General features: G+C 41.6%; 1 protein-coding gene and 1 pseudogene across 1 annotated transcript; one reads left to right on the top strand and one right to left on the bottom strand.

Annotated features, from left to right (window-relative positions):
- Window positions 1-14,129: 14,129 nt before the first annotated feature.
- LOC129512167 (heterogeneous nuclear ribonucleoprotein A1-like) lies at window positions 14,130-14,846 on the bottom strand (annotated as a pseudogene).
- Window positions 14,847-36,101: 21,255 nt separating this feature from the next.
- On the top strand, window positions 36,102-99,348 carry MRPS9 (mitochondrial ribosomal protein S9). Its single transcript, XM_055328959.1, has 11 exons — window positions 36,102-36,279; window positions 47,922-48,101; window positions 69,865-69,927; window positions 70,020-70,050; window positions 79,470-79,549; window positions 88,452-88,537; window positions 89,376-89,451; window positions 91,897-92,062; window positions 93,556-93,664; window positions 97,257-97,426; window positions 99,154-99,348. The coding sequence occupies exons 1-11, from the start codon at window positions 36,145-36,147 to the stop codon at window positions 99,243-99,245; spliced, it is 1,188 nt and encodes a 395-aa protein (XP_055184934.1). The 5' UTR covers window positions 36,102-36,144; the 3' UTR covers window positions 99,246-99,348.
- Window positions 99,349-144,179: the final 44,831 nt, after the last annotated feature.

Raw genomic sequence — 144,179 nt, 5'->3', positions numbered from 1 at the left:
ACCCCAAAGATTCAGATGCAATGAAACGCCAGGACACCTGCACCCCGATGTTTCTAGCAGCAATGTCCACAATAGCCAAACTGTGGAAGGAGCCTCGGTGCCCATCGAAAGATGAATGGATAAAGAAGATGTGGTCTATGTATACAATGGAATATTCCTCAGCCATTAGAAACGACAAATACCCACCATTTGCTTCGACGTGGATGGAACTGGAGGGTATTATGCTGAGTGAAGTAAGTCAATCGGAGAAGGACAAACATTATATGGTCTCATTCATTTGGAGAATATAAAAAATAGTGAAAGGGAATAAAGGGGAAAGGAGAAAAAATGAGTGGGAAATATCAGGGAGGGAGACAGAATATGAGAGACTCCTAACTCTGGGAAACGAACTAGGGGTGGTGGAAGGGGAGAAGGGCGGGGGGTGGGGTGACTGGGTGATGGGAACTGATGGGGGCATTTGACGGGATGAGCACTGGGTGTTATTCTGTATGTTGGCAAATTGAACTCCAATAAAAATTTTTTAAGTGTGATCTATAAAAGGAAAATGTAATAGATTAGAACTCAACAGAATTAAAAACATTTGCTCTGTGAAAGACCCCATTAAGAGTATGAAAAGACAAGAGTGCCTAGGCGCCTCCATCTCTTGGTCTTCTTGGCTCAAGTCATGCTCTCAGGGTCCTGGGATCGAGCACTGTGTGGGCTCCCCACTCAGTGGGGAGTCTGCCTGTCTCCGTCTCCCTTTGCCCCTCACCCTCTCCTGTTCACTCTCTCTCTAAAATAAATAACTCTTTAAAAACAAAAAATATGAAAAGACAAACTACACAGTAGAAGAAAATATCTGAAAACCACATATCTAACAAAGGACTTATATCTGGAATATGTAAGGAAGTGCCAAAGTCATCTTTAAAAAAAAATACTTGTTAGAAAATAGGAAAATACATGAAGATACTCAGATGGCAAATAAACACGTAGTAAACTCTTCAATTTCATTAGTCATCAGGAAAATACAAATTAAAATCACCATGAAATACCATTACACACTGATTAGATGGCAGAATAATAATTTAAAAAATAGTGTTAACACCCAATGCTGGTGAAGATGTAGAGAAACTAGATCACTCAGACATTACCGGTGATAATGTAAAATGGTACCACTGCTCCAGAAAACAGTTTGGCAGTTTTCACTAAAACTAAACTTGTAACTATCACGCAACCAGTAATGACATTCCTGAGCATTTATCCCAGAAAGAGAAAGATTTACGTGCATACAAAAACCTGTACATAAATGTTCGTAGCTGTTTTGTTCATAATAGCTGAAAACTGGAAACAAACCAGATGACCTTCAAGGAGCAAAGGGTAAACAACCTGCGGTATATCCATGCCATGGAATACTACTTACCAGTAACAAGGAGCAGACTTTTGACCCACATAACTACTTGCATAAATCTCCAGGGAATTATGCTGATGAAAAAAAAATCTCAAATCTTTGCATCATTCCATTTATATAACATTCTTAAAATAACATAATTATAGAGACAGACTAGATTGGCAGTCACCAGAGGTTTGGGGGTGGTAGTTGTGAGGGGATGCTATAAAAAGATAGCACAAGAGAACCTTTGTGGTTATGGAACTCTTGTTGTGTATCTTGACTGTGGTGGCGAGTACATGAATCTACACAGGAGATACATTTGGACATTCTCTCTCTGTCTCTCTCTGTCTCTCTCTCTTCCTCTCCCTCCAAGATCCTCATCCCTTAAAGGGCATGTAGAACTGGTAAAATCTGATAGGCTCTGTAAATTATTGATTTCCTGATGTGACATTATTCTATAGTTATGCAAGATGTTCCCATACTTGAGAGGAACTGGGTGAAAGGTACATGAAACTTGCAAGTATGCTTTTTGCAACTCTTTAATCTACAATTATTTTGAATTTTTAAATGTTTAATATATAATCATACCTTAAATTTTGGCCACTCTCTAATGATTTCAGAATAAAAATTTTAAGTTTTTATGGTTTTGTTGTTGTGCTGTTTTTAGAGAGGAGGTAGAGAGAGAGAGAGAGAGAGAGAGAGCGCTCAAGCAAGAGGCAAAAAGAGAGGCAGAGGTAGAACCAAAGCAGACTCTATGCCCCAGCACTGGAGCCCAGCGTGGGCCTTGATCTCACAACCCTGAGATCATGACCTGAGCCAAAATCAAGAGTCAGATGCTAAACTGACTGAGCTATCCAGGTGTCCCCCAAAATAAAAACTTTGAACAAAATGAAGAAGGCTGCAGGATGGGAATAGAGCACACACAATAACAGCCAACATGAAATCTCATGATTGCCAGGCACAGGTTCCCATAACCTGGTCATTCATTCAGGATGGGTCACCAGAGATGGGGCTGAGCAGGGGTGGCTCACAGAAGCCTTCAGCTGGTTAGTCCTGTGCCTCCCATTCTCCATTTAACCAATACTGGTTTCTCATCACTCAGTAAGCAATCTCAACAATAAGGCCCGGGTGCTAGCGCTGGTACATAGACCTAGGCAGAATTCTATTTATCTTGGATCTCACATAGGGATCCTCTTGATGGATTCTTATCTGTATTGGAAAGGGCGTTCAATCAACACCTCTGGTGTCCCTAGGGGGAAGCTAGAGGAAAAGCCACACCAGTGGCTGTTCCCTATCCTTTTACCATTGCAATACCACACAGTGACATTTACAGATAGCTGCCAAACACTCAGAACTGGGCTGTGCGGTGAATTCAATCTGAACTCCGGAATATAAATGAGAATGAGATTCTAGCAAAATAAAAATGACCGATGTCTGGGGTCTAGGGAAATCTACACACCCTGTTAACTGGTAGAAACCAAGTCTTGGATGGCTTCTTTCCCATTCTAGTTTTGTGTGTGTGTGTGTGTGTGTGTGTGTGTCTGTCTGTCTGTCTGTCTGTCTATACATCTGTTTTTATTGCTCATTAGGGGAATAGATCATCCTTCTCAAAGTATAGAAGGAAAACTTATTTCTGATAATGACTATAGAAATCAGAAGAAAGTTTAAAGTATGTAAGTATGCATCTTATTAGGGTGAGAAAAGACAACTGTGTTCTCAATGACTCAAGAAAAAAAAGTAATAAAATGCTATCCAGAAGGCTGGGAGAGATAAGGATTTGTTAAAGGAACTTAAACAGCCAATAGCACATTTAAGACTTCAAGTTTTTAAATGGTGGGGTAAAGAGGATTGCCTTGCCCCCTCCTCAAAAATCATGCTGGACCGCTAAAAGAGAAAGTACATACAAGAATACTAAAAGAACAGGGGATCCCTGGGTGGCTCAGTGGTTTGGCGCCTGCCTTTGGCCCAGGGCGCGATCCTGGAGACCCAGGATCGAGTCCCGCGTCGGGCTCCCTGCATGGAGCCTGCTTCTCCCTCTGCCTGTGTCTCTACCTCTCTCTCTCTCTCTCTCTCTCTCTCTGTGTGTGTGTGTGTGTGTGTGTGTGACTATCATGAATAAATAAATAAAATCTTTAAAAAAAAAGAATATTAAAAGAACAAAAAAACAGAAGCAAAATCCAATCCCACTGGGATAAGGAGACAACTGCAACCTGTGAGGAGGGGCTGGTAAAAGTGGGGAAGGTCAAACAGAAGTGGGAGGTGTCCCAGGTCTCCAGAGACACAAGCGGATGGGGACACCTAGACGGTTCAGCGGTTGAGTGTCTGCCTTCGGCCCAGGGGTGATCCCAAGGATCCAGGATCGAGTCCCACATCGGGCTCCCTACATGGAGCATGTTTCTCCCTCTGCCTGTGTCTCTGCCTCTCTCTCTCAATCTGTGTCTCTCATGAATAAATAAATAAAATCTTAAAAAAAAAAAAAACAAGTGGATGGTGAAGCTCCTCTTAGCCTCCAGCCCAACCACCCTTCCCTTACTGTGTGCTGCTGCTGGCAAACCACATGTATCCTGCTGGAGTCTGCCAGTAGAGGTTGCTAGAAGAGGGCCAGGAGGAGGGGGGAGAGGAGTGTGTTCAGGGCTGGGGTTCATCCCAGTAGTGGCAGTTGGGTCCACAAACAGCTGATTTCGGTTTCCAGTTTTTTCTCCATTCCTAGAACATCATCTCATCCCCTCTGAAATAGCAACCAACTGGCTGACATCCTTGCAGAGGCCTGTGTTCCCCACCCACCAAGCTCCCCTGTTGTGATATTTCCAGGCTCTCCCCTGACTTCTCCAGTGCTAGGAATGGTAGCTGCCTCCTGCAGCTTCCTATTGCTATGTTAGGTCAGTATTCCTTTTCCCATTTTCCATCTTCCAGTATCTGTTCCAGTATCAAGCTCTTATACGAAACTCACTCTTCTACAATAACGTGGAGTTCTGCTTTCCCAACTGGACTCTGAGTGATAAGAAATCACCATCCTCAGAAGTAAGAAATACACTCAAGGGGTAAAATTAATCATTCTTGAGGGATGGTTGATGCAATTTATTGGTTTGATAGGAAGCTTTCAGAAGCAAGGAGGGTGATGCTGGATAAACCATCATATAGATCACCGTTGCAGAAAGAGGTATCTTGGTGTAATGGAAGGGGAGGTCAGGGGCTCAGCCTCATGAACTGTCTGTAGGGCTTATGTCCCGTATCCAGGGAGAAGTCAGAGCCAAGAGAACACTCACACAGCCTCCTGTCACAGGAATTCTTTCCAGCCTGGAGCATGACCTCGCCTGCTGTCTACGAGCACCTCCCATAGATATAACTGGTCTGGGAAGAACTCATCTCATTCAAAGGTGAACAATAATCCCAAATATACTTTCCGTAAATTTTATGCAGATACATACCATGTTCTACATGAGAAAACAATAGCATAAGAATAAATAACCAAAATTCTAAGAATTCTAAAATATCAACACATACAGTCAAGCAGCAAGTTTTACAACAATATAAAATGACTAAAAAGGATTTATTTTTTGCATTGATAAGATACTTCAGCATTAGGGCACCTGGGTAGTTCACTCGGTTATGATCTCAGGGTCCTGGGATCAAGCCCCACATTGGGCTCCCTGCTCAGTGGCAATTTTGCTTCTCCCTCTCCCTCTGTGATCTCTCTTGCTATTACTCTCATTTTTTCTCAAATAAATAAATAAAAATATTTTTTTTAAAAAATCCTTCAGCATTAAAAATTTCAACTGTAGGGCGCCTAGATGTCTCAGTTGGTTAAGCATCTGGACTCTTGATTTCTGCTCAGGTTATGATTTCAGGGTCCTCAGATTGAGCCCACATCCATTCTGCATTGGGACAGAGCTGCTTAAGATTTTCTCTCTCACTGGGACACCTGGGTGGCTCAGAGGATAAGCGTCTGCCTTCAGCCCAGGGCGTGAGTCCCATCAGGCTCCCTGCATGGAGCCCGCTTCTCTCTGCTTATGTCTCTGCCTCTCTCTCTGTGTCTCATGAATAAATAAATAAAATCTTTAAAAAAAAATATTCTCTCTCTCCCTCTCCCTTTGCCCCTATCTCTGGAACTCTCTGTCTCTCTGTCTTTAAAAAGAAAAAAAAATTGTTTTAATTTAAATGTTACATTAATGAATCAAAAATAAAAGCCAAATAACTGGTGGTGATTTTTATAGGTACAAAATATGAATAAAATTATATATCTATCATAAAAAATGTTTAACAAAAGAAAATTTTCTTCAATATTTTAAACAGCATTTATCAGAAGTCAGTAGTAAATAATTCTGAAAAATTAAAGGTATTCTGACTAATGTCAGGAACAAGACAAGTATGCTCAGTATCTGCATTATTCAATACTGAAGTACATTGGGTAGTCTATTTAATGGAATAAGTCTAGAAGACAAGATGAGGAGAATAGATAAGGAGGCAATATTTACATAAGATATGACTGTCTACATAGACAAAAACTACCTGAAATGAATATAATGTTACATGTCAATTGTATCTCAGTTAAAAAAAATAAGCATTTACAAGTTAATATCTTTGTTTCTAACTAACAATAACTAGTTAGGAAGGAATTGAAAACAAAATCCCATTTGTAAAATGAAGAACCAAAAAAAATTTCAATAAGAAGAAAATATATATATACACCTATAAAAAAAAAACTATGTAGCTTTACTGATAAACATGAAATAAGGCCTCCATTGATTGGGAAAACCCACCATACTTTTAGACAGGAAGACTCAAATAACATAAAGATGTCAATCTTCCCAGTGCCATATATAAGCATCATGCTTTTTCAATCAGAATATCAATGGAATTTTGAAGAGACTTAATAAATTGATATTAAATTTCATCTGGAACAGTCACTCCATAAGAACTGCCTAGAAATGTTTGAAAAACAGAATAACGAGTAGAGATGTGTCTTATCAGATGTGAAGATGTCCTTAAAAACTATTATAATTAAAGTAACATGTTATTATGTCAGGAAAAGGCCACTGTATATTATATCAGAATATAATCCAGAAACACATATCATATCCATTTGATACATGAAATATATAACATTTTAAATCAGTAGGTAAAAAATGAATTATTCAATATATGGATATGGAACAACTGAATATCCATTTTGAGTAAATCAAATTTAGATTACTACATTGTGAGATATACATAGATATATCAGTGAGGATATATATTGTGAGATATATATATGTATATATATAATATTGTGAGAACTATATTGTGAGATATGTATCAGTGGTAGTTTACAAAACTATTAGAGAAAAATTTAAAGAAAAGTTTTTTTTAATCTTTATTGGATAATGATCTTCTACATAATTTCCAGAAGCCAGAGAAAATTGGACATAATTCCTAGATTTTCCTACTAAAATTTAAACTTGCTCTATGTTGAAAAAAACTGCCATAGACAGGGGATCCCTGGGTGGCTCAGTGGTTTAGAGTCTGCCTTCAGCCCAGGGTGTGATCCTGGAGTCCCGGGATCGAGTCCCGCATCAGGTTCTCTGCATGGACCCTGCTTCTCCCTCTGCCTGTGTCTTTGCCTCTCTGTGTGTGTCTCTCATGAATAAATAAGTAAAATATTTTTTAAAATGCCATAGACAAAGTGAAAAGATGAAACAGATTAAGAGACAATATTTACAACTCAGAGAACACAGAGGAGCCAGCAGGGTGCTACATTCTCCTTTCAACCTGAGAGGCTTGGTGACCTGGTGAGCCTAATCATTAATTTTCAACAGCTCAGCAGAGTAGGGATAGAAGAAAAGGCCCAAAGAGGGAGCTAAGAGGGAGCTAAGGGTGTTACCCACCCCACAAACCTGAAACATCAAGGGGCAACAATCTCACAGTAAAGTCAAACTAGAAATAACACTTCCCCTACTCCATTGGACTGGAAAGACATGGCCGATCTCAAAGCTGGTGGTTGAGTAGCAAAACTATCACCCATCCTTAAGGCAATGAAACAGCCCGAATTTGACTTAACCAGGGGGTTCCAGAAGCCTCAAGGCAAGAATTTAATCTAGAATATCTGGGAATGTCCCCAGAAATCTAGCAAAAGTAAAAAAAAAAAAAACAAAAAACAAAAACAAAAAAAAAAAAAAAACCTTTTTTCAGAAATGCACCTTTATCCCAGGTCCCAAGTATTCCCCCCATCCCTTCCAAACAAACAAACAAAAAACAAGGAAAATGAGTAGCTTTCAGTCAAAACCAAACCAAACCATGAAACACAAGAAAACACAAGCACCATGAGAGATAGCACCAACCAGAGCTAGAAAATTCTGACCTACAAATACTTTAGATGACTCATTCTCAAAATACAGTCCCTAAACTAAGCAGCATCAGCATCATGTGGCAATTTGTTGGACATAGAAATTCCTGCTAATCACAAACTCTAAGGGTGAGGCCCAGCCATGTGCGATTTAACAGTTTCTCAGGTCATTCTGATGTACACTCAAGTTTAGGAACCATTGCTCTAAATATTAAATGTAAAGAACCAGTGTGTGGTGCAACTATGTTAGATGCGTTCCTCAAGAGAGGCTTGGAAACATGACAAAAGGGCAAACGATCCTGAATGAAGCCAATGAGGGCTTTCAGAAGTGAAAAATACAGTAAACAGAATTTAAAATTCAGCTGATCCATTTAGCAGCAGACCAGATGGACAGGGCTGAGGAAAGACTCACCTGAAAGCTAGAAGCAAAGAGATAGTATGGAAAACTTGCAGAGACATGAAGGAGACAAAGTATGAGACACAGGTTAAAAGACATGAAGCATTGAGTGAATATGCATGTCTTCTATATTTCATGATGTAAAGGACACATTTTAAAATGCTCGAATGAGGGGCAGCCCGGGTGGCTTAGGGGTTAAGTGCCACCTTCGGCCCAGGGTTTGATCTTGGAGACCCCAGGATCGAGTTCCATGTCAGGCTCCCTATATGGAGCCTGCTTCTCCCTCTGCCTGTGTCTCTGTCTCTCTCTCTCTCTATCATGAATAAATAAAATATTTTTAAAAAATAAAATAAAATGCTTGAATGACATGTATAATGAATACAAGCCAATTAATGTATACACACTAAGCTCTGTACCCCATGGAGATGTTCAAAATTCTAAGAACCCTGCCCCAGGGAACAGAGTTGGGGAGACTACAGTCACCTGGGAGAAATATGGCCTTCAGACCATTATCATCCATTAAAGGATAGTAGGGCAAAGGGCAAAGGTAAAAAGGTGGGCATGTGAGCCTGTGGCAGCATTTTCTAAAAGGAGCACACAGCCAGAGAGGCTTCCCCCACACCAGACGAGCAGAGGGTCTGAATAGACTATTAAAAATATTGGGTTCAGCTGAGGTCACTAGGGTAGAGTAATCTTATATTTACATTGCTTTTAAGAAATTAATGTGAGAACTGTTAAATTGCTTTCTTTAAAAAACCATTTTATTTATTTATTTGAGGGAAAGCACGAGCAGGGAGAAAGGCAGAGGGAGAGGGAGAAGCAGGCTCCCCGCTGAGCAAAGAGCCAGACTCAGGACTCCATCCTAGGGATCATGACCTGAGCCAAAGGCAGTCACTTAACTGACTGAGACACCCAGGTGCCCCAAAATGTCAAATTTCAATCAGACTTCAAGGAAAAAGGCAGACTAAGTAAAAGTCTTCGCACTTTTCCTACAAGAGAATTCAAGACATTGTCTAGTAAATTGAAGAGTGTGAATTAAAAGTTGCTCATGGCAAGAAATCCGTACCAATAGTCCTTACAAACAGCAAAACTATGCAGATTTTATACGCTTTAGAAAGTATATGGTTAAAACTAACATCTAATTATAATGGAGGGCAGCCCAGGTGGCTCAGCGGTTTAGCGCTGCCTTCAGCCCAGGGTGTGGTCCTGGACCTGAGATCAAGTCCCAAATCGGGCTCCCTGCATGGAGCCTGCTTCTCTCTGCCTGTGTCTGTGCCTCTCTCTGTGTGTCTCTCATGAATAAATAAAGAAAATCTTTTTAAAAAATAATTATAATGGGAAAAAAAAACCTCTTGGAAAACTAAAAATACAGCACTATCGCCTGGACATGATAAAGAATATCTAATTTAAGGGGCACCTGCCTGGCCTGGTTGAAAGAGCATGAGACCCTTTGTCTTAGGGGTCATGAGTTTGAGCCCCACACTGGGTGCAGAGATGACTAAAAATAAATAAATAGAACTTTTAATGAAAAAGATTATCTAACGTAAAACAATAGCCAATACCATACTTACACAAGTCATCCAAAAGATGATCATTATTAAATAAAGAAGAGGTCAAAGATGGCTGCTATCTACAGATTACTCCCATTTGAAAGGAAACTAAAAAAACACACTAAATTTTCTCCTTATCTTTGAGATTCTCAATTTGACCATACCATACTTGGAGGTAGAATTGATTTTATTACCTAGCCTGTTAACTTTTCCAACCTGAAATCTTTTATTATTCCTTTCCTTTTAGAAAATGGAATATTAAATTCTATTTAACAACAGGCATTTATTTTAAAAAAGAAGCCAAGTGGAAATAATAATTGAAAACTGTAACTGCCAAAATAAAGAATTGACTGGGTAGGGTGAATGTCAACATGATTCCACCAAAAGTAGACTTCATGAGCAGAAGATCGGGTCGAGGAACCCTCTCATCAGAAAGTAGTAATTCTAACTCAGAAACTAATTTAAAAAAAAGAAAGAAAGAAAGAAAGAAAGAAAGAAAGAAAGAAAGAAAGAAAGAAAGAAAGAAAGAAAGAAAGAAAGAAAGAAAGAAAAAAGAAAAGAAAAGAAAAGAAAAGAAAAGAAAAGAAAAAAGAAAAGAAAAGGGCTCAGTGTACTAATAGCAGGAGTGCCAAACAGGGCAGAGAGAAACAGAGAAGAAGCATTTGAAAAAAATTATGACTCAAAATTCTCTGAACTTTAGAGAAAAAAGCAAATCACATGCAAAGAACCAAAATAAAGCAGACTTTCAATATCACTGGCAACCAGAAGACAGTGGTAACACATGAAACATGCCTAAAGGGGATAGCTAAATGGGACTGCATTCCTTCCTGTCTCTGAGAGACAAGAAAAGAGGGGAAAGACACGGACCAAAAAGATAGTAGGGGAGAGCAAGCTGGTCTGAGGCTGGAGAGGATGCCAGGAAACACAGCCAAAAGAAATGTCTCAATTGGTGAAATAGCCAAAGAATATTTAAGGACAATAGTTTTGAAGAATTACCTGAACCATGGTTCAGAAATTTACAATAAAATATTTTCTTCTGCTGAATGCTTTCTATGAGTGTGTGTGTGTGTGCGCACGCATGTGTGTGCACACAGGCATGAAACAAACTCAACAGAAGAGGCTGGATATACTATCTGGATTGATGTGTAGTGGATAAGACAGCCTCACTGAGATGAGGAGCTTGGAGACAAAGATCACCAAAAGGATGTAAACTCCCAATATTTTTAGAAATCTTAGAAGGCAGAGGGGATAGGACATCCACAAAGCTCTGAGTCAAGTCCATCTGGACAGCCAGGGTCCGGGAGACGTCATTCCAGCTGACATCTGGGTGACTAGCACTTCCACCTCCAGAACAAAACGGTGTTCTCCAGGGTGGTTCCTGCACCTTGGGGTTTCTCTGTATAAATCCCCTGACAAATGTCTCCCATAGCCCTGGGTCCTCAAAACTTTCTCAGTTCACTCCCCTGTCCTCAGTCTGTCTTTATTCGCTCGCCTTTACTTCCTAACTTTTGTCCAAATGGCATTTTCCAAAATGCCCTGAACACACCTCTCCTGCTTTCTGCAGTTCACCGATCCACGAGGTCACCCAGACGCCAGGGCTCACCGAGCTCCATTTGAGGTACACATGAATCGCCTTAAACGAGAGAGGCCCGAATGGCTGCAAGTTCATTATGTGTTTGGAAATTACGTTGTTGTAATACTCACTTCATTTCAAACTTTCCAAACTTTTTCTGCAAAGTTTAGTGACTATTTTAGATTTCACAGGCCATATGGCCTCCGTAGCAACGGTGCGGTTCTGCCATTTTGCAGGAAAGCAGCCATAGACGATATGTAAACAAATAGTTATGGCTGGGTGCCAGTGACATTTTATTTACCAAAACAGGCAGTGGGAAGGAGTTGGCTAACAGGCCTGAGATAGATGTAAGCAAGCATTTGCCAAAATGAACACCAGTCCCCTAGAGAGGGCTGGATCTGGGTAATATTGGCCTTATGTCCCCATGGGTGTCCAATCCTTCCCCCAAGGTTTTCCTGGATTTCAAGATTTCTCAAGGTGAATTTTAGCTCTAGACTTTGGCTTTGCATGGGTTGCTTCTGTTTTGTACCTGGTCTGCCCTAGTTTATGTACATAAGGCATTCATTGATTTATATACTTATTAAACTATTTACACTATATTTTGGTGACTCTATCATTTTGCTAAGGTTATTATGACAAAGTACCACGCACGGGGTGGCTTCAACAATGAGATTTATTTTCTCAAAATTCTGGAGGCTGGAAGTCCTAGGTCAGGGTGCCAGCAGGGTTCAATTCTTCTGAGGCCTCTTTCGTTGGCTTGTGGATGTCCATCTTCTCCCCGAGTCTTTCATGGCCTTCCCTCTCTGTGCATCTGTGTCCTAATCTCCTCTCTTAAAAAGACACCAGTCATATTGGACTAGAGCCCACCCTAATGACCCCATTTTCATTTACCTTTTAAAAGATCTTGATCCAGGGCACTCCAGGTGGCTCAGTGGTTTAGCACCGCCCTCAGCCCAGGGTGTGATCCCGGAGACCTGGGGCTGAGTCCCATGTCGGGGTTCCTGCATGGAACCTGCTTCTCCCTCTGCCTGTCTCTGCCTCTCTCTCTCTTTGTGTGTCTCTCATGAATTAATAAAAATAAAACCTTTAAAAATATATATAAACAAAAGATCCTGATCCAAATACAGTCACATCCTGAGGTAATGGAGCATTAGGACTTCAACTCTCCCTCCAATATGAATTTAGGAATAACACAGTGCAGCCCAAATTTATGAGGATATAAATTTTATAAAGTCTTGTTTATAGGAAGGAGTGTCCATATGTATTACATAGCAAAGTTTAAATTCCTTGTTAACCATTCCTATTGTTAAAAGTCTTTTTAAAAAGTTTTTATTTAAATTCCAGTTAGTTAGCATACAGTGTAATATTAGTTTCAGGTGTACATTTAGTGATTCAACACTGCCATGCAATAGCTGGTGCTCATCACAAGCTCCCTTCTTAATCCCCATCACCTGTTTCATCATCCCACTCCCCCCACACACACATCCCCTCTGGTAACAGTTTGTTCTCTGTAATTAAGAATCTGCTTCTTGGTTTGTCTCTACATTTTTTTCCTTCGCTCATTTTGTTTGTTCCTTAAATTCCACATATGAGTGAAATCATATGGTATTTTTTCTCTTATTGACTTATTTCCTTAGCATAATACTCCCTAGCTCCTCCGCATCATTGCAGGCAGCAAGATGTCATTCTTTTTCATAACTGAGTAATATTCCATTATGTATATCTATCTATATGTATATATTAAAGATTTTATTTATTCATGAGAGACATGGAGAGAGAGGCAGAGACATAGAAAGAGGGAGAAGCAGGTTTCCTCTGGGGAGCCTGATGTGGGACTCAATTACAGGACCCTGGGATCATGACCTAGGCCAAAGGCAGACACTCGACCACTGAACCACCCAGGCTTCTTTTTAAAACACATTTAATCAGTTTCATGATCTGACTGTTATATTAGCAATCAACAGCATGGGTGCAAAAAGAAAAAACATCTACATTAAAACCCTTTGTTGGAATGCATTATACTTTCCACAGAACAGAAACTAAAATAACTTGTTATACAATTAGTCATAAATCCAGTCCTTGAGTTTTTTGCCTATGCATGTGAGTATTGTCTAAAATCTATCTTCTTGGGGCACCTGGGTGGCTCAGTGGTTGAGCATCTGCTTTTGCGGGTTTTTTTTGTTGTTGTTCTTTGTTCTTTTTAAAGATTTTATTTATTTACTCATGAGAGACACACAGAGTGAGAAAGAGAGAGAGAGAGAAAGAGAGAGTGGCAGAGACAGGCAGAGGGAGGAACAGGCTCGATGCAAGGAGCCTGATGTGGGACTCGATCCCAGGTCTCCAGGATCATGCCCTGGACTGAAGGCGGCGCTAAACCGCTGAGCCACCGGGGCTGCCTGAGCATCTTCCTTTGGATCAGGTCATGATTCCAGGGTCCTGGGATCAAGTCCTGCATCAGGCTCCCCATAGGGAGCCTGCTTCTCCCTCTGCCTGTGTCTCTGCCTCTCTCTGTGTGTCTCTCATGAATAAATAATTTTTAAAAAATAAATAAATAAAACCTGTCTTCTTTGTAGCAGCTAGGTCCTGCTCCCACTGCGCTTGGCTGAGTTAACAAATTCACCAAAATTGCTTCCATCAGGGATCCCTGGGTGGCGCAGCGGTTTAGCGCCTGCCTTTGGCCCAGGGCGCGATCCTGGAGACCCGGGATCGAGTCCCACGTCGAGCTCCCGGTGCATGGAGCCTGCTTCTCCCTCTGCCTGTATCTCTCTCTCTCTCTCTCTCTCTCTCTCTCTTTCTCTTTGTGACTATCATAAATAAATAAAAATTTTAAAAAAATTGCTTCCATCATTACCAAATCCAATATAACCTTTCCCACTGCCACCATATCTACCACCAACTCAACTGCCACCAAAGCCACTTCACCCACTGAAGTTTCCTCCACAACTACCATCAAAGTTTCCAGAACCACCACTTCAACCTCTGGCTGGTTGAAGCACTAGCCATTTCTTGCTTAGATAGGGCTCTCCTTACTTCACAGTTGTGGCCATTCACAGTATGCTGTTTTTGAATGACAATCTTATCAATAGAGTCATGGTCATCACATGTTACAAAAGCAAAGCCTCTCTTTTTGTCACTGCCTTGGTCAGTCATGATTTCAATCATTCTAATTTCCCCATACTGTTCAAAATAATGTCTTAGATGATATTCCTCAGTGTCTTCTTTAATGCCACCGACAAAAATCTTTTTCCCAGTTAAGTGGGCACCAGGTCTTTGAGAATCTTCTCTAGAGACAGCCATCTTTGGCTTCCCAATCCTTCATTCACCTTGTGTGGCCTTACATTCACAGCTGCATCCACCTTTTCCACAGTGGCAAACAAGACAAACCCAAAGCGTCTGGAGTGTTTGGTGTTTGGATCAATCATTACCACGCAGTCCATTAGTGTTCCCCATTTCTTAAAATGGCCCCTCAGACTTTCATTGGTTGTTTCAAAGTTTAAAACTCTGATGAAGAGCCTCCACAGCTGTTTAGGCTCTTTGAGAGACTCTGACTTCAATGTGACTGTGGTGGGAGGGGAGACTTTAACAATACTTACTTCGTAGCAACCATGGGCAGACAGGACCACATCTTTAATCATCTGTTGATAGATACTTGGGCTGCTTCCATAATTTGGCTATTACAGATAATGTTGCTATAAACATCAGGGTGCATGTATCTGTTTGAATTAGTATTTTTGTATTATTTATTAGAAAGATTTTATTTATTCTAGAGAGAGAGGGAGAAATCAGAGAGAGGAGTAGAGGGAGAGAGACAAGCAGACTCCACAGTGAGCAAGTGGCCTGATGTGGGGCTCAATCTCAAGACCCTGAGATCGTGACCTGAGCTGAAACCAAGAGTTGGACACTTAACCAACTAAGCCGCCCAGGCACCCCAAATTAGTATTTTGTATTCTCTGAGTAAATATCTAGTAGGACTGCATTGTAGGGTAGTTCTATTTTTAACTTTTTGAGGAAGCTCCAGACTGTTTTCTATAGTGGCTACACCAATTAGCATTCTCACCAACAGTATAAGAGGCTAAAAGCCTTTTTTTGACCACTCTGTGACTCTGGGTTTTAATCAGTCTCTGTTTCCCAAGTCGTGTCCAGATTTATACCCTCCAACTAGCATTCCTTTTATTTGCCTCCTCTTCCCAAATCTTTGCCTCCTTCCTTCTAGATCATGGTCACACAGTTGGCCTGAAAATTGAGGTCAACCACATGGCAAACAATCATCCGTCATGCCTATGTGATAAAGGTCCAATAAAGATCCTGGATATTGAAGCTCAAGTGGGTTCCCTAGAATTCATTGGAATGATATTGGAAAAGATGAGCAAAGATAAAAGACTTAAACTGGTTTTTTAACTAATTAATTTTTTTTGAGAGAGAGAGAGAAAGAGTGAGCATGAGCAAGGAGGAGCAGAGGAAGAAGGAGAGAGAATCCCAAGCAGATTCTATGCTCAATGCAAAGCCAGACATGAGGTTCAATTTCACAACCCTGAGATAATGACCTGAGTCAAAATCAAGAGTCAGTTGCCCAACTAACTAATCTATCCAGATGCCCATTAAATTTTTTGTTTTTAATCTTTAAAATAAAGTCATAGTAGAAGATAGTTTATTAGTGTTAGACAAACAGATCCGTAAAATAGAGATTCTAGAAATAGAATTACAGTATATGGTAAATTAATTGTCAACAAAAGTGGCAAAGCAACTCATCAACTAAAAGATAATCTTTTCACCAAATGGTGTTAGAGTAATTGGATAGCCATATGCAGAAAATAGCCTCAACCTTTATGTTACACCATATAAAAATATGAACTTGAAATCTTTTATCTACACATAAAAGCAAAAACTAAAACACATCCAGAATAAAAAATAGGAGAAAACCTTGGGTTCAACAAGGAGTTCTTAAATATGACACTAAAAGTGTGAATTATAAAAGGAACAATCAAAACAATTGACATGAAAAGCTTTTGATCTTCTAAAAACAATATTAAGAAAACAAAAGGCAAACCACATACTAGAAGAAATTATTTGCAAAATATATATCCTAAAAGGATAAAGAACTTATAACCCAAGAATAAGACAAGCCAATTTTTTAAGTAGGCAAAGATTTGAACAGATACTTAGCCAAAGAAGATATACAGATAGCAAATAAGCACATGAAAAGATGCTTGGTATCCTTAGTTATCAGAGAATTGCAAATTAAAACCACGAGACACACCTTCATATCCACTACATAGCCAACCATAAAAAGACTGACCACACCAAGTGTTGGCAAGGATCCAAAGCAACATTCACTTCCTTAAAAAGTTAAGCATACATCTATCCTAGGACCCAGCTATTCCACTCTTAGATATTTATCTAATCAGGGGAAATGGAAGCATATGTATGTAAAAGAACTTGCACTTTATTTATAAATAACCCAAAACAGGATACAACCTAAGTGTCCATTAACCAGTGAATGGGTAATCCAGTTGTGATTAATCTATACCAAGGAATATCACTTAGAAATAAAATAGAAACAAATGAACTACTGATACAGAAGTACATAGATGAATGTTTAAAGACTTGTATGGGTTAAAACAATCATAGTTCTACCTAAAATTCTAGAAAGTTCAAACCCAACTCTAAGTGACAGAAAGCAGCTCAGTGGTTACCTGGGACTGCTTGCTGGGACTGGAGCTGAATGGAAGGATGACAAAGGGGCACAAAGAAACTTTTGGGCATGTGGCTCTGTTCACTCTTATGGTTGTGGTGATGGTTTCACAGATGTATACATATATAATAATTTATTAAATTGTATACTTCAAAGACGTGCATTTTACATATGTCAATTATACCTCAATGAAGCTGTAAAAAATTACTAGTCATTAATATCAGGTAAAAATTAAAATAAATACATGCATCATACACAAAAATAAAAAATAATATCTCATGGTGGCCTTGGTGAGAGAGCTATGCATGGTCTACAAGAATGATGCCAGAGCCAATCAGTGTATTAGAGAAGAGAGGAGATGGGGTCAAGGAGGAGAATGCACACCTAGTCCAGGAATGAGGAAAGAGCCCAGGGAAGATACCAACATTCCAGATGAACCCTGAAGAATTCACACTGAGTGAGAAAGAAGGAATGAACGCCATATAGACTGAACAGTCTTAACAAATGCACAGATTTAGATATGCTTTTGAACAGGGCTTAAGAGCAATATCGCCTCCTCTAGATAGCATATGTTTTGCTATACAGTTATTCAGATCTGTAGTCATATTATAAATAAGATAAAATAGTTTCTTTCTTAATATGGGACCTGTCTGAATGTCCTCAGTGTTTTAGGACTCTGGCCCTTTTATAAGCACCTCATTGTTTGTGTTGTAAGCACTGTAGTATCTACTCATATATCTGCAGGAACCCAGGGCCTGGGGAAGTTCTTTTTAAATTAAAGGTCCTTTCAAGATAGTTAAGGAAGACTGGTGCTCCTTTCGGCTCTGGAAGTACACTTGTAGTGTCCTTGAAGTACTCAAAGCCTTTTCATATAAAGTTGATTTTTTTCAATCATATACGAATCGTGTATTCAAATAAAATACCTAACCATATACAGGAAGAAGGGAAAACCTCCCACAGTCATGCCACACTAATCTGCTGTTAATGTGTTGGCGTTTGCTTTGAGGCTTTTGTTGTTTGTTTTTTTACTTTTTAAAGCTTCTCTTTATTTGAGAGACAGAGAATGCACAAGCAGGGTAAGGGGTAGAGGAAGAGGAAGAAGCAGACTCCCTGCTGAGCAGGGAGCCCTATATGGGGCTCAACATGGGGATTGATCGATCCCAGGCCCCTGGGATCGTGATGTGAGCTGAAGGCAGACACTTAACCAACTGAGCCACCCAGGTTCCCTTACCTTGAAGCTTTTAATGCAATTTTTAACACAGGGGTGACTATCAGATATATACATTGTTGCTTCTCATGACGAGGATTTTTTGTCCCTAAAGGTAATTAATTAGCTGGGTGTATTTCTACTTTATATCTGGGAATTATATGTGCTCAAGTATGAGGAATTTATCAGTGAATTACATTACCAAGAGACGGCCTGCCGCTCTCACATGGATGCTTGTCTGAAGGATACAGGGCAAAAATTAAAGCAGTGTCAGTTACAGACGGCATTCACCAATAACTTATTCAATAGTATTCAATAGTAACTATATTAATATGCTCCTTTTAAAATCAGCTAATGGAAAGTTAAGTGTTAGCAAGGCCTGTTCCCAGATTGAACAAGAGTCATCAGCTTCCTGGTAGTCAACTTTTGGGCTGAAGAGGGTTTTCAATGGAAATGTGTGCATTTGATGAATGCTAATTACATGCTTCCAAATCTTCTTTAGCCAATCCGTTTGCAGCTGTTATCCAAGTTATTTTATAAATGTCTAAAACAGCTGTCAACATTCTGAGGGGGAAGCTCTTCAATCAATGAATTGACAGAAATGCAATACTTAGATTTTTCTGAGCAGAAGGCACGAGAACATAATATACATCTATTTAGTGATGTAGCCAGCAATGAAAGGGAACGATTGATACTGCCATTGTGTTTTAAAGCGTTGGAGAAAATTTTCATGCTCATGGGCATAGAAAGTACATCATAAGAGCACCCTACTTGGGGGGAGACCCACAAAGTCAAATGGGATGTTTGAGTGTCCTAAGGATACAAGCAATGCAATCTTATTTCCTATCAATAAGAACGCTTCTAGTGGTGTATAGCAACATTGTAAATCATATTTTAATTAAAATTTTAGTACTTGTTGATGTTATTTGTTTATTGTCTCAATAAAACATTTTTAACAGATGACATCTGGACATTTTGCTTAATTTCTCTCTTTTTTATTCCCTATAAAATTCTTTAGTAAATCTAATTGTTGAGATATGCATCAGACTGACAACTCTGGAAAATGAAGCCTTTTATTCAGGCTCAGAATCTGTGTATTCAGAAAAGAACTACCTTCACGCTGCTGTTGGCCTCCATTCCATAGTGAGACTTGAAGGCTCAGGTCACTTTTAACCTTCAGCTTGCATTTGCTTCTTTGCTAAGGTTACAGTCTTTGGGGTGGGGGGTGGAATGAGCATCTGTTACAGCAGGGCTTTCTGGAGCCTCATGTGTCAGAAAGAAAATTGAAGTCCACTATGTTTTTCCACCTGCAACTGGTCCAAAATGATTCTTGAACTATCACAACCTATTTAAAAGTAATCCAGTGTTTCCTTTGCATGAGTGGAAGAGAAACCCTGTCTGCTTTGACTTTTCATGGAATCCATGTCCCTTCACAGGCATGTCATAATTTTCACACCAGTAACCAAAGAACATAAAAAGGATATGTAAGTTTGCAAAAGTCTGCCTGGTTAAGTCATGCAGGCAGCATACATACACTCACCTCTACAAATTTGATACTTATGCTCATATAATACAAAAGCATTTTGCTATTGGTGCTGTTCCCTAAGAGATGAAAACATCAGCAGTCATGGCATGATGGGCCCCAGGCGGTTTGTAAAAACACTCAAAACAGTCTTTTAACTTTTAAATGATTAAACATAGGAAGTCCTTTTTGTTGACTCTGAAATTTCTTCAAGCATTGCTGAATAAGTTTGTTTGTTTGTTTCCAATCGATGTTTCACTCTTTCTTACTTTCTCTTTCCTCTCTCAACTAACCTACTTCTAGGGTTAGTTACCATGGAGCCAACAGAAGCAGATACTGAGACAAAGATATGTTGTGCAAATGATTTATTCAGGAAGTGCTCCCAGGAGAAACTAATAAGAGACTGGGGAAGCAAGACATGGAAAGGGAAGAGGCAAGCAAGGGTATGATCTCAGGCGAAGTTCACTGCAGAGAAGAACTAGCCTGACCTAGCAGGGGATTACAAGCTTTGCCTCAGTTTATCCCAACTGCAGGCAAGAGAGCTGGGCTTTCATTGGCTGCATGTGTCAGCTATTGGCTAGGGGCTTCCCTGAGGAGACAAGACCTCCCAGGCATTTCCTGCTTTCTGTACTTGTGCCCAAAGTGACTTCAGCAGACCTTGGGCAGACCTCCAAAGAAAGACGCAGGTGTGGACAGTTACAAGCAAAAGCATACAGAAGCCAAAGGAGGGATGCATAAGAATAAAAGAGATTCGACTGAATCTGGCTGAGCCCCAGCAGTGTCCAATACACACAGGAACATTAGACAATATGCTTGGAATTGTAAAGTGAGGAGAGTGCTCATTCAGAAATCATGAGCTCCGTCCTGGAAGAGTACAATAATGTCTGAGCAGTCATATTTTGAGTAGCATGCTCATTGCCGCAAGAGAAAGAAAGCACAGAGCAGAGACCCCCATGCTCATTACAATCACCTGGGAGCTTTTAGAACTCCCAAAGCCCAGGACATACCACAGACCATTCAATCACAATCTCTGGGCCTGGGGCCAGACAGCAGTGTCTTTTCAACATGTAGTCAGTGTTAAGAACCTTTGGCATAGGATATGGTCTCATATTGTTGGCACTTGCAAAAGGATGTTGTTGCCTTTCCTAAAATGGTTTCTGTTCAGAGTCTGTAAAAACAACAAACAAACAAACAAACAAAAATCTGCTTCATAATATGATAGCATGTTAGTGGGAAAGTATCTTGCCTTGGGCAAAAATATCAGCCTATTTCCCTTATTAATATATTATTTGGTACTTATTTAAAAATTGTTTAATTGGTGCAGGGACAAGTTATTCAGAGTTTTTAAAAAATCTACAGGGAAACATTTTATTGTCTTGAGAATACAAAACAAAACTATTTTAAGAAATAATAAGAAAACTACCTTTTTATCTTATAAAAATGAAGGATTCTGGGAAGATGGCAGAGTAGGAAGCACAAGGAATCTGAATCCCCACCTAGACAGTAATTGCACTGGCAGATTCTGTCTGCTATAACTATTTTGGAACTCTGGAGTCTATTGAAGGCTTGCTACTTCCAGGGGAAGTAAATTTTCTGGATGGTAAATTGCACTTAATTTCAGTCAATTTCATTGTAGCAACTACCCATCTCCATCCTCTGGCCCCACAATAGACAGCTGTGCACATGTTTCAGGAGCAGCTTGCATACAGCTTGAGGGAGCCAGGGTGGATAATAAGGACTCTGCCTCCAAATATCAGGGATCTGTGCTCTGATCACTGATTGCTGTTTCTGATCACAGAAGAACAGGCACAGAGTGCAGACACAGAGAGGCATTGTTGCCTTCACCCTTCCACTGTTACAAGCCTTTCTTTCCTTTTCAGGCTGAAATGACTGTCGGAGTATTTAAAGGGCCAGTGTCCTTTAAAATTTTCTTTTATGTACCCCCCCGCCCAACCATTTTCCTCTTTGAGGAGCCAGATAGTTAAGCTTTAGATATTCAAAAGCAACCACATATATGGAAGGAATTTAGAAAGTCATGATGCATTCCCAGGGAAAAATGCAGGCTCAGAAAAAAACTCAAGAAGATCTTTAGTTTATACATGAGTCTGATCCCCAGCACAGAGCAGCCTACAACAATCAAAAAATAAAAACAAAAACAAAAATCAGTAAACCCGGGATCCCTGGGTGGCGCAGTGGTTTGGCACCTGCCTTTGGCCTAGGGCGCGATCCTGGAGACCCGGGATCGAATCCCACGTCGGGCTCCCGGTGCATGGAGCCTGCTTCTCCCTCTGCCTCTCTCCTCTCTCTCTCTCTCTCTCTCTCTCTCTCTGTGACTATCATAAATAAAAATTAAAATTAAAAAAAAAAAAGAAAAATCAGTAAACCCTGGGTATAGGGAAAATCTGATTTCGAGAGTTACCTCATTATTTGATTCAAAAGCCCAGGGATCCCTGAGTGGCGCAGCGGTTTGGCGCCTGCCTTTGGCCCAGGGCGGGATCCTGGAGACCCAGGATCGAATCCCATATCGGGCTCCTGGTGCATGGAGCCTGCTTCTCCCTCTACCTGTGTCTCTGCCTCTCTCTCTCTCTCTGTGACTATCATAAATAAATAAATTGAAAAAAAAAATAAAAAAGCCCAGTTTTCAATAAAACAAAATCACAAGGCATTCAATGAAACAGAGGGAGGAAAAACAATAGACACTGTCCCTGAGAAAGACCACAGGATGGACCTACTAGACAAAGACTCTGAAACATCTGTTTTAAATATGCTTAAAGAACTTAAGACAGACTTAGAGGAAATAAAGGAAATGACATCTAAACAAAATGAGAATCACAATAAAGAGATTTGAAAATCTAAAAAATTAAAGAAACAGAAATTCTGAAGCTGAAAAGTACAGTAACTGAAATGAAAAATTCACTAGAAGGATTCAGAGGCAGATTTGAGGGCAGAAGAAAGAATCAGTGAGTGTTAATATGGAAAAATTGAAAAGATCAAGTCTGAGGAAAGGAAAAAAGATTGAAGAAAATTGAAGGGAGTCTAAGGGCCTGGTGGGACAGCATAAACCAATCAGCACACGCATTGTGGGCATCTCAAAAGAGGGAAGAGAGAAAAAGGGGGAGAGAGATTATTTAAAGAAATGATGGTCCCCAACTCCCCAAATGTGATGAAAGACATGAATATAAACAAGAAGTTTGATGAACTCCGAGCAGAATAAACATGAAGGGATCCACACCAAGACACATTACAGTCAAGCTGTTGACAGCCAAAGATGAAGAGAGAATCTTGACAACAGCAAGAGAAGTGGTTTTTAACAAACAAGAATCCTCAATAAAATAATCGACAGACTTGTCTTCAGAAACTTTGGAACCAGAGGCAGTACACTGAGACATTCAAAGTGATGAAAAAAACAAAACAAAACAAAACTGTCAATCAGGAATCCTAGATTCAGCAAAACTGTCCTTCAGAAGTGAGGAAGATATTAAGACATTCCCAGATCAACAAAAGCTGAGGGCATCTGTGACTGCTAGACCTGCCCCATAAGAAATGCAAAGGGAATCCTGCAGGTTGAAATGCTTGGACACCAGAAAACTCAAAGCCATATGAAGAAATAAAGATCTCAGGAAAGTTAAATAACTGGCAATTATAAAAGCTAGTATTAATGTTATTTTAATTGGTAACTCCACTTTTTGTTCTATGCATGATTTAAGAGACCAAACATGTTTTTAAAATTTACCAGTCTAAAAGCTAGTATTACTTTAACTTTGGTTCATAACTCTACATTTTGTTTTGTGCATAATTGAAGAGACTAATGCATAAAAATACAATTTTATTTTATGTTTTGGACACACTATGTGTAAAGATGTGATTTCAAGACACTGATAACTGAAAGTGGTGGGGATGGCGCTGTATAGGAAAAGTTTTCTGTGTTGTTGAAGTTAAGTTGGTATAAGTTCAAATTCAAGTGTTATGACTTTAGACTATCAAATGTAATCCTCGTGGTAATCACAAAGAAAATATCTATGTAATATGCAAAAAAGAGAAATGAGAAGGAAACTAATACATTTCATCATGAAAACATCAACTAAACACAAAAAAAAGATAGTAGCGTGGGCAATGAGTGACAAAAGGTGATAAGGCATATAGAAAACAAATGGCAAAATGACAGAAATAAGTCCCTGTCCTCAGTAATCACTTTAAAGGTAAATGGATTAAACTCTAGAGTCAAAAGACAGAGATTGGCAGAATAACTTTAAGAACATGATCTATCTGTTGTCTGCAAGAGATTCATTTAGATAAAAGACAAATAAGTTAGAAGTGAAAGTATGGAAAAAGATATTCTGTGCAAATAGTAACCAAATAGCAGCATTATTCACAATAGCAAGAATGTGGAAGCAACCCAAATTGGCAGATGAAGGGATAAGCAAAATGTGGCACAATCATAAAACGGAATGTTATTCAGCCTTAAAAAAGAAAGGAAATTCTGGCACATGCTATACCATGGATTAACATTGAGGATATCCTAAGTGAGATAAGCAGGTAACCAAAAGGTATATCCTATCAGATTCTACTTATATGTTTCCTTAAGTCATCAAATTCGTAAGGACAAAAAAGAGAATGGTGCTTGTCAAGGTTTGGGAGAGAGGGGAATTGTTTTTTTTATAGGTTCACAGTTTCAGGTTTGCAAGACAGAAAGAATTCTGGAGATGGATGGTGGTGATGGTCACACAACAGCATAGAAATAGTTAATGCCTGGCCGCGTGGGTGGCTCAGCGGTTAAGCATCTGCCTTCAGGTCAGGGCATGATCCTAAAGTCCCAGAATCAAGTCCCACATCGGGCTCTCTGCATGGAGCCTCCTCCTCCCTCTGCCTATGTCTCTGCTTCTCTCTGTGTGTCTCTCATGAATAAATAAATTAAATCTTAAAAAAAGAGAAAGAAATACTTAATGCCGCTAGACTGTACACTTCAAATAATTAAGATGGTAAATATTACGTTATGTGTATTTTACCACAATAAAAAAATAAAGGGATTAATATCAAGCTAAGAGAGAAAGGGTTATGTGGAAAGGATGATAAGTCAAAGAAGGAAACTGGTGAGGAAAAAAGTAGAAGGGATTTCTCAGCCCATTGTTTTTCTAAATCCTTATTCACTCACTCTTACTCTGAAGTTGGAGAATAAGCTTGAATCCCTGGCCAAGCGAGTATTTCATGAAACCTGGATACCAATATTTAGGCTGAATTAGTGTTTGGGGTCATGAAATTATTTCAAAAATCATTAAAGGATTTTTTCTCATTATTCAGGTTATGTTGATTCTGTGTGTGTGTGTGTGTGTATGTGTGTGTGTGTGAAGAAATTAAAAACATCTGAGAAATTTAAGACGCAATTCCATTTTCACAATCTACCTAGATAAAAAATAATTTTATTTTTCTTTTGAAGTATTTTATTTTCATAGTGTTTAATATGTGTTTTTTTCTCTTTCTAAAGATCAAATAACACATTTCCAATGTTAATATGTGCTTTTGACATTTGAAATATGTAAGCCAGTGTATCTAACTTGACAGTTTCTGGTATGCTTAAAATCTAATTGGTTGTTGTGAGAATCAATTGAGATAAAATATATAAAAACTCTTTGAAAAATATAAATTATTGAGTAAAGTCAAGGTATGCATTTTGGTCTGGATATGATTATAAATCTAATTTTGGAGAAAGACAAATCTTACAAAGTGAAAATTTGGAAAATAAAACATGGAGTTATGTATAATGTGTGATACATTCACTTTAATTAATTCCTAAAGGTGCTGAACTTTGGGTACCTCAATTAAATAATCATTACATAACTCATTTATGGAGATATGTACTCTGGGTCTGCATAGAGAAGATAATGGAGATGTCTGGACAGAAATGAAATACCAGTGAAGTATTTTAGGAAATGAAAAAAGTCAAGGTTTGCAATATAAGGAGTAAAAAAAATAAGTTAAAAAAAGTATTATGAATATAAAACAAAGGAGAGAAGCATTTGCCAAGAAACTGGCAGTTTTCCTTGTTATCTTTCACCCCAAATCACAGAAACAAAGCCACATGGAGGACATGCTGTTTGGAAAACTGGTCTGATGATTATTTTCTAACTAATTGTGTTGTATTTGCCTTGTTTCAATATCTAAGATGCCACTTTTTAAAGTTAGAAAGAAGGCATTTTCTGAGGAGTAAAAATCATCAGTGGACCTTTTCTGTATAATAAGAGTGGAAATGGACCCATTGGGTAACCACACTGTTACTGTAATGGCCATTATACTTGCACTGAGCTGCCTACGCATCAAAATAAATGTAACTGCCAGTATAAAGAGAAGGTACATTCATCCAAACGTGCTCACAAATTCTCAATTTGTACACATCCTTAACTTAGGAAAAGGAAATCAAATGAAAAATTAGCAAAGATATCTATGTGACATCAAACAAAAATTGGAGAATAATCTGTATATGAACCTTGACCACTGAAGGATTGTGGAGATAGGAAAAAAAGGACAATTTTATGTTTCATGTATTCATTCATTTAACCAACACGCATTTATTGATTGCCTAGTATTGTGCCAGGCATAGTCCAGCTGGGGTTACAAAATGAACAAAACAGACATGGACTCTGTGCTCCAGGGATTTGAAAAGGACTTCAGATTCATCTCATGTAAGCATCTACTAGAGGCTTAAGCCCCCTTTGTAATATCCCTAATAAGTGGTTGTTGCAAAAAAGGTGGATTAGCTTGCTCGACATCCTTTTCAATTTCCTTCCTTCGACTGGGTGTATTCCAGGTCCTGGGTACTGTCTGAAAAACTGTTAGGGGTAGTGCAGCGAGCAAAATAATTAGAAAATTATTTCCCTCCTGTACTGCCAAAGCAGGAACGTCAAAGACTCCCTTGCAGCTTGAGTCCCGGGTATGGTTTCATTTCTGCTGATCAGGAGTATCCATGTGAGACTTGAATTTATAACTGGTTTAAGTGGGAAAAGATGAACAGAGAGTGAGGCATATCCACTTGGCTGGTGCACATAATAGCTGTGTAGTCCTCTGGGAGATGTTCCTCAAAGTGCAGCTGTAGCTTGATCCACTGTCCCTTTCAATGATTTTTGAATACCTGGTAATAAATCCCTTTCTACTGAAACCAGTTAGAGTGGATACCATCGCCTGAAAGTGAACACAAACTCACACAGTGTTTTTAACCCAAAGTACCTATTGTCTAGAAGGAATCCCTACCCCCTGCTGGGAAGCTGCAAATCTACAATACTTTTGTCTGGTTTGTGTGATTATGGACACGCAAAAGACAGACGGTCAAAACCAAAATCTTGTTTCTTTTCTCACATTGTCTCTTTGCAACAATAGGCCAAATGTATACATTAAAAAAAAATCTGGAAGCTGTGCTACCTCATACTACCAATTTTATCTTCCCTGGCGTAACTCCATGAGTTGTTGAATTCTTACATTGAACTCTTGATTCTGACTACAGAAAGAAACACCTTGCCCTGATTGGATAAGAAATTAAAAGAAATATGAGTTTTTGATGAATGTGTGCCTTAAGGTAGGCAACTTATATCTAATAAGTACATATGACAGGAAATCATGGATTTACCACATAAGCATAAATATTTGTAAGTTTCAAAGGTCATTAAGAATGTAACTCTAAAAGCGTGGTTTGAAACTGACATGCTTATTTCAGGAATCTGTATTTCCCAGGATAAAATGTTCCTTTGAGTCTAAAGTCAAAATAACTCCATGCAGGTGTTTACAATCTAATCACAGCAAACTATTCATAAAGAGATGAGATAGTTTAATCAGACGCTAGGCTCTGATGTGCTTCTTGAAATTGGACACAATTTCAGATTTCAGATACGATACTTGATTTTGGAAAACACTTGGAAAATGGGCCAGCAATGTGTCTTCAGTGGAAATCGGAAAGGTGGCATGCAAATGCTGAAGAGTCATTTAAGGATAGTGAAGAATAATTTTTAATCGCCTGATTTGATAAATTGAGGTAGAAAATTCTACTTTGTAGGTATTATAAAATGGGGTAGGTTAATTGCTTTCAGAGAGGGTTTGGAAGTGGTTCTGCATAATGGTAAAGAAATGAGTTAGATGGTTTTCTTATTTTGATTTGCAGCTCTATAAAACATTTAGGAAATAAAACCATCTTGATCCATTTGGCAGGAAGTAATGTTTTCCTTCTTAAACTCCCAAATTACTTTGCAATTCTTTCATGACTATATCACAATCTTTCTAGAATGATGTTTGTGTAAATATCTTTTTCTGCCTAAAAGTTCTTAAGCTACTGAAACACAGGTATCATATTAATACTTAGATGGTTCCTGTCACAGAGCATTGCAAAGTAGTATCAACAAACATTGGGTGATAAAGATACAACAGTTTTGCATAGAGTAAATTCTTACTTCAATCCTAAAGTACCAAATTTCTACTTTTCAGTTGGGCAGTGAAGTCACCAGAGATACTAGGCAGGTTTATCTAGGTCTCCAAATTATGAAATAACCAGTTTCTTGGTTGGCCTTTCTGGAAGAATCCTTTGAGACCTAGAGCCTTAGCATTCCTAGAAATCTTTGAGTTGGCACAATCTGAGTAGTTCCGGGGTTCATGTTTATGCCAGGAAGCATTTTTCAAGTTCATATGTGTTGCACTCATGGTGGGCATTACAGAAAGCAGGATGGAATATGGGCATGTGTGGGAACTGCCTGAAGTGGGACCCCAAGAGTGGAGGGGATATGGTGAATGTGGTCAACTTAAAGTATCCTCATTTCAACTTCACACACACACACACACACACCACTGTGTAGACAAAAGAAAACGTATCTGAAGGGCAGCCAGTTTTTGACCTCTAAACAGCAGCGTAGACAGATGTATTCTCATGTCCTTACAGAGGAGCTGGGATGGGTGAGAAGTGTGAGGGCAGCAGACAGAATCAAGGGGAGTTGGAGGCTAACAGAAGAGGACAAGTGAGCTGGGTCCTGGAAGGTTAACAGCAAGCAGATACTATGTATAAAGGGGAGAGTGAGCTTCTAAAGACACCCTTGTTAACTAACTCACAGTTCTCCTGGGACTGGACAAAATGTGGAAGAGTGGTTAGGATGTTGCGAGGCGCCATCCCTTCCTAGTTGTGGGACCCAATGCAAGTTATTTAACACATCCATGCTTCAACTTCCTTATGTCTAAGATGAGGATAATAATAGTGTCTCCCTCATAAGGATGTTATGATTCAATGAGGCAAAACTTAGAAAAGCCCTCAGTTAGTGGCATATAATGTTATATGATGCTCTTTCAATTAATAGTTTGTGTATGTTCACTTGTATAAATCATTTCTATAACTCTCTTTCACATTTCTTGGAATTGTATCTCATGGTCCATCTAAATGCATAATACACTTTCTCTGATAGAGACACATATGTTGCTCTTACCTTCACTTCCTCAAAAGCATAAGAATAAGATTATAACTCAGAATCTCTCTCTTTTTTTTTCAGGTCCAGATGACAATCTTCTACTTATTTACATTTTCAGGCTGCATCAATTTCTTCCCCTCAATGTACTTTTTAAGTTGCCTCCCTGCTGTGTAAAGTGGTACCTCCTTTCTTTGTCCTAAAATAGTCTCTTTTATGCCTCAAGCAGTTTATTTTGGCTCTAGTTTTCTGGAATTTAGTTTTTAAGTCTGTATTTATTTAGGCCAGGCCCTCACTAATGTTATTGATTTCAATTATATTCCTTCTTAAAATTCTTTAGTTGTTGTTGTTTGTTTTTGCTCTGAAATCCTAGCACCTTGACTATATTCAGTGTATAATCTTGGCCATTTAGCTACCTTTTTCTAGATCTACTTTATCTCTGTTCAGAGTTCATCACAAGGGAGAACTGGGTCGAGCCCAAATCCATGGGTAGGGAGGGCATGGATGAAAGAAACACCCATAGTGTCATAGGACATTTTGTACATGCTGCTATTCCTGATAGGGAAACAACTTCTAGTTCTACCACACAGAGTAACTACTTCTACCATCCACATGCACTAAAAAAAAAAAAAAAAAGACTTAATCTATGCAAAATAATTACAATTATGGTCAAGAAGGCTCTGGCCCTAAGCACGCTGCCCTGAAGCTATGTATGTTGGAGACAATTTTCCGTGCACAGCAAATGGTGTGATTGATCCACCTTTATGCTCCATGTAAATTTGTTTTATTTTTGATAACGAGGTCTAGAGAAATAATTCTTGAAGCATCGTAACAGCATTGATTGACAGCCCCCTAAGTGCTGTGTCTTTTATAGCAACCATAATTGACAGCTCATAGGTAAAGAGCATATGTAGATGGATTGGGTCCACGTTGAACACAGTGGGGGAAAACACCAAAGAAGATATTTGTTCTATTTGTTATTAATTAAAATTCAATTAATATGGTAAAATATATGCAATTTAGGAGAATAGATTTACTTGTAGGCTGAGACAGATTCAGTTTTTTTTTTCAGATTCAGTTTTTAAACTGTTATAGAAGCTTCATGTATAGCGATTATGTACTAAAATTACCTCTCATAAATATTTTTACACTTCGGTGTAATTTACATTACTCATGTCCTTCCTCCATGTACATTGCTTATTTAGCTGGGAGTGGTCTCGATAATAACAAGTCTTTAAGGTGTAGATTTAAATGCAACTGAAGTTGTGTGGGCACCTACCTGCCTGTGTAAGTTAAGTTAAAAACCTGGCCCCATTAAAAATGAGAATCCTGTAATGTCCCTTCTGGGTATACACCCCAAAGAATTGAAAGCAGGTATGCAAACAGATACTTGGGCGCTCATGCTCATAGCACCATTATTCGCGATAGCCAGAAAGTGGAAACAACTCGTGTGTCCCCCAATGGATGGATGGATAAACAAATGTGGCATATACACACAATGGGATATTATTTATCCTTAAAAAGGAATGAAATTCTGAAATATGCTACCACGTGGGTGAAACTTGAAAATGTGATGCTAAGTAAAATAAGCCAGGCCCAAATGGACAAATATTGTGAGATTCTACTCATGTGCAGTACTTAAAATAATCAAACTCATAAAGACAGAAAGTGGAATGGTGGTTATAGGGGTTGGGAAGAGGGTGATTGAGAAGTATTTAATGGGGACATAGTTTTAATTTGGGAAGATTGACATCTTCTGTAGCTGGATGGTGGTAATAGGTGCACAACGTGAATATATTTCATGCCACTGAACTGTATACTTAAAAAGTGTTAAAATGGTAAAATTCATGTGATGTATTGTTTAACCATATGTGTACATAAAAGACATGTAGGAATCTGCATGGTCAGACAAGATGGTCAAGATGAAAGCGTATTGACGCTGGATGAAATGTCATGGAATCTGACCTAACAAGAACCATGAGTAATTTGTAGGGTTTCATGCTGTGTCTCACTCCGAAATGTAGTAGGTCTGGGCTGGGACCCCAAGAATTTCCATTTCTAACAAATTCCCAGGTATACTTGTCATCTATCGCTGCATAACAAATTACGTCATATGTTAGTAGCTTAAAAGAACACACATTTATTATCTCATGATTTCTGTGGCCCAGGAGTCTGAGATTAATGGCTCTGGTTCAGGATCTCTCCTGGAGCGGCAATCAAGCTGTTGATTGGAGGGCTGAAATCATGTGAAGACTTGGCTGGAGGACCCACTTTTAGGATGGCTCACTCCCACTGCTGTTAGCAGGAGGCTTTAGTTCCTTACTAGACAGATCTTTCCGTATGTCTGTCTCACCTCAGGGCATCTGAGTTCCTCAGGGTGGGTGCTTCAAGAAAGAGAGAGCAAGCAGGAAGCCAGCTTTTGTAACTAATATCCAAACTCTATTCTTCAGAGACAAGCCATTAAATCTAGCTCATATTCAAAAGGAGGGACCTACCTTTTAAAAGGAGGGGTACCGGAGTGCCTGCATGGCTCAATTGGTTAAGCATCTGCCTTTAGCTTGGGTCATAATTCCAAGGTCCTGGGATTGAGCCCTAGATGGGGCTTCCTGCTCACTTGGGAGTCTGCTTTTCCCTCTATCCCTCCCCACTGCTCATGCTCTCTCTTGTATGCTCTTTCTCTCTCAAATAAATAAATAAAATCTTTAAAAAGAAAAAAAAGGAGTACTGAAAAATTGTAGATGTTTTAAAAAACGAATACACTGGGTATATTCTTGGGGCTGCTGTAAGGAAGTGCCATAAACTGGGTGACTTAAACAACAGAAATTTATTGTCTCACAATTCCAGAGTCTGGAAGTCCAAGATCAAGGTGTCAGTAGGGCTGGTTTCTCCCGAGGCCTGTGAGGGAAAATTTGTTCCAGATCTCTTTCCGTGCTTCCAGTAGCCTCACCTGTTCTATGGCTTACAGCTTACAGATGCCCATCTTCCTGTGTATTTACATTGGTTTCCCTCTGTACACATCTATCTCTAAATCAAAATTTCCCTGTAATAGTCATATTGGATTAGGGCCCACTCAAATGACCTTTTTTTATTTTACCTGATTACCTCTGGAACAACCCTTATTTCCAAGTAAGTTCATATTATGAGGTACTAGGTATTAGGACCTCAACATCTTTTGAATTGAATCCAGTTTAACACTTAGTATAATTAGGTAATGCTGAGGTTCCTGCTCTGGGGACCATACTTTTGAGAATCACTGTTCTAATCTGCCCCTTGGTTACACTAATGAGAAATGTAAGTTTTCCATAAGCTAAACAAAATCATTAATGTCAAAGAGTGAGTTTGTGGCCGAGTTCAGATGATAACACATATTTCTTGATCCACGTTCAGTGTACTTCCCAGAGCCACAGAGTATTTGGTCATCTTTGACCAAAGTTCTCTGAAGATCTCAGTTATCTGTGGACTTATTGAGCCTTTGTGCTTTTTCTAGGTTAAGGTTGCCTCACAAAGTTCTGTAGTTTAGGAATCCTTTTAAGAGGTGTGTGTGTGTGTGTGTGTGTGTGTGTGTGTGTGTGTGTGTGAATTTTCTGGAAACTACATCATTCATCACTTAAGCCATCTACACTGGGAAGGAGAAGAGAGAGGGTAGGAGATGAAGAGGAGATAATGAAAGAGAGAGGAGTAAGGAAATGGGATATGAGAAATACAGGAAAAAAGAAATAAAAACTATATCAATTTACACTCCCACTATAGCCTGCCACATCTTCCAATGTGAGTCATGGTGGGAAGTGAGATGAAATTAACTTTCCCTGTTATATGTATCTATATTTTTCAAGGATGAAATGAACACCTCTGTATCCACCAGCCACCTAAAGACAAAGAACATTGGCAGGAGCACTGACACCTCTGATGTCCTGCTCACAGCATCCTCTCCCTCTTTCCTGGGTTATTCTTTATTCCCAAGTTTGTGTTTATCGCTCTTTTGATTTTCTTTATGGTTTTACTACAGAGGGATAGAACCTTAAACAATATCTTGCTTAACTTTACCTGGTTTTGAACTTCATGTAAATGGAATCAGACTTGGCAAGCCTATGTGACTTTCTGTTTTTTCCTCTACCTGGTGAAACCCATCCATACTGTGTGATTGTGGTTCATTCATTGTCATTGATGTCTACCCATCCTCTGACTAATTGGCAGGTTACTTTTGTCATTAAAAAAATGTTATGAACATTCTTATGTTTGTGTGCTGATGTGTGTCTGCTCCTTGGTGAGTTAGACAGAGACTACACCAGGTGGAGTTGCTTCAGAAGGCCATTGAGATTTGTAAGCAAATAAGGAGATCACAGGAATAATTTCCAAAGCCATGTCTGCCGAAGCAGGAATGAGCAGGTTTCTTTTATTAGGGTTTGGGATGAATATTCAGAGGGAGAGGCATCATCATCACATGTAATGGACAGGTGTAGAATTACACATTCCCACTCAGAAAACATGCCATTACGTATGTTGTATGTTATGCTAATGAGGCTTATATCCCTTTCAGGATGGGGGTTTTAACATTATAATGAAGCTCAGGTAACTATCAGACACTTTATGATTCATTTGCACAGGTGTCTGTCCTGAGAGGTCATATTCAAATATTTCTTTTCTTGTTCCAGCAATTTGTTAGTTTCTTTTTTTTTAAATTTTTATTTATTTATGATAGGCACACAGTGAGAGAGAGAGGCAGAGACACAGGCAGAGGGAGAAGCAGGCTCCATGCACCAGGAGCCTGACGTGGGATTCGATCCCGGGTCTCCAGGATCGCGCCCTGGGCCAAAGGCAGGGGCCAAAGGCAGGCGCCAAACCGCTGCGCCACCCAGGGATCCCAATTTGTTAGTTTCTAAAAGATAACATTTATAGTTTGGCAGAAGCTTCTATGGAGTTTCCTGAGTTCAGGGGTCTCCCTGATGACAGATACAAGTCGTCTGGTATGCTGTGCAAGAATTTCTGCAGGGTATACACCTAGGAATGTAACTGCTGGATTGGAGGGCATACTCCCCTTAACAGCATTGATTGGTTGGTTGATTTCAGGAGGGCAATACTAGTACACTCCCACCAGAAGCATCTAGAAGTTATCACTATCTCACATCTCAGCAGCGCTTGTTGTTAGTTCAACATTTTGCTCTCCTGATATTTACCCAAAAGGCTGACCTTAGAACCAAACTCTCACATTAGATGTGACTCTACCGTATTGGACTTTGGGGATTTTATGATCCTCCTGCCTAGGAGACCTGATGTCTCTGACATAACAGGTGCTCAGTAAATGAGAGGAAAATAAAATGAGTCTAAGCTGTGGCTTTTTGGTAAAAGTACATTTTTTTCATATTTTAAATGTCTATCAGCACGTTCTTGATTCCAGTCTTTCCTCCTGACTTCAGATTATGTACCTAATGCCAACCTATAATGGTATATTTTTTCCAAACTCAAAGTCCACACAGGAAATTTCATGCAGCCGTCCAAGTGTTGCCCCTAGAGGTAGGAAATATATTACACTCGTTTTACTGTAATCTAGTAAAAGCCTGTAACATGAATTTTAGAGAAAAGGAAAAAAGAAAAACCTCCAAAATTCCTAACTTTAATTCCAGAACTTACTTAGTTCTTATATATTCCAACATGTCATTTTTTTAGAGAAATAGTAAAAATCCCACTTTCACATACTTATTTGGTTGTTTCCCACTTAAATTTCCACAATTAAGTCTAAAACATTTTTGTGACAATGTATGGGAACCACTTTTTAAAGGCATCTCTTTTATTTTTTTTTAAGATTTTATTCATTCATTTGACACACAGAAGAGAAAACACATGCAGAGGGAGAGGCAGGCAGAGGGAGAGGGAGAAGCAGGCTCCCCGCTGAGCAAGGAGCCTGATGTGGGGCTCCATCCCAAAATCCTGAGATCATGACGTGAGCCAATGTCCAACCAACTGAGCCACCCAGGCGCCCCTAAAGGCATCTATTTTAATGGGCTATAAAGTTTTGGTTCCCAAATGCTGGTCCGAGAACCTATGCCGATCTCTGATGAAAAGTTTTACTAGCCTAAAAGATAAGTAACAGAACAACAGAATGAGCTTTTCAGTACAACGAAATGAATTCCATTTAAAGGAACCCTTTTTCTTTTCTTTTCTTTTTTTTTTGGGGGGGGGAATATGTCATCTCTACCTTTTTAATGACTAAATGTGTTTTAAGAAATGATGGTGTATTCATTTGCTTGGCAACTTATTTGTGTTTTAATTTCACTTATCCTTCAATTCTAAGTGTTTGGAAGTCCTTTCAGAGCGGCTTAGTGCATCACTTAAAGTGGATTTTGTAGATAGCACCTTGGGAGTTACTCTCAAGAGCACACAAGACTCAGAAACCAAGCTATACTCGTTTCTATCTCTCGACGGCGCATTTAACTCTGATCGGGTTTCAACTAAGTCTGGGCGCTAACACACGGGAGGAGGCGTGCAAACATGGTAAGACTGTTTCATTCTCACCTGTGAGTGGTGTAGCCTGTGCGTTACACTGAAACGCGAGGGAAATGTGAGCGCCGGGAAGGTTGCTGGAGGGGGGTGCAGACCCTGGCTCCTGAAAACCGTGCAAAGGCAGAGAGAAGCGGAAACCCATAGCCGAAAGACGTATAGGAGCCAGGGTTTGGAGTCCGTTCCTCGGTGAGCAAGGAGCGCAGCCTCGCTCGGGGTGGGCGAAGTCAGACTGCAGGAGTCGGGCGGGCGGCGCGGGTTCTGCAGTTGGACGTGCAGCACCGGCAAGGGAAGGAAGGCCCACGCGAGAGTCGTTACTAAGACCTAGACGAGGACAGGATTCAGCACCTGCAGGAGGAGACAGGGGCCGAGAGGCCCAGCCCACCACCTTCAGCGGGGCGCCGCGGAGCACCAGGGGGCGGAGTCGGGCCCGCCCCGCGGACTCACACACCCAACCAGCGACCAGCCGCCCCGACCGCGGGACACGCCCCCGCCCCTTCCCGACAGCCCCCGGAACCTAGCTCCCTCCGGCGCCTGCGCAGCCCTGAGGCCCCGCCCCCTCGCCCTCCCGCCTGGCTCTCGGGCGGCCAACATGGCGGCTCCCTGTGTGTCCTGCTACGCCGCACTTTCCTACCGACTCTTTCTCGGAGGTAGGGTTAGCCTCTCCCAGAAACAAGGCGTCTGGAAAGCCGCAGCTGCGGAGTTGCAGACAGGCACCGGATCTCAGGTGAGGCAGAAGTGGATGCACGGGCCCGTGTAGCGCGAGGATGTGGAGCCGGCGCCGCTGCTTTCTCCTGGCGTCTCGCGTGCACCCAGGCCCGGGCTGAAAAGGGTCTGGGGTATTTCGTAGAGGTCTGTGGTTGGGAGAGGAGGAGTGGGTGTTGGTTTGCAGCGGCCACTCGAGGTTGCTTCTGGGTTTTGCAGGGTGCAGTGAGGGAGGAAGTGTTCTGCAGACGGAACTAGAGCGACCCCGTTCCTTGAGGTGTCTGCGGAGCTAAGGGGAGTCGGTGCCCAGGTGCCCAGGGTCTGGAGCTCCCCGCTCGCCCTGCGGTCCATTCACCCGAGGAGGTGAAGAACTGGACTCCTGCGGTGGGCTGGAAGACTCCATGGATAAAGTCACACAGTGGATAGGATTCATAGCGGCCTTAAAAGTGCTTTGCATCTGTGCGGCTTCGGTTTTCTTAATTTCCCCCAACGCCTGTTCTCTGGAGAGATGGAGACCAGAACTCGTACATTTCCTTTACTCCCCCGAGGGCGGTGAGAAGCCAATATTCTAGCTTCACAGCTGTTTTGGTGATGCTGACTTGGGATCTCGAAAGGAGGGGGAAGTTTTGAGAGGGAAGAAAACGAGCTTAGTTTTGGATATAATTATAGTTATTACACAGTTATAATGGGGTTGTCCACGTGGAGATTTCCAGTAGGCCCAAAGATTGACAAGTTTATAGTTCAAGAAGAACTTATCTACAAGCCCTCTGTCAACTTGTAGATGGTAATCGAGGCCTTGGAAGTGAATTCAAACACCTAATGATGGTGTACCGAATTGGAATAAGTAGAGGGACAGGGCCCTGAAGGACAGCGGCGAAGAAGAGCCTCCCAGAGATTGAGAATGAACTGCCAAAGAAACGGGGGAAACCAAGTGTGGTGTCATGGAAAACAAGTGAATGTTTTAAGTAGGCAAAGTGATAAACAAGTACCGAACATTGTATAGAGGCCAAATATTATGATATAAAAACTATTGGAAAAAGGAATACTGTATATTTTTAAACACCTTTTTTTTTATATTTGAACCTAAATCGACCAGTCCATCTATTCTTTTATCCATCACTTATTTTTCATTCTTTTTTTTTTTAAGATTTTATTTGTTTATTTATGTGTGAGAGAGAGAGTGTGCGCGCAAGTGCACAAGCATGGGGAGAGGCAGAGGTAGAAGGAGAAGCGGAAGCCTAAGCATACTCCTGGCTCAGTGGGGAGCCCTACTCAGGGCTCATTCCCAGGATCCTGAAATCATGACCTGAGCTGAAACCAAGAGTCAGATGTTTAAATGACTGAGGTATCCAAGTGCTCTTTACTACTTTTTAATTACAGAATATGTTGGAAGTTTTTATTTTTTTTCATGCATCTCTTTTGAGTATATTTTCCCCATATATGCTTAGTTAGCTATAGGGTATGGAATGTTTTAATTGCTGACACTGTGTGTGTGTATGGGGGAAGGGGCTACTAATTTTCTCTCCCTCTCTCAACCTCCAGAATCTATGTATCCTTCTCTGTCTTTATGTTCTTTTTATCATAAGCATGCATCTGTGTCAGTGCTAATAGTTGATGGCCATTTATTTTGCTTCCATTTTCTAACCGTTAATAAAATGTTTAGTAAACATCCTGTAATAATTCTTAGGTACTTACATTGCTTTTATTTCTGTAGGAAAGTTGTGAGTTTATTGCTGCAAAGTGTGTGTACATCTTAAATTTTAATAGATATTTCCACATAGCTTTCCAGGAAGGCTGTGGCAATCACACTCCATCATTGATGTATGAAAGTGCCCCCTTTTCAACTAGCATTAGGTATTTTTTTTTCAATAAGATGGTAAACGGTGATTTCTCGTTGCTACTTTAATTTTCATCTCCTCGACTTGAAATAAAGCTTTCTTCCCCCTCCATATGGCAAATGTTTACTGAGCACTTTACTTGAGTCAGGCACTGTGAAGTAAACAAATCATTATCAAATAATTACCAGACAGTATTGACCCTTACCCTCTCCAGGGATGATCCTGAAACTGCTGCATCCCTAAATTCCTTAGTATTGTAACAGCTTATGTTTTACCATATGAAGTACAACTAAGATACAACTGAAAGATCTAACTGACCCCCGTCAGACCCTTACTATTACCACATATATGGTTAAAGACATTTATAAAGCTTTTTTCTGGCACAGAGTTTGTCTGTCTTAAGTATTAATACTTCTGCATATCCCATCTCTAACATTAGTAGTTACATTTTTCACAGGCCATGTAGGTGGCTCAGTCGGTTGGGCTTCCGGATCTTAATTTGTTCTCACATCTTGATCTCAGGGTAGGTGAGAGCAAGCCCGGCCTGGGACTCTGCACTGTGGGTGGAGCCTGCTTGGAATTCTGTCTTCCTCTCTGTCCCCCCTCCTGCACACTTGCACTTACTATCCTCTGTCTCTCAGGAAAAAAAAAAAAAAAAGTTACATTTTCTTAAGGGCCATGTTTCATAAAACAATATAATAATAATCCATCTTGTACAAGATTTTTTTGCATTTTGTTTATACGTATGAGTGTGTCCTAGGTTGTGATACAAATAGTACCTATTACTGTGGATCATAGTCAAAAAAGCTTGAGAAACACTGATGCCACAAGGAAAAAGAAACAAGTTTTGCTAAAAATTTTGACTCTTTTGTGCCCAGTTGGGACCCTCACTAACAGACTCCCTCTTGTGTACCAATCTTGTGGTATATACGTTTCATATTAATGCCTCTACAATTGCAAATATCTAAGTGTACCAAATTTGGGATAGAGGAGGGAATCTTACTTGTGAATGGCGAAACTTCAGATTATAAACCCCTGAATGGACACAGAACATAAAGACTCCTAACTCTGGGAAACGAACTAGGGGTGGTGGAAGGGGAGGAGGGCGGGGGGTGGGGGTGAATGGGTGACGGGCACGGAGGGGGACACTTGACGGGATGAGCACTGGGTGTTATTCTGTATGTTGGTAAATTGAACACCAATAAAAATTAATTTATAAAAAAAAAAAATAAACCCCTGAATGTCAGGTACCTACCTATTCACAGTTTACCATAAGGTTTACAGAGGTGAATACAGAAGAGCACAAAAGTGCAGTGCCTAATGCAATTGAGTTGAAATGGGTAGAGTGGTGGGGTGGGCCCCTTCTCCAAGGAGATGATAGAGTTTTCTGGAGCAATTAGGAGTTAGATAAAAAAAGAAAGATACTCTGTTCTAGGAAGATATAGTAAATACAGAACGGACAAAGATACACAGTCAGTTGATCTGGCAACGACCCATTGGTTATAGCAGTTATAATTGGTATAATAATTAGTGCAAGAATGGTGAGAGGTGGGAAAGTTTGATGGGACCCAGATTATGGTCTGTGTTGCTATACTAAGGTACATGCCTTTTTTTTTTTTTTAATCTTTCACTAATGAAAATCGCACTGGCATTATTATAAGCAGTTGACAGTCATGGTATACTACAAAGGTTACCCATGGATTCTTAAATCCTCTATCAATATAATGTAAGAATGCTAATTCAGCTTTCTGAAATACTTATGACTTCTTAAGAAAGATTTATTTATTTTATATATAGAGAGAGGAGTGCATGTGCATGCTAACGGGGAGGTACAGAGGGAGAGGGAGAGGGAGAGAGAATCCTCAAGTAGACTCCCCGTTGAACATGGAGCCCTGCTTGGGGTTGGATCCTAGGACCCTGAGCTTGTAACCTGAGCTGAAACCAAGAGTCAGATGCTTAACTGACTGTGACGTCCAAGCACCCATATATATATATATATATATATATATATATATATATATTTTAAGATATTATTTTTAAGTAATCTCTATACCCAGTGGGGGCTTGAACCTAAGTCCTTGAGATCAAGAGTTGCATGCTGAACCCACTGAGCCCCTATGGCTTATATTAAGGGAAAACAGTAGACTAATTTTCTATTTTGAAAGCTAGAATTACCAAATATCAATGATATGTCCTCTTAATTTTATTTTCTATTAAACACTCAGTGCTTAAACTTTACATTTTTATTGAGTCAGTACACCCCTTATTGAATTGGTCTGTTTGCCGAAGAATGCTCAATGGCATTTGGTGGGTTGGCCCTTGTATATTTTGATTTTATTGTAAAAACAGTGTTGTTTTTGTCTTAAGTATCTATTCTTCTTTCATCTTAACAGGCTCCTAGGGATTATAATATCGTATATTTATCATGACATCCAGTTGGTTTATAGTAGGGTCTAAATAAACTATTGATAAATTGCTTAAAAACTCTTTGAAATTAAAAATTGACTTGCATTTGTATCAAATGCTGTATGTAGCTCTGTAAATTCATTATGTTTTCCTCCAGATAACTTGATTTTTTTAAAAAGCCCATTTTATTAGCAATGGAAATGAAAACCTTTTTGATGGGATAAGTTGTTTCTTTTGAAATCCATCCTTTTAAGGACGGATCTAAATCTACCTGTACTATGCTTCATTGTTGTAATTAGGATGATGAATTAATTAGTTACTTATTGCTGCACCCCCAAACTTAGCAGCTTAAAACAGCAGACATTTGTTATCTCATGGTTTCTGCGGGTCGGGTTTGTAGGCACAGCTTTACTGGGTTTTCCCTTCGGGCCTCCGATAATTTAGTAGTTCAGGTGGTGGCTGTGGCTCCTGTCATCTCAAGGCTGGAGGGTGGAAATCTATCTCTCAGTTCGTTCATGTGGGTGTTAGCAGGTTATTGGACTGGCCGTTGGCTGGAGGCCACCCTCCGTTCTTGTCACATGGGCCTCTGTAGGACACCTCACCACATCTGGCTTCTATCAGGTTGATCAAGGGGGAGGGGCAAGAGGGAAGACAGTCTTTTTATAACTTAATCTGATTGGTGACATTCTATCACTTTAGTAGTATTCTATTCGTGGGAAGCAAGTTTCTCAAGCAATTTGCAGAAGCCCACATTCAAGGGGAGGGGATTGAACAACAGGATGAATACCAACTGGTAGAATCATGGGAACCATCCTGTAAGCTGCCTGCAACTATGTTCTTTTTTATTACTTAAGTGACTTGTGTGTTTAGGTCTTTCCCTTACAGTTGGTTTGTAAACCTCTTGAGAAAAATAGCATAACTTTTGTATCCCTACTCTGATGCCTGTTACAGGACCCACAGACACCTCCTAGATGCTCACTGATCATTTCCTGAATTAAACATGTGAAGAGTTCTTACATGTAGGGATATATGTGTGTGTACATGTTGTGTATGCACATGTGTGTGAGCACCTGCCATGCTCCTTTTTGCCAGATAGATTAGTAACTTAAGAAAACTGCATTTTGACCATGTTTCATACTTCCTTCTCTCACTGTGGCAACGTTCTCATTTTAACATCAGTCACTTCTGCTTGACAGTTATTTCTGTCAAAACTCAGGAGATAGCCTGGCTCATAGTAATTGCTTAAATTTTGTTAAATTGTAAAATAGTTTACTTTTTGGAATTTTATGAAAAATAAAGCATGTTCAAGCATTTACAAAAATGGAATACTGTAATGAACTCCCTGTATATGTCAGCAGGCTTCAATAGTTATTACTGTTTTCTGAATTCTGTTTCATCTGTCTCCCTACCTTTTTTTTTCTAGAAGCTTTTATGTAAATCTCAGGCTTTCCATTATATTACTTGTATATATACTTGAATGTGCATCACTAACAAGTAGATTTTTTGTTTTTAAAAATTATTTATTCATGAGGGAGAGGGAGGCAGAGACACAGGCAGAGAGAGAAGCTGGCTCCCTGCGGGGAGCCCGATGAGGGACTCAGTCCCAGGACCCCGGGATCACGACCTGAGCCAAAGGCAGACACTCAACCACTGAGCCACCCAGGTGCCACCAAGTCGCTTTTAAAATAGAAAAAAAGAAAAACAAAAACATGGAGGTGCCTGGGTGGCTCAGTCAATTAAGTGTCCCTCCTTGCCTTTGGGTCAAGTCATGATCTTAGGGTTCTGGGATCAGGCGCCATGTTGGGCTCTCTGCTTAAGGAGGAAGTCTGCTTCTCCCTCTCCCTCTCCCTCCCCCCCTACTGCCTGCGTATGTTTTCTTGCTCTCAAATAAATAAGTAAAATCTTTAAAAAAAAAAAAAAAAGGCTTCCATGCCACTATGCAGAATGGAACAATAATATCTTAATATATCTGCTACTTATTCCATCCATGTTCAAATTTCCCTGGTTGTGTTAGCAATAATTTTTTATAGTTTGTCTAAAGCACGATTCAGACAAAGCCCATATATTTTATTTGATTTGTAAGTGTGTTAAGGCTCTAAATTTATAAGTTTGTGGAAAGAATATAAATCATGAATTTTGCTCAAGTAGTGTAGTAGATTTCCATGTTTGTTTAACCTGGTGTCCACTTCCCTTTCACCAGGGCACTGCTGCTTTCTCAGGAGGGATGAGTTCTTCACCACTGGATACAATCTAGAAGGACTATAATCTGGGGCATCTAACCCAAAGTAGCCCCATTAGATAGTCCCTCCCCTGAGATCTTGAGCAGAAAGCTAATGACAGTTGAAATACCATTTTATCTTAATGGCCATAGACTTCATTGCACATGCCGTGGCTCATTGGAGTTCCTGCTTCTTAGCTCCCTGCTTCAAGTATAGTCCTGGGCCCCTGTTACTCTTCTAAGAAATGTCTCTTTTGCTTAAGCAAAGTCATATTCTTTTGCTTGCATCCAGAGATCTCTAGTTGATAAAAATATAAACTCATTCAAAAAAAAACTTACTGTCCTCTCTCTCTCGGTGTCCTTCTAATGTTTCTTTCTATCCATGTTTTCTCTAATATGACTTTAGTCTTTCCCTATTCTTTGAATCCTCCAAGTATTTTTTCTTTTGCCTTTTCTATTCAGATTAGCAGCAGCTTCTTCTTTGTTCCATTTTTATCCAATTGAACAAAAAGGAAACTCCTGAGTACTCGTAATATCATTAAAAGTAGTGTGTGGCACTGGCATTTGGCCAGATTTGGGACATCACTGCTCTGTCAGGATATGTCTGCTTCTTTGGCAACCCGCTTGATTGAAATTATAGTTGTCTGACCCACTGATTATCTTAAAAAAGAAACAAATCTGTCAAGTTGTATCTATACCAGTCCATAAAAACAAAGTGTGAGGAAAATTCTCTGTCATAGCTTTTCAGTTGGAAACAGAACCTGTAGAAAATTTTGTTGGGGATTTGTACTTAACAGTAGTGAAGCATGTTCTCTCCAGGAATTCTAGCTGTTCATAGCTAAAGATCTAGTCGATTCACATTCAGCCTTATCTTACTTAATGGATTGTGCTAATGAATAATGGACTCTATTGAATGTAAATATTTTTGTGTGAATCACTGCTGGAATAATTTAGAATATTTATAAATATATTCAGTAGTCTGGTACTGATGCTGTGATGGTTTTAGAATAAATATGAATTCCAGAATGTCACATTCTTAGGCAGTGTATACAAATGTCTTTGAAAAGATCCTAAGGAGATTGAAAAATAGCAACGTGTGGACTTTTTAAAAAAGCCTTTTCTAAATGAACAATAAAAAATTTTAGTTTTTAAGCATCATTTATGTTAAAACTGAGAAAGCTGCCACATGTCACAGAGTCTTAAGAATCTAGACACAAGATAATTTTAATTCAAGTGAAGAAATGAATCTTCAAGCTAATAATCAACTCTTTTGCTTGAGGTAATACTAGTTGTCAGAACAAAAGAAGAAAAGGAACTGTGGGAGAGAGAGAGATGAAGAAAACACAAAGGAATATTTACTCAACAAAATGGAAGAATTATTTTACTATAACTGCTTCACACTGTCAAGGACATTCTTAAAAGATTGGGTAAGGGAGAGCTATATGAAATAGGAGATAAGACAAGAAAATATGATTGATAAAACGGTTAAGGGAAGATATTTGGAGATAGACCAGTGATTGAAAAAGCTAAAAATTCAGAGTGGCTGCAGAATTGACACCGCAGAAAACAAAACAAAAAAAAACCCCAGGAGTATAGATTTAAACATCATTCATAATGCAGAACAAAGGGATAAATAAGACTGGGAGAACGGAGATAGAATACAGGAAACCAGATCACCTCTGTGGTCGGAGAAGAGAATAGTAAGTAGGTGAGAGTTGGTGAGTATTACTTTCTAAGGTTGATAGGAGAAATAATCTTAAGCATTTTATTTGGAGACATATAGGTAATCACTACTAAAATGAAAGGCTGTGTGATGTCCAAATTGCTGGATCAAAAGACAAATATAAAAAAACTGCAGACCATTTAGCAAAAGAAAGAAAACAGGAAAGGAAGCATACAAAAATAAAATAAGATGGGAAATGTGACAATATCTATTAAATCCATTTAAATAAGGTATTCTCATATTTGTAAAAAACTCAGATTGGCCCAAAAGACAAAAGCTAAAGTGATTTAAAATTTAAATGAAAAATATGGTCAGTGATATTCCAGGGAAAGGCAAATGGAAGTCCGAAAGGGTTGCAATATTACGATCCAACAGAATGAAATTCAAGGTAAAAGTATTGCCTAGGAGTGCAACACTTTATAATTTGAAGGGTACAATCTGCCTTAAGATAGAACTCTCTTCAGCTAATTAGTACATTGGATATACCACTGAAACATACAAAGGAAAAATACAAGAAATGAAAAGATAATTAAGATTAAAGCTATTGTATGGATATAGATTCATAACTGTTTCTTTGGTATTTTTTTCTGGCTCACATCCAGTATAAAGGAGTGCTTAAAATTTTTTTCTAATATTCTTTCTTTAATTTTACTGTCTACTTTATAACCACTGTATCATTGCTTTTTGAACATGAAGTATTCAGTTCATCAAACCTGTCACCTCTTACTCTGCAGACCCATCTCATGTCCTGTTTCATAAAAATAATGGCCATAAGACATAAGTAATCTTACCTTTCCGTCTGTTTTCCCTCACAAACTATGTTGTTTCTTTGCATAGTAAAATAGATGTTTCTTATCCTAACACGAATGCCTGCCATTCCCCCTACTTTGATGGTGTCATGTCATGTCCCATGCTGATTATTAACAGACGGCATCTCTAGCTCAGATCTCTCCTGTGTACATACCCACAGAGCCATCTGCCTCCAGGACACCTATCTCTCTGGAGATGCCCATCAAGCATCTCAAACTTGTCATGCCCCAAATTGAACTCATCACTTTCCTCCCTATCTTACTGTTCCTTTAGAACTCATTACTTCAGTGAATGGAAGTCTCATATTCACTGGGAGACTCATTTCTCCTGAGGGCTGTGATTGGTGGTTGGTGGCAAGTGTAGTGGGGTCACCTGTATTACAAATCGTTTTGGTTATGGACAAAAACATTTTGTCATGTGACTTAGAAAACCAGCAGTGTAATCATCCTTTTGGCAGTGGAACATTGAGGAAAATCACCTCTGTTGCGTGACAGCTACTTTCTCCAAATCCATACCTTTGCCATGATTCTTGGGGGCAGATCAGTATTTTCTCTTCATTTTGAATACAGGAAGCAACATCTTCCAGTGTTCAAAGAAAACATGAAATCATTGAAACACACACACAGAAGCAGAACCCTGGGAAAAGTAAAAACAAGATGGAAAAACTCCTGAGACAAGGATTTGATGCTGTTGGCACTAACTGTGGGGAGAGGGAGCAGGACTAGGAGTGTACAAAGAGGCTATATGTAAGCAAGTTTGGATCATGTTTTTACTCACTGATAGTGACACTGTATCTTTATAAAAACATCTTAAGATTCTTGATTAATAATATGAAGAAAGAAACTCCTTTGTGCTCCCCAAGGAAAAATAAACTATAAAGTTTCATGGGATTCTAAATTACCTTATTTTACTCATTAAGGAGTTGCAAGAAATAATTTTATCACTATTTTGATTTGTGAGAGTTTAAGAACATAATTTTTACTATTAATAGAGCATTATAATATTTGTTCTGTATTTTTTCTTTTACTTTTTATTGTAACTACAGTGACAAATTATTATAGTTATTTGAATCTCTGATTCTCAAAGGGTTAGGGAATGGATGAGTGAAGGATGGTGGTGGTGGTGGTATGTGCGAGAGAGGTTTGTTTGTTGATGAAGAGGTAAGTGAGGGAGTTACTAAAAATTAGAGTTAAGGTCTGAATTGCTTAAGAGTGCTAACGTTGTTGAGGCTGGGATAATGGTCGAGAACCACAGATTAAGATTTTGAGAAAAACCAGGACCAAGAATATCTATTCTAGTTATATCCATCTACTGAATGTGGCTAAATAGTCATTTGAAAACATTTTTCTGGTTCCTTAGCACCTTTTATTGCAGGTGAACTATTTATGCCTTGGGGGGAAATTCCTAGTGCTATAGCATAGAAGGATCAACAGCGGCAAGTGATATCATTACTGATAATTTAGAAGGATGGGAAAGCCCTTATTTCTGTAAGTTAGTGTATTGAACCAAATTAATGATAAAGCTTGTCAGTGCTTAGTGAAGCAGTTTCTTCACTGCATCAGCTTAAAATAGTCTCAAGCTAAGCTAAATTGTTATTTTAAAGCCTTGAAAGATGAGCTGTATTTGTACCCTAAAGCAAGATGACTACCTATAGCCCAAGTGTGCTATTCTCCAGTACATGCCTCTTTTCTCCTTTGTCCTCTGCTTGCTGTCTGTCTGCAAGGGCATTTACTTCTTTTCAAAGGGAGTGTCATCTCTTCATTGCCTGTGTGTCAAATATCACAAGTAGTTGACATTGACCAATCAGTATGAAATGTGGATATTTGCATTAGATAAGGATGTTTTCTTATCACTTCTAGGTATTTTGGGTTTAAATGTGTGAAATGCTAGTAGTTTAAACTACTGTGTAAGTAGAGGCTTTTAAAAGCTAGCTTTTGAGTGAAGGATGATTTCTTTTCTTCTTCTTCTTTTCTTTCTTCTTTTCTTTTCTTTCTTTTTTTAAGATTTTATTTCTTTATTTATGACCAACAGGAAGAAAGAGAGGCAGAGACACAAGCAGAGGGAGAAGCAGCAGGCTCCACACAAGGAGCCCGATGTGGGACTTGATCCTGGTACTCCCATATCACGCCCTGAGCCGAAGGCTGACTCAACCGCTGAGGCACCCGGGTGTCCCTTGAGTGGAGGAAGATTTCTAACAGCTTTCTTTTTTTTTTTTTTTTTTTAATTTTTACTTATTTATGATAGTCACACAGGGAGAGAGAGAGAGAGAGAGGCAGAGACACAGGCAGAGGGAGAAGCAGGCTCCATGCACTGGGAGGCTGATGTGGGATTCGATCCCGGGTCTCCAGGATCGCGCCCTGGGCCAAAGGCAGGCGCCAAACCGCTGCGCCACCCAGGGATCCCTAACAGCTTTCTTAACAGGCCTTTTACCTGTTTCCAGACTCTTGCCAACTGAGTACTATAATAAAAACAATTGTTTGAACACCCTGTTTTATTTAGAGACAATAGCCTACAAGACATTACATTGTAATGTAAATGTAAATAATTACATTATTTAATTTAAAATCTAAGTTAATCACAGTTTAATTACATTGTAAGGTAAATATAATGTAAATAATTACATTATTTAATTTAAAATCTTTTCTCTTTTCATTTATATTTTCTGCTAGATATTAAGGCTAAGGCACACCACAGGTGTATCAACGAAGAAAAATGTTGCAGCCTTAAGACGTGAAACTTACACAGTGGATTTTATTAAAAAGCAGATTGAAGAGTTCAACATAGGAAAGAGACATTTAGCCAACATGATGGGAGAAGATCCAGAAACTTTTACGCAAGAGGATATTGACGTAAGTACAGTTACTCTGTTGGGAAAGTAATTGCTGTAAAGTTTGTTATGATTTATTTATTTATTTATTTATTTATTTATTTATTTATTTATTTATTTATTTATTTGAGAGAGAGAGAGCACTAGCCAAGGTGAGGGAGAGAGTGAAGGGTAGAGGCAGAAGGAAAAAGAAACTTAAGCAGACTCTGTGCTGAGCTCAGAGCCTGATACAGGCTTCCATCTCATGACCTTGAGATCATGGACGACCTGAGACAAAACCAAGAATCCAACACTTAATCGACTGTGCCACCCAGGCATCACTAGCTCTGTGTCAGTTTTAATCAAACTGTCAGAATAAGGAGAAATACCACTCTGCATTGCAAGTTGGAACCCAGGTTTCAAAAAGAAATGCTACTCTGTATTTGGAGCATTGTGAAGCATAGTGAGTTTTAGATTTTAATGTGAAATGGATAATTGTCTTGATTCAAGGTCCTAGAAGCCAGTGTGAATATTTAGAACAATGTAGAAATATTTATCCTGTTGTAGTTTTAAACTCAAGCTTTCTTACAAATAGTAAAACAGATGATGGAAATAGAGTCAAGTTTTAGAAAGTCCCATAAGTAAACCTGAGTTTAGTGTTTTTTTATTATTATCTTAGCTATACATTTGAATTTTCAGTCAGGGCATGTTCTAAATGATTTGAGAGAGTTAGAACTGTGTTATTGTTCGACTCTTAAGTTGTTCTGACCCTGATAAAAGTAGTAATAATAATAATACTTTTTTGCTAGACATCGCAACATAGCTAGCAAAGGTTCTTAAAATTTAACCAATTTGAAGTTTGTTCTAACTTTTTAAAATTTTATTTTGAATTCCATTATAGTTAATGTACAGTGTTGTGTTAGTTTCGGGTATACAATATAGTGATTCAACACTTCATACAACACTCAGTGCTCATCACAAGTGCCTTCCTTAATCCCCATCACCTATATCCCCCATATCTGCCTCCCCCCACCGGGAACCATCAGTGTGTTCTCTATAGTTTAGAGTCAGCTTCTTGGTTTGTCTCTGTCTTTTTCCCTTTGCTCGTTTTTTTGTTAGCTGGTTTCCTAAATTCCACAAATGAGTGAAATCAAATGGTATTTGTTTTTCTGTGACTGACATGTTTCACTTAGCATTATACTCTCTAGCTCCATCCGTGTCAGTGCGCATGGCAAGATTTCATTCTTTTTTTATGGCTGAATAATACTCCTGTGTGTGTGGGTGTGGGTGTGGTATCTTCTTTATCCATTCATCTATATCCATTGACATTTGGGCTGCTTCCATGATTTGGCTATTATAAGTAAAGCTGCTATAAACATAGGGTTGCATGTATCCCTTTGAATTACCATTTTTGGATTTTTTTTGGAGGGGGTAAATACTTAGTAGTGTGATTGCTGGATTATAGGATAGTTCTATTTTTAACTTTTTGAGGAACCTCAGTCCTGTGTCCACACTGGCTACACTACATTGCATTCCCACCAACAGTGCAGAAGGGGTCCTTTTTCTCTACATCCTTGTCAACATCTGTTGTTTTTGTGTCAAAAAACAGTGTCAACATTCTGACAGGTGTGAGGTGATATTGTAGTTTTTTATTTCTCTCTGTTGTCTAATTCCTGTGGCTACAAGTTCTAGTACTGTATTGAATACAAGTGGTGAGAGTGGACATCCTTATCTTGTTCCTGACCTTAGGGGAAAAGCTCTCAGTTTTTCCCAATTGAGAATGTTGGTAGCTGTGGGTTTTCATTTATGGCCTTTATTATGTTGAGGTATATCCATTAAACCTACCTTGTTAAGGACTTTTTTCCTGACTGGATGTTGTGCTTTGTTAAATGCTTTTTCTGCATCTATTAAGATAGTCATATGGCTTTAATCCTTTCTCTTATTGATGTGATGTATCATATTGATTGATTTGCGAATATTGAACCACCCTTGCATCTGGGAATAAATCCCACTTAATTGTGGTGAATGATTTCTTTTAATGTATTGTTGGATTCTGTTTACTAGTATTTTTTTGAGGATTTTTGTATCCACATTTATCAGATATATTTGCATGCAGTTCTCCTTTTTTGTGATGTCTTTCTCTGGTTTGGTATCAGGGTGATATAGAATGAATTTGGAAATTTCCTTCTATTTTTTGGAATAGTTTGAGTAGAATAGGTATTATTAACTCTTCTTTAAATGTTTGGTAGAATTGGCCTCTTGAGCTCTCTGGACCTGGGCTTTTGTTTGTTTGGAGTTTTGGGTTACATAATCAATTTTTTTTCCTGGTTATTGGTCCACTCAAATTCTCCACTACTACTTTCACTTTTGGTAGGCTATATGTTTCTAGGAATTTGTCCATTTCTTCTAGGTTGTCTAATTTGTTGGCATGTAGTTTTTCATAATATTCTTTTATAATTGTATTTCTGTGGTGGTGTTATTTCTCCCCTTTCATATTGTTTGAGTCCTTTTCTTTTTTTTCTTTTTTTTTTTTTTTTTGTGAGTCTAGGGAGAGGTTTATCAATTTTATTGTATCTTTTCAAAGAACCAACTCCTGTTGTCATTTGTATGTTCTGTTGCTTTGTAAGTTTCTGTATCATTTAGTTCTGCTCTATACTTCATTATATCCGTACTTCTCCTGGTTTGGGGTTTTGTTTGTTCTTCATTTTCTAGTTCCTTTATAGGTAAGGGTAGGTTATTTATGATTTTTCTTGTTTCTTGAGGTAGGCCTGTGTTGCTATAAACTTTCCTCTTAGAACTGCTTTTGCTACATCCCAAAGGTGGGCCATTGTGGTTTCCTTTTCATTTGTTTCCATGTACTTTTTGCTTTCTTTGATTTCTTGGCTAACCCATTCATTGTTTAGTAGCATGTTATTTAACTTGCATGTATTTGTGGTCTTTCCAGTTTTTTTTTTCTTGTGATTGATTTCTAAATTTATAGTGTTGTGGTAGAAAAGATGTATGGTATGACTTTGATCTTTTTGAATTTGCTGAAGCTTCTTTTGTGGCCTAATACGTGATCTGTTCTGGAGAATATTCCATGTGCACTTGAAAAGAATATGTATTCTGCTAATTTAGGATGGAATATTCTGACTGTATCTGTTAAATCCTTCTGTTCCAGTGTGTTATTCAAAGCCACTCTTTTCTTGTTGATTTTCTGTTTGGATGACCTGTTCATTGACATAAGTGGGGTATTAAAGTCCTCTAATATTACTGTATTATTATCAATTAGTTCTTTTATGTTTGTTATTAAGCATTTTGTGTATTTGGGTGCTCCCATGTTGGGTGCAAAATATTTATAGTTGTTATATTTTCTTGTTGGACTGTCCCCTTTATTGTTAGACAATGTCTTTTTTTGTATCTTTTTACAAACTTTGTTTTAAAGTCTTTGTCGAATCTCACTATTACTACTCCAGCTTGTTTTTGACATACATTTGAATGAAGTTTCTCCATCCCCTCACTTTCAATCTGTAGGTGTCTTAGGCCTGAAATGAGTCTCTTTTAGACAGCACTTAGTTGGGTCATGTTTTGTTACCTACCCATTCTGTCACCCTCTGTCTTTTGATTGGAGCATTTAGTCTATTTACATTCAAAGTAATTATTGGTAGATACATATTTGTTGCCCGTTTGTTACTTTGTTTCATGGTTTTTGTAATTTTCTGTACACAAGATACTGTCACTTGCAAATATAAATAGTGTAACTTCTTTCTTTCCAGTCTGGATGCCTTTTGTTTATAAAATAATGATATCTGAAACTATTTCTAAAATGTATTTAAGCAAAAATACTTAAGATTTAAAACAACTTTGAGATGCCTGGGTGACTCAGTGGTTGAATGTCTGCCTTTGGCTCAGGTGTGATCTGGGGATCCAGGATCAGTCCTACATCAGGCACCCTACAGGGAGCCTGCTTCTCCCTTTTCCTGTGTCTCTGTCTCTCTCTCCTTGTGTCTCTGTCTCTCTCTCTTTGTGTCTCTCATGAATAAATAAATAAATCTTCAAAAAATATTTAAAACAACTTTTTTCATACATTAAAATATCTTTAAAATTTGTCAAAGTTTTGGGGCACCTGGTGGCTCAGTTGTTGAGCATCCGACCCTTGATCTCCACTCAGGTCTTGATCTCAGGGTTGTGAGTTCAAGCCCTGCATTGGGATCCACACTAGGTACGGAGCCTACTTAAAAAAATATTAAGGTGTTTACACGGACACATATCAGGGTCTCCATCTTGAGTATTTTTATATTATTTAGAGAAATCTAAAAAGATCCTATCATTCAGTCAAATGAAACAATATATTTTGTTCTGGTTCTTAAAATATAGAATTCCAGAGAGAAGATGTGTAATATTAGTGTATGAATGTGAGAGATGATGGCTTTTCTGTACTTTTAAAACTGCATGTGTATATAGATGGTGAAAGTAAGTTGATGCTATTTTGTGTCATTTTGCTAATAGAATATGATGAAAATCTCCCTTAGATTTAGCCAATAGAGTAATAAAGTCCTGAATTAATATGAAAAACATCCAGTTGCTCATTTAAAATATGTAGAATGTTTGGGGCACTTGAGTGGCTCAGTTGGTTCAGCATCAGACTCTTGATTTTGGCTCAGGTCATGATCTCAGGGTCCTGAGAACAAGCCCCGTGCTGGGCATGGAGCCTGCTTAAGATTCTCTCTCTCCTTCTGCCCCTCCCACCATCTGAAAAATAAAATAGATTTCTCTGAAATGAAGCAGAATTTCTTGTGAGGAATACGTGTATTTGCAGAACACAGGGGACTTTGTTAATTTTTTTAAAAATAAATTCATTATAGTTGAAATATCCAAAGATGCAGAACCTGGGATTGGAAGATTCCTTGCAGTGTCACTAACTAGTGTAATGTTCACCAAGTCACAGTGCTCTGTCACTTGATTTTCTCATCTCTAAAATAATACCTGTTTGCCTACCTTAGAATATAACTGAAGAGCATGAGATTAATGCAACATATTATTGTTCTCATTACTATTAAATGCAATAAGTAAAATCTACCATAATTTGAATCATTTACTAGTTCTCTGCCTTTGTCACACGAATCTTCATCCCACCAAAGACACCGTGTTGAAGAGAATAATAGGAAGTATTGTTGAGTGTATTGATATATGATTGAGTGAATGAAACCAGAGATGGCATTGTACCTGCAGATTGGAATTGTGTCTCACCTGGCACACTGCTGAAATGCTTGTGTGGAAGTGAGTGTTAGCCCTTTTCCTTGCTGCCAGTGATGTAATCCTGCTGTGTTAGACTTTCCTGTGAGTGTTTGATCTGCTTCAGTAAGGCTCACAGTTTACATCAGTTAACTGAGCATTTTACTAAATTTAGTGGACTCTCTTTGGCATCTAAGTAAATGTAAAAGCAAAAGAGGACAGTGATAATTGTTACCAAAGCATTAAAATTACATACTATTGCGATTCCTGGTTTTGTGTATGCTTTTGAAACTTGTTTTTGTTTGAGATTTGGCTGTAAATATAACCTAAAAGAAAGTATATAGCTAATGAGTCTTATCCAGCATTTCCATATTGACAGAATGGTTAGTTATTTCTAAAGACAAAACCAAATAATTTGATATCTAAAATCAGGAAAATATTTTAAGCTTCCAGATAATTTTTTATATATATATTTAGAAACTATAATGCTTTTTGTAATGTGTTTGGCTTTTAATACAGAATTTAAAACCAGGTATAGTAATTTTTCTCTTATATAATCAGAAAATCAGATATTTCATAGAAATGAAGTTCTCAGATAAATCTATTTTTAATTGTTATTTGTAATGAAAAATACCAATTATTAAAAACCTCCTATATATGCTCAAGATGCTGTCTGGGAGCCTGATTTACATTACCACATTCAGTCTTTAGAAAAACCTCATGGGGTCAGGATTTATTGTTGAGGAATCCAAAGCTGTACAAGGCCTTCCTATATGCAAAGTCTGCTTTTCCACACTTTCAGATACTAATTTTTTGGGTAACATTTTCTAAAATAAATTGTTCTCCCCCCGCCCCCCGCCCTTATTTAGTGGAGTATAGTGAGTATAATTTAACCTCACAGTGCCTCAGGATTTTCCTTTTAATATGATTGTTTAGCTGTAATACCTTGCCTGGAGCTCATAGTTCCTCTTTGTCCCTGTAGTGAATGGCCTGGCCATGCCTTAGTACTGATCCCTGCCATCTCCTTTCCTGTCAGGACGTCTGTGTGTGCGCGTACCCGCCTCTGGCCACTCTCACCCTCCAGCCTTCTGGCATAACTAAACTTGTTAGGCTTGTGAATTAAAACTTGGACTTGGTGTGAGAACCTGTGTGCCCTTCCTTCTAAGTAAAATAGTGAATTTATGCCACCTATTTCAGCTCTTCATAGGCATCTTTTGGGGATTTCTGGGTTTAGAACTTTATTCTAGAAGGCTGAACTTGAATAGAAATCTAGTCCCTGGCCTTACTGAGTACAACATACAGAACATGTGAAAATTATACCTAGCTAATATTACATGGTACTGTTTCTTTGAGTTATAAAGACTTTTTTAAGATTTTATTTATTTATTCATGAGAGACACAGAGAGATAGAGAGGCAGAGACAGAGGCAGTGGGAGAAGCAGGCTCCATGCAGGGAGCCCGATGGGGGACTTCATCCCAGGACCCCGGGATCATGCCCTGAGCCAAACAAAGGCAGATGCTTTAACCACTGAGCCACTCAGGTGTCCCTGAGTTATAAAGACTTTTAAGAGTACAAATGTGAATTAGTTAAATAGAAAGGATATGACAGATAAAATTTTATGAATAAAGATAATTCTACTTGTAGTTTTTAATATTTACTTAAAGTTCCATGATTTAGAAGTTTATTATTAAAGCTACATCATCGTATATCTGCCAGAATTGTTTTTGCAAAATTACTTTGCTATAGTTAATGCTCAATCTTGGTATTGCATTTATATGAAAAAATTATTTTTGGTTTGTAAAATAAGAAATTAACTGGAAAGAAATGAGTTATTGGCATATACGGGTTTTCTCCACATCGAGATAGTTTAATTTTTGCCTAGTATTTTAAGTTCTTTTAAAAAGAAACCACCCATTGCACCTCCTGACTAAACCACTATGATGCCACTGATCACCTATCAGTGACAGGTGATCGTAGATCTGACAGGAGGAAAAAAATGGGTCCCCTTTCATAGTAGTAGCATATATGGTGACTTGCTGCAAGTACTTATAAGCATGTTAAATGTTTTGAAAATATATCTTAGTGCTGTGGTTCTCAACTCCCATTCCTCAAGCCTTTCACAGGTTACTGCCAAATGTTGATCAGCACCTAAGAAATATTTTTGGCTTTCACTGTATAGTTAGTATGAAGAGGATTGAACTGTCAGATTGAACACTGAGTTGAGTGGGTTCTGTAATTCAGCTTAAAGCAGTTACAGTTTGGCCAAGGGAAGATTCTCTGTGTATGGAGACTGTAAAGAAATGAGCCTCAGGACGTGTGATGGAAGCCGAGGCTGCAGCATTTGCCCTCAGTGACCCAAAGGGAAAGCCTGGTCCGTGACACTAACACATTGTTATGCTGGAGCAGATACTGAGTTACAGTAATTTCAAAATCAGGCTGTCTGCACACAAAAAAAGTTGAGGACCACTGCTCTTTGCATTTTCCTTTTTGAATAAAGTGGTATCAGTTATCAATGTTAAGTTGGAGACATCTCAGTTATATCAGATATTATGGACACAAAATTGCACTTGCATTTACTAATGTCTTTACTTGGGAATTAAAAGTTAAGTTCTACATTACTATAGAAATTCAGGAAAAAAGCCAGCAAATTGATATATAACACTGCTGAAGTCTACCAATTACTTTTTAATTGGTATTATAGACCTCATTCTGAAACCAGAATGTTTTATTCTCCTCAGTGTGAATATGCTGTATGAAGTTTCTCTAATTGATTTGCTGTGCCCATTCCATTTGATGTATCATTTTTCACAATATTTCCTAATTTGTGCTCACTTCTAATGAACAGAGTCGTTAGGACAGGCATGTCTAAGTACAACTGACAGCTAACATTAGGTGCCAGATGCAGTTTGTAAAGCTATGTAGAGCTGTAGAGAACAGTTTAAATAAATTAGCACCTGTACATTAGTCTCACTTGCTGGTAATTTATAAGCGAATCAGTAGAGATGACATTTAGGTAAGTCATTGATCAAGTTAACAGCTGCAAACCCACTGCCCAGCTGGGATACCTAATTAATAGAGATTGCATTCCTGACCCAGTGCTCCTCCTGGGTTGAGCGTGCAATCCTTTTATACTTTGATTTAAGCCTAAGAAGGTAGTTAAATACTTTGCCTTCATTTTAGGGAACCCTTGAATTACCAGTACTCCCAGCATTTTAAACATCTAAAAATGTAAGAAACATATTTACAAAGGGGAATTGCCTTACTCCGTGATTTAAAAAAATCAACCCCCCAAAAGGTTAACTTTTTAAAAATTTACATTCTTTATTTTTGTCAGCACTTCTTTTTGATTCAGGTAAATAGGGCTACGGTCCAATACATTTTTAAAGGTTTCTATACTTGCCATTAAATGTATACTCCACTTTTTTGTTTCCAAAAGAAGCATGGTTTTTGTGTTTTATTTTTTTGTTACTGTGACAACCAACCATTGAACCTACTTCATATATGAAACTGATGTGGAAGAGCTTGGTTCTTGTCTCACAGAGTCAAAGAATGAATCTCGCAAAGAAGAGTTAGTAAAGCTTTAGAAATTTATTAAGCAAAGATACAGAGCAAGCTCTCAGAAGTGAATGAGATTTTCTGATTGCCTCAAAATCAGAGTAAGGCAATGATTTGTTATCTCTTTCAGGTGTATGTTCATGGATATTGGTGATGTTTACATACCAGTATGAACTACGGGTTACATCCAGAATCTGGTTCCTGGATAGGAAAAGGGTTCTCTTGAAACAAATGCTAGCCTAAAACAAATAACAATATTAGGCTAGTAATATTGTTTTCAAGCTTCTTGAAAAATTGAGTCCCAACTGATAATCCTCACAGGGTTACCACTGGGGGCTTGTAGGGTTGGTCTTTTATTGAAAGCTAACCAGGGAACCTAAATCCTTTTAATATTATCTCTTGATACCACCGTTGAGTAGGGACTAGTGATAACATCTTTAATGGCTTACTACTTTGGGATCTGGTTATTCTTTGTTGGTCACAGGTGACTGTCATAAAAAGACATCTTACCTTCCCTGCTCACACCTAGGGCAGGGTAGTCTGGCTTGTTTCCTTATCTCTGGTTTCCTTATACCTCAGCATTTTTGGGGTTTTTTGTGAGCCTGATTCCGTGGCCCCCTACCTGTCTCTCTCTACCTAGCCCTGTTTGTCCCTAACTTGAAGCTATTTTTTCAAATGTAACATAAGTTTAAAACACTAAGAACTTTGCCAAGTTGAATTCCATACAAATTCCAGAACTTCATTATAAGAACTGTTAAGCTAGAATTTATTATAGGAAAGTGCTTTTTTTCCCCCTCCCTATACCCATGGCTCAGAGCTTTTTCTGAGGGAACATAACACTGAAAGATTAAGTCATCAACAGCCTCAAAATCAGAGTAAGGCAATGATTTGTTGTGTGTTCATGGATATTGGTGATGTTTATATACCAGTGTGAACTACAGGCTAAATCCAGAATCTGGCTCCTGGATTGGGAAAGGGTTTTCTTGAAACACAAATGCTAGCCTAAAACAAATAACAATATTAGGCTAGTAATATTTTTTTCAAGCTTCTTGAAGAATTGAGTCCCAACTGATATACACTTGGCCCTTGTACAACACAGGAGTTAGGGATGCTGCCCTCCTGTAGAATAAAAAATCCACATATGCCTTTTGACTCCCCCAAAACTTAACTACTTACTAATAGCCTACTGTTGTTTGAATACCTTACTAGTAACATAAATAGTTGATTAACATATTTCGTATGTGATTGTATTATATATCATATGATTACAATAAAGCAAGTGAGAGAAAAATGATATTAAGAAACTCATAAGGAAAATACATTTACAGCAATACTCTGTTTATCAAAAACAAAAATCATCGCCTACATGGACCTGTGGAAGTTCAGACCTTTGTTCTTCACGGGTCAAATGCATATATTTTTGTGTTCTGTTTTTTAAGATTTTATTTATTTATTCATGAGAGACAGAGAGAGAGGCAGAGACATAGGCAGAAAGAGAAGCAGGCTCCATGCAGGGAGTCCAGTGTGGGACTTGATCCCAGGACTCCAGGATCACATCCTGAGCCACCCACGCGTCTTTGTAGAAGAATTGGGTGTCTCTCAGTTTATATAACTGTTTTATGTAGATTGTTTAGAAGTGAAAAAGTGCTTATTCCAGAAAATTAAGGGGGCACTTGGGTGGCTCAGTGGTTGAGCATCTGCCTTTGGCTCAGGTCGTGATCCCAGGGTCCTGGAATTGAGTCCCGAATCAGGCTCCTTGCAGGGAGCTTGCTTCTCCCTCTGCCTATGTCTGTGCCTCTATCTGTCTCTCATGAATAAATAAATAAAATCTTAAAAAAAAAATTAGGAAATTTCAGTTAATTCTCTTGTGGTTGATAAATGTGGCCCAAGTTGGCCAAACTACAATTCACATGTGAAATGCCAAGTGTCCTCTAATTTAAGACCTAGGTCATGTCCTGCTGGTACATCTTCTCTAGTACCTAGTCAGTGCCACATGCACCAGGGAATCCTAGAACATTACAGGTAGGTTAACATTAGCAGAAAGTCCAGTATTTCCCTCACCACCTTCTTCCACTGGTTTTCTGATTGACTTAATTTTCCCTTACAATATTTAAATTCTGCATGCCAATACAGGTATTTCTGAATAACATCAGGAAAACTGCTGAAAAACAGCTGAAGTTTTTCAACACTTTCTTTGCCTTTGTTTCTCATTTGGTTTACAACCAAATGATCCTGGCCAGAGAAGGTGAAATCTTATCATAAGTGCTTGCAGCGTAAGAAGTGTGAGGCAAGAAGCAGGAAAGCTGTTGGATTCTCTGGTGGATCCAGTGCCCTCATAGAGGCAGGGCTTCTAGTAACAGAATGGCAGTGACTTCAGGGAGACCATGCTGATGAGATTGGTGCCGGAACAGCAGACTGCAGTACACATGTTCTCATATTTTGCAAACGTGCAGAATGTCCAGGAGCTTTGTCATTACCAGCAGGCTTTAGAGAGGAAGGTGATACATGCTTTCTTCCCCTCACCATTCCTGCCTATAAGATGGTGGTAGGGACATTACTGTGGACCTGGACTGAAAGCCTTGCTTGCAGAGTCTGGGTGGAGTGTTCCCTAGAGAGTACATTGCAGATACCGCTGTGTCCTCCTGGGCTCTGGAGGATAACCATGTTGCTTCAGGTAGGCGTTCCGAGGCTGCAAGAAAGAGGTGGATGCTTTTCATTTTTGTCATTATGTTTGATTGGGTTTTTCTTCCTTTTCCTTTGTTCTAGGAAGAAAGAGGTGCAAAACCAGGAGTTTTCAGTATTGGTCACAACTTGATATTTATATCTTTTCCTTTCCAGTAGCAAGTTAAGATTAACTGTGGAAAAGGAACAACAGAGGGTGGAGGCAGTGGGGAGGACAGTGGGAGCTCTCCTGAATTAATAGACATTACAAGGAGACTAATGAGGTATCTGGAGTCTTATAAATGTTTCTACCTTCTGCCCCAGCATTGAAATCTAGGCTGAAAAGAAGTATAAAATCCAAGTGCTCTTGCCTAGATACAGTAAGTCAAAGTCATTCAGGTTAGTAGCAGACAGCCTCAATGGTGACATGTCAGGAAATTCGACTTTCCACATGGTTTCCATGATACTAAGTTCCCCATTCAAATACCCAAGGAGGGCAGCTTGGGTGGCTCAGGGGTTTAGCGCCCCCTTTGGCACAGGGCCTGATCCTGGAGACCTGGGATCGAGTCCCATATCAGGCTCCCTGCATGGAGCCTGCTTCTCCCTCTGTCTGTGTCTCTGTCTCCGTCTCTCTCTCTCTCTCTTTGTTTTTCTCATAATAAATAAAATCTTTAAAAAAAAAAAAATCCCCAAGGAATCAAATCACAGATCTGAGTATTAAAATGCTTTCACCTCACAGAAGAGAATATGAAGAATGGCTGTCATTACCAAATTCATCATAGAGATCTTCTATTCAAAGACTATTTGGTAGTTAATACTCTCTTGTGAACGTGGGTATTTGTTAAGTTAGACCAGTAAAATTAAATTATAGACTTTATAACTCTGTAACAGTTTAATGGGGTTTGAAAACCATGCTGAGGTACACAATAGTAATGTCAGTGCAGTGCTGTCCATACTGCGTGAAGGCTTTGGTTAAAATCATCTAAAGCTGTGTGGTTGCCACTACCTAATGTGTGGTTGTTTAAAGTTAGTTAATATTAATTAACATTAAAGTTTAGTTCTTCAGTCACACTAGCCACATGTGAAGTACACAATAACCGCATGGACTACAGGCTGTCATACCAGCCAGCAGAGATTATAGAATATTTCCATCATCAGAGAAAGTGCTTTTGGACTGTGTTGACCAGAGAGGATTGCTCTGTCATTTCCTCCCAAGTAAGAATTTTTAGTCTGCCTTGTGTTATTTGAAAGAAAGAGAACACTTTAGAAGTATAAGTAATATCATTTTGCAATTTCATTTTTATGTTGCTTTCATTGAAACAATTCAAAATCCCTGAAGAATTGGGCTTTGAAAACAGTTCAGAAATACACTGTAGGAATAAATAGAAATTTAGAAGGTAGAAAACAGTTGCTTTTATCTGAGTGAAACAACAGGTTTAACTAAAACAAGTTGTTCAGTTGTTTGGTTATTCAATTATAGAAGAGCAAAAGATTCATGACTTGTGTGTATGTATAAATATGTGTGTGAGTGTGTGTACACACACATACATATACGTATTTATGTATGTATATTACATGGGGGTAGGAACCAGAATTGAAAAAGTGAAAATATTCTAGGCTAATAGCAATAGCAGTAAACCTTAGTTTGTATACTATTTCTTGTGAAAATTTCGGTCATACAGAAAAGGAGAAATAATTAGATAATGTATACCCTATGACCATCACCTAGTTTAAATAGCATTTTGCTATATTTGCTTCCCTTGTGTATTTTATAGCTGAACTATATTCTTTCTTTTTTTTTTTTTAAGGGTTTTTATGTACTTATTTATTTGAGAAAGAGCGTGAGAGAGAGCACGAGTGGGATGGGGAAGGGAGAGGGAGAAGTAGACTCCCTGCTGAGCAGGAAGCCTGACCTGGGCTTGATCCCAGGACCTGGAGATCATGACCTGAGCCTAACTGACTGAGCCACCCAGGCACCTCTGAACTATTTTCTTTTAAAGTCTGACTTCAGTCAGGTCATGATCCCAGAGTCCTGGGATGGAGCCCCATGTCCGGTTCCCTGCTCAGTGTCGAGCCTGCTTCTCCCTCTCCTTCTGCTGCTCCCCCTGCTTGTGTGTGCGTGTGCGCATGCTCGCTCTCTCTCTCTCTCTCTCCCCCCCCCCGTCAAATAAATAAATCTTTAAAAAATAAAATCAGTTACAAATGTTATGACACTTTATCCCTTTATACTTGAGTATATATTTCCAAAAAAATCAGAATATTTCCCATATAACCACAATACCATTATCACATTTAACAAAATTAATTTGAATATAGTCTATAGCAGGGTATTGATCAGTATTTAAATTTTGCCAATTATTTATAAAGTGTTGTATTTTCTAGTTGAGTCACTCAAAGACTCGGCTGTCAATTTCCTTCTCCATTTATCCTTTGAGTACTGTATTCCTCTGCAACCTGTGGTTTCAGTTATCTGTCCAGAAGCAGATGACCCCCCTTCTGACATATCAGAAGGTCAGTAGGAGTCTAACATTATGTCACAGTGCCTACATCATTCACCTCACATTATCTTATCACGTAGGCATTTTATCATCTCATACTGTCACAAGATATGAGTACAGTATTTTGATCAGGTATTTTGAGAGACCACATTTGCATAAATTTTATTACAGTATATTTTATTTTTAATTGTTTTGTTTTTTTAATTTTAAAAATTGTTTTTTAATTGTTTTATTGTTAATCTACTGTATCTAATTTATAAATTAGACTTTATCATAGGCATGTGTGTATAGGAAAAAGTGTAGTACATATATAGGGGTCAGTACTGTTTGCAGCTTTAGGCTGCTGAGGGTCTTGGAATGTATCTCCTATGAATGAGGCAGACTGTGGTACCTGCCAATATTCTCCATCTAGGGTAGGAAAACGGTGACTAAGAAACCAAGGCCCTCTGCCTTCCAGAGCACCCTCTGCATGTGACCAAGCTAAGATCCAAAAACTTGGTAACCGGCCTGGGAGGAAGAACAGTGAGAAGGCAAAAGCAAGTTATCTGAGGAGCAGTTTTGAATGTGCTATTAGGATACTTCAGTGGGGGATCCCTGGGTGGCGCAGCAGTTTAGCGCCTGCCTTTGGCCCAGGGCGCGATCCTGGAGACCCGGGATCGAATCCCACATCGGGCTCCCGGTGCATGGAGCCTGCTTCTCCCTCTGCCTATGTCTCTGCCTCTCTCTCTCTCTGTGTGTGTGACCATCATAAATAAAAAAATAAAAATAAATAAAAAAGAATTCTGTTTAAGAAAAAAAAAGATACTTCAGTGGAACAGCCCTAAGACAGTTGACAGTTGGGAATGGTTTGGAAACTACAGAAATAGATTTAGCCTATCTCAGTTCACTCGAGAGAATCAGAGGGAACTAGCATTTCAGGGAGGAGCAGAGATGTGTTTACAAGAGACCAGGGAAGGGCAGCCCTGGTGGCACAGCGGTTTAGCGCCGTCTGCAGCCCAGAGTGTGATCCTGAAGACCCGGGATCAAGTCCCACGTCGGGCTCCTTGCATGGAGCCTGCTTCTCCCTCTGCCTGTGTCTCTGCCTCTCTCTCTCTCTTTCTCTCTCTCTGTCTGTGTGTGTGTGTGTGTCTCATGAATAAATAAGTAAAATCTTAAAAAAAAAATACTATCTCTTAAAAAAAAAAAAATGAGACCAGGGAAGAACTTGGAGAGAGGTAAGAGGGGAACATGGCTGGAAGTGAGGCAAAGACTGAAGCCTCTTATGGAAGAGACCTGGCTGTAGGTCATGAGATTCGGAAGGAAGTCTTGGTGAGCCAAAGCAATTGCAGGATCAGAATTCTTATGAGGCCAGATTGAAATCTGTGGGTGAAAGAATTGAGGTAGTTGAGGAAGTGAGTGTGTCCTTCTAAGAACGGAAATAATGGAAATTAAGGGTGGCTTATTGGCCTGGATGACATGAGGAGTCTTGTGTAGGTGGCTCACAAATAGGGCAGGAATTGGTATGTAAAGGAAAGGTGAGCATCAGCCTTTGTGGTTGCTGCAAGAAGTATGGAAATTCAAGCCAGGAAGGACGGGGTAGAGAATAGACTGACCAAATGGTGTGGGTCTGGAGACACCTAAGACCTCTGTCTCTCCAGTTTGTTAGAGGTGGTAGGGCGCAGGCAAGTCTGGAGATTGCCCCAGTAGGTATAGACAAAGAGGGGAAATCACAGAGCCCCCAGGAAGTTAGGAGAGATCCCTCAGGAGGGCTGGTATTTGATCTAGGTCTCAGAAGACAAGAATATGTTTAATGGAGAAATGGAACAATGGTATTCCAGGCAAAGAAAACAATGTAAAGGTAACCTTACTTGGCAAGAACAAGTGACTGCTAAGAAGAGCCAGATGAAAAATATTGTTGAGAAAAGTAAGTGACCACTTCCCTTAGTTCCTGCCGTGTAACCTAGAAATAGTTCCCAGCACAGGTCCTGGGTATATACTAAGCAATATACACTGTGACAGTCACCCCCGTATTTGAGATTATGTGTGACTCTGTCTCCACTGCTAGAATGCGATCAGGAACTATATCTTCCTAAACTAGCAGAGTACCTAGAACTTCGGTGTGATGAGTATTTGTTGAGTAAAATTGATTCACGGTGAATGGTCACTGTTTTTTCCTTTGAGCACAGTTGGGCTTTCTCCTAATTTTATTGCTAAATAGCTGAATGTCCCTGATACCAGTGGAGAAGTAAATCTGTTTTCTGAGAGACCTAGGTTGGTTCCCTAACCTCAGCAGGGAAGAGCACATTCAGAAATTAAATATCAGAAGGTTCAAGTTCTAGCTTTGCCACTTTAAGTCTTAAAATATTGTGAGGAAGTATTTCACATAGAACATTTTTGTATAGCTAACATTTATCTAGTGCCTACTGGGTGCTGTACTTTTGCCAGTACCTTATTTAATCCCCACAACAACTAGATAAAGCTGATGTCCTTACAAGTTAGAATCACTGGGAATGGTGTTACCAGAGGATATTTCTATGGTTATAGGACATAGTAAGGGTCTTAGGTTATTTACACATTCACCACTCCCTCTGTTCTGAATTCTGAAGTGCAGTGAAAGTAAAGGTTTTACTGTGGTACAGCACATGATGCTATGCCCAGAACACATCAGTGGGCTACTCACCTTCATCCTAACACTCAAAATTCTTTTCCTATGAGTACTATTTTTTCCAAACGATCTTCACTGACTTGAGTTTTAACAACTATTAAAACAAGTTATACAGACCCAGAAAGCCAACAAAATTATTTTTTCATAAAATCCAGGTCTGTTTGCCTCAGAACTTGTAAGAAATCTATTTAGAGTGCCCATAGGAGATAAATGGAAGTAATAGGTTAGGTCTGCTGAACAGATGACAGACCACTCAGGAGTGTGACTTTCCTGTTTTGTATCTTCTGTTTGGTTGAAAACAGTAACCAGTGTATGACTGATAGAACACTGGAATTAGGAAGCATATTCCTCATAACCTGGTAGAAAAGATATAATACAGATTTTGAAAAAAAAAAAGTTTACCTTATGTGCTGTTTCTTCCTTTGTTCCTTTTTCTGCCATCCTTGGTTTTTCATTGTTTTTACTGAATTTGTGATTTGGTTGTTTCTCTACCATGGTATCTTGCTCTGTGGTCCTTTTCCATAGTACTTAGTACAAAACTAATGTAGTTTGGTACAAATGTAATAATACTTGATACAATATATAAGCGTAGTACATTGTATATGCCATATCAATAATCAGTAATAGAGTATATAGTGTGTAGTATAGTATAGACATTTCTTTTTTTTTAATTTTATTTATTTATTTATTTATGATAGTCACACAGAGAGAGAGAGAGGCAGAGACATAGGCAGAGGGAGAAGCAGGCTCCATGCACCAGGAGCCCGACGTGGGATTCGATCCCGGGTCTCCAGGATCGTGCCCTGGGCCAAAGGCAGGCGCCAAACCGCTGCGCCACCCAGGGATCCCTGTGTACTATAGTATAAAATAGTACAATACAGTATAGTTGGTTGTGTTATTATTCTCACTTAGGAGCGCCTGAGTGGCTCAGTTGGTTAAGTATCTGTCTTGTGTCTGGCTCAGATTTTGATCTCAGGGTCATCATATTGAGTTCTGTGTCATGCTCAGTGCCAAGTCAGCTTGTCCCTCTCCTTCTGCCCGCCCCCCGCCCCAATTGCATGCTCTCTCTAAAATAAATAAATAAAATATAATCACTTAATATAGTGAGGAATTCTGAATTAGTAAATATCTGTTAATTTATTCTTAGCTGAAGAGTTTTGTTTTTGTTTTGAGGCAGTGCTACTTTTCCGGATTCCTTTAGGAAATCAGGAAATTTCCAGCAAATTCTTTATTAACTTGTTTTTTATTTGTAAGACCTAGACAGTCTTTGCAGTTGAGGCTTTATTTTCACGTTCTACCAGTTAACTTCCTGGTGACTTGTCTGCATCTTAGTTTTCATGAGAAATCTAGCTGCAGGCCAGAATCCTTTACATTTTCACTACCCTCATGGACTCTCACCTAGGTTACTAATAATTTTTATATTTGAAGATGAATGCCAGTGACAGCTTGAATGTGACTTGTAAGTTGGTTGCAGCTCTGTCCCCTATCCCCCATAACTCTGGCATGCTCACCTCAGGCTGCAGGTTGTACTTCAGTGTTCACGCTAATAGTCTTATGCAAGCCCTGGGTCAGTAGCCTCTTGGCTACGATGTCTGACCAACCTTGGGGCTACCGTGTCTGACTGTGGGAACCAGGCCTGATGTCCATCTGGTCCACAGGTGCTGTAGGCTCATGGTGGCCCTGCTGAGACAGGTTAGGTTTGGAAAGATTTAAATGACTTACTTTTTAATTTTTAACATTTTCCTCAGCTTTTTATTTTTCAAATTTCCAGAAGACTTGAATATTTTTCAAATTTCCAGAAGACTTGAATATTTAGTGAATACAAACACACACACATATATACATCTTCCTTGTAGATTTGCCAGTTTTTAGCATTTTGCCACATTTCCCTTGTCTCTGTATATATAAAAGTTTGAGTGAGCCATTGAAAATGCACATAGCATAACACCTAACCCCTAAATAAACATATCAGCATGTACCCCTAAATACGTACATCCTTTATATCATTTTTCCACGATACCACTATTATATTTAATACAATTATAATAATTCTATAATGCCATGTATTACATAGTCTATACTTAAATTTCCTCAGTTTTCCCCAAGATGTCTTTATAGCTGGCTAGTTGTTTTGTAGAATCCAGACCACTTGTCTGGCTTCTACAGTTGTCCACATTCTGGCTTTCTACTTGCTTCCTTGTGATTAGATCTAGAATGTATAAAGGGTAATACTTACATGATTCTATATACTTCTTATTCCTTCATACCAGGAGGTACATAATGAGTTTGTCCCACTATTGATTGTATGTCTGATCCCTTATTTAATGTGGTGACCAGTAGACCTCTTCATTGTAAAGGGAACTTTTTCCTCTTGTAGCTAAGAAGATGACTTTGGCATCCACTAGTGATGCTTTCCTGAAATTGTTGTTTGCTTTGGAAGTTATAAAACAGTGATTTTTCTCCTTCTGCCATTCCTCCTAATTTTATTAACGGGTATTGTTTCATAAAGAGGTATTGTTTCATAAAGAGGCTTTCCTTTTTTCTTTGCCTCCTACCTCAGAACCCTGGAGAGTGAGAGAGAGTGTGTGTGTGTCTGTAGAGGCACATTCTTAAACATGTACATATTGAGTGCATTCTAAGGCATTGCCGTTTTCTTTTTGATGTTCACATTGTCCCAAGTGTGGCCAGTGGGAGCTCCTTGAAGCTGGCTTCTCTGTCCTTTCATACACTTTCTTGCTTTCTGGCATGGGAAGGTGTCTCAGACTTATTTTGTACTTTCCCTGCCTTGGGCCTACAATAACCGTTTTTTCTAAGATACTCTGTTCCTTATGCTAGGAAATTGTATTTAGAAACCAAGATTTGGATGCTAGGGGCCACTCATTGCTCCTAGAGTTTCATTGCTTCTATGCTCCTTCAGGCGACAGAACTAAAAAGTATTATCATTTAAATTTGTAGGAATAATCCAGGGAATAGTATTTTTTAAAGATCACAAGTATGCATTGATTTGTCCAATTCAAATTTAACATTACATTTCTTCTTTTATATTTGTATCTCTTCTCCTACAGTAACATTTTGGTCACCGTGAAATTAATACATTCATTTACTTTATGGTATAATATACACAAAATGTTTCAGAATTTTAATATTAATTTTAACATTAATGTTACTGGCCATAAACCTTCCAAGTAAAGTTGAAGATTTTGCTGTTTTTCTTTTGTCATTAGAAATTAGGTTTATTTGTTTATATTAAATTTTAGAGTTTCTTTTGAAAATTTTAGTCTTTAATATGTACAACCTATTCATGCTTCAAAGTTAAGCTGAATTAAAGGCAAACCCAGGGAAGCTTTACTCATCTCTGTGTCCCTCACCCTGCCGCCACACACTCCTTTATAAATTTTTATTTATTTATGATAGTCACAGAGAGAGAGAGAGAGAGAGGCAGAGACATAGGCAGAGGGAGAAGCAGGCTCCATGCACCGGGAGCCCGACGTGGGATTCGATCCTGGGTCTCCAGGATCGCGCCCTGGGCCAAAGGCAGGCGCCATACCGCTGCGCCACCCAGGGATCCCCACACACTCCTTTATAAAGCATGACTTTTATTAGTTTGTACTGTACTTTCCCTTGTGGAAAGAAACCTGTGTATATTTTCCCCTATTCCTGTTTGTGTTTTCTTCCTTTTTGTACACCAAAGGTCACACTCTAAGTACATTTCCTTTGCATCTTGCTTTTATCAGTCTTTTTTAAAATGACTAGAGTGGGATGGATGTGCCATCATTTATGCAACCAGTCTTGTTGGGGAGGGGGGCGGTGTTCTAAATTTTGTTATAAATCGGTGAATAACCTGTAATGATGTTGGTTTTGCCTGTGGGGATATAGGTTATATAAAGGAATATGCTATGTTTTCTTGTAGTTCTTGTTTGATTTGATTTCTGCTATTTAGCTGTCTGCCCCATCTGCAGGTTATTCTCCTGTACGTTGTTGGGCTTGCATCCACTTTTATCTTTTTCCAAGTGGCAATGAGTTGTCTCAACATCACTTCTTAAAAAGTCCACCTTTTCTCCCTCAGAGAAGGAAGGCAGAGGAGTCCCTGTTTTTTTAAAAATGTTCACAAAATTAGCACTCTGATGTTTGATCTAAGGGTTCCTTTAGTGTCCGTTCTATTGCCCAAAGGCTGAATGGAAGAATGAGGTTGACCCAGAAACACAGATGGGCTCCCTAATAGAATTGATTTTATAAGCCCCAAGTTGTAGGTCCCTACTTTCAGCAGCAGAATCTGATCTAGCGCATTTACTGTGTGGGAAGACAGAAAGGCCTGTCCAAAGAGCAGCCTCTCTAAAGGAGCAGCACTGTGTTTACATGAACTACCAGTTCCTTCAGAGTTCAGATGTAGTGCTGATAAGATCCAAGGCCACAGACGTCTCATCTGACACCGTGCAAGGGAAATGAAAATGCATATGGTTTGCTTTTAATTTTGAGGAGCGTGTTGGAGAAGACGCTGTCATGGCTTACACAGAGCCACCACATGGCTCCTCAAGTTGGTGGCAGTACTAGGAGGTGAGGGGCTTTAGGCAATGTGTGGGGGCGAGATTTTTCACAGGCACTAGGGATGTTACTGGCATTGATTGTGGAGAAGGACCAGGGGTGTTAAGCACCCTGCAGTATAGGAGAAGGGGAAGGCTGCCTGCAACAGAGCTGTCACACTCAAAATGCCCATAGCATCCCCATTGAGAAATAGACATTAAGAGAACTTGGTTGGAAAAATGTAGTTTAAAAACCTCTCACAACTTCCTAGGGAAGAGTTCAAAGAGCATCTAAAAACGTTAGGGCTGTCACAGTGGATGAGGCTTGGAGCCTGCTCTTCTCAGTATTTGGTCTTTGATATTTGCACTGCCAAAGAGAAGTTAGAAGGGGTGCTCTTGAGCACATTACTGTGGAGGTTGTATAGGAACACCTCCATTTGCTTTTAAAAAAGAGAGATTTGTGGTGTCATATTCATGTTTGAAACGGACACTTGGAAATTGTTAATAACCAGTTTAAGAGTTCCAAATAATTTTTCTTTGGGGGGGATGTATATGTGGTTATTTTATTACCCATTTAAAGGATTATAGGATGAGACAATGTATATGAAATTCTTAGTTTGATATCCTTAGTTTGATACTGAGTACTCAGTAACTGTCATAACATTAACTTGTGTTTATAACAGTCGTTAATTAACCTTTGTGTATATTTTCAGAAAGCTATTGCTTACCTTTTTCCAAGTGGTTTGTTTGAGAAGCAAGCCAGGCCAATAATGAAGGTAGTTATCTTCATTAATATTTTTTAAAATTTCACTTAGACTTTTATAATATCTTACAGTAATTATCTAATGCACTGTAATTTATTTTACAGCATCCTGAACAGATTTTTCCAAAACAAAGAGGTGAGTTTGCTCAAGAATGAATGAACAGTTCTTCCTTTACTGTAGTGTTACAGTGTTACATTACATATTAGCAGTTGCCCACAAAAGGTGGAGACATATTCCTGTATCTTGGCAGTTGTGAAGTCAGTCAGTGATATTTTATAACTAATAATAAATGACTGGAATTTACAAATTATTTCTTTTTAATTAAATAATACCATAATTAGATCAGGTTAGAGTTTATGCCTGTACTATTAGACTGATTTATTTGCATTCTAACATGCCTTTTTTGAGTTTGGTACAGATCTGCTGGAAACTGATTTGCCTTTTTTTATTTGAAAATTTAAAATTTTTATTCATTTCGGAAGCATTTTCACTGAATATAGGTTCCTCCCCCCCCCCTTTTTTTGGTCTTTCCTTTATTGATATAATTCCATTGTCTTTTGCCTCACACTGTTTCTAATGAGCAGGTAGCCATTGTTCTTGCATAGCCTTCTGTTTTCCTTGCTTCTTTTAAAATTTTCTCTTTGTCTCTTAAATGTGTAAAATTAAATTTTGACAGAAACATACAGCAGGCTTTAAGCTTTCAAGGAAGTAATATATTTACTCTTTCCTAATTTACATTAAAAACCTGTTAGCCATTGGGATCCCTGGGTGGCGCAGCGGTTTGGCGCCTGCCTTTGGCCCAGGGCGTGATCCTGGAGATCCAGGATCGAATCCCACATCGGGCTCCCAGTGCATGGAGCCTGCTTCTCCCTCTGCCTATGTCTCTGCGCCTCTCTCTCTCTCTCTGTGACTATCATAAATAAATAAAAATTAAAAAAAAATTAAAAAAAAAAAAACCTGTTAGCCAGTATGGACTGGTGGTAGTTGTCTGGTAATTTAAAAAGTACTAAAGCTAGGAGGTGGCCTGGGTGACTCAGTGGGTTAAGCATCCAACTCTTGATCTCAGTTCAGGTCTTAATCTCTGGGTCATGAGTTCAAGCCACTCATTGGGCCCCACACTGGGTGTTGAGCCTATTTTGAAAAACAATTTTTTTTTTTTAGTACTAAAAAAAATTTTTTTAAAGTACTAAAGCTAGAAATTACTTCTTAAAAACATTCAGCATAAATTTATATATGTTCATCTTTTGCTACAACTGTAGAGGATTTTTTTTTTCTTTGAGTAGGTATCATGTTTTTTCCTATTTATTTTGCATACCCCTGCTGTCACTGAGGAATGAATCATCACAGTTTTTTTAGTTTTGGTTTCCTCACAGTGGAGCAAAGAACTTAAAGTTCCTAAGAGATCTGAATGCAGAATGTTTCTATATTTCTACAGATTTTTCCTCTAGCCACACTGAAGTGAAATAAACCTTTTTTTTTTAAGTAACTTGCCTTTCAGTTTTTAAAAAGCATTTAACCTAGTTTTATAGAAGCAAAAACTCTCTTCTGAAAAAAAAAAAACTCTCTTCTGTTTCCACTCTTACTTCATCTGTTTATGTAATACTTAATTCATGTAATTATAGAAATAAGTACTATTGTAATAAACAGGTTTGAGAATTGACACAGCTGACTCTTAGTAAGCATGTAACTCAGCAGCAAAATGTGTGGATATCCTAGAGAAGATCATGGTAGCCACAGATACTCATTGTGCAGGCAGCATTACTCAGTATCTTTTAGAGCCGATTTGGTAGAGATTGATTAGAGAGCAGGTATTTCAATAAAAAATGTATTTGTTTTTACATTGATATTTCTGCTAAGTCTGTGTTCAGAGCTAGGCATTCTTTTTTTTTTTTTTTAAGATTTTATTTATTTATTTGAGAGAGAGTATGAGGAGGGGCAAAAAGGAGAGGGAGAAGCAGACACCCCGCTGAGTAGAGCGATTGATGTGGGACTCGATCTCAGGACCCTTGGACCATGACCCGAGCCGAAGGTAGATGTTTAACAGGCTGAGCCACATAGGTGTCCCCAGAGCTAGGCCTGCTTTCATTCTGCTGCTCCATTTCACTCTTTGAAATGATAACTTTTATTTTGAATCTTGTTATAAAAATTAAGGGTCTTTTCATAATTGTATTGTGTTTTATATTTTCCTGAATTCTTTGACATAGTTGATTATAAACTATAATATCATTTCAGTTGATAGCTCTTGGGGAGATAATAAATGAAGGCTGTATTACAAGTGTATGTCACTTTAAAGATGCAGCTCAGGCTTATTGAAACAAAACTATATACAAGGCATAGAAACTTAAGTTTAGTGGCTTTTCTGTAAATGTTATAACTGACTTTTAAAAAATTATTGTTAGTGGCTTCCCTATTTTTCAGCTTCACAGGCTCCTCATTTACATGTCTTCTTCTTTTTGTGTATCTCTACTGGTTGCATCTATTGTACATCTGCCCCTCTGAAACTATTTCTTTCAAATCATACCAGCTTCTCAGAAGTTTATTACTATCAGCTGGAATGTAACAACTGAAACTCCTAGACATCCCTGCAAAATGCTCCTGTTTTTTGGAACTATGTTAGTATCGTAGGATTTTATTACATTGTAGTTAACTGTATTTAGACAGGATTCCTTTAGAATTAGCAAAATATTTTTTGCCACCTACCTACCAATTTTGTACTTTGTAAACATGTGACAAACTAATTTTCATGTTAAGAAATATCAGTGAAATTTAGATTTGAATAGTTTATAATTCTTGTAAAGTGCTGTTACTTCCTTTCTTAAAAGATAGAGGCTTCCAGATTGAGTTAACATAAAAATCCTGCTCCATTGTTTAAGACAAGTGATAAAAATATCAGAAGAAAACAAAGATATATACCAGATTGATGATAGACACAAGGAATAGCACCTAACACTAGATGAAATAGAATTCAAGGAGGTTGAAGAGTGGTTTGATGAGACAAGAATGTTAATTTATATTAATGGAATCTAATATCTTTTAAATGGATTTGACGACCATGATGAGCCTTTTTGTACCATGCATTTAACATTGAGATGTTCATAGGAAAAGCTGTTAACTAAGGCTCTTAAGAATTTGAATAGGGCAGCCCAGGTGGTACCACTACCATTCCTTAAAAGTTCATTATGATTTTGGAATTAAGAAATTTACATTCTAAAATAGAATTTAATAAAATGGCTAGTTGGAGGATAAACATATAACTATCAAATAATGGATAATGTTATACCCTTAAGTCATACAAAAATGCAGAGGACAAAGATCAATAAATTATCTATTTTAAAATTCAAATTCTCTTTGGGAAAAAGCATAAATTTAAAAAGCAACAGGGGCACAGTCAGTTAAGTATCCAACAAAGTAGGTTATTCATAAACGAAAATACAAGTAGTAAACATAGGAAATTATCAGATCAGAAACAGTGTTCTTTTTTTTTTTAATTTTTATTTATTTATGATAGTCACACAGAGAGAGAGAGGGGCAGAGACATAGGCAGAGGGAGAAGCAGGCTCCATGTACGGGGAGCCCGACGTGGGATTCGATCCCGGGTCTCCAGGATCACGCCCTGGGCCAAAGGCAGGCGCCAAACCGCTGCGCCACCCAGGGATCCCAGAAACAGTGTTCTATAAAAATGACAGGTGGTCATTATCACTTATCAGATTAAAAATTGTAAATATTATATATCACCAAAAATTTAGGGTAGCTAACTAAACCATCAGAGAATCCTACTATAGAGTAGTATACTGATGATCAAGAGAGGTAGTTCCAGGGGTGCCTGAGTGGCTTAGTCTTTGTTAAGCGTCTGACTCTTAATTTCAGCTTAGGTCATGATCTCAGAGTTTTGAGATCCAGCCTTGTGTTGGGCTCTGCACTGATACTGGAGCCTACTTAAGATTCTCCCTCTCTCCCTCTCCCTCTGCCCCTACTCCCTGTCCAGACTCATTCATGCTTGCTCACGTGTGCACCCTGTCTTTCTCACCTCTTGCTCTCCAAAAAAAGAAAGAAGTAGTTCTAGTTGTATTAGTACAGATAAAACACACTGTTAGGTGAGAAAAGGAAGTGAAAATGGTGTAGTGTTGTCTTAGTCCATTCAAGTTACCATACACTGGGTGGTGTATAAACCCCAGAAATTTATTTCTCCTAGTCCTAGAGGCTGGAAAGTCCAAAATCAAGACACCAGGTGAGAGCCTGCTTCCTGGTTCATAGACCACTATCTTTCCCTATGTCCTCACATGGTTCCTTCTGTGAAGTCACTCATCCTGTTTATGAGGGCTTTGCCCCTATGACCTGATCACCTCCCAAAGGCCCCACACCAAAATACCAGCACATCAGGGATTAGGTTCCAAGATGAATTTGGGGGAGGGGAAAACAAATAGTCTATAGGAAGTAAATACAGCCTAATACCATTTGTGTTTTTAAAAAACATGCAGACAGTTCTCTGTATTTCAGTAAATAGACATAGGTAAATGTACTGAAAGAGTTTAGAACAATAAACTTCAGCTTTGTCTCTGGCAAGTGAATTCTAATATTTAATCTTTATAAAAAGAGTGAGCAAAAGAAGCGTTCAGAGGGAAATTTATAGCATTGAATGTGTATAGTAGAAAAGACTATCTGAAATCACTTATCTAAGCTTCCATCTTAGGAAACTAGACAAAGAAGAGCAAATTAAATCCAAAGGAAGTAGAAGAAAGAAATGATAAAAATTACAGCAAAAGTCAGTGAAGTTAAAAACAGGAAAGCAGTGGAGAAAATCAACAAAAGCTGGTTCTTTGATAATAGATTTTATATGTCAGTGTTATTTTATCAGTAAAATCAATGAGCCTCTAGTGTCCTAGTGTCTAGTGAAAGAAAGGAACAAGGACACAGATTACTAGTACCAGAAATGAAAGAGGGGATACCGCTGCAGATCCCAGAGACATTAAAAGGATAATCAAGGAATACTGTGAATAACTCTGTGCCTATAGATTTGATAACCTACGTGAAGTGGACCAATTCCTTGTAGATTAGATACAATCTGCCACAACTTACAGCAAAAATAGACAATTTGAATAGGCCTATATCAATTAAAGAAATTGAATCAATTATTAATAACCCAGAAGACCTTGGGTTTGGCCATGGCTTTTTATATACAACACCAAAGGAGAAGCTGGATTTCATTAAAATTAAAACTTTCTGCTGTGAGAAAGACAACTGTCAAGAGAATGAAAAGACAAGCCACAGGTTGTAGAAAATATTTGGAAAAGGCATACCTGATAAAAGACTGTTATCCAAAATACACAAGGAACTCTTAAACTCAACAGTGTGAAAACCAGTGACCAATTTAAAAATTGGCTGAAGTTCTTAATAGATACCACAGAACGTGTATACATGGCAAACAAGCATATGAAAAGATGCTTCACATCAGGGAAATACCAATTAAAGCAACAGTGAGGTACCACTACACACCTATTAGAATGGCCAAAATCCACAACACTGATACCACCAAATTGTCCAAGGATGTTGATCAACAGGAGTTCTCATTCATCACTGATGGAAATGCAAAAATGCTACAAACACTTGGAAAGATAGTTTGGCGATTTGTAAACATACTCTTCCATACAATCTAGCATTTGTGTTCCTTGGTATTTATCCAGAGGGATTGAACTCTTAAATCCACACAGAAACCTGCAGACAGATGTTTATAGCAGCTCCGTTCATTATTGCCGAAACTTGGAAGTAACCAAGGTGTCCTTCGGCATATGAATGGGTAATTAAACCGTGGTATCAATAGACAGTGGAATATTCTTTAGCACTAGAAAGAAAGGTGCTATCAAGCCATGAGAAGACAGGGAAGAGACTTAAATCCAAATGACCAAGTGAAAGAAGCCAGTCTGCAATGGCTACCTACCGTATGGTTCTAAGTATATGACATTCTGGAAAAGGCTAAACTATGGAAGCAGTGGAAACATTAGTGGTTGCCAGCGGTGAAGAGGAGTAGGTAGAACACAGAGAATTCTTTTTTTTTTTTTTTAAGATTTTATTTATTCATGAGAGACACAGAGGCAGAGACACAGGTAGAGGGAGAAGCAGCTCCCTGTGAGGAGCCTGATGTGGTACTTCCCTGGTGTCCAACCTGAGCTGAAGGCAGATGCTCAACCACTGAGCCACCCAGGCACCCCGAACACAGGATTCTTAGGGCTCTGAAACTACTCTGTGATATTATAGTGGTGGATCCAAACCCACCGAGTATGCAGCACAAGTAAACCCTAATGTGAACTCTGGACTTAGAGTGATAATGATGTGCCAGAGTAGTTTCGTCACTTATAACAAAAGTACCACAAGGGTAGGGGAGGTGGCTATGCATATGTGGGGGCAAAGATGGTATATAGGAAATCTCTACTTTACTCTCAACTCTGCTGTGAACTGTTAAAAAAGTCTGTTGAAAAAGTAGTGAAAGAAGGGTATATATTACAATATATATTGTAATATATATTACAATAAAGTTGTAATAAAGTTAATTTTATAGAAAATAATTAAATGAGGGCAGTGTCAAGAAAAACAAAAACTAAAATACAGATAAAACTATAAAAATATGCAAGAGTTTTATGTAGAAAATTATGAAACTTAAAGCTCATAAGTGAAACTCTAATAGCTAGAGAAAAGATTTCATGTTCCTGTAAGGAAAGATACTGCAAGGTTGCTTCTTTAAAAACTATTAATAACTGTAATAAATTTTTTATCAAAGTCCCGCTAGGACTTTTGGAAAAAACTTCTGCACTTTATTTGAGAGAGTAAATGTTCAAGAAGCAGCAAGACATTTTTTAATTTTTATTTTTTTTTATTTATTTATAATAGTCACACAGTGAGAGAGAGAGGCAGAGACATAGGCAGAGGGAGAAGCAGGTTCCATGCACCGGGAGCCTGATGTGGGATTCAATCCCGGGTCTCCAGGATCGCGCCCTGGGCCAAAGGCAAGCGCCAAACCGCTGCGCCACCCAGGGATCCCGCAAGACATTTTTTAAAGAGAAATAAGAATAATGTAGGAAACACCCTACCAGCTATCACAATGCAGCAAAAAGCGTATTTTAATCAAATGATGGCAGTGGTGCAGTATTCTGACAGACCAGTGGGCCAGATTAGAGTATTCAGCATCAGCATGTTTGTTTATGCCATATTTTGTGAATTCTGAGTTTTTCAGTTTTAACATTTGACAACTGGATTCATTTTAAAATTAATGTAAACTATAATGATCAGCATTTTTTCCTTTGTATAAGATGCGTGATGGGGCATCTTAAAATCTGTAACATTTTAGATTGAATGAAATATTATGAAATCAAGTATATACATACTCATACATCACTACATACTCACATACTCATACGTGCAATGAGACCCAGCTCAACATCACCTCCCAAGTTTTAAGGTAGTCTCTTACCTGCAACCATGATACTTGTCTAACTGCTTTAGCAATACAATGAAAATGAATTACATAGTGAAGTTATTTGGAAGATATACAGGATTTCATGAAGTCTATGAAAACGATGTTGGCAAAGTATTTATTTTTTAAAAAAAGATTTATTTATTTATTCATGAGAGAGAGAGAGGCAGAGACACAGGAGGAGGGAGAAGCACGCTCCATGCCGGGAGCCCAACACGGGACTCGATTCCAGGACCCCAGGATCGCGCCCTGGGCCAAAGGCAGGTGCCAAACCGCTGAGCTACCCAGGGATCCCCTGAAGTATTTAATTCATCCATAGCCAATGGCATATAAGAATCTGGTTTCCTTTTTTAAGCAAAAATCCCTATCAAAATTGATTTTTCTTTGTAGTTTATTATGAAATTTTGGGCTTTGTTTTAAATATATTCACTTAAAGTGGCCTATGTGTAATGTCAGTTATCCTCAGAAGACAAAAATATCCTACTCACTGTACAGATGGTATTTCAACAGAAGAGCATAGTGGAGCATCTGGGTGGTGCACTCTTAAGTGTCTGACTCTTGGTTTTGGTTCAGTTCGTGATCTTGGGTCATGAGATCAAGCCCCATGTGGAGTCGGCTTGAGATACTTTCTTCTCCCTTGGCCCTTCCCTCTGCTCATTCTTGCTCTTGTGCATGTGCTCCCCCCCCCCCAATTAATGAATCCTAAAAAAAATTTACTCCACGGAAGAGTATAGTATCAAAAAACTAATGGGATAATGACTCTTTGCTGGACAAGGTAATTGATAACTTGGGTTTCTGCCTGATGAACATAGATTTCAGATAGGTGAAATTTCTGAACATGAAAAAAATTCAAATTCCAGAAGAAAATATAGAAAAATAGTTTTTAGAAAGCCCAAAGTCTTAAAACATGCTCTCTCCATAGGAGTGGTGTTGTCCGGGAGAGGGCATAAATGAATCCATAGGAGGTGAGAAAAGTCTGAGCTGTTAGAATGTTTATGAACCTTCAAAGGGCCACTGTGTACATCAACAGATACGCAGTATATGTGTGATATTAAAAGTTCTTGAGGAGGGAGGCAGTTAGGGAAAAGATGTCTAACAAGGCTCCTTAGTAGGGGTGATAGTAGAAATCAGCCAAGAGGACAGTGACAGATTCTACAGTACACATATATTTTAAACTTCTTGATTATGAAAGACACTGTAAACCAAATTAAAAGGTGACACAGGATTTAAACACATTGAAGCTCTTGGTGTTTGTCCACCTGTCCAAAAGATAAAGTACCTTGTTCCTTTAAAAAAAAAAAAAAGGGAGAAAGATGCTGTCTCTTAAAAAAAAAGTAAATGACAGATTGAGAGAAAAGAGTTTTCAATTTCTGTAATTGACAGAGAAGTGTACTTTTAATGTATTGGAGTTTCCACAAATGGTTAACAGAAACAACTCGGTAGAAATAAGGGCGAAGGATGTGGAGTCAGGTTTGGTTTATTTACTACAGTGACTCCATTCCTGTTCATTTGGTGTTTATTAGATGTGAATGACCATCTGTATTTCAAAAGGAATTACACATAACACCTTGTGGGGGCCCCTTCTGTTTTAGACATTGAAACTCTCTGAGGTATGTCACCACAGAGTTGGAACAAACAATGTGGCATGGAAAAATCCATTTAGTTTTTTTCTTTGTTATATTATGCCTTTTCCTAATTTTCTGAATGTATAACGACATTAACTCTTATCAGTTTCCCTTTTTAAGAATATGAGAGCGTGTTATATTTACAGCCAAACCTAATTTCTTTGTTCTAACAAGATGATTTTTGCTGTTTTATGTGTTTATTTAAAACAGGTTCTAGAAATTCTCATAATGAAATATATAGGAATATTTTATCAGGCATAAACATTGTTTTATGTTAATGATATGGAATATTAAATATTCTAAATATTTACATGTTAAACATGCTGACCTAAATATTAAAGCTGTTTTGTCATTTTAAAAGTTAATCAGAATTGTAGACATGTCTTTTAACTTCTGTTAAGTATAGCTATTTGGTCTCTGTATACATTTTTATTTTTATTTGTTTTCATCTGGCTTTTTATTAGCAATCCAATGGGGAGAAGATGGCCGTCCATTTCATTTTCTCTTTTATACTGGCAAACAGGCGTATTATTCATTAATGCATGTAAGTATATTACATCGATGATTAATAATATGAACTGTAAGCTAAGTGTACCAGACATTTTGCTCAGCTTCAGGATCACCTAGTATGTTTCATATTGAATGGAACTAAGACCTCTAGAGATAAGGCAGTATGTCAAAAGACTTTATTTGTTCATTTTCCTGAAGGTAAATAAGCATCATAGAATTTATATCAGGATGGTTTGGCCTTAAAATGCTGGTACTTACAGATTGAGATCATTGTAGGAGATAGATGCCCCACTCAGTAATAATGCACGTGTGTGTATTGGAGGTAAGGCACGAAGCAGGAAAGGGGCGAGGATATGCTGCTGTCATGGGCTGTGAGGCATTTACCATGGAGAGAGTCAGATTGTCCTCTGTACTTTTTGTTTACTCATACACAGTTTTAGCTTTTCAGAAACGAATGCAGCCTTTTGAGTCTAGAATCTGTGCCTCCGAAAGACCTAAGAAATGGTTTTATTACACTTTGACTTGCAACTGGGTTCAAGTGTCCTTGGGAACGGCTTTTATTTTGTTTCAGAGCTCTAAGTGTTTGATAGTGTGCAAATTTGGGGGTTCCCTCGGGTACTGTGAACAAAATGGCTAGATTGCTAATACCCAGTTTTTTACAACAGACCCCATTTTCCTTTAAGAACACGATGTCGGATTTTGTTTCTTCATTACATGATTTTTAAAAGCTGCAAAAACATTCAGCAGGCTTCCCCCCCCCCCCCCCCCACGTCCTCAGTCAGCTTTCAGGTTGCCTGAATCCCAGGCACACATTCACTCGGCACTTTTAGAACTCTCTGGTGTTTATTTGTGCTCCACACACCCAAAGGACAAAATCCTCACTTGTCAGGTACATTTATTTCTTGGGGAAAAAAAAAAAAAAGAAAACCTTCTTTTCGCTTTTTGTTGACCTTGGGCAAATGAGCTTCTTGCCCTGGCAGAAATGAAATGAATGATAAATGTAGAGTGTGTCTTTGCTGACTAATGGAGCCGGGCTGGCTCTCCGCCGAGCTTCTCCGCAGCCCGAGGCTGCCCGAGGACCCCTGCTGTTCATTTAAATAGGTATGTCAAATCTGCCTCCCAATGCCGCCGGTTTGATCTGTGGTAATATTTGTGAAGGTTCCATATGGACTTGAGCCCCCTGCAGTGCTAAGAAATAATGTACAACGCTTCATGGTGCAGACGCAAATTTTCTCTGAAAAGGGATGCAGTGCTGCGTTTTAGCTGTCGGAGGGGATGATGGAGCTGACGCGCTAGGCCTGTCAACTTGTTACACGGATGGGTTGCACGCAGCGAAGCTGTGGAAAATCTGTGCCTTTTAACTTTTCTACTTAATCACGGTTGTAGCATTGCCTTTAGACTGTATGCTACATTAATTCTCTTCCTGCCTTCTGCCTTTCATCCCGAGTTTCACGGAAAAAAGTAAAGCATGCAGGTCTTGTAGAGGAGCCTTATCAAACAGCTGTCATCTGACAAGCCATTTGCATTTGTTTGGGCTGAAACTGAGCAACCCAAGGGCAAGATATTTTGTTGCATTCCATCATAATGAAGAAATTACACATTGTAGAAGAGGCCTAACTTCTATTTGGGTTGGTTTATGTGTTTTAGAAAGGTACCGCTAGAGAAACCAGTTGGTTTCTCAGTGGATAAAATACGACTGTACGCTGACTGAAATGTCAAATTACATCTGATTAATAAAGATTTGGGGTTTTGTTTTGGTTTTCCTTTTTGAGTAATAGTTTCTGTTACATAGAGCAGAATTCTTTGGGCTTTTCGATTTTAGTCAAACTCAGTAATTTAGGGCGGTTTATTTTGTTGGGAGTTTTGACTCCCCAAGCAGTATGGGGCTTAGCATTGGTTGTATTGCTCATCAGAACAGTTTACACGTATGAATTATAGATCTTTTGGTTTACCTGGAGCATTTTAATTCAGATAATTAATAAAACATTGTGTTTCCAAAACTTCTTATGCCGATCACTTTAGTGTCCTGTCTGGCCAGTATTATTAATTAACAACTGCAGTCCTACCAGGCACATTTCCTAGGTCATGCAGGTGAACGTCCTCCTAGAGACTGTTACTTTGCAATAGCGTGTGACTAAATATCCACTGGTCACTTAACAGAGGCAATTTTGTAGGGAAGTCAGGCATTGGGTATAAAGAAAAAGAATAAAACTTGAAATTGCTTCGTGTGTTTGCTCACTCCTTTGTTCTGCCTTCTCTTGGGATGAAGGGCGGATACCCTTCTGTTCTGTGGGAGGGTGATCGCCCCCTCCTACTATCCCACTGCAGCAAGGAGTCAGCCCCCAAAGACTGTGGCAGGCCTCAAATGCTTAGAAATATATGTTTGTTGTTACCGTTTCTTACCATGTGAAGGGGTAAAAAGACCCTAAGCCAAACTAGGTTTTTATCATTGGCCACCTGTAATTGTGTGAAGCATGGCAGTCATGAGCCAAGCTTTTTGACAAACAACTCACAGATCTACAGCATGTGTGCAGTTTTGCCCAAGAGACCTTTCTGACATCAATTAACCTTCTTCTCTTCTGTAATAATGCCAATTCCTCTTTTTAGTATTTGGTCACTGTTTGTATAATTAGCTTATATATTACCTCACAGAAACTAATACAAGAGAGTCCTGATGTGGCTTGCAGTTAAGGATAACATACAGTGCTTTAGTGAACACTGGTTCCAGTTGGCCTATCATCAGCCCATCCGGTCTTTGTGGAGAAGCATTTCAGGGGAGATGAGGACAAGAAGAAAGAAGCAATTTATTGTTCCTGCCCAGAGGTGAAGCATGATAGAAAAGCCTAAAGTGGAAGAAACGTGCTGATCCATGTTGTCTCAGACTTTGTAAATGTGTTACTTTCCAAAGGTTGTTACCACCTTCCTTGGAACTCCCTTTTTCCCATGGATACAATGTATGTCTTCAGGTTTTTGGGAAAGTCAGAAAATCCACTTATTTTACACTGTAGTGAGTGAATATGGTATACATACATAATGTAAAAAGTATAGGATAGTGTAAACAAGGAATGTCTTAAACATTAAAAAGTAGTTTAAGGAGAAATAAGAGACTTAAGGAGTTTCTCGAAGGATCGGATCGTTGAGTACTGAAAGGGAGCTCCCAATTTTGATGGTACTGGCTCATCTGTCTTTTCTCATCCAAAATGGATGGCTGTCCATTTCCTTAAGAGCCATGTGACAAGTAGAACTTGTATACTTTTCAGGCATGATTTAGAGTTTCAGTTTAGGATTTCAGGAGCAGAAGGAGGAAGCAGAGGCAGAAGAAGAGAAGTTTCTTGAAACAACTGAGCCAAAGTGTAAAGGAATGGAAAGAATTTTTAAAGAGGATAATATGTGTATGTGCAGAAAAGAAAATGCTATGCCATGGCACAAGTGAGCTGTGAATAGCCTTGGTCTAGATGAGGGAGAAAACTGTGTGTGTGCAGTCAAGGGACAGGCCTGAGGGGTGGTCTGTCTGCCCTTAGGGCCTGCCAGCTTGATTGGGGGGGATACCCCTTGTCCACATCCGGAGCCTGTCCAAGCTGGCTATGCTGGTGATGAAGCAGGCTATACCCATGAGCAAGACATTTACAACCTGGCCAGTCATGGTTGAGTATGGGCAGGGCCTTTAATTGTAGGAAAAACGTTAATTCAGGTTTACTCGTTATATACATGTTTTTGAAAATTTTGAAATTCATTCACTAAAAGCGAATTGAAGATTAAAGTTCATTACAAGAGGTGATAGTTTGACTCTAAAGTGGGAACCCTTTGTAAACTATGATTCGTGAAGTCCAGTCATGTCCCCTGCAGCCTTTCCCAAAGTGTTTGCTAAGAAACACAGGTTATAAAATACTTTTCATGAAAAAGGTTCTGCCACAAAGTGAGCTGGCAGTGCCACACATTGTGTCCTATGAAAACATGTCCTAGGAGCTATGTGATAGCATGATAAAGTCCAGCAGTAAAGAAGCCTGTTGCAGTAACCTACTACATCCAGTCACAGAACCCTTTGTACCCAGGGCACCTTTTATTTTATTAATTTCTTTAAGACTGTATTTATTTATTCATGAGAGACACAGAGAAAGGCAGATTCATAAGCAGAAGGAGAAGCAGGAGCCTGATGCGGGACTCAGTTCCTGGACCTCTGGATCACGACCTGAGCCAAAGGCAGACACTCAACCACTGAGGTACCCAAGTGCCCCTCCAGGGCACCTTTTAATCTTCCATGAGACTAATGCTTGTAAAAGGCTGTACAGACATTGAAAAAATCAGTTTTCAGATACCATAGGCATTTGCTGAAATTTTACACAAACTCCCTCACCCCAATTTCTATGATATGGTTGTGCATCTCTTTATAGATGCAGTTTTTACTGCATCCGTGATTATCATATAAAAGCCTCATTTTTAGGACTCGTTTTACAGTAAACAATGGAATATTTTCAAAGTATTTCTGTAAATTGAAGGAATTACATGGCCACAGATGAAATCTGTACCCAAAGAAGTTTGAAATTAAATAAGTAGATCATTATATATTATTTAAACTATACTGCTGAAGTGAAAAGAAAAGTTAAAATTTGAAAGAAAACCCAAGTTAATTCTAATCCTGATAATTTACACGTAAACAGCATTCATTTGCCTTTTGAAAGAAGGCTGGCTTATTTAGAAATTCTCTGGTTTGTTTTAAATGACTTAAGTAACCTTCTGTGTTCATAAAGCATGAGAACACCAACCCCAGAAGCATCTTGACTATGTGAAGATTCCAGACTCCAGTAAGCAAAAGTCCTGGGGACTTAGTGCCGCAAAATCCTAATGTAGTTTGCATTGTCTTTGTAACATTGTAGTGAATATTGAAAACTTTCAGTTTAGTGCCTTTATCTTTAAAAATGAAATTTTAAATAGTAACCCTTCTCACAATGAGGTATTATGAAATAACTCCTTTAAAACTGCAAAATGCTGATTTTTAAAAAGGTACAGAGCGGTACTGACAAATCTTTGCATGCTCTTTTAAGACTATATATATAGCATATTGTTTTCACTAAGTGATAGCAAGGGTCTGTGATAGCAGTATGTCTCTTGAAACATTAGATAAATAACAATAACCATGATAAGTAAATCATACATTATGTTTATTTCATTTTATTTCATTGTATATGCCAATAGCCAAACAATTGAGAAGATTGCTACTTAGGAAATCTGATTTTCTGTGATTTTTTTTTTGACAAATACATATTTTAAGTCTGTTAGTTTTCTGTTATTTAACTAGTATCTAAGATGATAATTACTATTCGTTTATTATTGTATGTTTTGAGTATCAAAATATAGTTGACTTTTCCTGTACCACCCCCATAAGAAATGTTGTTTCCCCTTCCTAAAATTGGAATTTTTGCATGATTAATATAGCCAAAACAGATTTTAGAAAGATACCAAAAATCATATTGCTCATGCTCTTGGAAGGGTTTAGTTTAAGCATCCCTTTTCTGCAACCTGAGCATCTGGTATTTTCAAATTAGGCACCTTCTAAATTTGACTCATACATTATGGAAATCTGATGACATGAGGGGTGGATAGGCTTGCTTTGATTTTATGAAATATTAATCATAGCTGTGATTAATGATTCAGCATTTCACATCTGGGTTATTCCTGTCATATTTGAAAATTATACTATTAAATACAGTATATAAACTTAGTGTAGGTGGGGTCACACTAATTCTCTAGTGTCCTTTAAAAATTAAGTGGAAACTTAACAATATACCAGAAGCTACCAGTGATAATCTGTGATGTTGACAGTTCCTGGCATAATTTATACCCTCAGGGATTTTTTTGATGCAGGTTAGTACACATCCCTTCAAGGAGCTGAAGCTATAGAATCTACTTTCTAGAGAACTGTTGTCCTTAACTAACCAAGATAGAATCTCCAGAGTGGTTTTATTATATAAAAGAGAAAGAATAAGTAGAAACGGTACATCAGTAAAATTGTTTCAATTGTTAGACTCTTGAAAGCCATATCTCCCCCCTGCTGTCATTTCTTGACCATTACTATAGGTCAGGTACTGTGCTAAATACTTGACACGTTTTCCTATTTAAAGAAATGGTTAGGGTATCTTAATGAGAATTATGTAATTCGATGGATTACAACCACCAAAGAAAGCGTAAGCATCTGCTGTAAATGAATAGAATTGACCATGTTTAAAATTTGACATGTACTATTCATGGTTGGGTTTTTCATGGTACACATTTTTTCCTGATTATTTCACTTCCACTGTTTAAAAATGATTATGGAGCTAAATATAACCATGGAAGGTAATAGCATGATTTAAAAAAAAAATGTGTGAAGAAGTGTATGGACTTAAAAGTCTGTCCAGAGTCACTGGAAAATGATGATGACTTTAGTAGTCCACACATGGACTAAAATGGACTATGAGGCAGGTCTGTTATTACTATTATTTTCTACTTGGCCATAGTTATTCCAGAAAATAACAGCCTTACAAGCTGGGGAAGGCATCTTATTACTGCTGGTGGTGTTCTCTTAGATTCATATTTTTTTTAGCTGGATTTGAAAGATACGACATCTCTGATTTACGTACCCTCAGAAGTCCAGGGTCTGGAGCAGAACAGAGAGACTGGTGCTATTCCTTCACCAGAGCCCCAAGGTATAGCAATGTGGTTGAGGTCTGTGCTGACAGCTTGGTGCCAGGTGCAAGAGAGATGCCACTTGTGCTGTGTCAGTCTGCTTCGTACAAGTAGGGCAGGATTCGTCTTGTGGATTGTTATTTCTTCCTTTATTTTACCTGTTCAGAGCATTTGAGAATTGCTTTCTAGAAACAGACACAGAAATTGTTCTGATATGGTATTCAGTTGGAGTCACAATCCAGTGTCTTACTTAGCCTTTTAAAATGAGTTAAAAGTCAAATGAGGCTTGCCAATTCTTGGGAGATAAATTGTAAAATTTTAAGTTGAGTAGCAGATATACATACCACATGTGGATGGTTCACATTCATGTTTGTTTTCTTTGGGTAGACAGTTGGTAGTTTTCTACAGGCAATGGATGTACTTGGAATATCGTTATAGAGATTGTTACACTTAATATGGACACTAGAATAGAATTAACTGAATTTTTCCCTTTGCTATATTATGTTGAACTAGATTCTTGGTACTGCTGATGTTTATTTTTTTTTGTAATTTATTTATTTATTTATTCATTCATTCATTCATTCATTTAAGACGGGGGGGGAGAGAGGGGGGCGGGGGCAGAGACACAGGCAGAGGGAGAAGCAGGATCCGCACAGGGAGCCTGATGTGGGACTTGATCCCGGGACTCCAGGATCATGCCCTGAGCCAAAGGCAGGCGCTAAACCTCTGAGCCACCCAGGGATTGCCCTACTTCCGATGTTTAGATCCAAACTTTAGTGTATGTCACTTGGGGTCATCATTAAAACAGATCACTGCCCCCCCACCCCACCCCAAAGGTTCCTCATCTGAAAGTCTGGTTTGGGGCCTGAGAAATTACATTTCAAACCAGTTCTACACTTCTATGCTACTGCTGCTGCTGCCGCCGCCACTGCCTGGAAACTTCCCTTTACAGTTACTGAACTGGTAATGGTTTCACTTTGAGATACTTATGCATGCTGTTAATGTATACATACCGGTGCATACAGAGACTGGTGCAAAGGGACACTTCACCTTTTCTTAGAACAAACTATTGTCATAGACCCTGTGATATATATGGTAGTTTAATCAAAGCCCACAAGAAGTTGCCCCTCAGAAATTTGAAATTATTAAGAATGTTTGAGATATGGAGGGACATGGCTACAGTAACAAGTTGTGTCTTCATTATCTGACAGCAGCTAATGAGATGGGAAGGTGGCATGATCAGCAAGAAAAAATGTTATTTATATCATCTCTGGTTCATCCTTTGAAAATGTCTACTCATTAGGTACCAGTATGGTAGATTATGTTAAATTATAAGTTAATTCATACGTACTGGATGTGAGTCCTCAATTAAAATTTGCTCAGTCAAAAAACTGGGAGACAATTTGCATGATTCTACTTTTGTAATTTCATTTCCTGCAAAACGTATTTTATTGATACTCTTCATTGCCAGATTATTGCTTTTTACAAGTTCTAACAAAATGGCAGTTTTCCCCCCTGTTAATGTTACAATTTAACAAGTGGCATACATTTACAGACTTTGTTAGAAAGTAAATTAATGGGAAGAAATCAAATAATAAAAAATAAATATAATAGAAAACTTTTTAAGATATAGACTAATATGGTGTGAGGAACATAACTTTGCTGGTTAATTCCCTAAATTTAAAGTATATATTGCTATATGAATTACGACAGGAAAATTTTTGGTCCTGTTTATGGAACTTAAAGGAAAATAGTTCATAGCTTTCTTTTGTTTTTACCAACCTCACTGGAGTGTTTTTGTAGAGTTCATTATAGAGTAAATTTCTTACAGAGTTATTTAAAAATCAGTTAACCTGTACCATTAACATATACTAAATTCTCATTGAAATTACTCTATCATCCTTTTTTTTTTTAAGATTTTATTTATTTATTCATGAGAGACACAGAGAAAGAGAGGTCGAGACACAGGCAGAGGGAGAGAAGCAGGCTCCATGCACGGAGCCGGATGCAGGACTTGATCCCTGGACCCCGGGATCACACCCTGAGCCAAAGGCAGACACTCAACCGCTGAGCCACACAGGCATCTCTCTACCATCCTTTTGTTTGAGTGAGAAGTAGTACAATTTAAAACTATTTTCAGTATTATTTGGTGTGCAGCTAGATTCTGTAAGGAGGTCCCTTCTGAAATGTGGGATGCTCACAGGGAAAATAGGAAGTAGAAGTCATAATGTGCCATAGCTCTTATTTTAGCGTGTGTATTTTATTTGCCACAGGAAGCATATGGAAAGCTACTAGAAGTAGAAAAACGTCAGAATCAGTTGCAAGCCAAAGGTCTATTTTCAGAAAAAACTAAAACCAAGTAAGTTCTTCTCTCGCATTAAAATATGTGAAAAATTTGAACGAAAAACATGCCACTTATCATTCGTGTTTTTTGGGCATACTTAAAGCCTAGAAATGTGTTCCTTATTTCAGCATTGATGATTAAAGTTATGGGTCAAATAACAGTTGAGTTTTTTGTTTGGGACGAAGTAGATGTTACAGGTGTTATCTTTATGTTACTTCATTCCAGATTGATGTATTAAATGGCTTGTATTTGAAGATGATGTCCTCAGAATTTTTGTTTATATAGCTGCTTATTAACTGAAATGGCAGAAATAATTAAGCCATGTAATTGTTAAGATTTGGACTTCCAGTGGACACATAGTGATAGCTTAGATCTGTCAGCCTGGCCTGGTAATGCACTCAGCTTCTTACTCAGAAGACACAGGTCTTCAAGAATCTCTTGGTGAGGTCATACATAACAACTGCTAGCTCTTTATTTGGATTTTATTATTACTTTAGTCCACTGACAGAACAACTTTGTGTCCATAACATCTCCTTTGAAGTAAATAACAAAAAATAAGCGCAGTGTTCATTTTTAAGAAAGCTGGTAGCTTTGTGTATCAAATGAGTTCCACAATAATGTGTTTAAGTTCTCCAACAAAACGTTTGCTACACTGGGTGTCTTTTCTAAAGTAGAATGAGGGAATTAAATAAATAACACTTCTCAAAAATAGTTTATTTGGGTGAAATCTTAATGCTCTAGAATACAAAAATTTTTTTCCCAATCAAGAATCGCTACTATATGTGGGATCTTTTGTGCTAGAACTCTAATTGCATGGTTAATTTAAAAGAAAATATATGTGATATTTTAACAGAGACCTGATTGACAGCAGATGGCTGATTAAGGAGGAACTAGAAGAAATGTTAGTGGAAAAACTGTCAGATCAAGATGTGAGTAATTAATCTTTTAAATTTAAGGGGACCTTGTGCCACAGGAATGCAGACAATTGCTGTATTTAGGATCGTCACAGTAATGTTTCTTAGAGGCAGGTGTTCCTTTCTAAAACATATTTATAGTTGATCTCTGCCATAGGGCCGAATTGCGGTCAGGAGGGTGACATGCCTAGTCTCCAGATCCTCCTATGTAAGTGCCCTTGTGTCCTCTGCCAGTTGTTCTAGGGAAGTGTGGCAGATGTCATTTTTCATCTCCTTCAGTAAAGCAGATAGCTAATTTTATAAGCTAATAATGACGAGTATAAGGAGGTTAAGTAGAAAAAGAATGGAGCACATGGTCGTCTTTATGCAATTTGCTGCTCGCTGGCTTGCTCGTGTGTAGTATCTAGGAGGGCAGCATTTTTCGTCTTAGACTCAGCAGACCCACCCATGTCACAATCACTTGAAATGCAGCCAGAAAACTGCTTTGAAAATGTAGTTTCCTAAGATTCAGACCTGGTTGTCACCCAGGAATTCGTATTTTTAACAAGCTCCCAAGGTGAGTCTTATACTCTACAAAGTTTGTGCCCCCTGCTTTAGGTTTTAATTGGAGTGTTCTTTTGCTAAATGCTCTAATATATGCCAATATTATCAGAGGAAATTTGATGTTTTAAACATGTTGATGTTCTAAATTTAGATTATTTCTAGAAGATTTGAGTGTAAATTTCACAAATTGTTCCAAGAAGGGTTTTTTTCTTCCATGGCACTGGCTAACATTGTTAGTACCTTGCCACCCGTGTTGATTTTAAGTCATGTACTTAAATTGCTCTTTTTCTCATTTAACATATTGGATAAATTAATGATTTGGAAACGTTGCAATTTGCTTAACAAGGTGTCAGGCATTTGGTGAGCGGTAGATCTGGAGTTAATTTCTAATATCCTAACTGCCAAGTCTCTGTTGCTGCATTTGGATCTAACTGAAAAAATCTCTTTCCTTCTTCATTGAACCCATCATTTCATTGTTTCCTATGTTTTCTGGCTGCTTTGATTTTTATAATACAAGTTTGCCTTTTTGCTTTTTGTTGTTGTTTTCAAAATGGAAAAAAAAAAAAAAAAAAAACATAGCCCAAAGACTTTTTTACAAGTGTGCAGCTGGGAAGACCAAATATATACATTTTCTATACATACACACAACGATACGTATATGTCATATACATTGACAGTAGATGTGTAGATGATAGTTCTCTGTACTTTGGGGTACTGGATAGCAGAAGAAATCCTGAAGCTACTGACTGGTATCAAGATGAGGGAGGCGGAGACTTCTTAAACCTTACCTCTAGCCTATCAGAAAGGCCATGCCCTACTAGTAAGTACCCCTCCATACGTTCATAGTCAAGTGTGCGGTGGAATTGAGAGAACCACTGACAGCAGAGGGCACAGGCCTGTAAACAGAGGGCAAGAAAAGAGCTGTTATCAGTCCAGGTACTGCAGGTGGCGAAGTCTGTCACCCTTACTTAGAAAATGCCCTTCTCTTCTGTTGTAACAGCACAAAGAAGAGTAACCGAAGCAGGCTTTTTTAAACTTACTGTGGAGATGTTTCCACATTTCAAATTATTAATGGCAGATGTTCACGATAAAGTCAGAGGTGACAAAGAGGAGTATGATTTTCAGGGCTGACAAAAACACAAATAAGGTTATCAAAAATTGGGTTTCACACTCCACATTAACTAAGGATCTTGAGTATTAGTTGTCTCCTTCTGCATAAACACTTTAGAATGATTACTCTGACGTCTAATTTTAAGGGGTTAATACCAAGTTGTTTACTTTCTAATCACATGTTCGAGAACTATTAAAAAAAACTCACAGAGTAGCAGGGATAATTTATTTCAAGAGGTTGCCCTTTAAGTCAAGTATCTCTTGAATTTTTAAATAGCTTGATTGTTCGGTTTTAAAGGAAATCATAAACATTAAAGTAACACAGCTTGAACAGCTAAAGATATATTTGCCAAATGTATTATGAAATATAATTTAAGAGGTACATTTTCTCAAAATCAAACTCTTCCCATTTTACTATACATAACTTAACAGGAAATTATTTTTAAACCTCCTCTCGATCCAGTTAATAAAAGAGTAGAAATTACACTTGAAGATCATCTAAATATTTTTTAAAAACGAACTTAAATCTCAATTTCTTGTAATGACAATACAGAGAAGCTGATTTTTCTTTGCTTGGTAAGTCCCTTTTGTTTCTCAAAAGAAAAGATTGGGCACTGAGGGATACACAGGGGAAGTACAGCATCTGCATGCTGTTATAAAAGCAGCATGAAGGTGCAGGAGTGTCATCCTGTCAAAATTCATCAAGAAAAGCAACATTGGAAAGATCAAGTATACAAAAATAGAAAAAATTTAGCAAATGCAATTACACTTGCATCTTCTAATGAATTTTTATTTTATTGTCTGCAGTATGCACAGTTTATTCGGCTGCTAGAAAGGTTACTGACACTGCACTGCGGTTCTGAAGAAGAATTTGTGCAGAGATTTCGTAGGAGTGTAACTATTCAATCAAAAAAACAACTGATTGAACCTGTGCAGTATGACGAGCAAGGAATGGCCTTCAGCACCAGCGAAGGTAATGACATTCTGTGGAGAGAAGATAAATATAGGGAAAACTGAGAAATGACAATTATTTTTATTTGCTCTCACTCCCTGATATTCATTTGATTTTTTTTTTTTTTTTTTTTTGCTACTGCTACGTTGGATTTTCTGATTTTTAAGACTTTATTGAAAGTTTTAAAAATCTGAACCTTCTCATGTCCCAAGAAAAAATGTGAATGTGTGCATACACCATCTTGCTAGCACTTTTTATTTTTACAGATTTATGTTAAATCTTTTTATTTTCATTTTCAACTGGCAGAAACAAAAAATGTTTATAATAAAGATTTCCGGGCAGCCCTGGTGGCTCAGTGGTTTAGCGCCGCCTTCGGCCCAGGGTGGAACCCTGGAGACTCGGGATTGAGTCCCATGTTGGGCTTCCTGCATGGAGCCTGCTTCTCCCTCTGCCTGTGTCTCTGCCCCCCCGCCATTGTCTCTCATGCAAAAATAAATAAAATCTTAAAAAAAAAAAAAAAAGATTTCCTATGTAAAATGAAAATGCTCAGGGAATCTGCTTGTCAGATACTGGAACTCCGAAATGTGAAAACTTCTAAGTCCTCAACCTCACATCTTCCTTAAAGCCATGGAGACATTCCTTGTGATGCAGCTTTTAAGGCCTGACCTATTAAATGATAAACCTGCAACTCTTTAACAATTGATAATCCTTCCTTTGGCATTTTAACTAATGTTTTCAAACAAATGAGACCTCTCCTGGGGATTCCTTCCATTTCTACCAATTTTATCATACTATTCATATATTTTTAAAAGTTACTTGATGATTAGATATATTCTTATTGATTATAAAAGACGAACACAGGGATCCCTGAGTGGCTCAGCAGTTTAGCACCTGCCTTCAGCCCAGGGCGTGTTCCTGGAGTCCCGGGATTGAGTCCCACATTCGGCTCCTTGCATGGAGCCTGCTTCTCCCTCTACCTGTGTCTCTGATTCTCTCTGTCTCTCATGAATAAATAAATAAAATCTTTTAAAAAAATTAAAAAACACTATTGGTTGTTTTTCTAAAGTAATGTAAATAAATATGAATTACGTCATTGCTCATTGAAGCTAATTTTTTTTTCTTTTAAGATCTTATTTATTTATTTCGGAGAGAGAGAGAGCACAAGCATGAACAGGGGGCAGGGCTTGATCCCATGACCTGGGACCATGACCGAACTGAAGGCAAACGCTCAACTGACTATGCCACCGAGGTGCCTTGAAACTAATTTTAAATCATTGTGGTTTTCCTAAAATGGAGTTGAGGAACAGAATTACCCCATAATAAGCTCTATTACATCAAATTATGGTTTAGTTTACCTGTTTTATTCTTGTTTGACTTGTAATACTCACAGAACTTTCCTACGTACAGTGTAATAATACATAGTCATTCTAGGGAAAGAATCTAATGTGTAGTTTTACCTATCTCAGAACATTGGCCTTTAGATTTTGACTAATAGAAATTTTATATTTACAAAGGTAAAAGAAAGAGTGCAAAAGCAGAAGCAATTGTTTATGGGCATGGAAGTGGAAGAATAAAAGTAAATGGAATTGACTATCTTCTTTACTTCCCAGTGACACAAGACAGGTTAGTTTCTGGTTTTGCATTTGCTCTTTGTCTTTATACTTAATGTTAAAAAGGTTTGTGATTTTTCTGATTATATATGTCTGAATGATTGTTTCTCTTTACCAGTATAATTCATTTAAATCAAACTGGCTGGAAGGAAGCTATCTCTCTTTTTTTAAAATCTCTTTGGTTTTCCAGATTTTGAAAAAGCAGCTTTTGGAATTCCTCATTAATTGAATCTTCCTTTTCTTTTCATCAGAGCCTACTGGAAGTTGAATATTTTAGATGTAGCTTACATTCTAAAATGCAGACTATGCTGAAATGAAAGAAAAGTAGATTACCACATCTTCTGTTTCCCTAGTTGGGAGGTGGATGTGCACAGAACAACAAAAACCTACTTTGGCCCTTACCACCATAAATATTAGAAAAAGTCTGCTTTACACTCTGGATATTTTCCTCCTCAGAGGAAATTGATTACATATTGAGCAAGCAAAGAAACCTGACATTGATGTGTTAAAATAAGAGCTCATCAGGCTTTAGTTCCCAGTGCCAAATATGGCAGTTTTATTTTTTGGACTTTGTAACCTATGGAGAAATCGACATTAATCATAAGTAGGTATTACTAATTCAAGTACTCTGAATACATTCATCTTCGATCTCTGTGAGGCACTATCTGCAGGCCTTTTTTAGAGACAGTTCTTTTTCTAGTAGTTACTGTCATGATCCATGGGTAACACAGGTTCTGCATGATTATGCCCTCCTTCTTAATCCTTCTGTTTGCTGAATGTGTAGTGTGCTATTTAAGCTGAAAAGGGGCCGAAGCTCTGCTGATCCCTGTGCTTATGTAAGTAAAGGGGACCCTGTTTATGGGCAAGTTTCTGGACTGAAAAATGACTTCAGAAAATATATGTTTATATTATTGGTTGTGTGTCTGTGTCAAGGAATTAACTCCATTCAAATGCAGTGGACAAATCCTGCCATCCTTCTCACAGGGAAATGGGTAGAGGAAGTTCTTCTTTCCTTTAAGAACAGCCAGAGAGAGACCCAGAACTTCAGCACTGGAAATTGCTTGGAGGAATGACATTTGACCAATAACTTGTTAGTTTGCTTTCAGATATAACTCCTGATTTAACCACAAATCTTGTTATGGCTTGATCTCATAATTAAATGGTATCCTTAGAACTTTTCAGTTTGAATTCATCAGGTGTTTACTAAGGACTGTCTGTGTGCACAGTCTTGTTCTGACCATTGTGAAGATATCAGAGCTATGTAAGATACTATTTCTATCATCTAGAAACTTCCTCTCTGAATGGGAAGCCTAAGGAGAGTCTTGGTGTGGGAATGGGCACCCAGGCCATCTCATCATCTTAAAGTGGTTGTAGGGATTGGTGGTAGCTGTGCTTGCCCTGGGCAGGCCTTTCATCATGCAGGAGCAGCTCAGGAGCTTACAGATTCAGCAGCGAGGTGACCACTGACCAGTCGGAAGATAACTGAACTGTGAATCAAAAAGAGTATGCATTTGTATGTACGCTAAGTTACTTGCTTTTCAAATGCTATCATAAGGAGTTGTGTTCAGAGAAGATAGAAAGGAGACTGTTTTATTTTTTTTCTTTTTCTTTTTTTTTTTTTTAATTTATTTATGATAGCTACAGAGAGAGGGAGAGAGAGGCAGAGACACAGGCAGAGGGAGAAGCAGGCTCCATGCACCGGGAGCCCGACGTGGGACTCGATCCCGGGTCTCCAGGATCGCGCCCCGGGCCAAAGGCAGGCGCCAAACCGCTGCGCCACCCAGGGATCCCCTATTTTTTTTTTTTTCAAAATAACTTTGATTAGATAACAAAGAGTAAAATAAATTTGATTCTTTAAACTCAGGATTCCATCTGAGATGCCTGAGAGCAGATTAAGACTGTTTTTTTACATATTTGTTTGTAGTCCAGTTTAAAATTGTTAGCTCTATATAACCATTTTGACTGTTATTCTTCGGGTCACACCTACCTAAAACTAAGTTTCTTCCTAGTATGCACCAACTTTCAACTGTCCAGACCCTTCTGGTGGTTCTCGGTCACACCTACCTATAAACTAAGTTTTCTTCCTTAGTATGCACCAACTTTCCAACTGTCCAGACCCTTCTTGGTGGTCCTGTCATGCCTTGACCACCCTGGCTCAGTCACTCTAGTGTATCTGGAGTAGATTATAGAATGTGTTTTTTCCTGAATTTGTCTATAGTTCTTTATATAAGCATTTGTTAAGGAATCGTAGAATTTTAGGAATTAAGACGGGTAAGTGTTTAAGCTCCCAAACAAGTGGGTTACTAGAGCTACTCAGTGATGTCACTTACGTCACTAACCACTTAACAATGTCAGAAAACACAGAGACACCCCCCCTCCCCACACACGTCTGTGAGATAATCCCATAGATTCTGTCTTGGGCTGTCTTTCCCTGCTAGAAAAGTGAAATACTGGAATTATATTATCATTCTCTAAGTTTTCTTTAGTTATTATGATAATATGGCTATTACTTTAAATAGCACTATTTTTATAACATTCCTGTTTTTTATTTGGTTGCCTTATTCAAAGCAATATAGATTTATGTTGTTTCAGGCCTGTGTTTGTTGTTTCATTCCTGTTGAAACAACTTCCCTGTTGAAATAGCACTATTGCAGATTCCAGTTACTGTGTTCTTGGAAGGTCTCGTTCAGAGAAAAGGTTCTCTCCATCTGTCTGCATGTGATTATTTTGCCTGTGTAACCCGAGGAATAACACTTTTATATCCTGTCCATATCTATCTTTCAGCATCGCTGTGGTGTAATAAATTTTATTTGGGGTCTAGAAAGCTACGCTGTCAGATAAAGCAAGTAAATCCAGTATGAATCGGCTTTTAAATATTCAGTAGAGATATTAGGGCAAAATAGCAAGATCAACATACTTGACAAAGGCAGTGGTGCTTGTACCTGGTACATAAATGGTGTTCAACAGACACTTGCTGGGTTGAGCAAGAGAAGGTCCGGGGCCACATTCTGTGTTCCATTCTCTAATCCTGGGGTGCCCGTGGGGCCCACGCAGGCATAGGCTGCTGAGGGGAGCAGGCCTGGCTGGGGTTGTGCAGTGTGTCTCCTGGTGCCAGACCAGTAGTGGGACCCTGCCACTACTGCCAAGAACCAGTAATAGGAATAGGTGTTTCAGGGGGCAGGGGTTGGGTAGGAGTTGAATGTGGTTCTAGGAACTGTAGAAACCATGTCAGGATGAGCATCATACATTATGGTACACTTTGTTTAGTGAGTCTAATGGCATTTGATAATTGATCACTGAATCCAGGGAGGTTCCGCTGGTTATAGTGGCATTTCCCAGCTTTGAGACTTCTTTACAAGGTTATTTTCAAGCTTCACAGGGTTCTCATAAGAGAAAAGCTATTGGATCAACAGTGAGAGAGTCTGTATTGCTTTCTCCAAGAAGAGGAAGAAGAAGAAACGTGGCTGTCCGCAGAGCCTTCCCAGTACCAGCAGCACTGTGAAGTCTGAGTGCTGGCATGCCTGATATGCTTTCTATAATTGTTGAGAGTGTGAACAGTTTATAAATCTCTATAGTAAACTACCTTTCCGTGTGACGTGTTTTAGAGAACAGTTGATGTTCCCCTTCCACTTCCTCGACCGGCTTGGAAAACATGACACGACCTGTACTGTCTCAGGGGGCGGGCGGTCGTCGCAGGCTGGAGCCATTCGCTTGGCAGTGGCAAGAGCCTTGTGCAGTTTCGTCACGGAGGAAGAGGTTGAGTGGATGAGACAAGGTACGAGTTGCAGGGGTGTGGGAGGGTTGTCTTTGCACGATCTGTGAGTGTTCGCTGGTTCCCGCAGCGAAATCAGAACATACTCAGTTAAATACATAGCATTGCAGTGTGCTGGCTTCCCTTTTTATGCCTCAGAACCGTAACAGTGCTTTTCAGTTTTCATTTCTGTGAAGTGAATTTGAATTAGAAAAAGAAAAGGAGGCCCTCCCAGCGTCAAGGAAGGTTTCTTTTGGCCCTTTACAGCCTAACCTCTTGGCCAGTTTAACCAGCGCTGCTCTGTTGTGTGTAACAGCTCAGTCAGTGATTGTTTTATCACAGAAACCTGGAACGATTCGATGTGATGATGAAGTCCATATTGTAGCTTTCCAACATTGGCGATTTCCATTTTTCTAGTGTGATGTGACTTTAAATTAATTGTATGTTGTCTTATTTGCTGGGTGACTCTGTCATCTCTTCATGACTACAAGAGTCTGCAAGAATATACAATCGGTTTGTCTGTTAGGGCACTGCTTTAAGCACTTATTATAAAGCACGGGAGTTGTAGTGAAGACTGTCTTTGAACTGTTTCTGGAGGGAAGAAAGCGCCACGGGTGCTACTAACCAGCTGTGACTGGGCGAGTCACTTAGCACCTCTGAGCCCCCTGCCCTCCCATGGGAGCCGCTACCATCCTGACACCATGCTGCAGGTGGGCACCACTTGCAGCTGAGGCTGGTTGATTCTTTAAGTCTCTTAAAAATCCATTTGCTTATAGATAACTCACCATTTGGTAGGATTCATGTCTAGTCATTCTGATAACTTGTAGGACCTTCACAATATTGCTAGTGTGCATATTGAAACATAATAAACTCTTCTTGTAATTTAAATGAGAATTTAGACAAGTCTAGTCAGCATTTTGTCCAAAATATTTATTCTGTGCCCCTTTAAAGACAAGTAAGTTCAAAAACTTAATGGGTATATGAGTGATTGAAGTTTGCCCTTGCTTTATGGCCATTTGGATATTCCTAATAAGATACCCATACCTTGTCCGCAGGGAAAAGAAGTGCTGGAAGTAAAAAGTGTTGAAGAGTAAAAAAAGACAAGGAAAAACTATGGTCTGTTTACATATTTATAAAAGCAGTGTAAGAGGTTTCTCATCACTGATATTCTTGAAATCTGTGGTTCCAGCCACCACGGGGGCATGTTATTTCGGGGCATATGCTGTAGTAACTCATCAGTTGCCTAGAAATCATAATTGCTCTTGATGATTAGGAGAGTGAAAGCTTCCAGAAATTTCTTTCCTCAGATGGGTTTGATAAATCATACTGTATGTGTATGTTTGTATGTTCATGTTCTTAATCTACAGTGTCCTTACACTTTCTCTTACTCCACCAGATACTGTTTCTTTTCTACCTTGAGTCTCCTTTAGAACTTTCATACCTTTAATAATAAGCAGGCAGTGTAAGTACAGTCTCAATGAATAGTGGCTGCCCACACAAGAGCAGACTTATCTTAAGTGGAACAGGCTTAAAAACCTATAAGGAACCACAGCCCTCGTAGGAGAAGAACAGACTCAAACAATGTAGCTGGTGTTTGTCTCCGAAATGGGGGAACACTCCTAAAAGAGTGAGAGCAAAGTGCTGTCATGAGATTTATACCAGGCTGGTAAATTATTACAGGTCTGCTTGCTTTCCTGCTAGGCCGCGTGCATTTTTCATGGTTCATAAAGGCTTCTCTTTCTGCACCACAGCTGGACTGCTGACTGCCGATCCACGCGTCAAAGAACGGAAGAAGCCAGGCCAAGAGGGAGCCCGCAGAAAGTTTACCTGGAAGAAGCGCTGAGTGTTCTTTCACAGGCGAGGAGAGGAAACGCAGTGTATATGTACCTGGCATGCAGAAGGCATACAATAAATATTTGCTGGCCAGTGTAAGGGCAGCACCATCAGGCACTTGAGTTGTGAGATGATTTATTTTTAAATGCTGCTTTGTAAAGGTTACCTTGTAAACATAATTTTAAAAACATGTTTAACTTCATTCTTTATTTTTTAAACTTTTTCAGAAGGTAGTTTTAGAAGTTATGATTCATAGAATCTTGGCATATTAGATCTGAAAGGAACATTCAACAACATCTAGTCAAGTAACCTCGTTTTGCAGACCAGAAGGCCCAGCCTCCAAAGCGAGGGGACCTCCCAGAGCTACGTTACTAATCCCGGTGAGAGAACTCCTTTCTCTGGATTCTCTTGTTTTCCCACACGGCCACTATTACAAATACTTTTCAAAATGAGAGGAGAGAATGCTTGTTCAGAATAATCAAGTAAGGTGTGAGTGTCTTTGTCAAGAGCCAGAGAAGGCTGAGCTGCCAAGTGTCCAAGGAGTGGATTCAGACAACTGGCCAATCTCCCCCAGTCCCTGGCAGCCACCATGCTACTGTTTCTAGGAGTTCAGCTTTAAGGCACTACATAGAAGTGATACCATGTGGCATTTGTCTTCATCCAGCTTATTTCCCTGAGTATAATGCCCTCCAAGTTAGGTACAGGCTTTCAACTAGAAGATGGATTAGTTCTGAGGATCTAATGTGGTGATTATGGTTGATGATACTGTATTGTATAACGGAAATTTGCTCAGAGGGTAGAAATGGAGCATTCTCACCCCAAAAAGGCGGGGTGATGGATGAGTTCATTAACTTGGTGGTAGGAACCCTTTCACAACCTGAGTATATACAGTAGTTCCCCCACCCCCATCCATGGCACCTGTTCCAAGACCGCGGTGGGTGCCTGAAACCATAGATAGTACCATACCCTGTACATCACGGGGGCTTTTTTCTATATGTAGATATCTATGATATCAAATTTATGAATCAGGCATTGTAAGAGATTAACAATGATAATAAAGCATAGTTTTAACAGTATACTGCAATAAATGTTATGTGAATGTGGTATCTCAAAATCCCTTATTGTGCTGGACTCACCCTTCTCATGATGGTGGGAGATGATTAAATGCCCACATGATGAGATGAGAGGAAAGATGAGACGGCAGGCCATTGCTGACCCTCTGATAGACCAGGAGGAGGATCATTTACTTCCAGACTGCGGTTGACCATGGGTATCTGAAACCATAGATAAGGGGGGGGGGGGGACTACTGTATACCAAATCATCAAATTAAACATTTTAAATATATTACAACTTTGTCAATTCTACCTCAAGAAAGCTGGGAAGAAAGCCAAATGAAATTAATAGTTAGGTCTGTCATCGCTTACTGTTGTAGTATAAACAAGAGACTAACCCAGGCGAAGAGCTCCCCAGCCCACAGAGGGCTCAGCAGAGGTGCCTGAGCAAGGAGCTATGAGGCTCTGAATGAAGGTGGGCAGGCTGGGAGTTCACACAGGCAGAAGAGCGAGGGTGGGGCCAAGGTGTGGAGTCCTGGACTGCAGGTCCCCCAGAGACTGCCATGCACTAGCCATGTGCGTGGCAGCAGTGGGGACAGCCTCAAGTTGCCTGCACCAGGTCTGAAAGACCAAGCACGGGTTTTTAGACAACAGCTGGTCTCCTCAGTCATAGCTAAGTGTTAAATTGAGTTGCTTACAGGGTTTCTAAAGTTCTTTAAGAAACTTCGATTTTAACTTTATTCTAATTTTGCAGTAGGTTTTTGAGGGGAAAAAGGTAATTGCCGACGGGTGCTTTAAGTCCATTTTAATACAGTTGTCTTAATAAATGCAATACTTCAAGAATTAGACCCTCTGTTCAGTTGACCCTTCTGTAGGGAGTTCTCTAGTACCGATTTCTTAGTCTAGATTTTTAAACAAATTTACTAAGTTCTGAAACATGTGCATACACTTCATATCTTTAAACCACACAGTAACGTGATGAATAGGAGGGCACACATGTCACTGCATCATGCCCAATGCATTATTCATCTCAGACAAAATCATAGAAAATGTGTGCTCTGGTTTTTTCTACACGGCAGACACTCTTGTGGAGTCAGGGCAGGTTCTTTTTGGCCCCTGTCAGAGTGTGCTCTCCATCCCCCTGATGGAGAGCAGCCAAGTGGTCCTGCCCTGTGCGGCCCGGACCCTGCGGTCTCGTAGGTGGGCATGCTGGTCCACCAGCATCTGGCAAGCACCTGCCGCGTTCTCTGGATCAGGCAGAACAGGGCGAACCGAGCGAGTGCCGCCGGGGCTTCTCTGGAAGAGCCGACACGGAGGAAGCCTCGTGGGAAAGCCAGGAGTCAGGCCACAGGCCAGGACCCTGAAGGATGGGAGATGTGGCTGAGACAGGAGTGGGGTAGGAGGTGGGGGTGCAGACTCTGGCAGCAGGAGAGAGACCAGCAGAAGGCAAGCCCGAGAGAGTTCAGGGGACCAGAAGCCTGTGGCAGGGCGGGGTGGGAAGGTGCTGCGCGGGTTTGTGGCAGCCCGCTGGGTCATGGAGGTGTGTCTGTGCTTGCTGCCCACGGGGAGCCCCTGAGTTGGTGTGTGTCCTCCAGTGAGGGTTGGGACCCAAATATTTTAGCTATTAGGTTATACAGTGGACCTTTGAGCTGCACAGGTCTACTTACGTGTGGATGTCTTTTCCAGTAAGTACAGTACTGTAAATGTATGTTATGATTTTCTTAACATTTCCTCTAGCTTTTTTAATAATATATAATAAATGTAGTGTACAAAATATGTGTTAAACTGACATGGATAAGGCTTCTGGTCAACAGTAGGCTATTAGTAGTTAAGTTTGGGGCGAGTCAGAAGTTCTGCATGGATTTTCTCCTGCACAGGGATCAGCACCCCCCAAATCCCCACGTTGAACGAGAGTCGGCCTGTAACAACAGAATCTGAGTGGTGCGTCCAGCCTCCTGTAAAACCCACAGGCTCCAAGGGAAAATCTCTACCTCTGGAAGATCACAGCTATTGCTGAACAGGAGGGACTCAACTACAGTTACACTCAAGGACTGGGCAAGGTGACCAGAGCAGGCGTGGGTGTGTGGAATGTTCCAGAGCAGCCCTGAGCAGGGCCGGGGGACTGGCCGGCTGCAAGAGGCAGGGGCACATGCCAAGGAGGAGAGCTAGCAGGCCCCTGGTAACGCAGAGAACTGCCAGCATGGGAAGAGCAATTGGCCACAGAGGGGCTGGTGATACAAGAGGGCTGGAAGCTTCTGGTGTTTGGGGACCAGAGTCAAGCTGCCTGGCACACAGCTGGAAAGGAGGGGCTGTAATCTGGAGGGTGGGTCATGCGGGGGGCTGGCTTGGTTGGCTCCTACCTGGGTGGGGGGGGGGGCATTTGAAACACGACTGGAATCAGCACAGAGGGATGTACGGCAGGAAGAAGTCCAAGCCTCTGCTCTTGAGAGACAGCAATGACGGTGGAGGAGGGAGGAAGTTGGGGTGCCCGGGGGCACTGGAGAAGGAAGTTGCAGGTGCCTTCCCCATGCGGGCGGACATCTGGGCCCTATGTGCTCAGCAGGTCTTGCTGCCCTCCCAGTCCCAGTTTCCTCCCTTCATATTGGGGTCACTGTCTGCCCTGGCAGCTCCACCTGCCCTTTTGTGAGGATCAAATAATGATGGGTGGGACAGCGCTGACTGTCTGCCCAGGAACCGGGCCGTCAGAGTGGACACGAGGCAGCCAACGGAGAGGATTAGAGCAGATCCGGCCTTGTTTCTTTGTTCAGCTTGAATCAGGCTCTTTTGCAAACAAGTGGTTAGAGCAGGAGCCAAAGGGCACTTCACTCTCCAGCCTCTGATGCTTGACCCTCTCACCACCTTGGTCAGAAACATGGGGAGTGTGTTCTGAATGCCCACTGTGTACACGGCTCTGGGAAGGGCTGATAGGCGCTATTTAAAATAATTTAAAAATAAAGATTTATTTGACAAAAAATGAGATTTTGACAAGCAGGCAGAGGGAGCTGCAGAGGGAGAGGGAGAAGCAGGCTCCCTATGAGCAGGGAGCCCGATGAGAGGCTCCATCACAGGACCCTGGGACCATTACCTAGGCCACCAAGGTGCCCCTATTTTTTTTTAATAGGCACTTGACAAGATTACTGCCTTCAGATCATGGTAAGAGCTAATGCTTCTGTCGTTCCTACTCGGTGCCAAGTACTGTTCTAAATACTTTACAAATAACAAGGTACTCAATCCTCACAGCAACCTTTGCAGGTAGACACTGACAAAAAATCAGTGCTCAGGGAGGTTACGCGACTTCCTGAAGTTGCTTGTTGAGGGCGTGGCCAAGCCAGGTTGGAACCTGGAATCTTGGCTCCAGCACACGTGCTCTGAACTGTCTGGAACATCAAGGCACAACATGATTCAGCACGTGAGCCCGTGCAGACTGCCCGTGCTCACATGTGCGGTGTTTGGTGCAGTCAGAAGATTTGATAGGGGGCGGAGTTTCAGGCGGATCCTAATGGAAGGGTGAGCATCAATTACTTAGGATTTACACTGTGCCCTACAACCAACCTGGAGCCTTCGTCACATACAGAGAGGGTTGTCACTGCCACACCATCAAGACGGCAGCGCTAGGAGGAAACTGGGTGGGCCAGATGCTGTGGGAGAAGGTTCCAGGCGAGGCATGAACAGCAATACAAGTCTAGGCATGAAGCCTGAGGAAGGTGAGGACTCCTCCAATTTGCCCAGCCTGCACCCCTCAGTATCACTGGGTTATCTCTGTGACACCTAAGTAGCTCTGGGTTTGGCTCCCCACACTTCAGGGCACATGTTAAAGCTTAGAGTCCTTCCCAAGGTTTTATGGGTGTGTAATTCTTCCTGGGCATTGGTCCATCACTCCCACGAGATGCCCAGAGGGTCTGTAATGTTAATAACCACAGGCATAAGGAGGCTTTTGGTTTTTGGCTTTGTTTTGTTTTTAAGGAAAATAAGCCTGGGTTTGTGTGCAGCACTGAATGTAGCGGGTGAGGCAGGGCAGATGTAGGCCGCTGGTGAGAGGCGCTGCAGCAGGAGAGGGCAGGGGGTTGGGGAGGTGGGTCCCTGGATGTCCACTTAATATACCTTCCAGGATTTTCGTTATGAATAGTTACACAATAAAGGTACAAGGCCACCCTGCAATGGTTCGTGGAGGCTTCAGAAGACCATCTCTGGAGGTCATGCGTGACCCCGGGCACGCTGGCCTCCTCACACCTTGATTGCTCATTCGTGAAGTGGGGAGAACACCACCATCCCTCCAAAGATCACGAGGAGTCACAAAGCCCACAGGAAGAGCTTGTAAATGTGGATTATTAAAAAAAAAAAAATCCCTTTGACCTTCTGTCATTTAGTTCAACAAAACGCGTGGTGATCTGCAAGCTTGGAGAAGGGCACGAGGAGAGGTGGCGGGCAATGGAGCGGTCTGGGAAATGGAGGACCAAGTCATTTGGCATGCGTCCCCTCCTGTTGTTGCAGAGTTCACGGACTACCCAGAAAGAACTAAAGCACGATGGCACAAATGGGGTGACCTGAGGTGGCAGACCAGGGTCTCCGTGCTGTGAGCCTATCGAGGCCAGGCTCGATTCAGGAAACAGAACCCCTCAGACGGTGTGTCCAGCCTCGGGGAGCCCTCAGAGCCACAGTGGGTAACAACCCGCAGGCACTACAGGCGTTTACAAGGAAGGATCAGTAGGTTGTGTCTTACAAATAGTGAAGTCAAGTGCCTTTAATGGGCTGTAACAGTCCCCAGAATTAACAGGCAAGGAACCATCAAAATAAAAATTCATCATCACCTCATGGAAATGATCTCCCCTTTGGTGAACAACCTTGTGAAAAACAACAAGTTCCTAAGCCTGTGACTACAACAACACATTACTAAGAAATACAAGTAATCTTTGAACACTAACCTGTAAAAACTACTGAACGTCAACACTGTGTGCAGTCTCATCAAAGAATTTTTGCTGCCAATTCACAGAAAATAGATGGCAAATTATTACCCGAGGAACAAAGTGTGAAAAAGATTTGAAAAGAAGATTTCAAGTCCTGTCATATTACTTTCCCTTGAGCCACAAACGGTAGCTTTTTAAACCAAATCAATTAATGTTATATATATTAAAAAAAAAAAAAAGAAAGAAAGAAACCACGCGGATCGAGTATTTCATAGGATTAGAAAACACTTAAAGTTTCTCATGTAAGTCACATAACGTGATCCATGGAACAGAGACCTGTATCAAGCATGTTTCTGATGCCTTGACACCCTGGGCCTTGCCAACGGGAGCCGGACCTGCCTGCCAGTACGCCTTCCACGTGCAAACCAACCTGCCCCGATCCACACCTCCAGCCGCCCTGCGTCCACCTGTCCTAATCTCTCCAGGCCGTGTACCTTACAGCAAGGACAGCCGCTGTGTCCCAGAGCCCTCTGAAGCTAGTCACCCCCAAGCCTGCTTACACTGCTTCATGCATTCCATCCCTTAAAACCACAATAAAAACACCAGGTTTTCCACCTGCTTGGTCTCCTAGCCAACCCTGGCCCTTCCCTGCAGGGCCCAGTGTGGTTGGTGTGTCCCCCCTCCCTTGAGAATCACAACAGACGATCTCTCCAGTGGCAGTCACCTCCTGATGCGCTGGCCTCACCACACCTGAATCATGATAAAACCTACGTTTTAAACAAAGCCTGAAACTTGGCAGACACCGTTACGCTGTGACACTGTTCTAGGACTGCCATAATTGTTCTACGCCAGTGCTTCTTGTTACTCGATTTTTGTTCGCCGTTTAGTTACCACGGTTATTAGCATCAACCAGATAAGCTCCTTCCAGGAAATGCTTGTAAGAGAAGGGAGGACACCCCTTTATTAGGGCGGTAAATTCATATTACTTTTCATTAAATCACTGCTGCTTAAGCTTTAACAAAAGTTAGGACCCCTTTGGAATCCTCTATGGAAACTGTTCATAAGAGAAGTCCAAAGGTATTTTTTTCATTTTCCCAGCACCTGGTTGTATTTCTTAAAAAAAAAAAAAAAAAAAAGATTGAAACCTCTCCAGGGGAGCCAGCCTCACAGTGAGATCTCTCCCTCCATCCAGGGATGAAAGCATACCAAGGCGGCACCCAGGTGGCCCACTACTTGAGCGTCTGCCTTCAGCTCAGGTCATGATCCCAGGGTCCTGGGATCGAGTCCCGTGTTGGCTCCTAGTAAGGAGCCTGCTTCTCCCTCTGCCTATGTCTCTGCCTCTCTCTGTGTCTCTCATGAATAAATAAGTTTTTAAATATCTTTTTTTTAAAAAAAGGAAAATTCATACTGAGCTCTGCACATTGTATGTGACCTTCCCATAAGCCGTCCCCATCATGGCTTCTGGAGGCAACTGTTTCCCCCCGTGTCCCCCACTATTTTTTTTTAATTTTTTATTTATTTATGATAGTCACAGAGAGAGAGAGAGGCAGAGACACAGGCAGAGGGAGAAGCAGGCTCCATGCACCGGGAGCCCGATGTGGGATTCGATCCTGGGTCTCCAGGATCGCGCCCTGGGCCAAAGGCAGGCGCCAAACCGCTGCGCCACCCAGGGATCCCCGTGTCCCCCACTATTAAGTGGAACTTCTCTTTTGTAATTTTGGAGCACTGCTTCCCTGAAGCGAGGGGAGGGCATGGCTGAGGGAAGGTAGGTTTTCAGAGTGGTGGTTGACGGACAAAGTTAAGGAGCTGAGCATTTGTGCCAGCCGGTGGTGCTACTCCGTTAGGATTAGGTCATACCAGGATCTCCTGGTTGCTGGTTGCAAGAGCCCCAAACTTGGGCCAGGTTTCAACCGCGAAGGGGCTTTCCCAGGAAGCTGTCGGGCACCTGGCCCCCTTGCGAGAGGAGGTACACAGCCACCCTGAGGGAGCGGGCGGCACCTGGGGGCCCCGGATGCTGTGCTCCCAGAACGCTCATCAGCACCCCTGCCTCCTTCGCTCGTGTTCACCTGCTGCTCCTGCGGGCGAGAAACTCTCCCACCAGCTCTCAAACGTCACGTCTGGCCCAGTCCTCAAGGTGCTTCCCGGCGACGCCAGGAGACCACACACGGGCCCACGCAGCGCCCGTGCGAGCCTGTGGTTGGGCCAGGAGAAGGGACACAGAAGCAGGTCCCGTCCCCAGAAGGCAGCACAGGTGAGCCGCGCGCCCAGGCGGGTCTCCGGCCGTCAACAGGAAGCCCCGTGCAGCCCTGGCGGCAGGTGCGGACCGGGCCTGGCGGGACCCTGCCTGCTCCACGGCGAGCCGGGCTCCTGGGGCCGCCGACGCCCCCCGCCCCCCTCTCCCTCCCAGGGCCCTGCCCGGGGGGCCCCGGAAGCCAGATGCGGAGAGCCCTGTTCCCAGCGGGAGAAGTACCGCGTGGGCCGGCTCCTTGGCTACAGCACCTCTGCTAAAGCTTTGCCATGGGTGCTTTGGTTCTGAACTCACCCTGTTCCTCCTGCAGATGGTCACTTCTGATTTCTTCTGTCGTCTTTTGTGTCGTTTGTCACAGGGAAGAAACCCAAAGGGAAGAACGCAGGCATGGGCCCCGTCAGCCTGCCGTTCCAGCGGCCCCGCACTGGGGAGACCACGGCCCGTTTGCACCGACTTTGCTGTGGGTCTTCTACGTAGAAACTGGATGAGGTTTTCCTCTGCCATGTTCTGTGACCCGAGAGCTTGGCTCTGTGACCAGTGACAGAGTCTTCCTTCTGGTGCCCAGCATTTAGGAGGGGCATGTGCCAGTGTGCATCTGGTGGCCACTCCAAGCGACCGGGGAGCCGAGACCCAAAGGCATGGGCGGAGCTCTCTTTGTCCTTCCACACCTGCGCTCAGGGGACTTTGTCATAAGGGGTCCCAGCTCATGAGGGGCCTTTGTCATCCCAACCTTCTTTGTCCTGCTAATGTTAGAAAAGCCTCAGAAGCCCCAGTCCAGTAGCACCTGCCTGGTGTCACAGATTTGCACCTGTGACTGCAGGTGTCTCACGTTCCCGGACAGACAGGAGACACCCATTTCACTACACCGTTGGCCTGTGATGACCAAAGTCTGTTTTCATAGAGTAACTCCAGGAAACCTTGGATTGCAGGGGTTCCATCTTCTGCACCCACTTTGGAGATGCCTCTTACACCCATGGTTAAGATTTATTAATTTATTCTAAGGCTGGGAAGTGGTCTCCAGGTCTTTCCATTAAACGGGTGTACTGGGGGGCACCTGGGTGGCTCAGAGGTTGAGCCTTTGGCTCAGGGGTCCTGGGTCCTGGGATTGAGTCCTGCATCAGGCTCCCTGCTTCTCCCACTATATATGTCTCGGCTTCTCTGTGTCTCTCATTTAAAAGGGGGGGGGGATTATTGGATCGTGTCACATTTGGAATAAATATACTAATGGAGTCCCCACTCATCAATGAGCAGATGATGAATCTTCTGAATGGGAAAAATTTCTCTATTAAAAAAAAATTAATGAGATCTCCTCCTACAGAGCTACCTTATTGGTATCTCTGCGAAGATTGGATTGAAAACAGGGACACCACATGTAACCTTAGGAGCACCCTTAACAAGATGGAACAGAAATTACACTGGGAACAAAGGTTAAAATCCACACTCAGCATAAATTCCCTGTCTCCACCTTCTCGTGTACCGCACTACCCTCACCTCCCTGTCCCCTACCCTCCAGAAGATCTTTTGGATTTCCAAGCCTAGGGTCAAAATCCCCCTTCTCAGAAGCCAGCTTCCATCCTCAGCAAATTCTCATGGCTCCCCAAACTCTCCTACCTGCCCCTGAAAAATCCCTTCAATGCCCAGGTACCTGTTTTAACTTCCATTCCCCCAGGAGCTTTACAGAGAACACTCTGGCCGGACTTCCCAGCTCAGGCCGGGCTGCCTGGAAACATTGCACGTCAGGCCCCTATGGCAGGTGGTGAGGCTGCCTTACTGGCCCCTATGGCTCCTCCTGCTTCCAGAGCCTGCCAACCTCAGGCCTTCCTAAGCAATGCCCCTTACAGATGCATCCTGGACTCCCCACCACAGAGATCCGTGGCCCCTGGACCGCAGCAGACCTGTGAAATTACAAAGCCCTTACCTCCACTTTCAGAAGATCCTACCAAATCCAGAGAGGAATTAGATTAGTGGCCATTCACAACCCTGCTCCCAGAGACCTCGACTGGCTGCTGGAGAGTTCTTCCCTCCCGTGATCCTACTGTGGTTATAGGCAGGCCAGACAGCCCCCTGAAAAAAAACCCTTGCACAGGACACGGATGGCCCGAAATTCTCCAAGGCCCTTCTGCAAATGACCAGGAGATGGCTCAGCCGGAGGCTGATAATCAAGACTTGATGAGAACAATAGTTGAGGCTTTTCTCCCTGAAGTGAATTGGTCCAAGGCTGAATTGTGAACTCAGTGGCAAGGAGAACATCCAAAGGCCTTTGCTGAATGCTTTACACCAACTCTTCAAATGTGGGACTGTGCTGAGCTCAGAAACTCCAGAATGTAAAAATCTTTTAACTTCTAGTAGGAAACTCTCGCCCTGATATAAAGCGGCACCTTCAAAATAATGTGGGATGGGCCGGCCAGCCTATAAATGAAACAGCTACTAAATTCTTTGAAAATAGCTTGGAGGGGAAAAAAAAGTTAAAATCAACTATTCTTTCTCTGCAATTTGTAACTCTCAAAGCTACTCCAAGGCCACTGTGATCCTTCCAATTTGCCTCCAGACGTTTGAGGATATTATAAAAAACAATATTGGAAGAATAACTGTCCTGCACTTCAGAGAGAAAAGTCAAAGAAACCATCCCCTGGGGGCCCCGGGCGTCCCCGGTTTGTCTCCTGTGGGAAACCCCGCCATCCACGGGCAGGGGCAGCTGATCCGCAGTCACATCCAAGCCCACCGTGCATTGGAAATAGAGGGGGCACCGGGCGGCTCAGTGGTTGAGTGTCTGCCTTAGGCTCAGGGTGTGATCCTGGGGTCCTGGGATCGAGTCCCACGTCGGGCTCCCTGCATGGAGCCTGCTTCTCCCTCTGCCTGTGTGTTGTGTGTGTGTCTCTCATGAATAAATAAATAAAATCTTTTTTTAAAAAAATATTGGAGATAGAGGACCTAGAACAGGATGTTTACATTGACCTTGATGTGACTTTCTCTACCACCTGCTTGGAGGATTTCTCTCTGCCTGGCACCTGATTCTATTCAAGCTGCTGGAGACCCCGGGCACCTATTCCATGGCCCCGTCCCAACCACCCCCATATCCTCATGCCCTCCTAGCACCCAGCATGCCCTTCTAGGGTCCAGCTTCTCATCAGCAAACCTTTCTGGTGCAGATGTGTAAGTTTAATGCCACTGTCAAATATAACAAGAAAGGGGTAGGCCTCCCAGCCCTCCGACCAAGATGCCCCGGGGTTGTCTCTGGGCCACGCACGTGAGCCAGGTTGGGTGGTTCCTGAGCGCTGAGCAGGTGGGTGTATCTCTTGGAAAGGAATGAGCGCGTCCCATCAGCAACCCAGCGCCCCGTCCGCAGCCTCACAGAGCAGGGCGCTGAGCCCCGAAGAGATTTGGTGGCAAAGATCACGCTGGTCTTTACTGCCTCCCCTTTAACACCTCAATTTTGCCAGTAAAGAAAGAAGGTAAATTTGACTGGGACAGGACCCAAATCTGTCCATTTGTGCAAGACCTAAGAGCCATAAACTCTTGCACTGCCTCGTCACCCTGTGTCCCTAATCCAGCTACTGTTCTTGCCTCAGTTCCCGGGAACGTTGTGTGGCTTAGAGCAGCGGCCCTCTGCTCGGCTTTCCCCCGCGATCCCACTGCAGCCGCATCCCCGCGCTGTCGGGACGCCCTTAACGTGGACCCGCTCGCCTCCCTCCAAGACCTGCGGCTCGCCCTAGCCCTCGCTACTTTCCCAAGTCCCTACAGCCCACGTACGTGGGTGTAGACTTTGCATAAGGCTCCACTCTCATTCACTATGTTGATGAGCTTTGAAGCGAGAACCACATAGGCCTGCCGCTCTTACAGAACCCCTCACCTTGGGGCGCCCTGGTGGCTCAGTGGTTGAGCATCTGCCTTCAGCTCAGGTGGTAATCCTGGGGTCCTGGGATCGAGTCCCGCATCAGGTTCCCCACAGGGAGCCTGCGTCTCCCTCTGCCTGTGTCTCTGCCTCTGTGTCTCTGTCTCTCATGAATAAATAAATAAAATCTTAAAAAAAAAACAAAACCTCACCTTCCTAAAGGCACCAGCTGAATGAGGCCATAAGACCTGCCCATCTAAATTTCAGTGGGTGCAAACAACTGTTACCTACTTAGGGCATGAGATGTCCTCAGGATGTTCAAAGGCTCATCCCAAAACATTTTGAATCACTTTTGCCCACCCCTCACCCTGAAACCAAAAAAGTTACGTAAACTTCTAGACCAACCAGTTACTATAGCTGATGGATTCCTAATTTTGCTGCCCCTGCTAAACCTCTGAGTGTCCTCCCAGAGAACATCCCAGAGCCCATTTCCTGGCCCGCCTTCGAAGGCATTAACCTCCTCTGAAGCCTTAAAATAAACATTGTCCACATCCTTGGCTCTTGGCTTATCTAATTTTGACAAACCTTTTTATCTGTACTGCCATGAAAATAACAGGGTCCCAGAACAGCCTCTGCCTCTGAGATTTATCCTGTGGCATAGCTCCTGTCAGTCAGACCCTGTGGCATCAGGCATGGCCCTCGTCTTTGTGTGCTACAGCCACCACTGCTGTGGACATAGCCTCTCGTCAGGCTCCCCCTTTCACCTATGTTCCCCATGAGGTATCTGCCCTCTGACAAGTTCATAGACACGGTATGTCTCCACACGGTGACAGATCACCTACAGCGAAGTTCTTCGACCAAACTTCCATCATCTTATATCGTTAAGCTTTCAATCACCTACCCTGCACCTGCACCACCAGTTGTCCCCTTCCCCAGACCCCCCCACCATGATGGTCGCCTTGCAACTATAGGGATAGGCTCAAAGCCACAAGAGGAGCTCCTAGACACCCCCTTAGATAACCCAGATTTCCTTTTCATTTGTAGTGGCTCCTGTAAATGGAATTTCCAGGGAAATGTAAAAACTGGCTATGCCATAGCATCCCCAAGTGAAACACTGGTGGCCAACTCCTTCCTTGCTCGCTATAAAATCAGCCCCAGCAGCTGAACGCTGGCTGTCACCACAGCTTCTCTGTTGGTGGAAGGGAAAATTGCTGCTTTTTACACTGACTCCAGATAGGCTTCTGGGGCCTGCCATGCTATTGGCACAATCCAGGAATCCCTCAGCCCTGGAACCTCTGCAGTACTCTCATTGCCAATGTGCATATGATTGCTGCCCTATTACAAGCTACTCTCCCCCTCCTAAAATCTCCATCGTTCCCTGCTCAGCCCTCACTGAGGAAACGGATGTTGCATCCTTAGGAAACAGTGGGCAGCCAGGGCTGCTATGAGTGCAGCCCCAAACAGAACCCCCTTCCTTTCTCCACTCAACTTCTAAGCCTGCCTTTATCCTTGACTGGTATGACTATCAGGCAAATGCTTGCCCACCCCAGTCTGAAACAGACACATGGATACTGAAAGGTGCCAAACAAGTTAGCAGATGGACTCCACGTTGGGCCAAACAGACTTCCGCGGCCACTTTCCTTTGGCCTTGTTGGCTTACACTTATCTCCCACCAAATGGGACATATGTACAGACAGGAAATAGGTAAGGAACTAAAAGACAATTGGTTCTGCCCAATTGCTGACATCCACAGAATTGCTGACCAGGTGATCACCCAGTGGGCCCACTTATCAGTCTCACCAAATTTCTAGAAGAAATTGACATACCCTAGGAAGTCCTCCTGGGCCTAGACAGTAGCGGTGTTCCAAATGGATTCTACAGATTTGCCTCCAGGCTTGGGCTCCCCTCATTTTTTGCAGTGTGCTCGGTGGATTGGACTGAATGCTACCTGACCAGATGTGCTGATGCCAAAATAGGTAAAGAAATAAACAGTTTATTCCACGTTTCATTGTTGTGTTATGGATTGAGTCAGACCAAGGAATTCATTTTACAGCAGAGATAAACCACCTGCTTGCAGAGACTTGGGATATTCATCACAGTTTCAGACTCTATGTCATCCTCAATCATCAGGGCAAGTAGAACATAAAATTTAGATGTAAGAAGGACTGTAGGAGAGACTGGCCAAGAAACTAGGCTTAAATGACCAAATGCATTACCCCTGCCCCTTATAAAGATCCAGAGTACTCCAAATAGGATCATGGAATTGACCCTTCTGGAAATAGTGTTTGGACACCCAATTGCCTCCTGGCATTTAAAACCCTCCACCCTGGGGACACCTGGGTTGCTCAGTCAGTTAAGCGTCAGACTCTTGATTTCAGCTGAGGTCATGATCTCAGAGTTGTGGGATCAAGTCCTACATCGGGCTCTGTGCTGAGCAGAGTCTGCTTGTCCTTCTCTCTCTGCTCCTCCCCTCACTCACACACACTCTCTCTAAAAAAAAACCCAAAAAACCAAAAAAACAAAAAAACGAAAAACCCCACAACAACAACAACAACAAAACACCCTCCATTCCTGGATTAAGTGAACATCATGGAACTTAAGTGAACCATTTAACACTGTGACCGGCTATATGCAAGCACTAACGAGTCCACTTGAAGTGAAGTGTACCACCAACAGGTAAAAGGGGCATGGGCTCCACTGATGGATAAGCCTTGCCATCCCTCTCAACCAGGAGACCCATATACCTCAAGGTCTTTCGAAGAAAACACACACTGTCCCCTCCCTGGAAAGGACCTTGTGGGCTACTGCTGACCACCTGCACTGCAATGAAAATAAAAGAAGAATCCTCTTGGATTCATGCAAGCTATGCCAAAAAAGACCCAGCTCATCACTTCTGAGATAATTGGAAGACAATCCCTACAGATGACCTTAAAGGAAGGATTTCTAGAATGGATTCCCAGGCTCTTGAAACTGATGGTCATGCTCCCCATGACTCAACACCATTGTTGGCTTAGATATTTTCCCTGGGGGATGATACCACATACTTTGTTCCTTAATATCATCAGTGTGTCTGTATTGCACACAGTTGTCTTAGTTGGTACCCATAAGAACATCTCTACCTCAGCAACAAGTTTGGAGGCCAGAAGTTAAAGGCATGTGTTACGCCCTGACCAATGTCAAAGGGTTAAGAATAATACCAGAGGGGCGCCTGGGTGGCTCAGTCAGTTAAGTGTCTGACTCTTGGTTTCAGCTCAGGTCATGATGTCAGGGTTGTGAAGACTGAGCCCTGAGTCAGGCTCCACGCTGAGTGGGGAGTCTAAGATTTTCTCTCCCTCTCCTGCACCCCACTTGCACACTCTCTGTCTCTCTAAAAAAATAAATAATAATACTAATACTGGATGTGAGCCCTTGGCCTGCAGGCTTTAGGAAACCAAGCTACCTGGAGGTGCACTCCAAGCTAATTTCCAATGAATGAAAGTCTTACCAGGTGGGAGGTCCTGTGGCCATTGCAAAATGAGTCCCTTCTTCTGTTGGATAGGCCTCTACCTCCTGACAATCCCGCACCCAAGTACCCAAGCTATGAGGATGCTGTCGGTTACACATTATAGGCTGATGTCTGTCCTGCTGTGGGTGAGACATCAAAGAATGGAACTGCCTCAGTTCATTGTGGAGACCATCCTCTGTGGAAGCCATTTGATGACAAAGTCTTAAACATGTTTGTCATTAGTCCATTCATCCTTTCAATTAGGCCTGCAGCAGTGGAGTGTGCGACCGATGACAAGTCCACAGGATGTCCCAGGCCCCTCCCCATTCTTGACACTCAGAGCTGGTCCAGTGAGTCCCTTGTCACTAACCAAATCAGGTTCCACACCTGCCCTCTCATTTGTTAATCTCTTTATAGTGGCAGCCTGACTGGCTCTTTTACAGGTAAAGGTCTGTACAAGTCCTGTGGAGACATCCACACAGGTCAGTGCATGATGGTGTCCTCCAGTCCTGGCAGAGGGCCTATGCCATCTATTTGCCTGTGAGAAAGAGGGTGTGTTATCTAATCAATGTGCCCACTGTCACCTGAGGTGGCATCAGGAGCATTCTTGACTGCAGCTTGTGGCTCTGCCTCATGCCTGGTGGTGCTGGTGTGGATGGGTTCTGAGCAGACACATGCTGCACTTGGTCAGCTACATCGGGTTTAGTGCATCCTTCCCAAATGGCTTTCCTCGAACCAAGTCCATCAGAATCCAGCAGGATGGCAGAGGAACACCAAATAGGTGGGTTTACCCAGCAACTGGTATCAGCATACCACGTGTCTGCCAGAGGCCTGCCTACCCCTTCCTTTACCTGAGGGTGGGGAGGCATAAGGTCTGCTGTAGGTAAGGGTGCCATTGCTGTAAGGTGCTTCCCTGGGCATAGGCAGTTTCGGGTTTGAACGTGTCCTAAATCCACTCTCCCATCTGCAGAGAGGTTCTACCTTCAGAGGCAGGTCAACCATCAGTCCTGCATCTATCGCAGTAGGAGATATACAGCTCATGTTTGTTTCTTGATGGGACTATACCCTGGCATAATGGAGACCAGAATCCTAATGGGATTCATTTCCCATTTTGCCATTGCCTCAAGCCTTAGCCAAGCCTTCTGGATATGAATGCACACATCACTGGGCATTGATACCCCCAGGGCCTACATTGGTTTCACTACCATTTTTGCCTTTAAGAAAGCCTCTTGTTGGGACGCCTGGTGGCTCAGCGGTTGAGCATCTGCCTTTGGCACACAACTCCACTGCTCTACATCGGGCTCCCTGTGATGAGCCTGCTTCTCCCTCTGTTTATGTCTCTGCCTGTCTCTCTGTCTCTCATGAATAAATAAATTAAAAATCTTAAAAAAAAAAGGTTCTTGTTGATAAAGGGCTTAATATCTGCTCTATGGGAAATGAAAGGTCTCTAGTAACCCAATAAACCAACAAAAGCCTGTAATTCCTTTACCATGTTAGGGATTGGGAAGGCTTGGATCCTTTGATGACCACCTCCCTCATTACCTGTGTCTTGCTGAACCTGATGGCGCCCAGGCACTGTACTGATTGACCTGGCACTTGGATCTTGCCGCCATTTACCTCCCATCTTTGTGATTTTATGCCAGATGTGACTGCTTGAAATAGGGAGGCTAAATAATCACAAGTTAACTTGACATCATCTATATCATGAGAAAGCACTATCTCCTCACTATCTCCTCATCATCTCATATCATGAGAATGGGAATATCCATTCTTCCAAATCTCTGCCTACAATCCCATGACAAACTGTGGGACTATAGAGATTTCCTTGGGGCAATACCTGGAAGGCCTACTGTCACCCCTTCCAAGTGACTTCGAATTGGTCTTGGAATTCAAGTCCTAATGGAATGCTAAAAAGGCATTAGATAGGCTCAGTACAAAATGGTAGGTCTTAATGGACGCAATGATTTTTTTCTAAATATAAGACTATATTAGGCACAAGAGCATGGATGGGCAAAGTAACTTTATTGAGTTCCCTATAAGCTATCACCATTTGCCAGGTTCTCTTAGATTTCTTTACAGGCCAAACAAGACTATTGAATGGGCTTTGAGTGGGCCTGATGACCCCCACCTTCTCCAATTCTGTCATGGTGACAGTAATCTCATAGCACACCCCTGGTAGATTATAGTGTTTTATATTTGTCACTCTCTGGCAACCCGTAGATATATAGGTTCTCGTTTTGCATATCCAGTGTGGCGGGTTTCACTATTCAGATACACAGCTCGAATTCCCCTGTTGTTGTAGTTGGATCCAGATCCTGTAAAACATCTATACCCCAAACACACTCAGGAATGGGGGGAATACACACTAGAAAACAGTGGGGAGGAAGCCTGCTGGGCTGTAGGTCGAGACTAGTTTGTCCGACCTTAATAATTTTGAAATGGAGTAGGGACTGGACTCAGGTCCCCTCAATCCTGACCACAAAATCCAGTGTTCCTTGATAAATAACACTCTATGTCTCTTGAGCAGCAGGTGTTGCAGGAAGGTGGAAGCAAGATGCTTACCAAAGGAAGTACTCAACTACAAAGACCGGTGAAGACCACACCAAACCAGTCTGCATCAAGATGGACCCCAGCATTGACCTGCCACGATCTTTTGTCCACATTACACTACTAAAAATCACACCCAGGAGCAGAGATTTAACATGCTGATGAGCCATTCGATGTATGACAACCATTTTCTGTCCGCTGTGCCTATGTGCCCAACTTCCTGTATCTCTCCCCACCCCTACATGCTTAGATACCAATCCTTTCTGGCATCAGTCTTTTCAAGAACTTTCCCTGGCCTTTGTTTAGAAGCCCAACATGAAGGATCCTCTCCCTATGCTTGAGGATAAGCCCCAACAAAAGCTTTACCTGGAAATTCCTATTGGCCCCAGCCAATTTCTACTGCTTGGAGAGCCCAAGGACTTGAGTTGGTAACAATTTGTCTCCCATAACCATCAAGAGCTTTTATTTCTCCCGGAAATTTTGAGGGGCTTCTATAAATAAGTATACATTCAGCCAGTGAATATTAGAGCTGGTACAGTCTTACACTGTTTGCTAGTGCAAGACCAATAAACGGTTAATTCTACATGGGGCTTCTGGTCGCCCCTCAGTGCGTGCACTAGAGGGCAATGTTGGCCTAACGCCCTGGTCTGTAGGGGTAAGGCGGATCCACCCCTGAAATTCTGTTAGTGGAAAGGGCACTCAGGAACACACGTGACTTTTCTGAGCCCTCCTCCAAGGGACTAGACTGCCAGTCCTTAGGCAACACCTTCCATAGGCTTTGCAAGACCAGATTGGGTTGTTTGTCCATATTTTCTCCCAGGGTCCCAGATAATATTAGATCTTGCCACAGCTGCTTAGGAGAGACGGTGAAGGAGGCCCCTGTCTGCCGTTTTGTCCTTCACAATATCCTTTGTTTTTCCCTGTTTTTTAACCCAACCGTTTTCCTTGTGACAGAATCTTTGAATTTCACATAAATCTGCCACCAGAGCGGCTACTACAGCCATGAGCTGATGAAACACAGGGACAAGGACAGATACTCAAGTCCCATACCATGGCCTCTGGGCCTGACCGTACGACACAGTCCTTCACACCAGAGGAAAACCATTCTGCGTCTGGGCCTCTGAAGTGCTGGGTGTAAATGGCATGCTTCATTCCCAGCTCAAGTATAATTTCCTGCGGTTCTAGAGAGGGCCAGCGTAAGGGAGGGGATGGAGCGGCCCCTTCGTGAGGCCAAGTAATCTCAAGGTCAGGCTGATCTCATGGATCAAGTTAGCGCCCAAGCCTGAGGCAGACAACCTTTGTCCCAGGGCAAGTGGAGCAGAGACCGAGGCCATTTTTGGTATCTCAAACCCATTTCAAACACTACCATTTCCCCTGGTTTCCCACAGTCCTGACACCCAAACAGCCACCCCTTCTTGGCCTTTGACTTCAAGTGGCACCTTAGCTCCATGAATTCAGCAGCAGAATATTCCTTCAGGTCACCTTGTGACTAGTGGGACTCCTCGGTCCTGCCCAGGCTCACAACTGGCCTGGTTCTCCGCCTAAATCAAAGGGCCCTGCACCTCCACCTCTTCCTCCAGGACCGAGTCCTCCTCATCAGGGGAGTCTTGGTCCCAGGGACCACGTCTCCGGGGCCCCAGCTCTCCCAAGACACACTAGGTCTCACTTCAGTCCGTGCCCACGCACCTGTGCCGGCCAGTGCCAGGATTCCAGGCCTTCTCTTGCACACCACCCTGTGGCTCGTACAGACTTTTCTAAAGCCAGCACTTGCCTGGCCCACACCAATTTCCTCCTTTCCCTGGCATCTCCTAGCACACAGGTCAATAACCAAGCCCCCCTCCCCTGCCCCAACAGCTTCTCTACTGTTTCAGATGAGACATCGATCAGTCCCTGGGGCCTTGGCAGGGTGCCCCCAGCCCCATACTCACACATTGATCCAGAACACCTGGCCAAGTCTCCCCATGTGTGGTGTCTGGCCAGTTTGGGGTTTCCTGCGCAGACCCCTGGCTGTCCCGCCCTCAGTGAGGACAGCAAGCTGCCCCCAGCACCACCCCTTTATTCGTGCTTGTTTCATTTCCGCTCTGTGCCTAGCTCGCCACTTGTCAGAGGGTGGAGAAAGATCAGCAAAATATCCTCCCCGCTGAGAACGCACTTGGAGACCACAACATAAGCAAGCCACTCCATACCGTTTACAGAGTCTTATTTGGGGTAACTCACCAAAAGTGGGGGAACTCAGGACCCCCTTCAACTATTATCTCTCCAGTCCTGACCTTAATCCCCAACTTTTATAGGATGAGGATCATGACAGTGCGGTCACAAGGTAGTTGCCTAAATTGTGGCCTTCTGTGCACCAGGGGATCACCACTAGTTACCTAAAGTGGAGCCTTCTGGGTGCCACCATAGGGAAGATCAGAACAAGCCTTCCCGCACCTGGGGCAGGGCTTACATTAACCCTCTGCACCACCTGGAACATGTGGCCCTGAGGCAGGTCACCCCAGGGTGTGACCAAGATGGAGCACCAAAGATGGACTCAGTGCTGTCTGCACTCCTACAGGCCATGTCACCAAGTAGACCACCGTTCCCAAGATCATTGGTTATTAAACTTGCTTCCACCCATCCCTTCCCCTCTTTTAAGGCCCCCCCCACACACAACCTCTTTTGTTATTAATGAACATAACCCCCCACATTTATTAATCATTTGTTAGAAGGCTGAGCAGTGTGTCCCCTGCTCCCTCTGAGTTTCCACAATGGCTCTCTTTCAACCTGTATCTTGCTCTCACCAATGTAACCTTTCCAACAGGTTGGGCACAGACCCAACAGCCCCTCTTATCAGTTTACCAAATGCTGGCTGTGTTGGCTAATGAATATGACTGTTGACTACGTTAACATCCAAAATAGTGCAAAAGAATCTGAACTGGTTTTCTTTCCTGCCAATGTGAACACATAGTGGACTAAGTATGGGAAACAGCTGAATGGCAGGGTATGGTGTCTGCTCCTAGAGAACTGTCCCCTCTGCCTCTTCTTCAGGTGAGTAACTGGGCCTGGGAAAACCTCTATAGAAGGTCAAAGACTGTCCCTTGCCCAGATAAAGACAATAGGTGGAAATGTTTCCCTTTATATTGAAAACCTTCTTGGGTGACACACCAGGACGATATTGCAGACAAACCCAGTGGGCTGAGTCCGTAGATGGCATCTTCAAACATGTCAAGGAAATTAAAGGTGACTCTAGCACTACCTTCCATGGACGCAGATGTTTGCCAAATCGCTATGTTTTTGATGGTTCATGGGCCACCCTTATGTGATTTGGGGTATCTCGGCTGCTCCCCGATTAGACTACCCAGCACCCCAAACTGTATATGAATGGACCAAGAAATCTGGACTAATTTGGCCAGGTGACAAAACCAAGATTTTTGGCTCCCAAAGCCAGAGGGCAGGTTTCCTGTGTCAGATGCTTTGCAACCTGGCCTGCTCCTACGAACAGAGAGTGCAGATGTGCAGACGCTAACATTGCTGGTAGCAGAGGTGATGGAAAGCCCCAGGTATGGGATATTACAGAGCCCACTCTGATCTTATCTTTGAATCACATGGGTCTTTTTATCATATGTGGCGACAAGTTTATTGAGCGTTCCCGGGTTTAGAGAGGCAGGTGACATGGATGGTCATTCTACCTGGGACTTTTCTTCTGCGAACAGAATCAATAGGAAAACAACACTAACTGGATGTGTCACGGGGTCCCTGAGGATGACAGTACGATTATTTCTTTGTCTGTAAGTTGGCTTGGCTTTAATTGGCTTGAGATTCGTGGTTTCTAGGGGTCCTCCCGTTTCTCTTTGCCTTGACCTTGCTCACAGACTATGACAAAGGCTTTGTTAGTTGTGGCCCGACACACAGATGCTGGGGGTTTTCTCTACAGACTTGTTTGCAAACAAATATCATCCAGGCTAGAGGCCATCAGGCACACCGTCGGCACTTGCTTTCTTTCCAGATGATGCTAATTTAAACCATATAACAATTCTACTAGTCCATGTTGGTCAAATGGAATCAGATGAAAGCAAAGGACTCTCTCGCCCTAGAAAAGCGTCCTGTACTGGCAATATCATACAATCACATTGAGGGGTTCACAGTACCCCTAAAGTTAATTCGTGGGCTGGGGCTTCTACTTGCCACCAAGCTAAGAATTCCCATTGAGTTTACTGAGATGAGACAAATTCAAAATTGTCCAGTCAACTTACTTAATTTCTGATTTTCTTGTTCCTACCTTTGAAATGCTTGTTTTAAAAAGCACAATGGATTAATTTTGGCCTTTGCCTAGAAACTCCCTAAATATAAGCCCCAGTTATTGTCACACGTATGTGATAGGTGTTTCTGACTGTCTGCAAGGCACCACCATCTGAGATCTCTCCCGGTCCAAACCTTCCTGAATTCCCTCCCTCCACCTGCTTCCACCCAGCCTGCCTCTGAACTTGGGATCTGAATGGATGAAGGGTGGTGTGTTAAGAAAAGTGGCAGCTCACGATCAGCATCTTACCCTTCCTTGTCTGCACACGCTGCTCCTTCTCTAGAACTTCCTGGCTGATGGGTTGAAATCCTTTCAGACCTCAGAGGGCTTGAAGGGAAAATCTGGAGGCCAACAATAAGCCACCCAAAACTCTGAAGCAGATCTTTAAACTACAAACTTAGCTCCTTCCACAAAATGGAGCCTACTCATGGGTAAGACTGGAATGGGAGCTGAGATGTCATACTATGTGTGGAGCATGACCCAGTGCTTGTGAGGCTTGAGGACTCTAGTGGCTTTGGAGTAAATCGTTGGGTGTTTTAAATTTATAACACATTTTATATATTTATACACACACATAATGGAATATTACTCAGCTATAAGAAAAAGGGGAGAACTTATCATTTTCTACAACACAGATGGACCTAGAAGGTATTGTGCTAAGTGAGATGAGTCAGACAGAGAAAGACAAATACCATGCGATTTCACTTATATGCGGAATCTATAAAACAAAATAAAACAAACAAACAAAAAGCAGAAACAGGCCCATAAATACAGAGAACAAACTGGTGGTTCCCAGAGGGGTGGCAGGGGCTGGGCAGAATGGGAGAAAGGGAGGGGGAGCTACAGCCTTCCTGTTATAGGAATGACTTGGTCACCAGGATGAAAGGTACAGTATAGGGGATCGAGTCAAGGGTATTGTAATAGCACGTATGGTGCGACACGGGAGCTACCTTCGTGGTGAGCATAGCGTGACGTATAGACTCGGGTCACTGTGTTGTACCCTTGAGAGTGATATAGCATTGTGTGTCAACTATACTTCAAAAAAATTTTTTTGACATACCTAGTATATACCTATCATTATTTCATTATAGTACTGGAGTCTTTTCAAACATTGTCCAACCGTTTGCTTAACTTCTGAGCTGAATTAGCAAAGTAACAAAAACTTGCTCGTGGCAGTAAATCTATATATTTCCTTTCAGTTAGGAAAATTATAAAAGAAAATTTAAACATTGAATAATTGATGTCATATTCCCTATTTTTAATCTAGTCAGCAAATGAATTCCTAGCCTTAATGGTAAGGTGGGATGTATGTCCAGAAAGGAACACAGACTACCCACATCCTGGCTTTAGCCTGGTGAGACTAAGCCTTCACAGGTGGATTTCTCATCTACAGAACCGTAAAGATAATACATTTGGGCCATTTGTAGCCATTAAACTTCTGGTTTGTCACAGCGGACATAGAAAACTATACAGGTGTGTACTGAATCTATGTTACTGTTACTTCTATACCAGCGTCTTGGAAAGAATGAGATCAAGCTGGCGCCAGCCCTCGAGGTGCCGGGCAGAGGTCCCAGGGAGCTGTTCCAAGCACATCACGGAGTCACAGGAGACAAGGACTTCTGGGCGAGATCTGTAAATTGAATTCCCAAATGCAACCCAGCCTTCTCTTGAGCTGTTTTCCATGGCAGGCCGGGACTGAAGAAGAGCTTGTGTGGGATAATTTTGCACCTCCCCGAGGCTCTGCCATAAAAGCTCACTTCCAGAAGGAGAGATTTGACTCTGTGATGTGCAACTTTTAACCCAAAACTAAAAAACAACAGCAGAAAAAGAAAGTTCCTTTTAACACATATTGCCTTATGAGCCCCTTTGAGCCAAAGCCTTGGGCACAGCGCATGGATGGATCGACTGGGTGCAGGACTGAGGATCTCTGTACCGGAAGGATTCTGAATCCAAGTTCAGCTGGACAGGAAAGAGCCCGACCACACGGGAGACTAAGGCCCCCCCCTGGGTCACGCTAGCACTTCCTTCCCCAGTGGAGTTCCATCTTCCTGTTGTTCACAGGCTGACGCCCCTCCAAGAGGAGTAGGGTCCCTCCCAGCCAGAGATGCCCAGATGCTCCTTCACTTACCCAGCAAGTGACCACTACTCCCTGCAGCCCCATGTGAAGTGGCTGAGGATGTCCCAGAGAAGAAAACAAAATTCTGAAGCTCTCGGGGCTCCCACTCCACCCAGGACACAAACAGTAAACTAAGTCAGGTACCTGGTGTGGAAAGTGCCAGGAAGCAGGGAAGAAGGGGGTATCGAGGAGGAGGCAGAGAGGCTGCAGCTTTAACAGTGAAGTCACAGGGAGCCAGTTTAAGAGGGGATGTGGAGGCAGCGGGACAGTGAGCAACAGGTACATCCGGGACCAGAGGGCTGTAGGCAAGGGCTGGTTTATGCAAAGGCCCTGAGGTGAAACCAGGAACAGGCAGATGTGGCTGGAGCAGAGGGTGGGAGGGTGGGTAGAAATAGTAGAAGATGAGGCCAGAGAGATGGTAGGGGGCGGATATAGGGCCCTCAAGTTACTTAGGCAGTAATTTGTCTTGGAGGTTCAGGGGAGTCACGATCGTTCTAAGCAGAGGCTGATGTGCCCAGCAGTGACTGTAGGAAGTGGGGTGGGAGAGCAGGGAGGCCAGACAGGGGGCTCCTGTGCCAAATTAGGTGACGCGATGCTATTGGACCCAGTGCTAATGGTGGAGGTAGAGAAAAGGTTCAGACTTGACTTGGAAAGCCAGGTCCTGACTCAAGTCATTCTTGATTCATCTAAAGCTGATGTTACTCTGCCCTGTTCCTTTATAGTAGCACTCTTGCCACTAACTGCAGGACCAATTAATATTATAACACGTATTATGACCCGATGGACTACAGTACCCCAGTCCTGCATGGAGGGGAAACTTTGAAAATTAATAGTGAGGTGAGAGATAAGCGAGTAAGAACGGATGGGATGTTTCATTGATGACAAACTTAAGCGTTCATCAGAGTCACCCGGGAGGCATCGTCTGCCTTGGGCTCAGATGGTGATCCCAGGGTCCTGGGATCGAGCCCCTTGTCGGGCTCCCTGCTCCATGGGGAGTCTGCATCTCCCTCTACCCCTTTCCCCTGCTCATATGCTCGCTCTCTCTCAAATAAATAAATAAATAAAATATTTTAAGAAAAGAAAGAATCATTTACTAACTGTTGCAGACCAACCAAATGCTTCCCCAGGGCGGCACCATAAACGTGCAGAACCGGTGTGAGACCACGGGCACCAGAAGGGCTGGGGGCAGGATCAGGATTCCCCGGTGGGACTCTACACCCACCCCTTCCCCCTGCAACAGATCGGGAAACTGAGGCCCACAGAGGTCGTGGCTACCCTAACTGATATGAAAATACTCCATTTTTATTCCAACCTGCAAACCAAACACCAATTAGCTGCCTCCTGAACCGTGTTGGGATGGGGGTGATTCATTTGAAGTGAAAACAGCCACATGGTAACCACTATTTCTTACATAGAAGAAAGTGCCAGTGTCAAGTACCTACACTCGACTTATAAAATATGTGTCTCGATAGCTCTAGACAATGAAAGTATTGAAACATTTTACTTTTTTCTTTTAAGTGTGGTTTCAATTTTTTTTTTTTTTTTTTTATGATAGTCACAGAGAGAGAGAGAGAGGCAGAGACACAGGCAGAGGGAGAAGCAGGCTCCATGCACCCAGAGCCCGACGTGGGATTCGATCCCAGGTCTCCAGGATCACGCCCTGGGCCAAAGGCAGGCGCCAAACCGCTGCACCACCCAGGGATCCCTGGTTTTGATTTTTTACAGCTCATTCCTAACTTTGATAGGAGACAACAGTGATTGGGCTGTGACGAGTGTCCAGGTTTCCAGCTCTGAGTTCCCTCGTTCAGCCACAAGATGGGGTAGTTTACAATCGAATAAGCAGCTCAGTGCTGGCAGAGGCCGGAGGAGTGGGATTCCTGCCCCCTTCCAGAATTTCCTCTCGGTGACTCAGTGCCTTGTAGGGCCTCTTGAGAACATCAGGCACTAATTGTATTTTAAAATCCACCTATTGCAAATGAATTTCCAAATTCTGATTTTTCCGATGCTTACATTCTGAACGCGTAATTCCCTCTTATTACCTTGATTTCTTTGAATGAAAGGTGAACTGTTAGAGAAGACTAGAAGCTGAAACTGTACTTAGAGCAGCTTCTTCTAATGAAGGAAAACCCTTGCACGTGCAGGAGGAGGACGGGTCCCCACGGCTCCGCCTCAAGCTGCCCTGCGGCCCAACATGGACCTGCGACTGTCTGACTTCATTTCAAAACATGTATTTACATCAATGTTTCGAACCTCTAATAAGCTCTCTAAATGTTAATGTAGAAAAAAAAGAAAAGAAAAAGGGAGGACTTAAAAGAAAAGACCAAAAAAAAAAAAAAAGAAAAAGAAAGAAAGAAAGAAAAGAAAAAGACGATTAATAAGAGCCTGAGACCCAGAAATAAGGCGTTGGGCCGCATTCCCTGCGAGCCTTCGGGGAGAGAGGCTGGGGAGCAGCCGAGCATTGGCTGAGTGAGGACTAGCCCCTGCTGAGGGAGAACCTTCCTGGCTTATGGGTCCAGGCTCGGCAGAGGCCTCTCCCACTGCCAAGCCCCCCTGGGCTGCTAATGTGGTTCAGAGCTTGGCCATGTGTCTCCTGCCGAAGCACCCAGTGCACCGCGTGCTGCTGACCAGCCATCGCAGGAGGCCCGGTCGGTTACTCTGCACACTCAGTGCCGACATCCCATGGGAGGGGGGCCTGACAGAATCACTGCACCCCATGAAATCCATCTCAGCGGACCTCAGTACCATCGGAGTACAGATGGGGGAGCATCAGCCCTGGTCTCTTTTGGGTGAGGTAATGCATGCAACGTTAGTTTTTTATCTTTCTAACCAGCACCCGTAGCATTAGGATTCAGAAGGAGCCTACCACGTGGAGAAAGAAAACAAGTCACCTAACCATTATCCCCAGCCAACAGCTAGTATCATTTTTAGGAATTCTATTGTGGTGTGTTTTCACGTGAAGGCATATTTCACGTGGTTGCAATTAGAGTATACATACGATTTCCCAATGGGTTTTCTATTTACTGTCATAATCAGTTTTTGGTGCAGCTCTAAGCGTCATAATTATGATTTTAATGACCTCATAATATTCCACCCATTGAGCATATGTTCCATGATTAACTAGTTTCCATACCGTTAGCCACATGGGCTTTTTAAAAAATAATCTTGTAAACAACATGCCACAAGCACATTTGGGTGCATGCTTTTCTTTTCATTTGTCCCTAGGGTGAATTCTCCAAACTGACTCCATCGAGTCGATGGGCCCCAGCTATGACGTTATACCTCATGACTTTCCCAAATGACTTCCCAAGAAGAACTTGGGTCTCCCTGCATCCACACCTGGCACTGGGCATTTTCATTTTTGGAAGCCTCCAGCTTTCCCACAGTCTGTCCCTTAGACACACGTTCTTTACTGTCCCTCTCTGTTCCGGGGTGGCCTTCCTACTGAAGGTAGATGATTGTGTGCATGCACCGTATCGCAGCCCCATGCCCTGCCCCCACTGGGCCTGGCCCCATGGTTATCCTCTGGGCACCCTCAGCAGAGTCCCCTCCCATGCTGTGAATGTGCCCACAGTTCCTCAGGGGCCCTCCAGTGGCCCGGGGTCAGTTCCTCTCCTCCCCAGGTATGCTTCCGCACCCCATGAATGCTCCAACTTCCCCTTCCTGCCTCACTCCAGGCAATCTGGCTGCTGCTTTTACCTCTTCAATGGAATGGCTCTTTCCGGAGCCACCAGTGATGTTAACTGCAAAAGTCAGGGGACATTGTGAGGCACTTTGCATTTGCTCTCTGTGAAGCAAATGACACCTCTCTTCTGGAAACTTCCTCCTGCCTTGGCTTCCATGTCTTCCTATCCTTCTGATGTTTCTCTGCAGATGTCTGCTGTTTTCTCTTTGAGGACTCAGCCCTTAACCATTGGTGTTCCCCCAAATGGGATAAATGGAACATAAGACAATGCAATGGGGCCTCTTGCCCTGTCTCCATGCTGCCATGTGGGTTCTAAAATTTACAAACCCTAGTGTGTCCTCTACCCTGGCTTTCTGACTCTCAATCCTGGATTCAATCTCCCCCTTCTTTTAGTTCTACACACATGATTCATGAACAAGCTCATCTGCTTCCAAGATCATAATCTTCCCTTTGTCAACGGCTTTTCCATCTGTGCCTCCAACATGGTTTTTCTATTGAATTTGACTCTTATCTAAGGTCCTGTAGGTATGTCAGATCCAGCAGGTGCTCAATAGAATCGTTACCCACCCCCAACCTTACCTGACAGTTTACTCATGTTGCATTAATGAATGACACCACTCTCCACCTCTGTGATCAAGTTCAAAAGCTGTGTATCACTACAGACTTCTTCCCCTTCCTCACATCCAGGGCCACTTATTCATTAGGAGCTTGTCCATCCAACCTCCTAAAGCTCTCCAATCTCTCCCCTCATGTCCATCCTTCACTGCTTCCTGAGTTCACCTCACAACTCTTGTCAACTCCTGCCTGGGTTATTCCAACAGCCCCACAAATGGCCTCCATTCTGTAGCCTGTTCTCCCAGCCATCACGAGAGCAGGTAGGTTCTAGGACAGACTTTCCTGATTCAATTACATACTCTATCTTCTGCAGCTTTGGGCAGATTCTTTAACTTCTTTCCATTTGAGGGAAACAATAACAGCATCTACCTCAAGGGAGTAGGCATGAGACAGAATGGGGACTACATGTGCATACGTGTGTGGCACCTGAGACAGCACCTGGCATATAGTAGGCACTCATTAAATGTTCATTGCTGTTATCATCATCATCCTCTTCTGCACCACCAGGTGGAACTTTCTAAAAGAAAAATCTGGTCCAGCCCGTATGCTACTCAAAATCTTTCAATTCAAACACATTTGTACATCCATCCTTATAGAAGTGTTCTTTGCAATAGCCAGAGGGTGAAAACAATCCAGTGTCCATGGATGGATGAATGGATAAACAAAATGTGGTGTGTACATGTGATAGAATATTATTTTTTTAAAGATTTTATTTATTTATTCATGAGAGACAGAGAGAGAGAGGCAGAGACACAGGCAGAGGGAGAAGCAGGCTCCATGCAGGGAGCCTGATGCAGGACTCGATCCCTGGTCTCCGGGATCACACCCTGGGTCAAAGGTAGGTGCTCAACTGATGCCACCCAGGCATCCTGCAATAGAGTATTATTAAGCCTTCAAAAGGAAGGAAATTCTGATGCGTCCTATAGAATGGATAAATCTTGAGGACATTATGTAAGTGAAATAGACCAGTCACAAAAGGACAAATACTGTGATGATTGCACTTTCAGGCATCCAGAATAGTCAAATCCATAGAAACAGGTCATAAGGTGGCTGCCAGGGGATAGAGGATGGACGGGCAAATGGGGAATTAGTGTCTCATGGGCACAGAATTTCAGTTTGGGAAAATGGAAAAGTTCTGGAGATGGTTGGGGGTGATGATTGTACAACAATGTGAATGTATTTACTGCCACTGGACAGTTCACATAAAAATGGTTTAAAAAAGAATATTTTATGCATTTTTTTCCAGAGTTAAAAAAAATTTGAGTGTCTCCCACTGTCTACAAAGTTGCAACACCACAGCATGTGCTGTAAGTCCTTGAGGATCAGTCTCAGCTCACCTTTTCTGGCCTCATCTGCTACCTCTTCCTGAGCTGCAGCCACACAACACTACTGTGGTCTCTTGGACCATGACTTTGAACAACACACAGCCTCTGCAGGGATCTTCAGTGCCTCACCCTACATGTCTGTGAGGTTTGATTCATGCCCATCTCCTATATTTCTGGTCTTGCTGATGGACTTTCACTTGGAATTGTGAAATATTAGAGACTATTCTAGTTAAACACTCTCCTTTATAGGTGGGGAAAATAGGTCATTGATTTACTTGAAAATATATAACAAGTTGGTGGTACAGCCAAAATAAGAACCCATGTTTCCTGCCTCCCAACCATGGACTCATGGTATTATACCTTGGCAGCCATGGCATTCATGAGAAAGCTAGTCCTGGGCCATAACAAGGCTAAATGCTGACATGTGGAGGCCACAGATAGTCCCTGAGAACCATAGAGCTCCCAGACTAATGGGGATTCTGTTTGTTGGGACAAACTTGTTATTTTGTTCATTCAATCATTTGTATATCCATCCATCCATCCATCCATCCCCCCAACCATCCACTTGTTAATTCATCTGGGAGACAGCATAGCTAAGAACTATGAGTTGCTTAGTCTGAAACCTACCTCTGCCACCTGTTTGGCAGATTTTGAGCAGTTTATTTGCTTTCCTGTGCATCACTTTTCTTATATGTAAAATGGGGGAAAATACTAGTTATTTCATAAGGTGGTTATAAGGAATAAATGAACATATGTAGGATGCTCAGTACAGTGCCTGGCACATAGTAAGCTAAGGCTTGGACTCGGCACCAAACTGAGGGAGGAATCCCTCCAATTCTGGAAGCTGTAATGCATAGGCTGGTCCGTTGAGACCCTTCTCCCCCCATGGCAGGCATCGCAGGCCAGCAGTGATGATGACAAAAGCGTCCGGCAGGGGGGCCTGGATTTCAGAGTGGAGGGGGAGTCCCAGGAGGCTTAACTCATGTTAGTGCTCGCGTGTCTCTGAGCTCAACGTTAACTAAGATAAACGCAAGATTTCAAACAATATTCGGATATTATGCAAATAAGATAGCAAGGTTTTTTTTTTTTAAACATTAGCACAAGTAAAGTTTAAAGTTTATGGGCTTTTCTAATGAGAAAGGCAAGAAATAAAGCCAAATGGGAATTTCTGATGATTCATTTAAATGACAAGTGGAATTAGGATGCTGTGGGGGGAGACACTGCTGCTCTTGACCAAGGTCTGAAAGTGGCTCTGCATTTAAACGCGGGGTTTTCTATTTCTCTTTTATCAAAAGCCAGTTCAGGTGTTAGAAATTCTTCTTGGAATATTAATAAATTAAATGGAAAATTTCCCTTCTTTTCATATAAGAATTTTTCCTGATTATTCATTGATTTGTATCATCTACAAAGCAGAAAAGAATTTCATAAAAGGCATTTTTAAGCTACTGACTGTATTGTGTTAAGGGGGGAGGGAGTTATTTTTGCAAGCACTGATGAATATGGCTGATTTTAAATTTTCTCTCCAACTTAAAATATCTCTAACTGCAATTTGAGGCTGCATTAAAATGCGATGAGCGTCTGTGCACATGTTTTTATGTGTACCTAAGTCTTCATTTTTCTGGGGCAGAGGCCTAGGAGCGCAATTGCTGTGTCAGCTGCATGTTTGGTTTTATAAGAATCTGCCAAACTGCTTGCCAGAGTGGCTGCATCATTTTGCATTCCCCCCAGCAATGTGTGAGTGATCCAGTTTCTCTACATCCTTGCTAGCATTTGGTGTTGTCACCATTTTAAATTTTAGCCATTCTGGTGGGTACATATTGATGTCTTATTGTGGTTTTAACTTGCATTTCCTGAATAGCAGATGACACTTTCTTGCATGCTCATTGGCCATCTGTGCATCCCCCTCTGCAAAGACATGTCATGTTTCCATTCATGTCTTTTGCCCATTTTCTAGTTGGATTGTTGGCTTTTTACTGTTGACTCTTGAGAGTTCTTTACATATTGCGTTACAAGCCCTTTATAAGATATTGTGGTTTGCTGTCCCTCTGTAGCTTCTCATCCTGTAATATGGGATATTATATATACAATGGGATCTTTTGAGGAGCAAAGCAGATGACCACGTGCACTTCAGGAAGATCAAGTTTTCCTTTTATGGATCCTTTTTTTGATGTCAAGTCTAAGAATGCCTCTCCTAGCTCTAGGTCCCAAAGATATTCTCCTATTTTTTCCTAAAAACTTCACAGCTTTACATTCTTAACATTTTTAAAAATCTGTGACCCATTTTGAATAAGGTTTCTTTGCATGAGGTATGATGTGAAGTCAAGGTTCACTTTTTTTTTTTTTTTTTGCCTATGGCTACTCCACTGCTCAGCGCCATCGTCCTTCATTGAATTATTTTTGTACTTTTGTCAAAATTAGTTGGATCTTTTGATCACAGACATGCATAGCAATGTTTGTTTCTAAAGAGAAATGCAAGATGAGTGGAATCAAATATTGGGTATCACCTTCTGTGTCTTCCTCTTTATCAACACAGAAGGTTCACATGCTGTGGTGTACTGGCAGCGAGAGTGATTCATGTAGCAGGGGAGGGCCTGTGTAGGAAAGACGATAGGACAGGTATGTATGCATGGTGTTAACAATTTAACAAGCCTGAAGCTCACATTTCCCTTTCCATGAACTTCCCAGGACCCCGGGATCACAACCTGAGCCAAAGGCAGGTGCTTAACCACTGAGCCACCCAGGTGCCTTTTGCTTTTATTTTTTAATCACAGGTGGTATTTCCTGTCCTGATGAACCCCACTTTTCCCCTTGATCACAAGCTGACTTTTTCAGGGTTACATAGCAGTAAGTAGGATGAGGTTTCAACAATGACAGACTTACCTAGCTTTGCTACTTACTAACCAGGTGATTCGGGATGAGTTACTCACCTTGCTAAGTCTCCATTGCTTAGATGTAAAATAGACTCGGGGGCATAGTGAGGACTAAGGAAGCTATAAATCCAGGGATCATAGAACAGTGCCTGGTATATAATAAATATCGAATACATGATAGGGAGTGCTGTTAGCACTTTACTGTTTTGAAAAATAAATCCTTGTAAGTGATGATATTTGAAATACATGCTGAGGCTCTGAAGGTTATTCCATGAGGGCCAATCAAAAATATTCTGAGCAGTGCACTGACTACTTTGAAGGGGTGAACTCTCATGGGTTAGGTGATGTTTGGCATGATTGTCAATAAAGTATTTTCAAGGTAGTGATCACTTCTGGGGAGAGCAAGATGATGGGACAGGTCAGGGGCAGACAAGAAGTTTGACAGTACTGGGAATATGTTGGTGAGGCAGGGTGGTGAGGTGACAGGTGTTTGTTTTATTAATACATATGACACAAATCCTTTTTTAAAAAAAATCTATTTATTGATTTTAGAGAGAGATAGAGAGCACACAAGCTGTGGGAAGAGCAGAGGGAGAGGGACAAGCAGACTCTGCATACTGAGCACGGAGCCAGATGCAGGGCTCAATCCCAGGACCCTGAGATCATAACCTGAGCTGAAATCAAGAGTTGGATGCTCAACTGACTGAGCCACCCAGGCACCCAAATTCTTTAAAATAAATTCAATGCTACACAATAAATTCACTTAAAATTTTGTCTCAGAGTTAAAGTCATATCTGATACATGTATATGTAATATTCACATAGATGTGCAAAACACAAAAATCAGTTTAGTTCCACACATTTCCATTAAATTTCTGCTGCCAAGTAAGAAAAAAACAAATACATAATCTGCACACATGCTGAGAGGGCTTAATGGACATTGGAGGACCAGGTAAGTTTCAAATGTGGTTAATATTCATCAAGGAAAGTTTGTTGCAAGAGGTAAATCTTTGAGTTATGAAAAATGTAATTTAATGATGGAATGAACCAAATGAAAACTTGAAGTTTCCGGTGGAATTTTTGTACATCCCCCCCCCCACCTTCAAAAATCCCCAGAATACACTGAGTTCATACTCTGTGTCAATAGCATGCAGGAGACCTTCACCCTCACCCTCACTGGAGATGAGAAAATGAAAGCTCAAAGTCACACCATATGTGAATGCAGGAGCGGAATCTTGACCTCAAATCCTTCCTAGTTTACCAAGACCACTGATAGAGGAAAACTTCCAATTGATTGAAGCAGTTGAAATTCATGAGTACTAAGCTGTGATTGTTGTTCTAATCTATTGTCTAAAGGTAAAATGCTTTGAGGTAGGAGACAAAAATACTTAATAAAATTTATTTTTGCTGGCCACCAATAAGATGCATTGTAGACGGGTTATCAGTGAATTCACACTAAATCACGCTGCAAGCATAATTAACAAGCATAAATCTCAGTGGTTTGCAGCAACTCACTCACATCACAGGGTCAGCCGTGGCTCTGCTCCAAGATTTATTTACTGCAGACCCCAGCTGTTGGAGCCGCTCCTGTCTGGGATGTGGCTGGTCTTGGGGCAGAGGGAAGGAAAAAGATGGCAGGACCACATGGCAATTCTGTGCTTCTGCTCAGAAGCACAACACCTGATGCAGATTTCATACATCAAAGCACGTCATATGAGCAGGTCTGACCTCAGTAGGGTGGGAAAGTGTAATTCTCCCCTGGGGAGGGATGGTGAACATCCCGAAAAATAATATAATCTAACATAAATGGTAAAGCAACAAAGCCAAAAACTACTTGGGTTTTGCCTTGATGTCTTACATCTTAAATCAGATCATAAAAAAAAAGAAACATCAAAAGGAATACGAGAATTCCAAATAATGTAAATTGTATTTTTACATGATTTCTCTGATCCATTCATTCATCATAGAGGGTGAAAAATAGGTGGTGGCAATAAGTCCACTGGCGATGGGGCTGGTGAAATGTAGGGAATGGCTGAATGTTTCAAATGTAGCACAGGAGTGTCAACCACATAGAGAAGAAAGTGCACAGATTTTCAGACAAAGGTTCAAATATCTATAGTCATTTTGACTCTGATAAGAATTTTAGCTTCTTATGGTGAGTTTCCTTGCAAGTAAAAGCTTTTCATTTATTTATTCATCTTAACTAGCATCTAGTCTGGGCCCAGCACAGGACTAGCAGGGAGATGTTGCAGAGAACAAGGGGGTGGGATGTGTTCCTTGGAGAGCCTATGAGCTGGCAGGGTGCAGACAATTATGGTGAGTGATACATACCACCAGGAAGAAACAGATGAGTAGGTACTGGCTTGGGTGTGACTGGAGGAGGTGGGCGAATGGGGGAACATCCTTCACCCAACAAAGGGCACACATGTAACCTGGTGAAGTTCTCTGCTCTGTCCCTCAGAGATGTAGATCTAGCCTAATCTGAGGTTCAGGGCCTGGCAGCTCAAAACCCATCACTCAGTTTCCACTCTTAACTTCTTCATATTCTTCTGCGTCAGATCTGGAAGAAACATTCAGCCTTTCCTTTTTTTTTCCTAAGAAATTCAACCAGACATCATTCTGTATTTCCTCATCCTTCCCGCTCTCCTTTCCTCCATGCCAGGTAGTAAGCTTGGCACTGAGGCTAAATCAGTAAACCAGGCAAGATCCCTCTCCCATGGAGCCTATATTTTAATTGTGGAGAGAAACCATCAATGCTTCTTAAAATAGGTCATAAGGGGCACCTGGGTGGCTCAGTTGGTTAAACATCTGCCTTCAGCTCAGGTCATGATCTCAAGGTCCTGGGATCGAGCCCCACATCGGGCTCCCTGCTCAGCAGAAAGTCTGCTTCGTCCTCTTCCTCTGCCCCTCCCCCCTGCTCATGCTCTCTCTCTTTCAAATGAATAAATAAAAAAAATATATTAAAAATATGGGCAGCCCGGGTGGTTCAGCGGTTTAGCACTGCCTTCAGCCCAGGGTGTGATCCTGGAGACCCGGGATCGAGTCCCACGTCGGGCTCCCTGCATGGAGCCTGCTTCTCCCTCTGCCTGTGTCTCTGCCTCTCTCTCTCTCTCTCTCTGTGTGTGTGTGTGTGTCTCATGAATAAATAAATAAATAAAATCTTTAAAACTAAATATTAAAAATAAAACAAAATAGCTCAAAAATAAATATGGTGATGCAAATACTACTAAATACTGTGATTAGTAGCTTGTCTCAAGATTTGGCATATTCTTGTGTGTTTTGTGATACTGCCAGCAATTCCCTAATTCCATCGGATGCTGAATGGATGTCTTACAGATTTAACTCAATTCTGACACCAGCTACCTGAAGATACATTGGATCTCACAGGTAAGTGCTCAGCACCACAAGACTGCCCCCACTTCAAACATCAGTCTCAAGTCCAGTTTGCCACCTGTACTTCTAAATAACTGGTTGAAATCAGGATTTTTGTGACCCCCATCTTGGGTCTGATAATTTTGTAGAATGGCTCACAAAGCTCAGAGAAATACTTGCTTACATTTCTCATTTCTTTATAAAGGATATTATAAGGGATACAGATGAACAGCCAGGTGAAGAGTACATAGGGTGAGGTCTGGAAGGGTGGCAGACACAGGAGCTGCTGCCCCCATGGAAGTAGGGCACACCACCCTCCCAGCATGTGGATGTATTTAGCAACCCAGAAACTCAACAGATCACATCGTTCAAGAGTTTTTATAAAGTTTGATATGCAACCCCTCAGCCCTTCCCACAGGTTGGCAGATGAAGCTGGAAGTTCCAACCTTCCAGCCAGTTGGTCTCTCTAATGACCAGCTCCATCCTGAGGTGATCTAGGGGCCCCACTCTGTCACCTCATTAGCATAAACTGAGGTGTCCTCAAAAGGGAACTCCTACGGATAACATAAGACCCCTTATCACTCTTATCTCTCAGGAAATCCTATGGGTTTTAGGATCTGGCACAGATACAGGGAGAAGACCAAATACATATTTATTATAAATCACAGTATCAACATGTGTCCTAGAGGTAGTGGCACAGCCTGGAGTAGTGGTGGCGGAATGAAGTAAACGGACTAGTGGGTTGAGTTAGACAATAGACTCTCCCAAACCTGGCAATTTGATTAGAGTGGAGAAAGAGGAGTCAGGAATGAAGGCCACTTGATGAGCCATCCACATGCAGGTGGCTGATGGGTAGAGAGGGGAAGAGTCTAGAACCCAGAAGAAGGGACAGAGAGAGATACCTGGATTGGGGGGCCTATGGGTGGTATCTGAAGCCATGAGAGTGAATGGGTAATGTTGAATGAAAAAGAAAAAGCCTTATGAGGTCCAGTGACATTCAAAGGACAAGGAAAGAGAGAGAGAGGAAAATGAAGGTTTCAAAGGACCAGACAGAGAGACAAAAAGAATAAAGCGGCAGTCTCAGAGATCAAGGAAATGCAGCCCTCCATGGAAGGAGGGTCAACCCAATGCAGATAGACATCAGGTAGAGACTCAAGAGTGTCCACTAGATTCAGCACAAGTGAGATCATCGGTGACCTTGGCAAGAACAGGCTCAGTGGGTGGTGGGCAGAAAGCCACACTATGTGGGGGAGAGCATGAGTCGGGGGCCATGCAGAGAGAAGCAAGAGGGAAAGGTGGGGCCCCAGGAGGGTTCGGTTCTGTGTCGAGATGCCTCTGCCTGAGTGTTGTTTTTTTTTTTTTAATTTTTTTTATTTATTTATGATAGTCACACAGAATGAGAGAGAGAGGCAGAGACACAGGCAGAGGGAGAAGCAGGCTCCATGCACCGGGAGCCCGATGTGGGATTCGATCCCGGGTCTCCAGGATCGCGCCCTGGGCCAAAGGCAGGCGCTAAACCGCTGTGCCACCCAGGGATCCCTGCCTGAGTGTTTTTAAATTCTGATGGAATGGGTCAATGAAGATGGGGGAGAAAGTGGATGTTAGGAAAGGAGGTGAAGATGCTAGAAAGAAGACCCGGGGATGCAAGAGAGGAGAGGACAGGAGGCGGAATCAACTTCTATTGCAACAGGAGAGGACAGGAGGCGGAATCAATCTTCTATTGCAACAGGAGGGACCAAAGAACGCATCGGTGTCCATGCAGATCAATACATCCATTCGCTGGTAGAAGGCTGCATAGAATGGGGGCTCTTAACAGTAACGGGTGAATCTCAATAGTACCTCCTTGTGGGAATTGTGCAGGGGCTTTCTTGTGTGTGTGTGTGTGTGTGTGTGTGTGTCTGCACTTTCTTAGTGGCTGAGGGATAATACTGGCATTTACTGCATAGAAGCCAGGGATGCAGGGTGACCTGCCATGGTCAAGACAAAGTGAATCAGTATTTTAGGAAACTTCCCCACCAGAAGCAATGCACTGCTCGTGGCAATCAGTGTGCCGAGCTCCTGGTCCTGACTTCCAAATACTGCTCTTACTAAAAAAGAATCACACCCCTTGGAGAAATAGCTGCTCTGTCTAGGGCAGGGAATGGACAAGGTGAACATGGGTTGTCTCGTGCCAGAGTTTTATTAACCAAATACTCGAACCAGCAATCCCGTGCCCAAGAGAAATGAAAACTATGTCCAAAGAAAGACTTGTTTGTATGCAAATTTCATAGAGCTGTAATCTCACTCACCCCAAACTGGAAACAACTCGAATGTCCAGCAACAGGTGAAGAGATAAAGTGTGTTGTATACCCTGCAGGATAGTGCTACTCAGAAATAGTGAGGAATTGGCCACAGTGCACCCAGCAATTGAAATAAATCCCAAAAACACTGCTGAGGGGGAAAAAAAACCCAAAAACCTAACAAACACCGAACCCATATGGTATTCCTCCCCTTACATGAAATTCCAGAGAGACAAAACTGTCCAATGGTGATGAAAGGAGATAATGCTGAATGAATGCAGGCACAGGAGAAGTCTGTGGGTGCTGGTGGTGGACGTGACACAGGTGTAAGTCTTTCTCGAAGCTACCAGAATCCTCAGTGACAATGAATGCAGTTCATTTTCTATAAATAATATTACAGTGAAGTTGACTTTTTTGAAACCAAATAGGGAAATCAGAAAGACACAGAAACCACTTCAATACTTTCTCTGGTCAAACTTGGACAGTTTGAATAACAAAAAGAATAGTTACTGTAAAAAAAAAAGAGTAAATAAATACTAGGGGGCCACAATGTAGGCGTGTGTGTGCGTGCGTGGGTGTGCAAGAGAGACAGGGACAGAGAGAAGCTTGTCTTTACTTAGGGATCCCTATGTAGGAAGTAAACATTCAAAGAAAAGTGAAGAAGCACGTGTCAGCGAAGTCAGTGGTTGTGGGTGAGGGAGCCCAGGGTGGGCTTCTGGGGTGCCGATCATGCTCTATTTCCTGACCTAGGTAGTGACTATATCTGGGGTTCACTTTAGAATTATCCATTAAATGGCACGTGTCTGTGTGGATATTATATCTTACAAAAAAAAAAAGTGCACCTTCTGTGTTCAGAGAAGCAGCAAAACTCCAAGTAACCCTTCTAAAAATTCCATTTCAATCCATTGACTCCATTTCTCTCATCAAAGTTGCCGATTAAATTTAACAGGGGGAAATGCATGCATAATTAAAAATAGACCTAATTCCTACACTAATGTTATCAAGAAAGCCATCTTTCAACAGAGACAGAGCTTCTTGAATAAGCCAAGATGAGAAATAACAAGTTGCCAGAAGAGCAATAGCTCAATAATAAATGATCTCTCGTCATTCGAGAAGGCTCCCCAAATTCCTCCAGCTGCTCTTAAGAATGGAAGAAAGAAACAGAATGAAGGGCCTCCTTGGTCGGAAAGAACAGCCCCCCCTAACTTAGGGGCTTCCCTGGCTTGCTTTCTCAAGCTCCCTCTGCAAACATTAATTAAGTTATCAAAAGCCATTTGATTTTCATAAAAAAGGGATTTGATTAGGACCTCGAGGAGAACTGATTAGAGCCTCCGACTCCGGAGGTTGGTGTCAGCGGCTCCAGCAGCGCCTTCTGGGGGCTAATTGATGAAGACCCCGGTCACCGCAGCTCCTTCCCCCTGGGTAGGGTGCTTGTACTCCCCTGTCATTACCCGGATAACAAAAGGCCGGGTGATCAAAATTGACAATAACAGGCAGATTCCATCTCTCCTCGCTCAGTCTTGGGTGCAAACCTTTTCATCTTCAGGCTACTTTTCCCCCCTCCCCTTCATTTTAATACATTTATTCCGCTTTGACCAGAAAATTATTTTGGTCTCAGACAACTCTTATTTATTCCTTCTCGTGGATGAAAGCAGAAGCCTGGATAATGCAAAATGATACAAATCCAGAAACCTTTTATATTTGACTTTCAAATGTGGGCTTGTACTTACGTTTCATTATGTGTATGTTTAATATTCTAGGAATTCAATTCAGATAAAATAAATGAGTCGCAGGATAAGCATCTAACTGGAAAAGGTGTGAGCCGTTCCTTGGGTTCTGAGCCCGTTCCTTAGCCAAAATCTAGCCCCAGGGGACAGGTGGTACGACTCCGGACAGAAGACAGATGGAGACCCGTCTAAAGGCGCACATGGCAGATGCTTAACCGCTGAGCCATCCAGGGATAGGCCTGCAGCCCAGGGCGTGATCCTGGAGACCCCGGATCGAGTCCCATGTCGGGCTTCCTGCATGGAGCCCGCTTCTCCCTCTGCCTGTGTCTCTCTGCCTCTCTCTCTCTCTCTCTCTCTGAATGAATCAATAAATAAATCCTTAAAAAAAATAAGTAAAGGTGCAGATGTAGCAGCGGCTGCTGGGCTCGGGAAGCTCTGGCTTCCCTGATGTTCCCGGGGTTCTGTTCACCCCCCATGCTGCCCCATGCTGCCCGTTGTTGCAGAGCAAGGGCCATCCGTGCTGCTAACGTCTAGAAAGGAGGCTTCACCACCAAGAGATGACTTTCCACCCACGGGTGCGAAGAATTGCTTTGCTGGTCATTCCAGCTGGTTAGTGTCCCAGCTAACCCTGAGTTGTCAGTTCTTGGTAGGGGTCCCGCCCACACTAGAGGGGGGTAAATTAGACCCCACAAGGCAAGGATGGGGGGGCCACCCGAGAGTCTGACCGCTGCAATGATTATATTTAGAACCAATCTGTTCACCGGAAGGGGCAAATTCTTACCAAATGGGTAAAACCCTCACAGGTGCAAGCACGCAGTGGGAAGCAGCCTGCCCTGAGCGGCATCCCTGGGCCTTCCCTCCTGGAGCCTAACCACCTTGTGCACCCTCGCCCTGCCCTCCACCTGGCAACCAGGGATCTCTGTGAGGACACTCCCCACGGTCTCCCAGCTTCCTCCCCTGCTAGGCACCGCCCCTTGCAGAAGCCCCAGAGCCCTTAGTCACTTTCTTTTTAGCAAAGGTTTGTGTTGGGGTTTTACCACGGGGAGAACTGGGGAGACTGGCAAGTAAGTGATGGATCAGAAGTGTTCCAGAGAGGGAGGGAGGGAAGGAGGGAAGAGGGAGGGAGAGGGGAAGGAGGGTAGGGGGAGGGTAGGGGGAGTGGGGGGGGAGGGAGGGAGAGGGGAGGGAGGGAGGGAAGGGGGAGGGAGAGGGAGAAGGGAAGGGAAGAAGGATGGAGGGAAGGGAAGAAGGGGAGGGAGGAAGGACATTTTCCGTAACCAACCTCCTGTGGTCTCTCTTCCAGCTGATGGAGAGACCACAGGGGAGCTGTGTCTGAGCTGACAGTGGCCTTCTAGCAGTTCTTCTCCTCTTAGGGCATCGCCCTCATCCCTCCTGCTCCTGAAGATGGAGTCCAGGCACAGGGAGGAGCTGAGGTCCTATCCCCAGGGCTGGCAGGAGAAGCCTGAGGTCCATGCAGTCCCCCACAGGGTTTCACCAGCGCATTGCTCCGTGGTGTGTGGCCCAGGCTGTTGGCCCCAAGCAGGCCTCCGGGGCCAACCCCTGGCTACCCGGCCAGTAGAGCCACCCAAATCCAGAGGCTGATTCAGCCTCCTCTCTGGGACACTGGCATAGAGACCTTCTTCCCTGGGCCCTGGGGCTCTTCCTGTCCTGAGTTCTCAGTTCCTTCAGGCTTCTCCACCCCCACCCACTATGAGTGGGACCCAGGGGCCAGCCCTCCTCCAGACTGGGACTGCAGACTGCCACCCTCTGGGCCTGTGCCTAGGGGACGAGGAAGAGACCTTTCAGGTCTGCTTTCCCCTAGAGCTGTCTAGAAGTTTCAGGTGTGGGTGAATTAACTCCAGTCTTAACCAGAATCCCTACCTCTGAGCCCCTGCCCCGCCCCATCCCCTGCAGCTCCCCCACCTGCCCTGAGCTCCCAGAGGGCTCCTCTGCGCTGTCCCTACTCTGTGTTCTCGGAAAACTCCACTCACAACTCTCAATTGGGTCTTGGTTTGCAAGGGAATATAATTTGAAACACAGAAATGAATTTAAAAAAACAAGTAACATTTTTCTTTCTCACTTCAACCAGGTTTCTAAGAACACATTCTTGCCATAGATTTAAAATATCTCATTTGTTGGGCAGACCTGAAAACAAACCCCCTTCCTAGGGAATTTGCAGCCTCCCTCTCACACTCAGAATGCCACTGATCCAATGGAAGGGAAGCCTACGTCACCTATGAGAAAGGAAAAATGCATCAGTTTAATATCACGCAGTCATTATGCCTGCAGAATTCTTTGGGACGATCACTCAGAATGCAGTGCAAGAAATGAATTAAACATGGACAAGACAGGAGACAGGCTATTTAGGATGCTGTTGCAAAAACCCAAGCAAAGAATGACAATGGATTTAACCAAGGCTGTGACCATGAAATGGAAGAGACACATTCAAGAGGCATTGAGATATTAATATTACGATTGAGGGGATCCCTGGGTGGCTCAGCGGTTTCCCACCTGCTTTTGGCCCAGGGCGCGATCCTGAAGTCCCGGGATCGAGTCCCGCGTCGGGCTCCGGGCATGGAGCCTGCTTCTCCCTCCCCTCTGCCTGTGTCTCTGCCTCTCTCTATGTCTATCATAAATAAAATAATAATAATAATAATAATAATAATAATAATAATAATAATAATACGATTGACATAGTGAGGCTTCACCTGTGGTTGTTTGTTCCAGGAGGAGGAAGTTTTCACATGGATGAGGGAAGGGGCATGAGCAAGAGCATGGCTGGCACACCCCGAGGGTAGTAGATCAAATGGAAGGAATCTAAGATTCCAGGAACATTGGGGAACTAGGACTTAATGTGTTGACTCCCAGGCTGAATTTTCCAGAAGCAGATGCTGAGATGCCAGGGGCTTGGGGCACAAGACATTCCATGAAGATTTTTATTGGCTGGATTGTGTCCCTACCTCCTCAATTCCCATGTTGAAGCCTTGAATCCAGGTACCACAGAATTCAACTGTATTTGGACATAGGGCCTGGAAAGAAGCAACTAGGTTAAAATGAGGCTGTGAGGGTGGGACCTAATCCCATATGACTGGTGTCCCTGTAAAACAAGATTAGGACACAGACACACACAGAGGGAAGACGATATGAAGACACAGAGAGAAGATGACCACCTACAGCCAAGGAGAGAGGCCTCCTGAGAAACCAGCCCCGCCAACTCTTGATCTTAGACGTCCACCCTCAAGGACTGTGAGAAATTTCTCTGTTGCTCAAGCCATTTGGTCTGGGATGCTTTGTTATGGCAACCTGAGCTGACTTATAAGGAGGTCAAGGCCTGTGAAGGGGAAGACAAAGTATGCGGCAGAGGAGAAGCTCAACTGCTATGTCAGCCCCGAAAGCCTTAGCTAAGCTGGCAGGAAGATCTGGGGCAAGACAGTTCACCATAATCACAGCATAGCTGTGCCCTCACGCTCTGCCTCGTTCAGTCACCAGATGAGGGCTGCCCTTGTGTGGCTGTGAGCTCAGGCTACGTGGCTCTCCTCAGCGGAGGTGGACCATCCAGGAGCTGGTGGGTGGAGGCTATTCGCACTGGGCACAGATGGCATTCTCCATGTCTGTCACCATCCTAGCCTTGCCTGGCACAGACACACGCTCTCCACGTATCCAGGCAGGAGTGTCTTGCAGAAGTCCACTGGCCTCTGTCTCCGAGAAGCAGCTTGGAAGACGGGAGGAGCCATGCGGTACTTCCCACCAGCATCTCTCCTCCAGGGACTCAGAAATGCCTGCAAGTGAACCAGGGCGACGTCTCAGAATGCCCCCAGCTATCCCAGGGAGGAAGATGTTCGTAAGTCCAGGGAAGTGCATAAATCGGAATGGATGGATTATGTGTCCCCTCACCAGAGCATTAATAAGTGGGCCACCACCGGGCACCTGGGGGCTCAGTGGTTGAGCATCTGCCTTCGGCTAAGGATGTGATCCTGGAGTCCTGGGATCGACTCCCGCATCAGGCTTCCCGCAGGGAGCCTGCTTCTCCCTCTGCCTGTGTCTCTGCCTCTCTGTGTGTGTCTCTCATGAATAAATAAATTTTTAAAAAATAAAAAATAAATGGGCCACCAGTACCACCAAAGGACCCGTGGTTACATCCTCTGTAGGCTAAAGGTCAGGGCGGGAGATGCTGCAATGGAATAGGTTTCCTGATCTCCATGGGAATAACGGGGACCTGGGCAGCTAGAGGCGGATGATGCTGCAATCATACTCAGGGGTGGTCCTAAAAATCCCTGGGGAAAGGAACTCCCCTCCCCGCCCCCATGGGCAAAACTTCAGTTTGTCCATCTGTGTGGAAGAAGAGATCTGGATCAACACTGACTCGTGAGCTGTGACTCACAGATTGCCAGGGAGGGATTTGGAAAGAGTGAAATTGGAGAACTGGTAGTAGGAGCTCTCAGGGGACTGTGGTTAACCTCTCGGAATGTCCCCGGAATGTGATGCAATCTGCATTCCATGTGCTCCCTCCCAACAGCCAGCCACCTAGAGCAAGGCTCTCCATCATCAGACGTGGGAGATGACGCGCTCTGTAGCTGCCAGGCAGTACTTGCCCCACCACCTCATCAGTCAC

Source organism: Nyctereutes procyonoides, unplaced genomic scaffold, assembly GCF_905146905.1.
Source record: "Nyctereutes procyonoides isolate TBG_1078 unplaced genomic scaffold, NYPRO_anot_genome, whole genome shotgun sequence".
Taxonomy (NCBI): Eukaryota; Metazoa; Chordata; class Mammalia; order Carnivora; family Canidae; genus Nyctereutes; species Nyctereutes procyonoides.
Note: the sequence above shows the minus strand (reverse complement) of the source record. Positions and strands in the feature narration are given on the sequence as shown.

Coding starts and splice junctions, on each gene's coding strand:
- MRPS9 (XM_055328959.1), top strand. CDS start 36,145: ATGGCGGCTCCCTGTGTGTCCTGCTACGCCGCACTTTCCTACCGACTC. Junction 70,051..79,469: donor GATTTTTCCAAAACAAAGAG/GTGAGTTTGCTC, acceptor GCTTTTTATTAG/CAATCCAATGGGGAGAAGAT. Junction 89,452..91,896: donor AAAAACTGTCAGATCAAGAT/GTGAGTAATTAA, acceptor TATTGTCTGCAG/TATGCACAGTTTATTCGGCT.